We start from the raw sequence: 144,179 nt of genomic DNA, 5'->3' as shown, positions 1-144,179 counted from the left end.
AAATCACATTCATCACATCATTCTTGTAAATGTTTTAAACTATCAGAGCCATATTTTGAAAGCATGAGATCAACAATGGGCCCCTGTGGCCTTTCAACTGCTTTACACCCTTCGGTTAAAGCCAGTTTTTCTCCAATACACATTTATCAGAGAAACTTCCTATTTTTCCGGTGGTAAAACATCTATTTGATCTCAGGTTTTTCAAAAATACACACTCTGAAAGTTATCGAAGTTACCTTTACACATTCAATGTTAAACTGTGTAACTGCTGACTGTTGCTAAATCAGCCAAAACTACAATACATGTCCCGTTGTTTTTAAAACATGCACCTGTCCCCTGCATCTCACTCACGCAATGATTCAGAAGCAATAAAACCCACCACTCCCACCCCCCCCCCTTACTGACTATATCACATCCAACTCGTATCTACTCGTGGTTATGTGCTATTACATTTTAGCATGTCAAAGAAAAACATGTTAATGGTACAGTAAATAAATTATACCTATTTAGGAGTGTGTGACCCATTTCTACTTAATGGGGATTTAACAGAAACTGACCAAAGGTAGTAGCTTAAAGTAAGATGTAGCGAGATCACTATCCTGTGGTTTTAACGTATGGCCACAGTGGCCGCTTTGTTTGTTGTTCGTTTGTTTGTCGAATTAGAAATTAGTTTCACACATTGCTCAGCATGCTTCCTATATTGTTCAATTACAATTTCATAAATAAAATATTTTGCCAACATCATTATCAAAATTATTATAAAAAAATATGTTTCTTTGTTATTTTGATCTGGTTCTTGAAAAATGAAAAACACCACATTTCCCCATACTAATGTAGCATTTTAAAGATATGATCATTGAGTTATGTGCAAAGGTCTTTCCATAATTTATTGGTGTAAGAAAAATAACAAAATAGGTGTAAAACTGTTTCTAAACTGCATGTAGTGATTGGCAAGGTATTATTTTTGAATAACTTTGATCTCATTAACCTTATTTACGATTATGTATTTATGAGGAAGCAACTAAAAAAGGACAACAAAACAAACACAAACAGTCTGCTTGGTCATATCACTCATCTCACAGAAAACTTAAAATAAATAAATAAATAAAGGCCTCACCCTTCAGGTCACAATTAAAATGAATGAATAAATAGAAATAAGGGAGAGAAAGGGGTCTTATTTAGGGATATCTGGGAAGGTGATTCCCTTTGCATAGGCAAAGAAAGGCCCCCACATCTTTTTGAACTTCTCAGAAGAGCCTCTCAATGTATATCGTATTTTTTCAAGCTGTAAATTATTAAACATTTCTTTTATCCACAGCGGTGAGGTATGCACACGTGCAAGAATATCCCCCACTGATCCTCAGAGATATCCTGCCCCAAATCCTCCAACCATAGAGCCTTCACAGAGTTCAGAGAGGTTGAATATAAAGTCTGGATTTGACTGTAAATATATGAGATCATGAAAATAGGTATACACTGAAACAGATAAGAAAACTTTGGGAGAGTATTCATCTTCACTGAGTTCAGCGTTCAAAGTCTTGTTGCATACTTGCTAAACAAGGTGTAAAATTGGCCTTAAAGAGTTTTTTAATTTGCTTGTAACTTGAATTCCAAAATATGTAAAACTATATGGTGATATTTTAAATGGGAAATTATGTAAAGGGTATTTAGATGCGGTTGCGTTTACAGGAAATACTGACAAGTTTGAAATGTACAGAAGAAGGTCATCCGCATAAAGAGAGACCCTCTGTTCTGTGCCATTGGCGAGGGGTTCAATAGCGATGGCGAACAGCAGAGGGCTCAATGGGCAACCCTGTCTGGTGGACCTATGGAGAGGAAAATATTCTGACTGAGTATTATTTGTTCTAACTGAGGCTTGAGGAGAAGAATAGAGCAGCTTAGCCCAGGTAACAAATTTATTGTGAAAGCCAAATTTCTCTAGAGTGAAAAAGAGACACGAGACACGATCAAAAGCTTTCTCTGCGTCCAAAGATATTAGTACTTCTGGGGCAGTTAAGGTAGATGGGTTATAAATTGTATTAAATAAAAAATAAGTTAAAAAAAGGAATGTCTATTTTGAATTAAACCAGTTTGATCAGGGGAGATGATAGATGGAAGTGTAGACTCAAGGCGCAAAGCTAAGAGTTTGGATAGTAATTTAAAGTCTACATTCAGCAGGTTGATGAGACTAAAGGAGGCACAGGACAGGGGGTCTTTATTCTTTTTTAGAATGAGGGAGATTGAGGCCTGAGTGAAAGTCTGGGGCAATTTAAGAGAGTCAAATGATTAATTAAACATGTCAATTAAGATGGGGGCTAATTTGTGTAAAAACTTCTTATAAAATTCAGCAGTATAGCCATCTGGTCTTGGACATTTTCCACATTGCATGGATTTAGCTGCTGTAGTGAGTTCTTCAATAGAAGTATTCCTTTCCAAATCATCGACAAAGTCAGAGTGAACGGTGGGGATATTGAGAGAGTTAAACTATCCAAGAACTTATAATTTCTAAGAGAAATGTTGTTGTTTTTCTTTGAAAAGTTACATATAGTCCCAGTGTGTCTAATGTGTCTGAACTGAGACACATCTAAAGTGACAGATTACCAGATGAAGGCACACATACACACACATCTGCAAGTATGCAATTAGTTACAGTAATTGCATACTTTTACTGACAAATTAAGAGAATGAATGATTATTCATGTATTCTGTTTTATTATCCCATTTACATGTGAAATGTAAAAAATGGCACCGATTGAAAGTAATTATGTCCTGATACAAGATGAGCCATGACCTTGTTTTTGTAATTACCTATAATAATAAAAAGAAAATATATAATCTTCTCTAATGTGATTAGGGACCATCCACACAAACCCACACTGTTGCACACTATGCTCTGACACCTAGCATCACCCAGCAGCTGCTCTGTTATTTTACTCCCTTGGGTAGACATTAAGTGTAGGCAGTCTGAAATCTTTAGACACTGATGCAGTGTTTTAATTTGTTTGCGCACAACCTCTCAGTGATAGCATCTGCCATATATTTTCTGCTTGACAAAAAAATAACACATCATTAAAACCTTGGCGAACTTGCTTAGCAGCACAGCATTCCAATTTAAAGCTGAAGAAATACTGTATGTCTCAGCATACATTAAACCCATAAGCCGAGAAATAAATATTGCCCATCCTTTCAGCAAGGTCAGAAAAACCTTATCACACTCCATATTAAGTCTCCACTGAGATGTCACGATGATAAATGGCATTGATTTAAAGGAAAATCCAAGAACCTTTTATATAAGATCAAATGAGTTGGTCCTTGGTTGATTTTTTTTCAAATAACAGTATATTGGTAAAAGTGTCAATATCTAAGAGCTGCTATTATTCAGACCAAAATAATTGTATCATCAAAAAAGTTCTTATATGATGTGTCAATAATGTTATTTGAAAAAATAAAGTTATCAACCAAGGATGTTACTTATCTAATTTGATTAAAAATATATAATTATTTTAATTTTAAAGTTATTTGGTTTCCTTTAAATTAATGCCATTACGCATTTTCATGACATTTTAGTGTGTACATAATTTTGGAGTATGATGAGGTTTGACTGACCGAGATTTATGTCTCGGCTTTTTGGTTAATGAGTTTCTGAAAGATATGTTGCCTGCTTTAAATTGTATTGGTGTAATGTGTACTGAGTTTGTTAAGAGGTTTTAAATACTGTATGTTACTTGGATTTATTTTTTGTCAACAGCTAAATATATATGTAACGACTCTAATGTAATATTTGATATCTGTATATACAATTGCAAAGCATACCTTAATACTAATACATTAATATTGAAATGACAAGACACAATGTTTTTGTTTTTTTAAATTCATTATGACATTTATTGAGCAAATGCTGAAATCGTTCATGATGAGTAAAGTCATGGGATTGCAAACAGTAGCACCTCATTTATTTCTGTATTTAAATTCAAGTCCATTCTTTGCATACAAGAATGCATGAAAATGCGCATTTACAGTTACATTTTTTTTTCAGTTGCACTCAGTTAAACATAACAGACACTGATAAAAAGCATGTTTAAGGCTAGGAGTTTATTCAGGTTTGTTAAGCTTTAACTGCTTCAGTTACTGGATGTATATGGTCATATGTTTATCATATCTCTGCCCGTCTCTTTCTTCTCTGTACGTTGTGTTGTTAGTTTATATTTGGCTCAGTTTGTATCTTCACATGTCAAGTAAGGCTTCTTCAGTATGTGGGGACCCTCCCAAAAAATCTTTAACAATATTTCTATCACTCTCCCACCCACATTATATTTATTCCTTTTACATATTTACTCTTTTTACAGTGTATTTATACCATACATACAGATAAGGGAGTAAAGTACTCCCCTCTCCTGAGCTAGCATGCAGAGACCCCCCTCCCTCCCTCCCGTGAGCTCGCCCGTGAACTGCAGAAAGAAAGAAAAAGAGGATAAAATGTCCCAGTCGCTTGCTCCTGACCGCGTCGGCAGCAAAGCCCATTTAAAGCTGTCACTCAACATGCATTTTTGAAATTTGTAGCATTTAAGGTGTGGCTTCTCTCTATGATTTGTTTTGTATGTTTGAGAGTTGTTATCATTATTACATCGCTCTAGCTGTATGATTTTCTTTGTTATGTTAGTTCGGGGTTGATTGCTTGTCTTCGTGTCATCTCCTCTGGACCGCCTCCGTCGGATCACCCGTCTGGAGTCTGCTTATTCGCTCTCTGTCACCTGCTTAATGGACTGGGTGGAGTGCTTCTCTATCTTCTTGGTGGAGACCAGCACCTCCTGCTTCACCTCTTCCACTTCTTCCTTCATCGTCTCGGTCACAGTGACTGATTTGGTGACGTGTTTGGATCCGTCCTCTCCGGTGGTGATCGTCTCCACGGTTTTGGTGATCACCACTTTCTGGCTGCCGTCTTCCTTGACCGGGCTGTCGTCCACGCCGTTAGAGATCACGTCGACTTCTTTCTCCTCGTCCTTCTTCTCTTTCTCTTCGGGGCTGCTCTTGTCTACATCGCCGTTCATGGAAACATCCTTTTTTTCGTCGTTCTTGTTGTCTGTTGAGTCGCTCTTTTTCTCTGATTTCTCTTCAGTAGGTTTAGGGGCCTCAGGCTTGGCGGTCTCTGTCTTTGGGGATTCAGCTCTTGGAGATTCGGGTTTCGGAGATTCTGACTTGGGAGACTCGGCTCTTGGGGAGCTAGGTTTTGGGGATCCAGCCTTCGGTGAGCCTTCTTTGGGGGACTCAGGCTTCAGAGATGCAGGCTTGGGAGATTCCAATTTAGGAGACTCAGGTTTAGGTGATTCAGACTTGGGGGATCCAAGTTTAGGTGACTCAGATTTGGGGGATCCAAGTTTAGGAGACTCAGACTTGGGGGATCCAAGTTTAGGTGATTCAGGCTTGAGGGATCCAAGTTTAAGTGACTCAGATTTGGGGGATCCAAGTTTAGGAGACTCAGACTTGGGGGATCCAAGTTTAGGTGACTCAGACTTGGGGGATCCAAGTTTAGGAGACTCAGACTTGGGGGATCCAAGTTTAGGAGACTCAGACTTGGGGGATCCAAGTTTAGGTGATTCAGACTTGGGGGATCCAAGTTTAGGTGATTCAGACTTGGGGGATCCAAGTTTAGGTGACTCAGACTTGGGGGATCCAAGTTTAGGTGATTCAGACTTGGGGGATCCAAGTTTAGGTAATTCAGACTTGGGGGATCCAAGTTTAGGTGATTCAGACTTGGGGGATCCAAGTTTAGGAGACTCAGACTTGGGGGATCCAAGTTTAGGTGATTCAGACTTGGGGGATCCAAGTTTAGGTGATTCAGATTTGGGGGACCCAAGTATAGGTGACTCAGATTTGGGGGATCCAAGTTTAGGTGATTCAGATTTGGGAGATCCAAGTTTAGGTGACTCAGATTTGGGGGATCCAAGTTTAGGTGACTCAGACTTGGGGGATCCAAGTTTAGGTGACTCAGACTTGGGGGATCCAAGTTTAGGTGATTCAGATTTGGCAGCCTCTTCCTTCTTGGCCTCGGGCTTTGCAGCTTCTGTTTTCGGAGCTTCTGTCTTGGCTACGACTTCTTCTGATTTGTCGTCTGCTTTCTCATCTTTCACCTTCTCGTCTTTTTCACTGTCGTCCTTTTTGTCTGTGTCCGCATCCTCTTTTTCCTCTTTCTCATCGCTGCTTTTGGATGCTTTGTCACTGGCTGCGTCTTCATCCTTATTGGCATCTTCCTCATCGGCAGCAGCTTCCTCTTCTCCTCCGCTGCCTTCTTTGTCTTCGGCCTTCTCTTTGTCAGGAGAGGCTTTAGACTGTGGCGCTTTGGAGCACAATACTGTCTCCTCAACTTCCTCCTCTTCCTCTCCAACATCTTCTCCTTCTCCTTCATCGCCACCCTCTGCATCATCCCCCTTTTCTCCCTCATCCTCTCCCTCACCATCTTCTTCCTTCTCTCCTTCTTCTCCACCTTCTCCCTCTCCCTCTTCTTCGTCATCGCCACCTTTTCCCTCCTCTTCCTCCTTAGCAGGTGCGCTAGAGCTAACTTTGGCTTCAGTGGCGGCTACAACTTCTTCCTCCTCGCCTTCCCCTTCTCCCTCTTGCCCCTCACTTTCTGCGTCCTCTCCTCCCTCTTCCCCTTCCTCTTCCTCTTCCTCATCTGCTCCCCTTCCAAGTGTGGCGGACAGCTCTTGTGCGATCTCCGCCAGATCCTCGTCGATGTCATCCTCCACCCTTGTCTCCTCGATGATTTCCTCCACAAACTTATGCTGCACCTTAAGCTTGGGAGTGTCTGATTTAGACTTGAAGATTTTGGTGGGGGTCACCGCCTGGCGATAAGGGAAAGTGCTAAAGTGGGTTTCCTCGCCCTCTAGGAGTTTCCTGGGAATGAGCAAATGTATACATTATGCATTTAAGAATAACTTTTTGTACAGAGAAGGGTACACATTCTGTGAAATTACTGTAAATGTTATTTCTACTACTTTTGAAATGCATGTCAGTATATACCTGTATGCAGCAATCTCAATGTCCAAGGCCATCTTGACATTGAGCAGGTCCTGGTACTCGCGCAAGTGACGAGCCATCTCCCATTTGGTGCTCTTGAGCTCATTATCCAGCTGGTGAATTGTCTCCTGAGGAAAAACAGAGCAGACACAACACAAGGTTGATTAAGTACAAACAAATGACATACAAAGCATAGTTATATTCTCATTTAGGCAGCTTTGTATATCACTATTCATGATTCATGGCAACAAATCAGCAAAAACTTCCAAAACCACTTTTTCTAATTGACCTTTAAATCAAACTCAACCTGTGTTATTTTAGCCCTTATTTATTATCTGTGCACATTTGTACAAACTCCATAGACTATGTGCACCAAAGGCTGTTGCTTTAATATATTCTGACGCAATACAGAATTCTAGAGCTGTTGAATGCCTCTCTTCCTCCATACCTTTTGTCAGTTAAAAAACAACAACTCAGTGCTGTGATGTAAGGACAGAGCCAATGAAAGCATCGACCCATGCCTCTGACTCAGCAAAGAGAGAGAAGGAGGGGGAGGGGGGGGGGGATGAGTGAGTGTCTGCTGCAGTCTCCCTGTAACCCTTTCCTGACACTTGGAGAGTGATTTGGAAAGAAAGTCAGGTAACTTGTAAGCACAATGATGAGCTCATAACAATCATTACGCAGCAAAAACACACAACACAAACCCTTAACCATGTTATTGAGGAGGTTTGCTATTTTTAAGTCCCTCGAATAAAAATTGCGTCACTAAGATATAAAAAATACATCTTGTGTGCACCCAATTCAGTTTTAACACATCAATCCTTAGATAGCAAAACATTAAATAAGTAGCATATGTAATATTTAAAAGTCTATCAAAACGGTGTTTTTCCGGCCTTTACGCACGACTCTGACGCCGCCCCGCTGTTTCCTACCTGCAGGCTGGACAGATCGCTGTTGTGGCGGTCCTCGATGTCATTCAGCTGCCTCTCCAGCGACTCTCTTGTCCCGCGGATGGATTCCAACTCCACCGTCTTGGACTGCAGCTGGCGGCGGTAGTCGGATATCTCATCGCGGGCTGACTTTATGGCGTCCTTGTTCTGCTCCGCAGCATCGGTGAGCTTGGAGAAGCGGCACATGAACCAGTTCTCCACCTGCAGCAAGTTTTGGTTGGAGTGACCCTCCAGCTCGCAGCGGATCTCCCGCAGTGCCTCGGTGATGTCCGTCTTCTGCAGGTCTTTCCTCTCCACGGTCAGCTGAGACGCCTCGATCTGGGCGATCAGATCGCTCACCTCTTCCTCGTGGTTGTTGCGGATGAAGGCGATCTCATCCTGCAGCGACTGAACTTTCTTATCCAACTCAGACTTCACCAACTCCGAGTCGCTCATGTCCTTCCTCAGGATGCGGATTATGGCCTCAGTCTCCTTCCGGATGCGAGCCTCTTCGTCCAAGCGGTCCTTGATCCGGTGGATGTCCTCTTCGATGTGGTCGGAGTCGAGCTGGATTTGCGTCTTGTCATGGTGGATCTGCTCCAGCATGGAGCGCAGCTCCTGCAGCTCCTGGTCGTAGTGTTCGCCCAGCTGGGAGCGTGACACCTGCTTCTGCCGCAGTGCCTGGATCTCATCCTCGATCTGCTTGTTCTGCTGCTCCAGGTAGTGCACCTTGTCGATGTAAACAACAAAGCGGTCGTTGAGCCCTTGAAGTTGCTCTTTCTCGTTAGATCGCTTGTAGTCTCCGGTCAGCATGGAGGTTTGATTATAATCAACGCTGTCGGCGGAGCTGTGCACCGTGGAGCTGTAAACTCGGGACTCCGGCATATTCACGCTCCTCTTGTAAGACGTGGTCATGGTGGAGCCGGGGCTTGCCCGGGACCAAGACTGGGAGCGAAAGCCGCTGGAGGGGGTGCTGCCGGAGCGGCTGTAGCCGTAGCCGGTCGTTCTAGTATCCATATTTCTCCGAAATGGGCTCCCTACAGTGTCCACCGGGTAGCTCATCCAGTCAGAATAACTGGTGATGTGCAGCAGGATTGAAGAGAGGACGGTGCAGAAGGTGAAGGCGTGGGGCGAGTGTGTATGTGAGTGTATGTGTGTTGTGTGTGTGTGTGTGCAGGTGAGGGGTGTATGGCTCTCACAGAGACTGATACCTCTTCTGCCTGCTCCTTATATATCTGAGGCTCTGTCACTACCAAGGCAAGTCCAAGCTCTTTTATTTCGTCCATTGATGGAAGGGAGGGGAGGGCGCATCCCCCTCAGGCAGTCTGCTAATGGTCCGGGGTCCCTTTCAGTCTGAGTCACGTGGGCTGCAGGCACTTTGTGGGTGTCTGATTTAAACACACACACATAGATAGATAGTATTCTTAAGTTTATATTGAAAAATATATATATTTTAAAGTAAAAAAATATATATATTCTGAAATCTCCCTAAAATGTACTATTATGAATCAAGATGTGGATTTTAACTGATTAATTGATGTTATGAAACAATCCTCCCTGAATTGGTCCTGTCATTTCAGCACCACGGACAGCAACCAACAAAACAGCAGTCAGTTGTTTCCTCTGCTGTATTGAATGACGGCAGTTTTCTTTACAGGGTTTTGAAGTGAACTATGAATGTATTAACTTGAATGACCAAACAATGAGTTTTTTTTGTACATGCTGAATATTGCTGACACATAGTCTAAGGACTGTGAAGCCATAGTCGCCTTGTCACTTGTACTGGAGGTTAAACCAAGTGATCCTCAACTCGTTCATGTGTGTGTCCAGACTTCTCCACTACATCATTTAAAACCTAAAGGTTTAATATAACTCAGATCCATTCATCTCTATAAACTAATTTAAATGTAGTCTTTTATTCATTCCGGTCAAACATAAAAGGTCAAATGTTTGTCCTACAGCCTGTCAAAGCAGTGCAAAACTATAAAGAGAATAAATTGTACGTGTGGATGTTTTTAGCTGCAGAGCGTTGTAATACTGGGACATTGTCTAACATATTCTCTTGTATGGGGGGAGCACGTGAACCTATTGTACATTCCTGCATAGCCGCACTGTAGTGTTAACATTCGTACGTGCACATGCTTTCCTTGTAAAATCCTCACTATCATCAGTGCGGGCCGCCTGTCTGGTGGCCAGGCTATTGATCTCCCATCAATCTCGAGGCTTCACTCTAATGTCCGGTCACTCCGGTCAATGCGAAAAAACGATTTCTAACTGTTGGAGGTAATGCAGCAAAAGCCGCTTTATTGGTGCTTTTTGAGGATCCATCACTTTATGTGTTTAATCCTTTCAACATCATCCCCACACTTCCCTCCACAGGTGCGGCCGCACTGTAATTATTGATTATTCATACTGAGCTAAACTGCTTAAGAAAGTAATAGAATATATATAGTAAAGATCAACGTATCACCTTTTAAAAGTCTGCTTGTCATGGGCAGTGGTGGAAGAAGTATTTTGATCTTTTACTTCAGAAACAGGCGTAGTACCACAGTGTAGAAATACTCAGTTACAAGTAAAAGTCCATTTATAATCTTATTCGAGTAAAGGTACAAAAGTATTGACTTCAAAATGTACTTTAAGTACTAAAAGTAGAAGCACTTATCAGACAGAATAATATAAATTATATTATTGGATTTATTAGTCGATTATATTTTGTAATATTAATCGGAATTTGCAAAGCAACTAAAGTCTTCAGATGAAAGTAGTGGAGTAAAAAGTACAATATTTCCCTCTGAGATGTAGTGCAGTAGAAGTACAAGGTAGCATAAAAGGGAAATAATGAAATTACAAGTACCTCAAAAAGTACAGTACTTTCCACCACTTGTTATGGGTCTAGTATGTAGGTAGAGAACTTATTCTGCTTTTGAACAATTCTTTAGACATTTGCCATTAATCTCCTGTCTACATTTTCTTGTCCCCCTCATTGGCTTTCCACTGCAAAGCTTTAGTCGGGCAGAGCTAATGCATCAAGCATGGCCAATTTTAGATTGCTCCAGAGACAGAAAGGAAGAGAGAGAGGGAGAGAGAGAGAGCGATAAAGAGAAAGAGAGAGGGAGAAAGAGAGAGAGAGCTAGTTGCTAGACAGAGAGGGAGAGAGAGACGGTCACAATGACTTTCTCCTCCTGTGTGTGTGCGTCTGCCTATTTTAAGCACTCATATGTATTGTAAACGCTTATACTCCGGCAGCCGCACCCATAATCTCATCGCATGCTGACGTTACAGTGTCCTTGACCACTGCTCCGTGAGTTCATCTGTTCAGGCCTCTCTTGCTGGGTGCAGGATTTTTTTTTTAGACGCATATATTTCATTGTTGGGCCGTTCACTCGAGGTGCTTTTGGATGCCCTACGAGGGCGGCGGCGGCGGTGTGATGTACACGTCGGAGTGATGTGTGGGTTGGGCAAAAACAGGGGAGTCATTCAACATCAGTTCTGGGCCCCAGCGCACTGCAGAAGGGTTGGATTGTTTTCAAATGGCACTGCAGCAGAAAACAGGCTCGAGTAAAAGCAGACAAGCCCATTCCAGTCAGCCCCGATGTGACCCAGCTTCTAACCCGCAGAGACCAGTCTGCAGAGAGTGCATTCCCCTTCCAATGAAGTCAAGATTGGTCTCTTTAGGTGATGTTGTTTTATACTATATACTGATACAAAAAATGTAAGGACAGTATGACATTTTGTTAAGCTGATATACTGTTGAGTGGCACTTATAACTAGCAGAGTTGCAATGTTAGCCAGATCATAAAGCGTTAATATGACAGATGGACATATTTCAGAAATACTAAGGTCGTGGGTCAAGTCCCCAGAATAACCTCAGTGTCCTCAATGATAGCAATGAATCTAAATAGCATTTTTCCTTTTTAAAGTGAGACTTTTTCACTTTTGATAACCCGCAGCCTATGTAACCTCAAGTCACACCTACTGTAAGGGATAATCGTAAATGCGCCAATGTAACTGTAGCACACGTAGAAACGACTCATAGTCATCAAACTGACTCAGTAATGTTTCTTACACAGTGATGTTACTTAGTGTGAGCACATTGTGTCGTATGTGTTTGCTCAAATAAAGTTCTGAATGCAGACCTTTTACTTGTAATAGACTATTGCAGTATTACAACAAGGATCTGAAAACTCAACCTCAACAGTTGCTGTTGTGTGTCACACGACTAACACGGCTGCCAGTTGCACTGTCCCTAATATATTCATCAGGGGGGACAGAGAATGTCATGTGCCAGTGAAGAGGAAGAATGGCATTGAGATAGAGTGAGAAGCAAATGCGGGGACCTTAATTAAGATTTACGTTGATGGTGCTCAGCCCACCGCAGTGTGAGGCCAGAAGATTAATCATGGGTGGTGTCAAAATTGTGATTGTTACACACAAGTGATTTTAGTTCAGATGTAAACAATGTTGTTTTTTTGTACAGTGGCAGTGACTAATGTTACCACACTGACTCGGAGAAAAAGTCGCAATTACAAATCGCTCTGCTGCTTCAGCACCGCGGACAGCGCCATGGATTTATTAATACACAGCACAATTAGGCTTCTGATTTCAGAGCCATGGTCATAGATCCTAACTTGCACAAACTTCAGTAAGAAGGAGTCAGGAAGACTAGACTAACATATTTAACTTAACAACCCCTGTGCTCACTCTGCTAATAGGGGATGGAGGGGGGTGGGGGGTGGCAGGTTGACGAGGGGCTTGCATTTTGGTCATTTAGCTAAGAAAGGGGGTGGCATCCCCCCTCAAACCGCCTACTGGGTCTAACAGGCCAGACAACATTTTCCAGAATGGGCCCCTCATCCACGGCTCCAGAAAAATAATTAAATCCGTCCTAAAGTTAGTTTTTCTTTCCTTTAGGAAAGGATTAGGAAATAAATTATTATATTTTTATTTAAATATTTGCTTGTAAAAGTGTGTGTGTGTGTGTGTGTGTGTGTGTGTGTGTGTGTGTGTGTGTGTGTGTGTGTGTGTGTGTGTGTGTGTGTGTGCGTGTGTGCGTGAGTGTGTGCGTGTGTGTGTGTGTGTGTGTGTGTGTGTGTGTGTGTGTGGAAGATGTAGAGGACATTTGGATGCAGGTGGCCAGACAGAATGACTTGACACATACACAGCCATAAAGACTGAGCTGCTCGGGACACCAGTTGGAACAGTTTCCCCTCTTCCTCTCTGCCGCTGTTGTGATCTGTCGGGTTGTCTTCCTGCCTCCTCCCACTGCTGCTCTTCTCATCTTTTTCTGCATCACGTCTTTTATTTCTTGATTGCTTTTCACTCAGGTTTACTTATTTCATCTCTTTATTTACTTTTTATTTAATTTCTTTCTTATCTACTTTGTCCTTATCTTTTTTGCTATCCCGTCCTATTCTTTTAATCTCTACCCAGCTCCCCTCTGACTTCCTGCCTCTCTCCCTACCTCTCCCTCCTCTCTGTCTCTCCATACGTCACCCTGTCTGGCTCCCAGTCACCATAACGTTTGTCTTCTTTGTGTTTACCACGATAACATAATCCCTTTTCCGCTCCTCTGCAACACTGGCATCCATCTGCTACACCTGGCATCTCATACCTTCAGTTAACCACAAGCAGTTGTCATGGAGACGTCCTTCACAGGATACCGTGCATGAACATGTTGGGCACCAAGATCATAACGTGCACTGATGCATCATTACACCAGAGGCATTCTGTGCTTTCTGTTTGCGTGTGTAATGATGTATTGCAGAATGCAGAATAGCATCAAGTTGAAATTAATTTGACATGACTTGGCTGTGATATTGAGATGCGTTTGGAACGTTTTACTGCATCACATACTTTTACACAATTGCACCGTAGGGCACAGGCGTTTGTGCATATGTGTGCACTTCAGGGGCTTTACCGGAAAGGATTTATTGCATGTTCAGCTCCCACTTGAGTTCCGATGTATTCTGATTAACATTGTATTCCCTGAGGCTTTCACAGCTCTGCTGATGTACATGTTGGCCAAGCAAATCAATAAGTTGTCTTTTGGGTTGAGAGAAAAATATATAGTAAAACACATGACACCGAACCTGCAGAAACTAAATATTATCATGTTTTTGTATAAATATTGTATTTAAATCTAAGAGTATTGGAAGTCTAGCAATGTAGTATGGAAATCTAGGAATCAAAGCATACATGCTGTTGAGATTGACTCACAGTTTGTTTTTTGGTGATTCAGTACAAACTTATAATGTGCAGCCAAACATTGTTATCCACTGAATTTCCAAAGACACCAATGTCTGGTTGAATTTTGTGTTGAAACATACAAAGTTATGCGCAAAGACTTGTGTGGTCTGGAAGGGATGGTGTAGCTCTAACGAGTCGTGGGTTTCACCCAGTGAAAACAGGATATAGTTGAGTTTGATGTTATTGTTTATATGTAAATCCCATAAAAAGACCAAAAACAACAATCTGTAAGTAGTTTCCTGAAGCAGCAGGGCACTAGTTTTAGAAAATGTTATTCAAAAAGGAATAAATAGTGCATTTCTTGGTGTCTATTTTCTGCTGCTGATTAGAATGCGTTGTTGAGTACCTGTATTTATGGCTGCAAGTTAATGAGTTGAAGTGTCAGAAATGCATAAATGTAATCTTTCTCAGTAATGGAAAGTAAACTAAGTATATTCACATGTACTCAAATACTGTAATTATGTACAATTTTGAGGTAGTTTACTTGAGTTTTTCCATATACAAATGTATACTTCTACTCATATTTCCGAGATTTCTTTTCAACTTTTCACTCAATGAAATTGATCTGACAGCTATAGATACTAGTTACTTCGGAGATAAAGTAATTCTTTATACAAAACATCTGATCAGCATCTAAAATGTGAAGGATTTGAAAGACTAAAGCATTTAGAAAATAGTTTAATTTAGCTCCACTTTGCCCGAACACAACAGTAAAATGCGGCTTACACATTTTACAGTCTGCCACAATAATCCACTAATGTAATAAAAGTCTGAATGGGGCAATTTTGCATTAATAGTACTTTTACTTTTGATACTTGGTTTACTAATTACATGTTGCTAATACTCTAAGTATACTAAGTAAAAATCTGATAACAGGGTAATGACTTGCAACCGAGTAATTTGCTTAATATGATATCGATGAAGGTAATTGATCTGATATGTCTAGTACTAGGCTTGTGGTCAAAGACAACCTGTATGAGAAGCATACAAAAACATTACTTATGATGAAGCTTCATATCAATGAATGATTTAATTGCATTTTTTTAGAATGTTTTTCATATGGATTTCTTATCTATATACCAAAACAGATAGATTGCAAAATAATGTTTGCAGCCGGTTGTTCAAACTGTTCGTGCCAAACTGATTTGTGAAACGATCCCATACTTGTAATGGAGCTTACTCTAAGACTTCACACTGCAGTGTATTCTGCAAAGGTCAAAGCTCTGCTGGCTGTTGAGATGGATGGGTGAGAGCTATATGGTGAAGAGGATCAGATGGTGAGGTAAGCTGGGTGTGACGGGCTGTATGGGGTGATATTAGTGGGAGGTGTGGAGGCAGTGATGATGTCATTAGTAGTGGCAGGGCAAAAAAGAGCAACAAGAGTGGGAGGAAGGGGAGGGGGGTGCATAGAAGAAGAGAAAGGGAGGGGTTACACAAGGACCTGCAGTTTATCTGCAATGCATCAGTAGCTCTCTCCCTCACTTTCTCTCGGTGTGTGTAGATCGGGCAGATGCAGCGTCTTGTCTCGTAGGTGATTCTCTGTGGACGGCTTAGTAGCCACAGATATAATACTGTTCCACATACTCCTCGCACAGGGAGAATGGCTGGCAATAGCCCAAGAAATGGTTATCACACACACACACACACACACACACACACACACACACACACACACACACACACACACACACACACACACACACACACAAAGAAGCTGCCATATTGGACTTGTATGGAGCCTGGCAGGTTTGAGAGAACATTTTTTCATAATTGTTTGGTGGCCCTGAAGTGCAAAAACACAATACCTGGGAAAACAAGACGTACACCACAGATCATTTGCTCCGCCATAAAGTTTTGAAAGGCAACCTAAAAAAAAGAGCAAGTTACAACTTTCAGTAGGTACATCCACAGGAGGGGAGACATCACACTTTCAATAAAATGTGAACGTTAGTTTTAATCCGTCACTTTAGCAAAAAACAAGTAGGGGGTGTGGTATAAATCTATTGGCTCCCTGAGTGAATACTAAACCAGTGCACATGCTTTATATTCCACTAAACTATAAATATTCCAGTTATTTATATTATGTTGCACTTTATAGAGCATTTTCTGCTATAGATAAGTGATTCAGCCTGATGATTTATTATTTGCTCTCCCTTTTAAAGTCACTATCAATTACCCTTAGAGCTTTGTACGATGTGTTCCTGTTCTCACGTAGCAGCTAGCAGTGCTATTAGCATGACCTTGAACTTTATAGAGAGATGAAGTCCCGCCCCTTCAGGTGGACCACTATGGAACCTTATTACGGGAATATATTTTACGCTAGTCAACGATGAGAGATGAGTAATAATTTGATCCCGTTTTTATCGTAACATAATCTTTGTCAATTTAAAAGGTAATTTTGTAAATCAAGAAAGTTGTAGTGAAAATATGTAATTAGAAAGATTACACACCCAAAAGTTGCATAAGTGACGTCAACTTGTGTGTTTCGTACCGGAATGTACTTACACTAGCAACGGGTCTTGCTTGTCCTTTCGCTTCCTGTCTATCTGGATAAAACCGATGAAGTAAGACAACATTACATTTGTGCGTGGAGTATATCAAAGTTACCTAGCAAACTAGCAAGCCAAGGTAACGTCCGTGTTGGTGGCGTATATTGTGCTAGACGAGAGATGTACTTCACTTAATGAACTTTGCTTAATTATCTTTTAAATTGACAAACATCATATGTGTAATTCATGGCAAAATTCAAACCGGATCAAAATGTATTTCTCTCACCGTTGACTACTATACATATCTTTTCAGAAATAAGGTCCTATGGGAGAGTACCATAACACCATAATTAACACTATATACTTTAAGTACAGTATATAGCATCCTATACTAGCTTTAATCTTCATATTGTAAATGTCTCTTAAAGAATGTTGCTGGTGTTTTTGCATTAAGGTTTCACTCTCAACTTACTGTATTAAACTTTTTTCTTTTTTGATTTATTTTATTTATTTCAAACATGTAACAAATAACAAAACAATTACTAATTCTAGTTTGGACATTGTATACAGAATTATTTGAAATTGGTCGTCACCGAAACTTCAGATCGTAGATCAGGGAAACTTTTCAAAACAGGCTGTGCTGCACCTGCGTTATTATGCAACGATAAAGTAACAAACAATGAAATTGTTCACCAAGCAAGAACGCATGGCATGCTTTGAAAATTGGTTAATATTCTGTATTTGCTTGAGTTAATAATGTTTTTAGAAAGTAAACCCGTGTCTACCTTTTTATTTACTAGTAGTGCTCTAACAGTACAGCAACAGTGCTTTGAACTGTTAACTGTATATACGTAAAGCCCTTTCTGCCACCTCCAGCAGGTTTGTGGCGTCCCCTTGCTCGCTGTGTGAGCCCCTGTTGTCCCTGAACCATGCTTGTCAGCAAGTATTATGTGGCTGTGTAAGTCGTCAATATGTCCCTGCGCCAATGTCATTGAGACAAATCCATTTACACATGTTATGCTGTGCAAATAAAACGACCTGATGTCTGAGGGGGGAAGATCCTGCGTTGCGTCGATGCTGTTCTTCAGGGTCACTCAGAGCAAAAAGGAAGGATCACTTGATGTGAAAGGACACGCTAACGCTGTCATAATCACACATGGTACATTTAAATTAGTCTTTTACTCTCAAATGTGCTGACAAGGTCTTGCCTCACGACAAGTCTTAAAGGAATACTTCACCCACAAAATTAGCATTTGTATATCAAAAACTCACCCCGTGTTACCTTTGCATGACTCAACGGCAAACATGAACATGAATTGAAGTAAATGGGAGCCGCGTTTAACAACTCATGCAGTATAATCGAAGTCTTATTTATTCAAGTGTATGTGCACTTCTTACCAAACACGTGCATTTTTGTTAAAACACTTAAGCATAAACAGTCTCACGCTTGCACAGTGAGAAATTTAAAGTAACATGGGGTGAGTCATTGATATACAAATGATCATTGTGAGGGTCAAGTCTTCCTTTAACATGTTTAAAGCTGAAGTCAGCAGCTTTTCTCATCTTGTGGAGGAAGTGAACGATGAGATGAATCCGAGCAGATCAAACTGAATTACCCCACTGAGGGTGAGCACTGTGAGACCCCTATTTGAATATTCCCATCAGTGTCTGTTTTTTCCTATTTTTTTAAAACACTAACTCCATGACAGTTATTTTTTTTAAGTCGCAAGTCGGGTCGGCCTTAAAACCCTTCAGGTCCTAGTTCCCTAGGGTGCCAACTACCTGAGTCATGCATACGATATGATCCTGTCATCAGGGAGAGTCTTTATCATTTCTGACTCTGAGATAATATTCTGGGTGTGAGGCACTGACTCCCTGGTCACCAGTGTAACAGGGGAAAGCCTCATTTCTAGAGTTCTATCTACTGTATCTCCAAAATCCTGGACCATTTTCAGTCGTCTGACATCATGTTTTTAATCTGCAGTCTCTCAGCACCCTCCTTCTCTGCAACCCTCCTCCCTCCTCTGCTGTCTCCACCTACACAGTAGCAAATCCTCTGTCTCTCTTTTTATGTCTCTATCTTCCTCCATCATTTTTTAGACATTTTAATGGCCTGCCCTCTGTGAATCGTCTGTTCAGTGCCCGTTCTTCAAGAAATTGCCTCAATGCGCATTTTCCGATGTGCCAAACAAAGGCCAGTGGGGTCATGGCTGAGATGCATAACATAAAACAGCATTCAACGCTTGTCAAATGCTGAATCATGTTTCTGTAAGCACTCGTTTCATCCCATTTGTACACTTACTGTAGTAAACAAATGTTATTGTTTTGGAGAATACTGTCAGCACAAAGTGCAGATGGATTATTGTGGAGTTGATATTGTGAGGGGGAGAGAAGCTGTTCAAGTTGTCTTTGTTCAATTTGTATGACTCACCTGAATCCGGCTAATATGAGTCAGCAGTTCTTGTAGAGTATGAAGAATGTCTTTCTATATATGTGAAACACTTTTGAGATTTAAAAAAATGCTGAAACCATTTAAGTGTAGTGTCAATAATGAACTTAAAGAGTTTTAGATGATGCTATGATTAACAGCTTTAAGGTTAAAGATTCATCAGCATCTCATGTGTGACACGAGGTAGTGCTGTGGATGCAAACCAGGGGCACAGCTGGTAATGTCAGCAGGTCCAGACTCCGGACCATAGACTGTATATAAGAAGTGCACGTAGTCACCGTGACATCACCCATTGGTTTGTAGACCGTTTTAAAGCCTCGAGTTTGGCATCTTGGTTTTTGACCATCCCCATATTGTTTTTTTTGGAACCATCAGTGACACTATATGGTAGTTACAATTAACTTTCATGAACTAAAAAACACACTGTGAAAGGGTTTAAATTCTAAGACGAAAACATGGAGAGCACCCAAACCAAACAAGTAGGTAGCGACCTTTTCAAGAACAAGGTAGCCACGCCCTGAAGCATGTCCTGCTTTATCAAACCACCAATTGAGACCATAAACTCATGTTTACTGTGGTAATAAATCAATTGAAAATTGCCTTCTCCAGACCAAGTACCAACCTTCTGAAAAATGGTCTGAAAGGGTCTGAAAAATGTGAACTCGCCTTAACTAGCATTCAAAAGTCATGGAATGAGTTTAAGGTCTCAATCGCTAGATTCAAGTCTTCTTCAATACAGCATGATATTCATTTTGTAAATGATGGTCCCATTTAAAGTGAAATACACAATAAAGCAGCGTATGTTTGGTGGTCAGATTGTATTACTCATCAGTCATGGATTGGCACAAACTTTGGTACAACCATTCATCATTACCAGAACATTAAACCTAATGACTTTGTGACCCCTGACATGTTTTTCCAGCTCTGAGTTGACATATGTGCTTTATAGGGGAATGTCTAGGGGAATAACAACTATTGAACGGATTACAATGACATTTGGTTCAACATTCATGTTCCCCTCAGCAAGACTTTGGTTGTCCACAAACCTTTCATCTAGTGCCAACAATTCAGTTTGTCCAAATACCTAAAGAATGAATGGCATTCCCATTGTTAGTGCTAGTTAGCAAGTGTTAGCATGCTAACACGCTAAACTAAGATGGTTAACATGATTTTCCCTAATAGAGCCGACACATACTATATAATGCTGATATTACAGTAAGTCGTAGCTTTTCTAAAACCACTGATGAAATGTTTGGAGCTATTTGGTAAATGTTAAAAATAAAGGGATTCAGACTGTCACAAAATAGAACTTCTACAAAAGACCCCAAGATGAGAGAACTGCATGTGATATCAAAGTGGCTTCAAGAAATCTGGCTTTTATTGGTTACTTGTAATGCATGAGAGGGGAATGCTGTATCAAATCAAATCAAATCAAATCAAATCATGTACCGGGACAGTGTTCAAAACTACTTTCCATTCAAGATGTTAAACAACAACCTTGGGATTGTGGTAGTTGGTAGTCAGTCAAATATCCCTCCCTGGCAGCCATTACTACAGAATTAGTCTCTTCATTTAAAAAAGCATATTTATTTCTTGCCCTTCGTTTGGGTTTTTATGAACTCTTTTGTGCCTGCATGCTCATGATCATTGGAACGCAGTTTTTACTTTTACTTCTTTGAGTCGTGACAGCGGCTGCTTCAATATAAAGCATAAAAACAGAGGCGTAAAAACATTGTTTATGTGTTGCTGTAGCACATTACTTACCTCCAGTGGAACAGCTGTATGTTGTTTAGTATACACTATTTCTGTCCGATTTATGTGCAACGACATCTTTAGAAAGCGCTAATGACTGCATCAAGGAAGAATTAAACTGTCTGTGCTACTAAAAGTACCACTTAATGTGAAATGATGGTGTGTTGTTTGTGCATGTGGTACAATGCATCATGGTGAGTGCATGTGTGTATGAGAAAGAGAGCAAGTGAGTGTGTGTGTGTGTGTGTGTGTGTGTGTGTGTGTGTGTGTGTGTGTGTGTGTGTGTGTGTGTGTGTGTGTGTGTGTGTGTGTGCTATAAGTGTGCCTCCTGTTATTTTAAGCCTTTCCAGTATTTCTCTTAGACTTGTCAATGAGCTGCTGGAGAGGCAGACTGAGGCGCAGAGAGGAAAGTGGAGTCATGCTGCAGAGGTTGAACTGCATCATGATACAGCTGAATGAGGGAGGAGGGGAGGGAGGGGAGGGGAGAGCAATGAAAAGAGAGACAGAGATGGGAGGGACAGGGGGAGAACGGGTGTGAGAAAAGAGCCATTGAGGTTTAGATGGGTGGGTGTAAGTGTGTGTGTGCGTTATGGATATGCTAACTATCCGTTCGAAACTCCTTAGGTATCTGTTGCTATCAGCATGAATACAACATTGTTGCAGTGAAGGGGATGGTCTCTGTATATACGGTTGAGTCCTCATATTAAAGCAACAACATTTGTCCCAACCTCCTAAATGACTCATTAGACCATTTTTTTTTTTTGAGGAGTATGATATGCAAGAAAGGTCCCACGGCAGGAATCGAACCCGAGATGTTGCAGTTATATGGCATGCACTTTAACCATTCGGCTACCAAGGCACTCGACAAGAGTGTTGTCTGGTTAAATTTAGGCAACTAAAACTACTTGGTTAGGGCTAAGGATAGGTCGGGGTCATGGTTAAAAGAGATTAGCGCTGGCTATAGGTAGGACCTTACCTTGCACGGCAGCTGGATTCTTGTGAGATCGAGATCACGCAAGACTAACGGGATCTTTAGATCACACAAAAATCCATCTTGTCAGACCAAACATTGTCCTGTGAGGAGCTACTGTCAGCAGTGGCATCGTTCAGGTGTGTGTGACTACACAGAGAGGCGACTGTTCCTTTAAAGCAACAATGACGGCTCCTAAAAAGCTTAGCGTAGATGCCGCTACAGCAGTAGTTGTATCAGAACAGGATTGGAGTATTTCTTCATCAAAAGAAGTTCAAAGAATGGCACTGAGGGCTTTTCTCGATGGTGAAGATGGATCTTTAGATCACACAAAATTGACGCCATAGCTGACAGTAGCACCTCACAGGATTGGTCTCGCTGGTAAAGATGTTTCCGCTCTTCTCCCGACTGACTGTTCATCCAAGTGCCTGCCCTTTTAGAAACAGTTTGCAATGACGGCTTCTGAGATGGTTCTGTGTAACAAACCATTTGGCGTGTCACGTTAGGTAGGACCTGAACGGCAGCACTTCATATTTAACATAACATTTGCATGCATTGTGTGCAACCTGAGGTGGACATTGTGGTAAAGTCACATACTTTGTGCACACAAACGGACGAGAGTATAAGTGGTCTTGGATTTAGAGTTGAGGAAATGGGTGGAACTGTTGTTCTAACCCCATTTAAATGACTACATTTCAGCAGGTTCATTAAACCTGCTTCAGCGTCGTGATTGTTTTTGCTGACATCATGAAGTTGATATGGCGAACGTCAGCGTTGGAACGTTAAATAGTGGCTTACCTACACACCGAGGAAACACAGAGCAACATTACTATTCAATTGAAATCATGTTTGTGCCAGTCCTATTCTCTCCTCTTAGCTCTGTTTTAGTCTCCACCAACCAAAACATATCTGGGTCTATCGCTGCTAAATGCTCCAAAACAGTAAGGTTGCAGGCTGTAAAACCAAAAGCAGCACAAAGACACTAAAATGTCCCAAGATCTTGTTAAATAAACCATTTCTGTTTGTACAAATAAGAGCTAAAGAATTTGATCCATATGTGTGTACGTGTCTACATGTAGATCTAAAAATAGTTCTAGTCTATTCGTTCAGTTCTCGAGTCTTACACTCAGTGTGTGCTTTGTGTACGATGTCCTTGTAAATGTTAGAGCCTCCGTCTTGTCAGTGCTTCGCTGCACCACGACCATCAAGGGAATTTTAATGACAATTTTTTGTACTGTGGTAAGGTTGTGATTAAATTGTGATTCTGAGAATGGCTGGAGGTGAATGAGGGTACATGTATTTACCATAACAGTAATAGGTTCAGTATCACAGAACCAATGTGGGTTGCCTGCAGTCAATCCTGCTAAGTGCCACTTAGTATTCTGAGACAGAGTGTAATCCTTCAAGTCAGTTTGAATCCCTCCAGATGTTTTTAATGTAAACTATCACAAACACAATCAGGAGGTAGTCAGGTGGTTGGGTGGCTCACACAAGCACAGGGCTCTCACCAGGAGCCGCTGTTTGTGTCCCGTGTGAAATAAAAAGTCAATGTTTACTTATTTAAATTTTCACCCGTAACTTAAATAACGTAACAAACGTAGGCCCTACTGTACTTATATTAAGCCAAACCATAATGTTTTACTAAACCTAACCAAGTAATTTTTTTGCGTTTTTGTTTGTTTCAATTTACAATGTTAACCACGTGTTTAAAAAGACGACCGTAGTCCGTACTTGGGAATGCAGTTTAGTTTTATGGGATTTAGTAGGAGACAGATAATAGTAGGATAATACCACCAGTGCAACAAAAAAAATTCACTTTTCAATATTTTTTATGTTTAGGGAACATATCTATCTTACGACATACGCCATCTTTGAGTAACAGTTTGTCAGTGGTATTTTGGACTCTTTTTGACCACTTCAAAATGCTGTTTGAGGGCTAAACGATGCTAATACTAATACTTGCTTTATTGGCTTTAGGGTTGAGGTAACGTTTATTGTAAAGGTTGGGGGAAGGGAAAGCATTATGACATTCAGCGTCCTCACAAATACATATGCACAAAGAGGTATGTGGGTGTGTTTCATGTTTCATGTTGAGTTTTTGTTTTGTTTTATGTCATTGGCAGACAGCTTTCCCCATGGTGACTGTGCTAAATGCAAGAGATGAAGGTTAAAGTAGAAAAGTTCCTCTCAGTTTCTCTAACTTTGCCTCCGTTATTTTATTCTTTCTTTTGTCTCTCTTTTACTCTTTTACCCTTTTTTCATTTTTATCTGTTTATCTTTCTTTATTTGCAAATAAATGAATCGTCTCAACCCATTTGTTAATTTGTATGCATTTGTTATTTTATATGCATACTCAACGGCGTCTCAGAAAAATTGGCTATTAAATACTTTGTATGAAACATACTGAGTTTGGCAAAGAAAATAAACTCAATGCGTCAAAAGGATGCTTAAACACAGAGTTCAGAGACACGACATTACACGTTAATATACTGTGGCTTGTTAATGCAGAAGTTACTGTAGCTACTCAGCGTGCTCACTCCCAAGAAAACGACCATGAGATGGAGAGTGGAGACGCAGAAAGGGAAAGGATAGATGAAAGAAGGAGGTGGGGGAGGGTTTGCGTGCTTCCCTAATGGAGATGACTCAGGGTTGTTGGAACCTTACATCAGCTTTGTGCCACAGCTCTGCTCTTACACTAAAATCCTTGAAGTTAGTGCTTCCCATCTTTTATTCCAATTTTTTTAAACTCCTGCAGTCGCCCCCACCCTGGCCCAATCACACAACCACTCCCCTTTCCGTCGTGCAATTCCATTGTGTGATTTGTACATCTAAACTGCAGTTCTTATGATAATTTATACTGCTCTGGGCTTTATTGTTAGCAAGATATCCTCTTCGGGGACAACAAAGTCTAAATATGATTCTTAACACTGCTTCTTACTGCAACAGCACCCCAGCTTAAAATAACTGCACGTTAGAAACAGGGCTGATCTGTGTTTTTAGATTCTGTGCTTTAATGTCTTGTTAATGACTTGTTAGTTACAGAAACATTCAACATACAGAGTGTGGCCATTAAATCTTTGGCATATCAAGAGGCAGGATGTATATTAGTTACATCTCTTAGTATGATACATAATTAAACCCTATAATAAAACCTTAGCCACATGTAAATCTTAATGTACAGGTTAATGGGCATCGTTTGGCACATAACATCAGGGACTCATGCAAAAGCACCATTTTGATGTCATTTGAAGACTTTCAAAGCAAAGCATGCCTGTTTTTGTCTTTTCTCTATAATCCACTAACCTCCCTTTTCATACTACAAACTGCTGTAAGGCTTCACGCTGAGTAAGTGTAGTATCACGGTTGAGTGATCCGTCATTTTGGTTTGGGTCATGAAGCTCAAAGTCACGCAACCCCCGACTGGTGAATTGCAATGACTGGGCTAAACGCTGCATATTTCATGAAGCTCACACAGGCTGCAGAAATACATCTGCAGCACCCTGGCAAAATGTGAGTGAGCAGAGCAAGTTTATTCAGGATAAATAAAAAAGTCCTCCAGTAGAAATAAAAAATATAAAATTTTCAATCAACCTTGCATGCAAAAACTAAGCTAGGAAGTGCATTACAGGCTAAATGAAACAGATATTTGATACAGAAGTTGAATTCAGTCCAGGAGCATTTATATTTTGCAGCATGCTTTCAAATTGTTCGATCCACTTCTGATCTATTTATTGACTTTTTATTTTTAGCTCACAGCAGTGCAGCGAGTGGCTTAAGATGAACCAGATAGCAGTCATGTCTGCTGTTTAGAGATACTTTTAAAAAAGTGAAAAGTGAAAGCACGTAGAGAGCAGCTTGTTGGTAATGAGTTGACAGGGTTTGCTAATTACACTTCTACTATTTCAATTAAAAACAATTCAGAAACAGCATTCTAAGAAGTTCTCCCAAACACAAAAATAACTCAACATTGGCCCTCTAAACTCTCAGAGAAAACAGTAGGATGCCGTATCAGAGACACAAAAGAGTTGGACAACCCTAACAGAGCCACATCACACACTGTGTGAGAACATACACTATGAGGAAGAGAGAAGCAGGCGCAGTTAAAGCACCAAAGACTGACAGAGATGAAATATCACAGTCTTCCTCGGGTTGCCTGACTCACTCTGATGTCTCCAAAATGCCAAAATGATTCTTCTTCAGCCATGAGAGACCCGGCAGTTTCATCAGCATATCTCAATTCCTCTGAAGAGGCAGAGGGGGACGAGGGACGAGGGGGTGTTTTGCATTTTGGGTGTGGCAAATGTTCCCCTGCAGGACGGGCGTGGAGTTTCTTCTATTCCCAAAAGTTTCTTCTTTGTTATTTCTGTCCCTCTTCAAAGTCAAAGAGAAGTTAGAATTGAGAATATATTAATAAAAAGATACAAATTTAGAAATGGGAACATTTCCGTGAGTCATGACTGAATATATTTGAGGAAAGTCAGCATAATGTATGTGTTCATACATGTTCATACCTGCTTGTGTACCATCTACATTCACATGTATGCTCCACATAAGTATGTTGCTTATATAAACCTTTGCGGGTCTTATATTTTCATTACAATTCTAACCAGAGGTCTCATCTATATTTAAGAGGCACATTCAGTGGTGAAGCAGGGCTGATGCAGTCGAGCACCAGTGCTGGAAACCCTGAATTGTAATCGATTGCATCAACAACAGTTCACCCAGAGAAAAATAAAAAAGGAATCTTGTGCTGAATTTAAAAAACATATTTTTCTTCGGAGCAAGTTTGGCAGACAAATACAGCTTTACTTTTATCCATGGCGTGTTATTTTCGAATTAACATACGAGATATACAATTTGCTTTGCTTTGTTTCACTGTGGTATCAGATGCCATATATCAGATTTTCAGTGTTTGGTGTCACTGCTGTGTGATGTCGACATTGTTTCATTCCTGCATTACAAAGAAGGTACGGAAAAAACATTACAGATATGACTACAATAATTTTGAAAATTGTTAATGTAGTCATTCTTCTTGTTTTAATTATGATCTGATAATGTTAATGTTACAAATGTTTTTTTTTCTGCTCTGATTTAGTGCTGCTTTGCATTACAAGGACAACACATCACAAGTTTAATCATCATAATGCACACAGGGAGAACTTAAGGTATTTTATATACTGGAAGTATATTCTTAGAGTACATTTGTGAAAGTAGTATTATTATGATACATTTCATTAAACTGCTGAAATGTATTAATCAAACATTTATTAATGCATGAGCTGGTTTCAAGTCTGAACTTAGTGGAAAAAAATATTTTATTTAATTAATTATTTTACATTTATTTCTATTTAAGTATTTAAAGTTAACAGAATAATATAGAACACAAACACTCATGATCAATCATAAGAAATGGACAAAAGAGGCGAGGTGACTGCATTCATCACAGATGGTGGAGTTGAGTATTTAAGTGAATAAGAAATGTCTGATTTTACGACATTAGTTGCGACTGAAGAGGAGTCTGGTCAGAACAGTAAATATGACAAAAAAGCAACTCTTACACACACAAAATGGCAAAAAAAAAAACATGTCTTCCTTTGACATAGTATTTCTCTGTGTGTTGCCTTTTTATCGCTCTCTGTCTCATTTCCTTTGAAAAGCAAACACAGCTCTCCTGTTAGCAAAAAGCAGCACCTATAGCAATTACTCCCCATCTCCTGCACCAAACAACCTCCCTGCAGACACAGCACATTTTCCTTGCTTAGAGAGAGGGAGGAAGAAAGAAAGAAAAGAGGAAAGATTGAGAGACTGGAAAAGAGAGAGAGAATCAGAAATAGAGACGGAAAGAGCGGCAGCAGAGGAAAGGAGAGAATGACAGAAGCAGGCAATATGAGGGAGTAAAAAATAAAAATTGCTTACGACAATCAACATTATATTGCCGGTGTTAAGGTGGGTCGGATGATTAAAGAGCTGGCTTCACATTAGGCAATGGCTTTATAAATTGCAACACGGCAGGTGGACTGTAATGACCTGCTGCTGCGTGTGCTCGGATGTGTCCTCTCTTCATCTAGCAAATACACTCAAGCACGCACGGTATATAATAAGAAGGATACACTAGCGATGATCATTGGAATTCATATCCATTATCTGAAGTCCACTGATTGCTTATGTGTTGAACACACAAATACTGCAGATATGTGTGAGCTGTTGCAAAAGGTGAAAATGGAAAACAATGACACAGCAGAACATGAATTCAAGTCCAACTGTTTCAATGTTTGTACCAAAGTATAAAAGGATGTTTTAGAAGTTTCATAGTAAAACAGAGTAAAGTGATGATGTGGACGTGGACACCAAACTAAATATCCAACGAATGGAAGTGACAGGCAGACACAACACAAGAACTGAATGATTCCACACGAGAAAGAAGAACGAAAGCAGCACGCGGCAGTTTAAACAAAGTGAAGAAAAAACAGCAAATAGGGGTCAGTGGTTATTTTAATTCACATTTATATGTTTGAATATTCACTTTACAGTCAGATCTGTTTTACTAACTGGGATTTTTCTCCCTTTTTCCCCCCTCTACACTTTATAAGTATATAACATGTATGTAATTACAATGATGTTTGAACTGAAGGGTTTTTTGTTACATAAAATAAATACATTCAATGTATTTTCTGTATCATTGTTATACATGTTTCTCCACAGCCTGTCATATTTGGTTTCTTTAGAAACTCCAAGATCTTGAGTTTAAGATAAAGTTGCGCCCGTCTCAGCAAATGTCAGCCTTAACTAATGACAAAACCCTCAGTACACTAACCCACAGCAGCAGACCTCAATGGTGGAGGAAATACTCCTTTACTTAAATCAAAGTACAAATGTAAAACATACTCTGTTACAAGTAAAAGTTGATATTTTTACTCAAGTGAAACTACATATGTACCTAAAGATCAAAAGTACTAATGCTAAACAGCCCAGCGTTCACAGTGTTATATTATTATGTACATTATTATTACTGATAATCACCAACTGTTTCACAGTTTTATCTGTAATGAATGTAATATGAATACATGTATTATGTATTATGTAACTTTATGTGTCGAATGTCTACTTAAATCCTGTGCTTAAATGTACCTAGTTACTTTCCACCATTGAACTTGTAACCTTGACTCCGAGCCGTAGAGCCAGCCCTAACTCAGAATTCAGTCAAGTCATTCTGGCAACACGTTGGAGGATATTTTGTCAATAAAAAGATAGCTATATATTTCTTGTTTCCTCTTATAGTGACATTTTGTGTTTATTTGTACCTTATCCTCCTCACAACACATTTAATAGACTTCCCCTGCACATCTTATTCGGTTTCCCTCGCTCCTCTGCCCTTCTTTTTCTTTCCGTGTGTTGAGCCAACGCCCAGTTGCTGCAGTGCAGCTCACTTCCCCGTTTCCAAAAAGCTCTACCCCCTCCCTCTCCCGTTCTGAGCACCCTTGCCTCTTTCTGTCTCTCTGCCTCTGTCTCTCTGCAGTGAGGCAGAGAGGGGGCAACGGGACAGTGAAGTTAGTTTAATTTTTTGCTCCACACGCCAGCTCGAAAACGGCACTGCCCTAAAAAGAGGAAAAAGAGTGCAATACAGTTTGTAGCAAGTGTTCAGTCATTAAATATGTTGTAGGACTCCTCCTGGCACAGTTCATTTATCTTTAAAAGAAACACTGCAGCAGACACAAATCTAACTTTTTATTACCTCTGCCTCCCTCCCCTCCACTGTTAGCAAACCTAATGAAGCCCAAACAGACAATGCAGATCATCTAAATGTGTTTCATTTGCTGAGGGTTTGAAATGGTTTAGGATGTTTTCTTTCTCTACAACTTTAATGACTTTATTAACTTCAACGACGCACTATTTAAGTGCTTTGTATTTGTCCTCCCAGAAGAAGTGTTAATGTGGTAAAACAGTGTTGTGTATGTCAGTGATGGGCCTTTGGGAGTAATTGAACAGTGAGGAGACACAAGGCTTCGATTGCATCTTCTAAGAAGGATGAGCCGATCACAAAGAGGGAAGAGTGGTTTGGGAGATGTTACTGGACTTAATGATAGAAAAGGAAGAGACATTCCTTCAAAAGACAGAAGTCTCATCAAGAAGATACCTCCAGATTGCATTACTTTTTGCCTTGCACATGTAGAAGAGAAAGAAGAGAACAGAGAGTTGCGGTCTATCTGTGTCACCTATATCTCCACAAGTAGAGTACTACTTTAATCCTGATCTCAGGTAGAATGAGTTTTCAATCTCATCTCAGTCTTCATCTACTGATTGAAGACCAGGGGATATAACTGGAAGTAGAAAATACTGTTTCCTTTGTTTTCTTCATCTTTAAGTCAAGTTTTGAATAACTACACATTTTCAAGGTACTCTTTGGAGGTTTTGATGTGTTGATCATCCTTCCCTGTTTAGTGCGTCCTCGAGGATTCACATGTACGTGCATGTACAAAGCACATGGGTGATGCAATAAACATGCCGGCCAAGGGGCCAAGCTTCTTCAACTGATCAACAGGTAGAGTAAAGTATAACTATTCCATGGCGTGGGTTGTGCTTTTCTAACTAAGCATATCACATAACACTTTCTCACTCCCAACTCGTCACATACGGACACTTGGTCAGGACACCTTGGCGTCACTTTTTAATGTTACATTGTGTTCAAGACACATGTTACGTACGGGACGTAAGGTAAGTACGTTATGTTACTACTTGTTTAGGTTTAGGAAAAGATCATGGTTTAGGTTAAAATAAGTAAATTAGAAACGTGAAAAAGTGACCCCTTGGACCCCTTTAGCATCATGCTGGTTCGTATGATAGAGTTCAACACTTGGTTAATGTCACGTACATGACATATTACGTACTTGAAGTAAGTTAGGTTGATTATATTACTACATTGGTTAGATTAAGAAATAGATCATGATTTGGCTTTAAAATGAGTAAGTCTGTAACGTATGTAGGCCTACCTCACGTAGCCTAAGTTAAGTATGTTACGTAAGTTTACTTGCATACATAAGTTTAAATAAGTCAGTTTCACACACAAGTTTGTTTCATCCATCGACCCCGACCTCCACCCTAGGCGGACTTTGGCGCTCTTTATTCTACGTTACCGGACTGCCTCCTCAAGGCCGGGGATATGCTTTTTAACCACGTGTGTTGTGTCACATTCATTTCGGGGATGTGCAAAACCAATGCTCCAAACGGAAGCAGGAAATATGAGACGGTCATCAAGCACACGTGAACACATAGTTGAAAGCAGGTATATCTCCGGCTTTACTTCTTCAAAATGACTACAGCTAGTAGAGGCAGCGCTGTACGTCTCAAGCCTGTCGGGGTACGTGGGGCGTCATAATTTGACACATAGCCGCACTGACCAAGCTGCTGTAATTGACGAGTTGGGAGTGAGAACGCCCTGCACATAAACCGCACTGAATATACATTTCTACACTAGCTCTGCTGGAGTTAGGGGTCCCATCGCTTTTGTAGCTTAGTGGGATGATGGGGTTGTGTCATGTGACCTCTCAGATCATGACATACCCTGTGCTATCCGATCATATCCATCATGTCCCATTACATCCCATCACATTCCATCACGCCCTGGCCCTTCCCATCACATTAGGTCATGTCACATCATGCTGCAACATGACGTGTTGAAACCGAAGTTTACAGCTGCAATAAAGAAAGGCACATGCTTTGTCATTTGAGGAGGATCAGACATCTGCATCCCAGTTGCACCTCCTAATCTATGGAACAAGGTATTTGCAGTGGCAGTTTGCAGAACCACTGCAAAGCAAACACATTTACTGTAATGTAACTCCTGTAAAAAAAAAAAAAGAGGGCCTAGTCGATGAGCATTGATCTGGAGCAGCACAAGTCTTGTCCTCAAGTGCTCTTGAGCTGCTCTCTCAGGTCCTGCCAGAGTAATCAGGGTAATCCAAGCCTCAGAGGTCGCAGCATTTCCTGGCAGGGTGAGGGAGGCGAGGCTAGAAAGAGACAAAGTAATCTGCTGCTGCATTCAATGGGGATTTATTTAAAAAGTTAATCAAACCCTTTCAATGTGCCTTATATTTCCCCCACTAACTAGCAGGAACTTGCTGCTGGGAGGTGTTAAGAGAAATCCAATGAATGTGTTAAAAGCCGATAAATATACAAGATGCACCATCATCAGCTGCTTGCTGAAACGGCTTTGACAATGAAAAAGGAGACTGTATTATAAGCGATTGCCGTGTCCACTAGTCTCCTCATCAGCATTTCGGATGGAAAGAGAGAAAGTTTGCATTATTCTTCTCCTTGACAGGAAGCTGGTCTGCAGTATTGTGGCGTCTTGGCTTCCACAGGGGTGACTCTGAGATCATTTTTGAACATCCGCCAAGGGTTTTTCACCCCCAAGCACTTTGATTCTCACAGAGTGGTTTGTAGCATGCCCAGCTCCAATGATGGATGCTTCATAATGCAGAAGCAGTCATGCATAGCATGAGATTTCAAAAAAGACACACAGATTCTGAGCCTTTTTCTTTGTGGCAGCAAAAATCAATTGCTCTAATCTAATTGTTAGAATCTATTCAAATGAGCAGGAGTGATACCAAGAATATGTTGCAATGTGTTTTTAATCTTACGAACTACTTTAGTGTTTAAAGGCATAGTTTGATATTTTGGAAATGTATCTATTTGCTTTCTTAGATTAGAGTTAGATGAGAAGATCAATGTCACTATGAAGCTATAGTCAGTTAGCTTAGCATAAAGCAACCAGAAGTGCTTTTAAGCTCACTTAAATCTCAACTTCAAAAGTACTTTTCATTTATGAAAAAACAAATATGTTAGTGCGACTGTATAAATAGTTGAAAATACAGTAGTAAAAGACTGCTGACATTTAACACAATGTGTTGACATCACCCCTCAATTTCAACATAATATTCTAAATGCCACACAATCTATTATGAGCTTTATATGTTGGTGCAGTAGCTGAAGTGCTGAGCACTCTCAAATGCCTTCTTTGTTTCACTGTTTATCTGCATTGGTGCCCTTACATAGCGATATAATATTTCTGCCCTGCCGAGCATTGTTTAAGGAGGCCAGCAGTAGCGTACAGTTCTTTAAGGGTTTTATGGCTTATTGTTATGCTGAGGTTGCTTAATTAGATGTCATGTTACACAAGTCTCACAATGTTTCTGAATAGCTACAGTGCATTTGTAAGTGAGTGTGCAAGAAAACCCCGCAGTCCCACAGCACAGAAAACTAAATAAGGACAAAAACAGATGCATTAATTTTTCTTACATTTTGTAGCAGATATTTCAGAGCGTGTGCTCCTGTGCTCTGCTTTCTCCACCATGTCCTGTGTGGTAGATTCCTATGCTGAAACTTTGCTGACACCTACAGTTTAAAGTGTGTAAGTGTGTTGAGTTGTGTGCCAGTAGTTGAGGCATTAGTTGCTTTTGGTAATTGTAGAAGTAGTAAAGGATTTCCCTCTTCAGAAATATTACCGTGGAAAATGACATCGTATAAAGGTTAATATATTGACTATGCAGTATATTAATCCTAGAGTAGCAATTGCAAGTCTTATATTTATATGTATTTAGTTTGTTCTTACATTTATTAATACAAGTTATTTTACAATAACTCTCACACAGCTTTGCATACATAAACAATATTGGTATAAGAAAAAAATAAGTAACAATATATAGGCATAAGACCGGGTACATACTTTCACATTCACCCAAAATAATCCAATTAATTGTTTACAGTAAGTTCACTTTGTTAAGTACAATATGACAGAAAACAATCTTTATGAAGAAATGTCGTTCCGGAGTTGCAGTTATGTTTTCCATCGTCCACTGCTTTAAGTCTTTGGGGGGGGGGGAGATCAGTTTATTGTAATCATTTTATGGGCTATTAACATGAAAGCTCTGAATAAATAATTACTTTTTCCCAAACCATCTTAGAGATACATTGCTTAGATCCAGCTGTGGTTCAAATGGTCTGTCTAACTTCAGAATTTCTTCTCCCAATAAACTAGTACTTTAGGACAATACCAAAAAATGTAGCAAAAGTCTCCTATTAAGCCACATCTTCTCCAACAGAGAGGATTAGATGTACTATTGCTAAACAAAATTCTTTCTAAATTGGGCTACTTAAACATTTAAGCCAACACTTCCAAGACTTCTCCCACTCCCCGTCTTCAATGACGACGTCTTTACATCCAATGTCTCTTGAATCTTATGTGGATCCTACTGTATTTAATAAATGATCTGATGTACTGGAACATGTAGCTGATGGCGCCTATTCCGAGAACAACATGTAGGGAAACATCACATCAAGGTGAAGAGAAAGACGTGTCCTTTGTTATAGCACTCACAATCTCTCTTCTTTGTTTCATAAATGGCTATAGGCTCTAGATTTGACACAGCAGCACTGGCTGAGTCCCAGAATGTTTTGTGTTCTTTGCTGAGGGAAGTGCAAATTATAGTGAAGGGCAAAGACCGGTGGATAGCGAGTCTCCTTTGGAGTTAGTCCAGATGGCATGTGACACAACTTGGAAGACACTGCAAAACATAGGACGTTTCAGGGACATTTAAAGAGCATATCCATTACGTATATTAATATTTGTGCAACAACAACAATGAAGTGCATATACAAAGAGAAACATCTCACCACACAAAAGATAAATATAAAAAGGCAAAAAATGACAATGATGATAATGTAAATAAGTAATTAAGAAAAAACAGCATGTTGGATTCACAGAGTACTAAAGATAATCGCCACTTTAGCTAGACACATATTTCATATTCTTGTTTAGATACAATCACACCAACGTTTGTTGATGCAGAGAATTATAATTGAGAAGTTATTGTAAAGAATCATCATCATAATAATAATTAGAGTATCCCTGAAACAAGAAATCTGCCATGAACACTTGTACATACAGTATGAATGCTCATCAGCAGGGTTTTTATCATTACAAGCATGTGAATCAGTATATTGTGACGTCAAATGTCATTTCTTTTTTTCCATCTTGTTGAGGGAAAATGACCATGACTCAAGAGTGGCTCTGAAGTACCCACACAGCAGTGTCATCTTCTGACACATTTGTAAAGACTCAAAGAGGGAAACTCCTCCAACAATTCCACAATTATGAAAACAAAGTATTCAAAAAGCGATACTGTCTGTAGTGAGGGAGATGCAGAAAAATGTCCATTAGTAGCAATAACAACCAGCTACCAGCTGATGGTGCTATAACACAGTGGACATGAGATGCTCAATGTTGCAGCGCAGTTTCAGGCTTTAAATAGCAGCGATGTCCCTTGTAAATCTCAAGCCTGTAGAATCATGAATCACATCCTCGTGAAACAGTTTAATGTATTCAGGAATGTAGAGCATGGCACCGTGGCAATAAATATTACACTTTCATGCTATACCACATGTCGATTGTTGTACCAGCAACTTAACTGTTGCAAATCAAAGTGAAGAGCGAAATTACACATAATTCCCTCCTGCAGCCACGCCACTACTGCCCAGTAATATTTACTAAGTGTTAAATTGTTTAGTTATAGTAATGCAACGACCGTGTGAATCATCTACAGCAAGTTAACTATTCCCAAAAGCACTCAGGAGAAAATTGGTGGTGCCTTTATCTATTTTGCTTATAAAATATTTAACACCCTGCCCAATGATATTAGAGTGGCTGACACAGAAGACATATTTAAAAACTAGAAAATGATCCTTTTGACAAATCTCCCACTTCCCAGCAGTCGAGTAGGAGAGAGGTAAAGTACTGGTGTGGTTATATTGTTAAGATAAAACTAATCACATCTAGGTCAATTTCAATATCTTGTTTTAGTGTATAGTCTTATGAGTCTACTCGTACTGAATTCCTTTTCAATATAGCTGATGATAAACTATGAAGGCCAACAGATATTTCCAGATAGAAAAATCATGATAGAATTTCATATTTCACAACACAACCCCTTCAAATAGTTTTGTCTTCTTCGGGGAGCCGACATTTTGCTGCTTCATCATTTTCCATATTTAGCAGACCACGGTTTGGCCGAGGAGCACGTGGAATCAGATCTGACCCAGAACCAGCTATCACCATTGTTTTTTATCAATGATAGATCCCAGCACCATCTGCTCCAACTCATCATTTAAAAACTAATCTAATGTACAAACATTTCATAAAGGTAATCAACAACTCAACATAATGAATTTAAATAAATAAATAGAAATAATGATTAAAACAAATCTATCAAGAAAACAAAGTATACATTATTCTTCTTTAAAGATTTCATTATACAATTTGACAGTTGTATCACTTCTTTTAGCATTTAAAAGTTTAATAGTCTAAATATATTCTTTAAACTCATATAAAAATCCAATACAATTGAGGGTGACTTTTGTTATTTTTGCATTTATGTATGTAAAATATACCATATATAATCGACACTTTTACCATGAATTCAATGTTAAATGTATCATGTTCAAAATGTGTAATTAAACTTTTACAATCAATTTTGACACTATGATTAGTTTTACACTAAATATTAATATATATATTTCAATCGCGTCCAAAAGGTAAGTGAATGTATACAGATTTACACACTGGTAAAATAAAAATGTTATCGATTCTGGTTCATCATTGAAAAAAAAATTGTTTTTGTCAATATCTAATAATCTGGAGAAATATAGATTGGTTGGATATATATATTGCTCCCAGACTGCAGGGTTACTTGTGGTTCCTAGAGTCTCTAAGAGTCTCTAAGAGTACAATGGGAGCCAGAGCCTTCAGCTATCAAGCTCCTCTCCAGTGGAACCAGCTTCCAGTTTGTGTTCGGGAGGCAGACACACTCTCCACATTTAAGAGTAGGCTAAAGACTTTCCTTTTTGATAAAGCTTATAGTTAGGGCTGGCTCAGGTTTGCCCTGGATCAGCCCCTAGTTATGCTGCTATAGGCTTAGACTGCCGGGGGACACCTCCCTGCTCTCTTCCTTCCCTCCCTCTCTTCTTCTCCCTCTCCTATCTGTATGCATTTATGTAAATGTATGTTACTAACTCACCATCCGGGGTATCATCCCCGGAGTGTCTGTCTCTCATGTGGCAGGTTGCCACTGATAAAGTTTACGTCAGGATCATGAATCGTGACAGCGCCTGCTGACCTGGTCCTGCTGGACACCGGGAAGCCTTATTGACATTTTCCTGGATTCATCCAAACTTTCTATTTCTTTTTTTTTTCCAACACAACATAATTTCTGTCAAATGTTGTATTTGTACTATGTTGTTTATCCTGTACACACGACATCTATTGCACGTCTGTCCGTCCTGGGAGAGGGATCCCTCCTCAGTTGCTCTCCATGAGGTTTCTTCCATTTTTTCCCCTTTAATTTTGGGGTTTCTTTTAGGAAGTTTTTCCTTGTGCGATGCGAGGGTCTAAGGACAGAGGATGTCGTAACCTGTACAGTCTGTAAAGCACACTGAGACAAATGTATAATTTGTGATATTGGGCTATACAAATAAATTTGATTTGATTTGATTTGATATATTGTGTAATCTAGTTAATCTAATTGTTAATATAGAATGTATTAGCCAATTAGTACCAATGTATAATAGTACCCATTATTAATACCCATTATAATAGTTCTGGCTGGCTACCATAGGCCTACTGTTATACAGTGCAGTGGCAGCATGACTCTACAGCAGGGGTGGGCAATTCATTTTTACAAGGGGCCACATGAGAAACCCGAGCTGTGTTGGAGGGCCGAATCAACAATACATTTGACTTAATTCTGCTCAATATTAATTTTCTCCCATTATAAAAAGCAGTACATTATATATTTTGATTAGCTGCTACTGGTAATCAAAAGAATTAGGATATTCTCTTCCAATAAATATATGAAATTGTGGAGTGGGTCAAAAAGGAAAATACTCCTAGAGAAGTAATAAACAGTAAAAACAATCATTACATCAGTATTCTTCACAAGCTAATACTGAAAAGGTGTTTTACAATAGTAAAGATACGCAAGTAATCAACTTTATACAAAAAGCAGTAAGTGCTTTTGATGTTTTTCAGTTCACTTGTTCAGTGAGAAAAGTCCAGTCTGTCTTGGGCTTGAACAAGTGCACTGAAATCTGGTTGAATGTCTGAGGTGGATATGCGCAGGACATCTGACAGGTGATCATCAGTGATAGAGGATCTGTATTTGTTGAACTTCATCACTGAGAATGTCTGTTGACATATGTAGGTAGATCCAAAGAGGACCAGAATCTTCTGAGCATGTCTCCTCATGTGTGGAAAGTTCTCCTCTTTCAGGGAAGAGTAAAACTCAGGCAGTGAGACTGACCCAAAGTGCTCTGACAGAAGTGTGTCAGACTGCAGGTCAATGAGCTGAACATCACTGGGCATGTAAATGGGGAAAGATCGTGTGCATTTCATTCTCAACCGTTTTAAAGTCTTGAAATTGCCTCCAAAACTCACCATGCAGTGCTTCTAACATGGATGAGTACCTGTGGAGGTAATCAGCTGATGGTGTGGCTTCCTTCAGTGTTGGCAAGTGGGTGAGAATGTTGTCCTCCATTTGGCTTGAGAAGCTGCAACTTTCTAACGAAAGCCTTCACTGCGCTGTACATTTCATGCACAAAAGGCCCATTGCAGTTTGACATTTAGTTAATTCATTAGTGCAGTCACATCTCCAGCAAAACCCAGGTCTGCCATCCAGTCTGCATCTGAAAGCTGTGGGACGTCTTTTCCTTTCTTCACACAGAAGTCTTGACTCTCTTCTCTCAGGTCCCACACTCTTTGCCCAGGCTGAGCCACCTGACAGCGGCTTGGTAGCCTATGTCACGATGTTCAGTCTGTGATTCAATGCTCTTGCCCTGATGAAGTTAACTATTTTAGTTACAACATCAACAACATGGTTCATTTTTAGAACTGACTTACACAACACTTCCTGATGTATAACACAATGCAAAAATACCCATTTCTCTTCAGGGTTAATTTCTGTCACTTTATACTGCATTCTCTTCAAAAGTCCAACATTGTTCCCCGTCAGATTTGGACAACCATCCGTTGTCACGCCTGCCAGCTTGTCCCATTTCAGTCCCAACTTGTCCACACATGCATTTACCTCCGTGAACACATCACTCCCTGTTGTTGTCCCTTTCATTGACTGCATGGCTGCCAGCTCCTCCGTCATTTTGAAGTCCTTAGTTATCCCACGTAAGCAGATGAGTAGCTGGGCAGTGTCACTCGCGTACATCGCAGCTCTCATCCAAAACCAAGGGGGAAAATAAGTCAAAGTTGACCTCTCTGTTCTGCAGCTGAAGCTCCAGATGTCTCGATCCTCCGCGTTACAGTGCGTCAGGGGCACATTCTCAAATGCCTCCTTTTTCTCCGGACATATGAGTGCTGCAGAATCCACCAAACACTCCTTGATAAACTCTCCGTCAGAAAACGGTTTACTTTTACTAGTGATTTTGTGGGATAAGACTTAACTTGTCTTGACAGCTGCATCTCTGGATGTGCAATGTTTTGTAAAAAGTCCTTGTTGGTTTTGCAGCTAGCAAAGCACCCGACTCCTTTTCCCGCTCTTCATCAGACAAGTTCTTGAACGGCGACTCAAATTGTAATCCTTGAACACAGCGACCTGCGCACCACAAACTAAGCACACGGCTTTACCTTTCACTTCTGTAAATAAATACTTAGCAGTCCATGTCTTCTTGAAAACGCGGCATTCTGTATCAAGCTTTCTTATTTTGGCGCGAGCGGCCATTTTGAGGGCTAGCCGGTCAGCATCACTTGTAGCTGTTTACGCGCGCGGCGCGCGTACGTAAATACAGAAAAACAGCACCCGTTTCAAAATAATAGCAACACAGTTAGAAAGTTATTTGTGTTGCTATTATTTTGAAAAGGGCCGTAAAATGCCCAGGTCTGTGTGGTGGCAAACCTGTGAAGGTGTGGTTAGGCTGTGCCTGGTTTGTCACCATACAGTCCATCGTTTCTGTTTGAAGAACAGACTGTTCGGGCTGGAAATGAACCTTAAATGATTTATATTACATTATAACACGTCCATAAGTATGCACGGATATTATGGTAAGAAGGTTATGAATTATTCATTTGCATTGCCCACCAATTATTTGATCGTAAGGTTAGCTAGCTATAAAACGTTAGCAAGCTTAAATACGTATCTTCATTTTTAGTTAACAAGATAGCTACCTAGAAAATAGCAAAAGAAAATACCACTGACCTTTATTACTACCTAGCAAGACATTGAGGAACTGTTGTTACCCATTGTTAGATAAGCCTAAAAACATTTAAATGTTATACTCGTTCAGCTAGCAAGTTAGTTAGGCTAGCTAGGTACTTAGAAGCGCGCGGTAACTGATACCAAGCGTTTTGAGCTGTATTATTGTATGCCTAATAACATGTAACCCCAGTCAAGTTCCAAGTAATGTCCCTGTCGTGTATGAGGAGGGCATTATCAAGTTAGCGTTAATGATAAAACATGAGAGGCACAGAGTGGCTAAATGCGACCGCCATAAAATAATTCAGCCCTGGGGTTTTAGTTGGTAACTTTAGCTAGCTACTAGTAAACCTAAAGTTAGTTTTTGGGTCCAAATGTAGACTTCAAAATGAGGTAAAAATAAGTTGGGTAATTGTGATGCATTACTATTGGACAGCATTAAGCAAACAACAGCGATATATGATCTTTCTTCTTACAAAATGTGAGTAAATGATAATGGAGGCACAAATATATCCAAACTGTACACTGGACTGATCCTTTCATTGTGGTTTATTCATTCAAGTGTCTAAGTGACAGGTCATATAATGTGCCTGCCAAAGACCATTTGACACATTACAGAATAAACCCGCTCATGGGAGCATCAATCTTGTGGCCTGAAACCCTTTTGCCAATTTAGTCTTTATGATGTGAACATAACCTTGAATGTACACATGCATCATCTTGAAGGTAATTTTTATGTGGAATTTTGAATCATCCGTCTGCTTACATTGACAGCTTTTTCACCAGACTTTTCAAGTTAATCTAGAGTGCAGGGGAGACTATGGTATTGTTTTATTATATTTACCTCATGCTTAATATATCCATTACCATCAGGCAAAATAAAATACAAAGCTGTCCAATTATGGAATGGATCCGGTGTTAGTATGTTGGCAGATGCCATCTATGAATATAAAATGTATGCATTCTTAGTCTTGTCACATGGTATCTTTGTTGAGTGCTATGCTGCACAGTACATCCAACATAATTCTGCAGAAAGATGATGTTGCAGGGGTGAGAGGGGGCAATCATTCAGATAGTGATGTTAGTGTGGTCAACAGAAAGCAAAAACATCATATAACTGTTAAGATCAACAAAAAGATGCATCAAGAAGTATTTTCATACATTTGCCTGATGGGTGTAATTCATTTGTCACTTAAATTGCTCACATTGAAACACGTTACCATTTTAAGTCACTACATAGAAACTGAAACTCAGGACAACATGTTGAAGTAGTTTAGACGAGCAAATCATTTCAGAGATTAATTGGAATTATTGAAAGTTATAGTTTTTACAGAAATAGTTTTTTTATAGAAATCAAAACTTAGACCAATCAGTCTTTATGTCTATATCACTTTTAAATCATAGTGTCTGTTCATGCTGTTGTTTACTCATCTGATACTGAATTGCGACATCAAACAGCCATGCGTGACCTCCCGATGTGATGGAAAGAGGGAGAGAGTGGTGGAATGAAAGGGGAGGGAGAGGACATGCAGTTTTTATGAAGCATTCATGCTGATGTTTTTCCCTCTGTCTGCTTCTGACATTAAACATTAGGAAACTAGGCTAGTGTAGATGTTAATGTATGGTACCATGTTTCCTTGACATCAACCTTTTAATAGTCAAAAAGGGACCAAACTGTGCAAAGACTCATTCCGCAGAAAACCAAGCACTCAGATACTGTTTTTTAGATAAAAGAACAATTTCTATTTTACAAGCTTCCATCTTTCTCACTGCTCTTCTTTCTCTCCATCTGTTTCCAGGTGGGAGGTGCTGTGGATAAGCCATGGTCAGAGAGAGCGAAGACGTGCAGAAAAATATAATTTGAAGACATTCCTCAGCTTTGGCTCCCTCATCTTTTGTACCTCACTTGTACAAGACGCAACAGCAGCTATTGTGAAAGAGAATTGTTGAGCACAGGGAAGAAGACTGGAGAAAGAGGCAGAGCAGCAGGAAGAAGAGGACATTTGACAGATAAACAGAGGGAGCTCTGCAGCAGGATCCCCACCGTGCTGAACACAGGACTGCGTGACTGGTCTGTGCAAGCAGAGGGAGAGAGAGGGAGGAGAGAGTAGAGAAGGTAGGAAATAAAGAAGGGGGAGGGGAGGCAATTCAGCGCAGTGCAAGCTGACTGGATGAGTAGCAGCCGCGGCACAGGCAGCAGCATCAGCACCACTAGCTGTAGCATCTTTCTTTGTGGCTGCTGGAGGCTGTCTTGTGGCTGCTGTAGCGTCAACATCATCCATACACACACACACACACACACAGAGATAACTGGACACAGACGTCCCCACCGCTTGCCTTATATGCACACATGTCGTGGTGGCCACCAGAGAAGAGATAGTAAGTGACTGGGCTCAGGGGACAGAGGGACACAGGAAGAGGAAAGCGGGACAACTGGTGGTAGTGCAAACGAGAGGAGGGCTGGAGCGACGGCGACTAGAGCACCAGTAGCAGCAACAGTAGCAGCGGCACCATGGCGCAAGCCGCCAAGCAGCTCCGTAAGACCAAGGACCTCGCAGAGGCCGCCGCCCAGGAGCAGAGGGAGAAGGAGGAGGAGAAGATAAAAAAGAGGAATCGCTCCAGGGACCGCAGGCGCAAGGTATGGCTGGCTGTCTGAAGAGACTGGGGAGGTGACGGTGTTTCTTACATCCATCTCCCCCCCTTTACCTGCCTTTCTCTGTTTCTCTAGGGTTCTCTCTCTCTCACTGCATCTTTTGTACAAGATTAGTGAGAATGCAATTACACATGTATAATTACACAGTTGGTCCTGCGGCCTCAGCTGGTGCGTGTGTGTGTGTGTGTGTGTGTGTGTGTGTGTAGGCTAACCAGTCAAGCACATATGCTCTGGTACAGGTTGTGTTTGCTCGGTCTGATACAGGGGAAGGAAAAGGAAGCTGATGATTATTATTTGCTACTAGAGGTGGGATCAATATAGGCTGTTGGTAGATAACAGGTAATGTCAATGTCAGTTTTCTTTCACAAGCATTTTGGGGGGGATTTCAGCCTTACATGGGTGCAGCTCATTCATATTAATGCAATGCAAGTTCAGTGTACTGCACTTACATGCATTTGTATGCATATAATCCCATCACCATGGACATGTTCTGCATGCTCTATTCGTTCCCACGAAGCTGTGTTGGTCTTAGATTTGGTGTCTTCCCTCATAAAAACTGATTTATTTTATTGGGGAAAATGTAAAATGGAGGGGGAAGATGGAGGTACACTCTAATTATAGATGCAACACATTTGTATATCTTTTGGGGGGGCTCGCTTGAGTTGTTTAATCAAGAAGTCTAAGCTAATGATCTATTATATTGCTAGTAATATTAGTTGTGTCGTGAATTAATATTTAAATGTATTGTGACAAACTAGGCACGCAGAATATATCCCGTAGGCAGGAGATCCCTCTCTCAGCCTTCCGTCTCACTTCTCCCCTGCACTCTCACACTCTGGTCGTGCCTTTAGGTGTAGTTTTTATTGGGGTTGCGCCGCCTTGCACTCATGCTTGGAAGCACTGAAATGATGCATTCTATCATGTAAGGCACTTGTTGAATGGATAAAAAAAAAAAAAAACACTTTTATGAATTTTATCCATTAGTGGAATTTACAGCATTATGCCATGTGCAGAGGCTCAGTGTTGCAATGCAATGCAATACCAGCTCTCAATTACTTCCTGCAATATTTCTGTGTGCACATAATGATGTGGAGTTTGTGGCAACAGAGAATAGACATGTCTTCTTATATTCACTCTGTGTGTGTGTGTGTGTGTGTGTGTGTGTGTGTGTGTGTGTGTGTGGCAATTGTCTGAAAGACAGAAACACAAAGAAAAAGAATGCAGCATATTTTTTTTAGAGAGCACATGGAGGGTAATCTCTTTTCTGTATTTAATATTCTTTCAACCTAAAAACGGATTGTTTGTCCTGACTGTGGTTTGCTCAGGGTGTCCGAGGCCATGCAGCAGGAATCTTAAAGGTACGTTTTACTGTAGTGATGAAAATGTGGTGATGTCGTGAGGTGTTAATATTCCTACAGTCACACCAAATCACTTTTATGTTGTCAGCAAATTATACATATAATAATATTGTCATCTAAAAAAATCTAATATTCTTGGTAAAGGTATTCAATTTCAAGCAATTTTAAATATAGAACAATATGCAGAATATAATGTAATTAGCAAACATTTGTTCTATTATAGTAACAATTCACGTAAAACAATAAATATATGGTTTGGTCAATCGAATGCCGTTTACAACAACTACACCAAATGCCACCAAAAGTTAAGATCATATGGTGTGGACACCAGTTATGTGAGGACTACATTACTCCCATCATAGATTGGATTACATTGGACATAGCACCATGATACAGGTGACTATGCAAGATCTGCATTAAGGCAGTTAGACAATAGTCATGTGAATATTGTTCATGTTGAAGAAAAGATGGCTTGTGTACACATGTTACTCTCAATTTATGAGCTATGGACTTCACAAATGACCAAATTGTTTGGCAGAATGAAGATGTGCTGTTTATTGTCTGACGACAGAGATGTGTCGAGCAATACAAATGTTGCTGTACTGTTTCCTTTTGTTAAATTGTGGTTGTATTAGGCCATTGTGGGCAGTGAGTAGGACTACTTGATGGTAATATTGGATTGTTGCATTAATATTTGTCAAATATTTAAATTTACAAAAGTAGCCAGAATTAGACATTTAATTTCGGATTAGTTTTATCTAGGTACTCTTACACTTTAAAACCATTTGAGACCTGCTAATATTAAAATGATTGAATACAGTATAATAAATAACTAAACTTAAACGGATTACATATTACAGCAGTGTGGACGTTTTAGTCATTGTTACTGGTCAAAATGAAAAATTAAGTTACTGAGCTGACAGTGAATGACATGAATGCTATTTATCCCGTCAGTAGGTATAGTTTGATTTGTGAGAGCCAGTTTTAGTTCTTACTTAACGTTACTGCACTTAGCTAGCCATCCACTTAACGTTCGCTACCTAAGTTAATTTTACTCTTCAAAAATCCATCAGGCAGACATTTAATAGACAGACGTTTAATATTTCATTAATGGTCATTTGATTCAAAACAACTCTCCATCTCAACTGGCTTCTTTGTAAAGAGTTGTTGTTATTGTATCGTTGTCTACAGGATTTCACCGCTTAAGACACATTTGATGCAGCAATAAGAAAGCATTTGTAGCAAAAAATAAACCCATTTCTGCTTCACTGCTTCTGTTTCAGTGGCCTTTCTCCCTCACTTTCACCTCAATCATCAACCTTGCAACGTATCTCTGTTCTTTGTGTATCTCTCTGAATCTGTCTTTTTTTCCCTACACTTGATTGTTGCTATGTATCCAGAGGGAGTGAGGAAGCAAGTCAAAGAGACAGAGAGACACAGGCAAGTCTTAATGTTCTGGGGATGTTAATTAGCTCCATTCGATGTAAATCAAACTTGGCAGCATGGTATCACTCGTCCCTACTCCTTTCCTTTGCACAAAGGTCATCCACTGCAGTGCCAACAGAGATCCTATCATAATTCTGGATGGACTGGACAGTAATGTAGTTAGGGAATCTGCAAAGAAAGTGAAGGGGCATTCTGCTTGCTCTGCTGGTTAAGGTGTATGCCATGGAGCTGCAGAGTCATGGGTTTGGAATAGATCAACGACCTTTGTCATCTACTTCTTATATTTCCTGTCTTTCCTCACTCATCTGATAAATGAAAAAAATCTTTGAGAGAAGAATAAGAGCAGAAATGGCACTGAGGCAGACTGAGTTATATAACGGCTGTGGGTCAGGGGGTAGGCAAGATACTGACCCAAATTGCTCCCGGTGGCATGGCCAACAGTGGGTGAGTGTTTATCACTCCTGATGAGCAGGTGGCACCATCTATGGTAGCCTCTGTATGAATGTGTGTGTGAATAGTTGAATACTGACGTGTTGTAAAAGTGCTTTGAGTGGTTGGAAAAAAACTACAAAAAGCGCTGCATAAAAATTGTGTTTTTTGCATAGGGGTGCCATACTAGTGTAAGGGCACCACTGTGATCAGACCTGATTGGAAATAACAAGATGGGGATGTCCCGATCAAGTTGTATTGGCCCTGATCTCAATCAAAGTCCTTTAGCATTGGGTATCAACTGATAGAGTCCGAGTTATATTTACCTAAATGATGATTCAAATATGTATGACACATTGAAATAACAGCAGTAGACTACTAACATCCAGAAACTTCTTCATCCAAATACTGGAGGTCCTGTTAAGAAAAAAAGCTAATAATTTGATCACCTTAAATTATTATTAAATATATGCATTTAAGTTTAACTGCAGAATGCAGCTCCTGAAATTGACGTGATGCAATCTGCTGGAGAGAAGAAGTAAAGCTCTCTTGGAGTTGTTGGCGGTTGCACCATGGTGGAGCAGAGTGGAGCTTATTTCCTCACAAACAGACCAGCTGGCAGAGAACATTTCAACCAGACCGCAGACAAATGTAATATTGGCCTGTTATCAAGTTATTCACAATAACAATAATTACTGACAGCTGATATGACCTGCCTTTGGTACTATTAGTCATTTTAAACGGGGAAAGTGATGGTCAGCATCGGCTAAAAAGGAGAAGTTGCTCCCTGAATGTTAGACATTTCTACTATGAATACAACCTCAATTAATGTATCAAATTTTCAAGTGCCTGTGGAGATTTGGTTTTATGAATTGCAGCAACAAGCATGCTAATTTGAATTCCAGCTTAGTATACCATTAAATAAGTTGAAAACAAACATTGGACCACAGTCAGCTGCGGTGCTGAAAATGAAGGAAGTAAATGAAAATGCTAGATCATCTTCAAATTGCCACAGTGATTGTTTAGGTTCTCTGTCACCAATGGGATGGACTAATCTGGGACATGAAACCTTTTATTGTAGTACCTCAGCATCCTTTGGCCTGTACATTTCCCTGTTTCCTCCAGGCAAGCACTTATTACAATGGATCCAAAGATCGGCTAATGGATAGTGTGTGCTTTCTCATGTTTGCATGCGTGCACATACTGTGACTGTGAGTGAAATAGCAGAGCTTCAGGGTATCTCATTCCACTTTTATGTAACCTTATGGATACCCAACCCTAATTAGCCAAAACCCTCTTCGGTTTCTCTTCCTCCTTTCTCTGCCTCTCTGCCCACTTTTGTCCTCGAACTAAACAACACATCGGACAATAACATCAGAAATACTTTTCAGTAATGCCTAACTTTGGTAATTAGAAGTTGTTCATCTGCATGAATATACGGTAACATTCTAAATATGTTTAACAAAAGGGGATCATTTATCTTCTTGGCTTATTTTAGAGCTTTGGTTGCAAATTCATAGATCATTTAGGTAATTTATGTTATTGCAGTCGAACCCAATCATTCAGAAACGGTCAAATCATACACTAAATCACACAATTTTGACTGAAACACACATCCGCTGACCTCTGTGAACGTTTTGATTTGAGATGATTTACTCAAGATCATTTTAAACTACAAGAAGCCAAGAGGAATGTATTGTCTGACAGCTTTTTAGGGTACACAGCAGCAATGATTAAGGACTTATTTAACTTTCCACTCAGCTGCTGTCTTTGACAGTTTCAGACCTTTTCTCTTTAAACTAAGTATCTTAGCACTGCAGATGGTTGCAATTCTACCGTGTTTAAATACAGTATTGTATGCTGTCCCAGATTTGACAAATGTATGAAAAGAATACTTTGATTCACTGTATTTGAGTGGGGAGGGGGAGGAAATGAACTATGTTTATTTGTTCCCATGAGAGTGGGGCTCTTAAGTACGTGTCCTAGAATTCAAGGAACTAATGTATCTGATTTTTTCCTTTGTGCGTTGGGTTACCTGTGTATGTGTGCATATAGATGAGTATGAGCCTGTAACATGTATAGGTATTTATTTTTCAGTTTTCTTTTTATTACTTTTATTTTTCAAAGCTTGATTCCTACCTTGTTTACCACTAGGAGGGAGAAAGACATCAAAACAAGGTCACACATGCACACTGGTTAGTTGTTATGGCTAACATGTTAGCCTATGTGTTAAGGGTGTAACAATAAATCTATCTGGATCGATATATTGATTCAATGACTGAACTCTCCAATATCATCGACGCAAAGCGAAAACATCAATGCATGTCGCCATGATCGGGCGGTGCTAGCGCCGTTAGTGCTAGCGGTGTAATGTTGCTAACAACAGCCCAGGCTTTCCTAAGGTGGGCTGACCTTTTAAGGTGGATCAGCTATTGTCGTACAACAGGAAGTTTATTTTTATTCTTTTTATTGTGTGTACAGTTGATTATTCGGTGAATGTATTCAACAATTCCTCAAAAACCCTAAGCTCCCATCTCCCGAAGTTAACAACAGCCCAGATTCACTTAAGGTGGGCTGACCTTTTTTTTAAATTATTTCTTATTAAAAATAGATTGTGTCTGGAAGAGCCCAGTAATAAAATTAGCATTCATTTAGAGTTGTATTTATTGCAATATTAGAAATAACATTTCAATTTTCACTGCTCTTTTTGCTCTGTTTTGGTTGCCTCCAACTCCTGAGAAATGTGTCTTAATCTTTAGCTTGCTAGATGTTATTGTAATATGCTTCACCATATAGCTGCTACGTTTGTCTGTCTGTAGTTTTTGTGCTGGACAGGTAGTGTATAGGGCTTCCCCCTCTTTGTCGACTAATCGCCCATTTTAGTAATTTTTTTTCATTCTTTTTTCATGCTGAATGACTTATTTCCAATAAACGTATGAGCTGCAGTAAACACAAGATTTAAAGCGGTGCTTTTGCATTAGTCTTTGTTTTATAAATCAACGAATTGACAGTTAGTCGACAAAATCGCATGAGTGTTTATTTTTGTCGAGGACGGCTTTAGTAGTGTACAATCGGTTTATCAGAGCTTGTTTCTCAAAATGTCAGCATATAGTGTTGATGAGAGCAGTAAGACTAAAGTACAGGTAACTAAATGATGCCGTATTGCTGCTACAAAATAGGACACTGATATGATGTTAACATGTTGAGGTATACTGAATATAACTCTGGGTGGTGCAGGGTATGGTGAAAGCTTTTAAATTGGATCAAGCCTTTAACTTTTTTTTCTTAGAGACATGATATGCATGTTTTTTGGTGGGCTACAGCACTAGTTAGTGTAATAGTGTGCAGGTGCTTTTTCATCCCCACCGAGGAAAGGGGGGGCAGGATGAGTCAAGGTCGAACCGAGCAAAGCTGCACTCACACTGCACACACACTTAAGCAGCCACAGGCTATACTTACTTGGCAGCCTAGGATTACACTGCATCTGAGACTATAGCTACCCATCTATCTCCACATCACTACTGTGTGCTCAGCACCTGCTCAGATACTGTATCTGATGTTGCCCCGGATCCATACCTGCTCAAACAACATGGGAAGATTCCAGAATTTAAGCATGATGGCCGATATTTATCAGACCTGTCTGAGGGCTTATCTAGGACTCGACTCCATCAAATATGTTGATCTGGAGATCAAGGTGATTTTAGATAAGCATGCCTTGTCACCCACCATCAATATCAGGAAAGTCATTTTGTTATAAAAACTTTGAAATTATGACAATGCCATTCCCAGTGTGCGCTTGCGTACCGGGGTAACGTTACACAGACACCTGTAACGTCCGCATTGACATCGTTGAACAATTTTAAATATTTAAACTGAAAACATAAAATGAACACAGACAAGTCATATCTCAAGTCAAGTCACAAGTCTTTAACTTTCTGTCATGTCATCATAACAGTGACTCGAGTTAACTGCAGTCCAAGTCACAATGACTCGAGTCCACATCTCTGTCCTACACTGTATCTTTGTATTATGTTTGGATTCTCCAAGTGTGGGAGTTATGTTGCCACTTTTTGATCTCAGACCATAAATCAGAAATGCTAAAATCATAATTTTGTGTTAAGTTTGTGCTATAACATATTTTCCACTTATGCATGAATCTTTCTACATTTTTTTGCCATTGTTTTTCAACACTAGCATGGTCAGAGAGTCAGTGCGCCGATGGCCCATAAGATCTATGTGCGGTCGTTGAGTTCCTCAAGTCTCACAGCTCTTCTGCCAGCCGGTACCTGTTAGTCAGAGCATCCATCACTATTGTTAGCAAGGCCAACCAATGTGCAGCCCTGGCACGCAGAGGTAGGGGTAAATGCCGTAAATCTTTTTACTAAATTTATTGTGACCCTAGGGTCAGTCAGCAGGCGCTCTGAAGTGACTGATGTTACCATGGTGATTACAGTGTGACACTGCGAGTGGAGTGAATGATGAAGGGATGAGGAGATGAACGAGGGCATGCCTTGGTTGGCGATGAGGCATCTAACTGGCTGCACAGATCACCCACTAAACAGGAAATGCTGGAGTGAAAAAAGCCTGTTGCTGTCGCTTACTCTCAAACTGCTCAGCAGTTGGTCCCAGAATAATGTGGATGCTGAGTTTCATTTCAACTCAGTGCTTGATGAGACTACATCAACAAGAAAACATGAGTCAGACAGCAATTGTAGTCCAGATTCTAGAGATTTGTCTTCAAGATTCAAGACTTTATTATTGTCATTATATAATAAGGGATTGCACTGAGACATTAAGTTGTATTCTTGCATCCCACGCAGCTCCATGTCACATGGGGACATCTAAAATACAGTTATAAAACACATTTAATTTACATAATTGACTAGGGATGTAACGGTACATAGAATTCACGGTTTTGGTGAGAGTTCAGTACAACTGTGGGGAAAAACCCCAAATCCATAAGGATACGTGCTACATGTTGCAAACGGCGTACGGCATAAAGTTTCCAGGCAGAACTCGCGCTTTGGTTCCGCATTACGTGCATAGACCTACATATCGTGTATTCTGCGTGTGGCTGCATGCTCCTGACACTGACCCCAGTTCCATGACGGTTTGGCATGAATACACAAACATTAACAGTCCTATAATTGACCTACATAGAGTATATGCCTAGTACTAATGATATAGTTCACTCATCACAGGTCATTAGCAAAATAAGTAACTGAGCGCCGTTAATTCCTAAGAATCATTAGAGGAAGAGTGAAAGTGATACGGACTGGCACAACGGCACACACACACACACACACACTGATATGCCCACAAAGAGCACATACACTTAGAGCTGGAGCTGGGCATTATGTAATGGAATTAGTGCTCCTCAAGGTCTGCATGGATCATGTGGCTTGCAGGAGCCACTAATGCACTGAAGCAGCCGCTCTCAGGCACATCATGACTCCATCACATTGCTCTGCTGGCCTAAACACATTTGCTGTATATGTGCTGGCTAATGGATATAATGCATGATCAAAAGTCAAGGATTTCCATATTTGTTTCACGTTCATCGTGCAACAAATGTTTTTTATCAGACATTTTGAAGTGCTTGAAAATGCAATGCAACTCTATGTATTTGTCACATGCTCCAAACTGACACCACATTGATATTATTAGGCCGTGAACTAATCTTGGTTTGATAAATACTAAATCTAATGTGATGGACACACCCATACAAAACAGTGCAATTTAATATAATTGCCCTGCAAGAAATAATACCTATTTACACAAGGCTTCATCCCAATCCTACACCCTGGCTATGGCTTTAATAGACCTGATGTCCGTTACAAACATTTTGTGCTTAGGAGCTGCTTCGTAAAACACAATATTTTGTTGGAGGCTACATATTAGATTATTAGCATTCCTGCAAAGGCAGGGAGTATATAGCAAGTTACAAATCTGTGAGGGTACACTCAAAATACAAGTAAGTCATACCATGTCATTTGGGATATGACATGTTCCGTTCAGAGATTAGTGGCGTCAACCATGTTGCAGTTAATATGACGTTTGAAAAACTAGACACGTTTGAAAAATGTTAATTACTTGATGCACTGGAAGTAAGTGCTCTTTGACAAGTAGTGTCACCTTTATTTCACCCATTGAGGTGTGTGTGTGTGTGTGTGTGTGTGTGTGTGTGTGTGTGTGTGTGTGTGTGTGTGTGTGTGTGTGTGTGTGTGTGTGTGTGTGTTTCTCTGTACAATGAGGAGGGTGTCATGTGTCACTGGGATTACTGCTTGATGGCAGATGTAATGGCTTCTCTCTCTTTAGACTCATCACTCAGTAGCCAATCTATGCTCGTGGACAGGGCGCACACACATCCTTGTAAAATGAAAGGGATTTGGTTAAAGAGGAATACGTACTGTTAACAGTATTGGTTTTCAAGTTGTAAAACTCCTGAAAATGACAAAATCTAACATCAGCGGTTTCCCTGCCAAAACCAGCTGCCATTCACTCACGGATATAATTTCACACCTCCTGATCCAAGAGAGCTTGCATCAGCACTCATTGATGGCAGCCGGGCTGGGAACACGACGTAAGGGGAGACTGCTAGAAGCAAACTCAAACTGAGTGCTTCCCCTCAGTCGACTTTACTTCCTCGTCATCCCTCTGCTACTCCTCTCTCATTATTATTCTCTCTTTTTCCTCCCCCTTGTGGGTATGATCTGCTGTTGGGTGTTTCTGGTTGTGAATTTGTCATCATGCCCATGACCTGCATAAAGAAAAAAAGAAAATTAACCAATCATCAGTGCTGTTTGTCTCCTTGCACTTATCCTCCTCCGCTGTCTACTGTACAAAGGCATCGAGTTGGAAAATGCACACTGCACTTGTATAAATACTTCATTGCTAATTCAATTTTAAACTCTAGATGGAAAGAGGAAAAGTGAAGCAACTGTTTGTTCTTTCACCATGCCCTCAGCACTTTTCTCCGTCGGCTATCTTTCTGTCTCTCTGCATCCCGCCATCCTTCTTTCCTGTTTTGTACTTTCTCCCCAACCTCTCTTCTACCTCTTTGTCTCCCCCCTTCATCCCATCTCCTTTTGTTCATGCCTCTAGTGTTTACCACACTTCTGATTTTTAATGTCTACTAGACAAGGTGTTTAATTTGCAACGGCAAATCATTTTATGATTATGTTTGGCAATCAAAGTTACTTAAGTTACTTAAGTTAAGGTGATTTTGTTGTCTAAATGTAACCACATGCTGGACCCAGGATGTGAAACCCAAGTCGTATTATTTGTATGCAGTGGTTGATGGCAAGCCAGCACGACCATCTCTAAACGACTAGCATGCGATACATAAATATAGCACTTATTCAGCAATAATGTTTGGGGAAAACAAATTAGTATTATATAAATGTGAATAATTTCACTGTATGGTCCTACTGCCCCCAAATTCTGCCATGCCGTGAGTGCAAGTTATCACAATATAGCCCAGTGCCCACTGTGTGAGTATTGTGATATGTGTCCATTTGTTCATCCTGAAATCCTATTTTGTCTGTCCTGTCAGCCACTAGTTTGCACAGCTTGCAGCAGTCAGTACTGAGCATTCTTAATCTGCTGATGAAGGCAAGGTAAAGTAGCTGAAAAATCCAGAAAATGTCCAAGGAGCAAACCTTGTGCAAAATTATTTTAACGCTTGATATATATCCAAATAAGTCCTTAAGTGTTATTGGGCTTGGTATATGATAGAGGTTGCATATCTATTGTGGAATGTGCCATATATATATTTTTAATATTGATGTATTCGTAATAAATCACGATCATAACAGCATAAAAATGACTTCCGCTAACAACAATCGATCGCTGCGGCGAGAGCATCCACTTCGGCAATGTTCAGCCGATGACATCACAAATATAATACAGCCGCCGCAAGTAGAATACAGCCGCCGTCAGTGTTCGTCTGCGTTACAGCCACCGCCAGTGTTCGTCTGCGTTGAAGCGTCCAGCAAAGACTGCTGTCAATTATTTCGAGAAAGAACGGACAACAATCGATCGTCAAGGATAATTGTGAAGCGATGTGTTGTATGGGGATGTGGGGCCGTCTCCAAATCTAGCTTTCTGTGGCCAAAAGAGGATAAAATGTCGCATTTATGGACAAGACAAGTGCGTCGATGAAACCGACGATTTGTGGGCAGTACTTTGAGAGATCGTGTTTCGAACAAACTATGCTCGCCAAGGAAATGAGATTCAAAAAGAATTTAAAACTGAACGCAGATGCTGTGCCTACAATACTGTCGAGACCCCAGCCAGCACAAGCCAGCACGCCGATTCAAACACGTCCGCCGGTGCAGAGTCCTCCACCAAAGAGACGACGAAATGCATTCGCCAAAAGGGAAAGAGCAAAGGTAAGCCGTGCTACTTGTTTACTGTATTTATTGTTTCAGGCATAAAGCCATAATCGGTCTAGGCCTACTGTATGTAACGAGTTGACATACAAATGTAAACTAATGTAAATGTTTCCTAAATTTCCCTCGGGATGAATAAAGTATCTATCTATCTATCTATCTATCTATCTATCTACACACCAGGCCCTAGGGTTTAATATCTGTGTGTTATTGTTTGTAGTATTAATAACTTTAGCTAATTACACTTCATTAGCTTAATTAAGTATAGATTCAATGTTTATAACAGGCTTCCCCATTTTATTCTGTAGTTTGAGTAAAAGCGTGAGTCTATTAAGCTTTTAACTATCACCCCTATATTAATAGTATTGAAACATTGGTGAATGAAGCCACTGACAGAACTGAGGATACCTGTATGATCAGCGACCATCTATTGGACATCCACACTGGGGAGGAAGCTGTGTACATCAGTAAGTATACAGACTGTACGTCATCTGTACATTACAGTTGTAGTACCAGTAGACCTGCACATGACGTGTTAAAAATACAATCACCACATGCATGTACATAATTCATATATTTGTTTTTATATTTGATATCATTGCTCTCTCAATCAATTCAACCACATCTTTTATTATGAATGTTATTAGATATTTTCCTTACACAGACATGTATAAACATGCAATACAATTTCAAGCTGGTTTGAAAGATTTATTAGTAAAGTTGTGTTTTGTACATTTCAGAAAGAAATTGCTGTGCAGACGGATCTCCCTCCACGGACACACCACAAGTCCATGCAGGCGCGACCACAGTGTCAGGTCAGCTGGACTGCAAGTTCCAATCCAAGTTGGTTGTTCCAAAGGTCAGCATCATATATATTGGAAGAACTAAACAAAAGGGATGCTGCTTGTGCTGTATAGAAGCAGATTCAATCACTGAACTGACATTGTGTTTTGTTATTGACTCTAATAAAGTGCCGATACTTGAACGACGTGTAGTTGTCAGATGGAAACGTAGCACAGATCTTAATGGCACATGATGGCATTCTGTGGTTCTTACCAAGTATTCCCCAACAAAATCTCACCAGCTGGCGGTATGCCACATAGCGATACATTCTGTAACATACAAGATAATACATGTCAATGGTAATCACTTCAACCTTATTTGCTTATTTATCTATGTATTCTGTAACTTTGCCAGAGTGACCATTCGACTTCCCAAAAATACATTAAAGTTTCTGAGCTCTACACATTACACAAGTAACTTACTCAATACGTGGCTGATCACCTGCTTGTTGTCTGTCCCTCTTCGATTAACTTTGGTAGGCTGTCTGCAACACCCAAACATCCAGACACTTTGATTTGAATCCTGGGTGATCTGTTATGCAGGTTATGTTTGCACCATGTCCCTCATATTCATTGAAGTTCCTCCATGACATCCTTTTCTTGGCAGCAGCTCTTCAATTGCTTCCATAATTGTACAGTTTTCACATGTACACCTAAATGTACAAAAGAAGAGAGGTAAGGACATGTACACAATATGCAATATCCAGAAAAAAGGCCAATATTAACGTCATCTTAATTTCATACTATTTATATGCCTGTGTTTCAGAACAGGCTAGTAAGCACTATAGGTGAGACGGTCAGTATACAGACTATACTTTATAAAACAGCGCTGTCCTCCGGTCTGTTTGTTAGCTAATGCTTTATATACAGCCTCGTAATAAATGACGTTTGACATCAGACACAACAATAGAACCTCAACCGCAGAAACTTTGAGAAAGAATCAAGTTATCAAGCTTTACAGACATCGATGTGTCCAAGTAGAGAAGTAATTGAATATTTAGGGATCGAGCAATTTGCGGACAACTAGTCGGGTTCATAACAATTCAAGGAAACCAAGCTATCGACTCAGCTAGCAAGCTATCGATAGCTTGAACTATAGTCAAATGTCTGTGTCTGTGTTCTGTTGCACAGGATCTCCGCCAAATCCAGATTCATCGTCACGTTCATCCGCCTGTCCGCTCCCGTCTGTGTCTCCATCTTGAATACTGTGTCTCGAGCTGCTCTGCTTCCACCACGTTAAACTCGCCCGCATGATCTAAATCCACTGACACCGGCATCCTCTTCAATAAACTCCTCTTCTTGAAGTGTGACAACTCACTGTCACTCGATTCTGTCGAAATATCCGAGCCAGAGTCCGACATCGCCGCTTCTGCCTGTGTATGTCTGTGTATTCAACTGGTGGACTATTTTATACTTGTGACGTCAGAACACGGGGTCGGGTGTTTCCGGTAGCGGCAATGTAAACATCGGTGGTCGACATACTAAATCATGATTTATTAAATACTGCGATCATTGTGTCATAAATAACACATCATTTTACACCACAAATAGCATTTACTATCATCAGTAGAAATTCATGTTTATCATTTCGTAGGCCCTTTGAACCCTTTGTAAAGAGAGTCCATACACATTCTGTAGTCCTCGTCCCAAAAGTCTGTCAAAATGTCTGTAACCCAGGATTAAAAAATGATTAAAAGACATGTCAGTGCCACTGCCGACATCATTCAGGCTCTGTAGTGTCGGAGTGGGACGCTAACTAATATGTCAACCCGACCGCTGCAATATCAAAAGCCAGGAAATGAATATACATGTGCTTTTGCTCTCATTCTAGCTTCTAAAAGTCTAAAAATAATGTCACACATCATAAAGAAGTCAAGCAATTTACCATAATTTAAAAATGTGAAAATGTCTAAAATGTTCAGATTTATTTTCAAACTTGGGCAGCATTAGAGCGTGACCAGCCTAAAACAATGTGGCAGAGTGCTTTTATTGACTGGTAATAATGTGTTGCTCGTGCCCCACACCATACCAAATGTTAATTTACTGCTTGCTGTGCAGATTCAGCCTCATTAACTTTGAGATTTTTCTCACCGCAAAGTCTTCTCATTCCACCTTCTTGCCCCCATCTATCCTTCTATCCCTCCTCGAAGCCCTTCCCTAATACCATGATGATCCAACATTGATTAACACACTAAGAATGTTGGATAGTAGTCAGGGTGTGAGTGAAACACATTCAAACTTTTTTTTTTAAAGATCTTAGTGAGTCTCTCTTCTGCTCAATTTCCTTTCTTCCCCTGTTTTTTTCAGCGACATGATATCGGCAGTTAGTCATGCGTGAGCATTACAATGTGTTTTGTGTATTATGGCATATCCAGCAAACAATCTGGTAGCACAAATCATCCATAGGACAACCATCCATTAGCAGTTTAAACACAGAGTTGGCTGAGTATTATAAATAAATGTTAACAATGTGTTTTGCCAGAAGAGCCTGTGAGTCATAAAATGTTTTCTCGCATTTAGATTATATCCAGTTAGCAGGAACACAGGAACAGACGGAAATGTAATACTGCTCCGGAGGCACGGAGAATGTTGATTTCATCATGATTACAACCCTTCAGGCGCCCTGTTTTCAAAAAAATTGCCGAGCCAGAGAAGGACTTAATGACAAAACAGTGAAAGGAATAATACATAGTTTTGTGTCCTCCCTGGAGAATCAACTTTAGCTTGGCATCTTGTCATCAGTTTATTTCCTGTTAGCTTCTGTTACTAAGCTCACAAGACTATGGAGCAGAGTACTAAACTACAGACTGATAAATCCCATCACCATACACTGCTGTTGCTTTATGGATCCACTTCACCAGTATGGTTCATTCACAGCAGCAACACTGGTTAGCAAAAAGACTAATTCAAACCAGCTATGGAACGGTGGCTTTACTACATCACTGAATAGCCCACGTTGTGTTTCTGTGTGCCAGGAGGTCACACATGGATCACTGCAACGCCTGACTCTCACTCTCTCACTCACTCACTCACTCACTCACTCACTCACTCACACACACACCTTTACACCGTCTCACATCTATGACTCATACAAACACACAAAACACACACAGAAGCTAAAATCTTTGTGGATCGTGGCCTGATTGTAATGACGCAGAGAGTCTGACTCAGCTGTTTTAAGGCGGGATGATGGACAGGGTGACAGGGTGTGTTGCTGGCTCTGCATTACAGTTACATTACAGTTAATTTAGCTGACGCTTTTGCGAAGTACAAAAAGTGCAAACAATCATGGCAGATACAACTCCGAACAGCAAGAATCTTGTAAGTACGATAGCTTCAAATAGGTATAATTGTATAAGTGAACACTGTCTTCAAATAGCCAGTTCAACAGTGCAACAACATAAGTGCAACATACAGAAACAATAGAATACAAATTCAACTATTAGCTATAAATAAGCCAAACCAATACAAGTGCAACATACAAAGTAGTTATTTTGTTTTCATTATTCGCTGAGGTGCAGTCGAAACAGGGGAGTTTTCAGTCTGCGCTGGAAGGTGTGAAGACTGTCTGCTATCCTCACATCATTGGGGAGGTCGTTCCACCATTTTGGAGCTAGGATAGCAAACAGGTGGGTTTTGTTTGAGGGAAATCTGGATCCCACTCGTAGTGAGGGAGTGGCGAGCCGATTGGTCGACGCAGAGCGAAGTGAACACGCTGGGGTGTATGGTTCGACCATGGCATGGATGTAGGAAGGGGCTGATCCATTCAAAGCACGGTAGGCAAGCACCAGAGTCTTGAAGCAGATTTGGGCTGCCACTGGTAGCCAGTGAAGGGAGCAGAGAAGCGGTGTAGTGTGGGAGAACTTGGGTAGATTGAAGACCAGTCGGGCTGCTGCATTCTGGATGAGCTGTAGAGGTCGAATGGCACATGCAGGCAGTCCTGCGAGGAGGGAGTTGCAGTAGTCAAGGCCGAAGATGACCAGAGCCTGAACAAGAACCTGCGTCGCCTTCTGAGTCAGTAGGGGAAGTATCCTCCTGATGTTGCCACAGAGTGTGTCTGCAGGAGCGGGTTGTTGCAGCGATGTTGGGACCGAAGGACAGTTGGTTGTCCGGCGTCACACCCAGATTCCTTGCAGTCAGAGTCGGGGAAACAAAAGATGTGCCGATTTTAATAATAATGTCTTGAATGGGAGAGCCCTTACTTGGAAGGAAAAGGAGCTCGGTATTGTCAAGGTTGAGTTTCAAGTGATGTGCGGCCATCCACCGAGAGATATCAACCAGACAAGCCGAGATCCGTGCCTCCACCTGGGTTTCAGATCTGGGAAAAGACAGAATCAGTTGCAAGAGCTGGTCCCATGGGGAAGGCCAAGGTGAGAGGACAAAACACCCCCTCTCAAATATGCACATAACATACATGATAAAACACCCCTTAATCCTATAGTTTAGCAAATTAAGCCGTCTCCTCCTTCATCACAAATTCAAGTCACCAAGCTCATTGAACTATGCAAAAAGTCCAAAGTGATTGATTACTATATAATTTGCATCTCTCACTGGAAAGAGAGAAAACAGCTCTGGCATTGTAAATACTGCATGTAATCTTTATCTCAGTTTACAAATCTGTCACTGGTTGTTGTATATTTATATATATATATTTATTTATATGCACATCTTTTTTTTTTTTAATAAGAGTCAAGAACAGGCATTGTAATGACTCAGTAGGGAAGCAGTTTACTACGTTTCTTTCTGCAGCTAACACTGCTACAAGATCTGGAACAGTAGATAGATATTGCTACCTACCAGATTTCAAGAAATATCTGACACATTCTATATATAATGATGCTGCAGTATTTCCCTTTATGTCTCAAATAACATGGTTTTAGGGACCTTTTCACCGTGAGATCACTGTGTGATTTTTTTCTTTTTTCTTTTTTTTTTAATCACATTTTATAATTGTTATTATATTTCAGTTAACCAACAGATTTTAGCCTAAAGCAAAGTACGCGGTTTATAACTTGTTAACACCATCTGCTAGTTTTTGCTAGCTTGCTGTTACCATGTGGGATGTAGCTTGATTGAACATGCTAATTGACAAGTTTTAATTATTCTATTTCCATTCAATCTTTACTGTAAAACCTTTATTTTATATATTATTTGTTAGCAAGTTATTGTATTATGTCTGCTTATATGGTAAAAGGTTTAATTCCCACATGACATGGTAAATACAGCCTGAGCAGATAACCCCTTTATTTCTATTCTATTGTTAATTCTCATAAATTCCCATTTAAAGTTTACACCTTGAATATTCCTGTAATTTGGTAACCGTATTATAGACATGCCAGTGTACAGTTGTAAGTGAATATCACGTGTTTGATACACAGCACAGACAACAAGCATCAGCAACTAGTGAATGATAAGAAGGAGTGATGGTGCTCTGTACAACGTGCAGCTTTTTGCAAATGCAGCGTGTCAGCTTGTCTAGCCCATATTTTTAGCTCTCCCTGGTGTATACAGTTTATTATAGCATGAGCTTTGGAAGGAGCTCAGTGACTTCTCTTTCTGACAGTATGTGTCATAGACATGCTGCTACCCACTTTGCGTCGTTGTTCACCAGCTTTTGTTTTGGACAAAACCTGATAAAGAATTTTTTGTGAATTGAGTGTGCCTTAAACTGAGGGCACAGAATGTTCTCTTTTGGGTGTATTAGAGTTCTTTCATCTGTCAAAATAAAAAGCTTTGTGTGTTAGAGAAACACTTTTCTTTACAGTATCTGTGCTTTTTCACTGTACTGTTGACTTGTTGTGAGCAATGTATTAATCCAGTCTCACATTTTGTGTGTGTCTGTGTCACTTTGATCGTCTTAGTGTCTGCTTTGGTCCACTTCCCCTTTTTTAATATGTTAATGAATTTAGATCAGGATTAATTTAGTGTTCCAGTTTCTCTCTCTCTCTCTCTCTCTCTCTCTCTCTCTCTCTCTCTCTCTCTCTCTCTCTCTCTCTCTCTCTCTCTCTCTCTCTCTCTCTCTCTCTCTCTCTCTCTCTGTGTGTGTATCCTTCTCTGTTAATCACTTGTCTTATCTATTGAAAATTGTAGTTGGCTGGCCTCCGGGGACAAGCCACTCGCTGCGACTTTAAACTGTCAGGCCTGACCCTGAGTTGACCATGAGTTTGTCCCATTGATGAATAGCTCCTCGTACTGGATTTGCTAAGTTTATTTTATACAGTAAAACATCATTATGAAAAAGGGGCACGTTTAAAGCTTATTTTCAGTGCGTTAAGGATGCTATTGTTAATACTATTGCTGTATCAATGTTATTTTTAGAAGCAGCAGTCTTAGTGATAGTTGTGAGCTCACAATAATAGCTGGAGGTAGCCATGTCCTCCTGCGATCTTGTCTTCGAGTTTAACTTGCGTTCGTCCTCTATGACTTTTTCTCCTTCATCCTCCGTCAGCACCACTGTGCCCCCACCCCTCTCTCAGCATGAGGCTTACTGGTATGACTCGACACACACTGGGTGATTAGTGACGACCCACTGTCACTAACAGACATGCACAGTGGGGCCTGCACAACATGCAGCTGCCACATATATCAACAGACATACACATATACCAACACGTAGATATAAACACAGAAAACAACACAAAGGGTACAAATTACACCCGTTTTCTCAGCTTCTCTAGATCGATATTAGAAACGTATCATCAAAGCGTATCATCATAACAATTAGGTACATTTGCATATAGTGAAAGCTTGCATCAGTTTATATTTCTGTTCGTATTTCTGGATGTGTTACAGTGCATGTGATGAGCGTGATAAGCAAATGATGAAACAGATGACAACATGTGTCGTTCAAAAGGTTTATGGTTTATGACATACACCAATATATTTTCACATATAACAGCATATTTGATATATACTCTCTCTGTCACAAAGAGAGAGAAACCTGCTTTGGTATCGGTCCATCAGTCTTCCCTCATTGTGTATCTGTCCCCCTTAATGTTGCTGAGAGTGAATGATATTGAAGGGATTCCCACCCCCAACGTTGCTGCAAAGCCCGCTAGCTTTTAGGGCTGGGTGAGATTTACTCGTGCGTCGTGAGAAATGGTTGCTTTCAATTTGAGTTGGAAGAAAAACATTGATTCACGAGTACAGAACATTTTGAATAAACTGGGTTGCAGGGAGGTCATGGCTTATGAACTGGACACCTTTGACCACTGTTCATGAGGAGGCCCTGGGACTTGCGTCTGATGTATGCACAGCACACTGGGAGCAGTGAGCTGCCACGTGCATCCTTGTGTTTGTTGGAGTCTTTACATCCTGCAGTGAGGACCATATGTCGGCTTCTGCCACCGCCTGTTGGCAGCGTGGCTGAAGATGACGCAGCATGTTACGGTGCATGTCCATGCTGAATTGATTGCACAGGTCTATGTGTTTGTGTATCTGGACTTTGGGTACATTCACATACAGGTTAATACTGTGTGTCTTGTTAATACTTTGTCTTGAGCCTGTCAGTGTGCTTGTGTGAGTTAGTATGTGTCAGCTCCAGAGCCCTCTACAGTCCTGATTCATGACACGAGTGATTTGGCAGTCAGTCAGTCAACGTCTGGATAGGGCAGCAGCAGCTCCTGCTCCCCGCTCCGTCCCCCCTACGCATCTCAGTCCATCTATCTCCTTCTTCCAGGCCATGATCACTGATACTCTGACATCTAACTTCAACTACTGAGTCATCCTTCAGCGCCCTTATTGTGGTTAACTTACTCGCTGGTATCTAATCTAGCTGTGGTTTTGTTTGTCATGTTGATGCTTTGTTTGTTCTTGTGCTTTATTTCAATTGCGATAATCTTTATTTAATTGCCCCTGCACAATTGGGCTTTTTCTTTTCTCTATGTTATTTGTATTCTATATCAACTCTTCTATTATTGCATGAAAGCAAATAACCTTTCATTATGACTTTGTATGGCTTAGCATATAGGAGGGATGTTAACAATTAACCGTTTAACCATTAACCCACAATGAGGATTTTGACAAATCAGATTTTGACCTATCAGTCAAATATATATCTATAGATATATAGATATATATATATATATATATATATATCTATAGATATATATATATATATATATATATACATATATATATATCTATAGATATATATATATATCTATATATATATATATAGATATCTATATATATATATATAGATATCTATATATATATATAGATATATATAGATATATATATATATATATATATATATATATATATCTATATATATCTATAGATATATATATATATCTATATAGATATATATAGATATCTATATAGATATATATAGATATCTATATATATATATATATATAGATATCTATATATATCTATAGATATCTATATATATATATATATATAGATATCTATATATATCTATAGATATATATAGATAGATATATATATAGATATATATATATATATATATATATATATCTATAGATATATATATATATATATATATATAGATATCTATATATATATATATAGATATCTATATATATCTATAGATATATATAGATATATATATAGATATATATAGATATATATATAGATATATATAGATATCTATATAGATATATATAGATATCTATATATATATATATATATATATATATATATATATCTCTATAGATATATATAGATAGATATCTATATCTATAAATAGATATATATAATATATAGATATCTATATCTATATCTATAGATATAGCTGCCATGCATTAAGGAAACTTTGGTCACTACGTGTTTCCAAACACTAACCATCTCCACCGCTGTGTTCCCGACTGCGCATGAACTGCTCAGCAACCCGTTTGCAGTTGACGTGGAAACAGCACATGTGAACATCCAAATAGAGCTGATTGACCTCCAGTGTAACGACACACTCAAGGCAGAGTGTGACTCTGTGGGCGCTGCAGTTTCCAAGCTTCACCCCCGAAACGATGCCTTAATGTTGGCCCTCTCTGTGATTGAGTTTGACACCTCTGGTCAACTGCTTGCTTTGCGCAGTTTCTCCTCTGCTGTTTCACGAAGGGCAGGGCTCCGCCCCCCCCCCCCCCCACACACACACACACACGTGCGCACACATTTACAGTCAGAGACGGAGCAGAGGAAAGGAGAGGGGAGAACTAAAACAAAAGCCGCTGCTAAATGTCACAGTATAATTATTTATTACTTGTTAATCATGTTAAAAAATGTCAGCTCAAAATTGTCTGCGAGCCATATTGCGTCATCGAAAGAGCCATAGGTTCCCGACCCCTGTAATAGAGGGATAAATGGATGGAGGAAACATGGACTGTATATAAAGATTTAGATATGTTCAATAGGGTGGACTTATAGATCGATACACAAGCTATAATCATTGCATTGACAAATATTATCACGTGGGAATGTCTTGGCTTGTGGAGTTTAAACTGGAGTAGCAGAGAGGTGTAGCAAACCTCCCTTCATCCCCACAGGCCGCGGTGTATCTGACCATGACCTCTGACCTCGTCCGGTGGAGGGAGTACAAGTAAAAAGAAAGTCTTCCAGTGGGGACTCATTGCTCTAAGATATCTCTATCATCACACACACATATAGGTTGCTTTAATATGTTGCTTCTCTCTCAGCTGGCTTGCACCCCTCCTCCCTCCATCTCTCCATTTTTCTCACTTACACCTGAACTCTACATCTCTCTGTATCACTGTAAGAGTCATGTCCACACTAATGCATTTGTTTAGCTTTTCAACTGCACTAAAGGTTTGACCCGCAAACAACAAAACACTTAAAAGCATCCATGTGGAAAAGTGTTGACAAAGGTTTCTTTTCATGATTATTTTCTTTGCTTGAGAACTCGCAAAAACAACCTGAAAATGCCAGCGTGGGCAGAAACCCGTCGGCATGGATATGTAGACTATTTTCTCCAAACCTCCTTTTTGCCTGGCCTTCCTATTTCCTTCTTCTCCTCCTTTTCTCCTCTCAGCTCCTCCACAATCCTCCCCCTCTCTTTCTCTGTTTTCCACTCATTCATTCTCTCATGACCCTTTTATGTCCTTAACACCTTCCTTTTTTTTCTGTTTTACATTATCAGACCCCCACCCCACCCTCTCGTCTCTATGCCCTTCCTGTCTTCCTTCTCCTTCCTATCCATCACTCTTGCTCCTCCCTCCGCTGACTGCTTCCTCCTGTCATAGTGATTGTATATCAGCGTTATGGAAGGTAGTGCAGTCATTGACCAAGTGCCGGTGAGTGCTTTGCATTAGTTATGCACACATGACTTTCAGACATAGTGGCTCCCTAGCTTCTATGTCTATCCCCATCTTCCTTATCTTCTTCATTTTTTACTTCTTCCCTTCCCTGTCTTTGAGTATTTCTGTGTCTTTATGCACCATTTATGAGTTTCCGGGTGTGCCCCCGCTCTTCTACTTTCATAAGGACTATAATCCATTAAAAAGGCTCCTTAACTCATTTTGAACTGAACATTTGAGTTATACATTATTTCAAGTATACTGTTCTCAAAATCTTTGGTTTGTTTCGAAATCTATTAGCAATCACAATAGTTTACCATTATGGGAAATTTGCTTATTCTCCTTGTGGCGGTGAATTAGAAGAAGATTAATACCACTCTCATATTTGCCCGTTATTTATAAGGTCACCGGTTATAGGTTTTTGTGTTTTTTTTGTTCAAAAACATTAGCCAATTACAAACAAGAAGAGAAAAAAAAGATAATTCATAGTTTTACGGATTCTCTGCTGGTTCTCTGGAAACTTGTCAACGGCAATAAATAGTCCAGCACATAATTCTGTTTTCCAAATGAGGATTTGAAAAGCTATTAAAAGTAAGAGGTACACCACTTCCTTGTGCCAGCACACACTTAAGGTCAGTCGCATCAAGTCCTCTGTGATCAGATACACCTTAAATCAACTTTTGAATCATGTGGTGCTTGTTTTATAGCGCTTACCTCTTAAACGTGATTTAGCAATCACTCACAGCTTTGTTCCGAGCACAGTTATTGTGGCTTTGGCCAATCAGCTCCAAACCTCTTATCACATTGCTTCAGAAAATGTTTTTATGAGGACGGCACAAGGACCTGGTAAAAATAAACCTCATCTAAAAATGTTCTAGATTACATGCTGTGGTTCACAAAAAGTGCTTCTTTTTTTAAATATCAAAAATGGATGCAGCGGAGCTGTGATTGCCATAGTACAGAGCTTATTGTGTGCAGTGTTTTTAAGAAATAAAGCCATCGAGGTATCTCCAAGCATAAAGGCATTTGTTTAATGTTATATAAAGTTCCTGTATTTGGCCTATAGACCTTTTTCATAGCAGATATTTTTCAATGTTATAGCAGATAAATCACAGCTGTAGCTAATAACATTCTTAACGACTATATTCCATTGAGGTGTTGCCGTTCCAGGATCTGTTATTGTGCACGCTGGGTCAGTGGGAACTGAGCCATCGTTAGAGTCACGAGTAACACCTGAGCGTGTCCTGCAATGACACGTCTATTGTCTTTGCCTGCTTTTTGATAAAAATTATTGTTAATCAAAATCTGTCTAAATTATGTAAACAATTATTTAACACTGGACCTTGACAATTAGTGACTAAAGCTATTTCCCTTTATGTATTTTCTCTGTTGCCATTATGCCACAGATCTTGGAATTAGCGGTTTTATCGCAGATCGCATGGAAAAAAACGTACAATAAATTTGTTGTGGTACATTTCTATTATCCGGATAATCAAGAATATCTTCACCTGTGACTTGATAAAGCTGTCAGCGTAGGGAAGTGAAAAGTAGAGCCTGATTTAATATATATATATATCCTTTATTTATGCAGGGGGGACTTTATGATTACCTTATTTAAGATTTTTGTTTGTTTTTCACTAAAGATGTTCACAAAAAAAAGTATCGTATATGTGATGCAATAAAAATATTTGTTTCTTAACTAAACATAATGTAAAGCTATTCTAGTAGCCATATGTTTCAGTGCTATTTTAAAGAGTTTCTTTGATGATTATCGGTATAATATTTTGAATCGCAATTATTTGGATCTTGAGATACAATGACCAACACCTGACAGTCGTCTACCATAAGTTTTAGGTCAGACATTTCTTTCACTCCAAACCCTGTAGTTAATGACTGAATTCCCAAATGACATTTACGGCGTGTCACTAAATGCATTTTCAGATATCAGTTGTGCTGTCAGGGCACATAACTTTATCAAAACAGATTGATGACGTCAGGAACAGACTCTGAGGAACATCTCTACCCAGCATGCTTTGCTAGTAGTATTTCTGCAGTGCTCATAAATATGCTTCAATTTCCATTCGTTCTGACAGTCATCTTTGTAACACGCCGTCTTTCAGTATTTTAAAGCTTTCTGACACATGACATTGTTCAATATTATTTTTCAATCATCATTTCTTTTAAATCGTGTATCACATGTTATGCTTGCCATCAAGACAGAAAGAAAGTCATGTCATTTCGTGTACATGACGTGCATTGAATTGCAATATCTTTGTGTCTCAGACTTCATAGAATCTAAACATGCATATCATAGTAATTGCCCATATACAGTATATTACCATTTTAGACATCAGTATATACTGTATATATATCTTTATTTATATAAAAAGGGAAACAAAGGAAAAGCATGCTTTGATAGTAATGGGTTGCAGAAGCAGTAGCCTGACAGAGGCTATAAATATTTCAGATGCTCTGTTTCAGCACCGGGATAGAGAAGACAACAGGAAGATCCTCGTTTTGATGTGTCTTATAATTGTTTCACGATGGACAGAGGATTTTTGTGTGCTGCAAAAATATATTTGTCTCAACAAATCTTTTAATCAGTCTTAAACTCTTGTTTTTATTTTTTAAATAAAGAGCAGCTAAGCTTCAGATGAACAGCCCTTTGTAGTAATGGAGTTGGTTGCACAAAGATATTTAGACTCGTCTACTGAATTAGTTAGTTTTACTCTCTACTCTCCAACATTTGTTTGTTTCTCATCACAATAATCTAACTTGAACATTAGCCAATAGCAGTACCTTGTATACAGATACATTACTGCCATTCAAACCATATTAGTTGGCGTTTAGCACACCTTTATTAAAGAGGCTGTGTAGCAGCAATCTAACAGCACTATAAATTACATTTCTACAACCAAATAACAAAAGCTTCATTCGAATACCTCAATAAAAGCTTTGAAAGTAAACCAAAAATAAATAACATTCGGTAGAGTTTATTCACTGCAGTCTGGATTACGTCTGTGGTTGGTTTTGTATTAACATGAGTCATGATTGTGCAGTCGATGCTGTACATACACAATCTGGAGAGCTTCAAAAGGCCACACGGCAAAAAGTGTCTTTCTTAACAAGCTATTTACTTTTAATGAAGTCTTACATTTTGATTTGACAATTAGAAAAATACAACCAACTAAAACAAATGCCCATGACTATGAAATGCAGCCTTTCAGTAACATTTCCTGCAATTGTTGATGGACATGTGCTTCTACCTGTATTTAGATGCAGCATGCATCATTTGAATTGTGTGTATTGTATGAGTACAGCCCTATTATACCTTTTGTGTTTCTGGAGCTCCATCTAACACTCACACACTCTTGCCATCCATCCATCCATCAATACTGGATCAACTCCCACAGCCTGCTGGACTCTATTGATTTTTCATTCTCAAGGCTACGACTTCATCTTGCCGGGCATAGACGTGCTCTTGAAATGATCTCCACTTTCCGGGGCGGAAATGTAAAAGGATGACACTTCATTTATGAATTGTGGCTACTATCCATTTATCATGTTACCTCTCTTTAACACAACCAAGTGTGTTATGCACGAATCGTTTAGATACTTGACATTTTCTAATATCCCTCAGATTGACAGACTATAAGTAATACCATCACAATGTCAAGTTGGCCAGGCTCATAAAAACTAAGAATTCATAAATTATTGACATCTTTGTTACAAGATAAAACACTTTATCTTGTGCACTATACAAGATAGTTCATTCATTAAAAATTAAAAATTAATTCAAATGCTAGTTTGATCTTTAATGTGTTCCTTCATCCGTCTGTCACATGTATTATCTTAAATACCAGTGATCACATTTGAATGAAAGAGTTTCAAAATGGCAATATTAACAGTAACTCAGGGAGTTAAACTACTGCATATTGTTTATGTATCATTTGTCAGACACCACTGATCAGCATCTGGTGAAAGTTATGAAGTTCACAGGTCATAATGGGGTAGTTTATTTCTTACCGACTGATTAATTTGCAGAGGCGGACATGCTTCCAGTTTCTTTCTTAATTGATAGTCCCAGGATAGAAGGTATCGTGTGTGAAAATCGCTCCAGAGTGTCACTGATGGTCTAGATCAGATGTTTCATTGTGATTATACTGTTTTCCATTAACTCTGGGTCTTCCTGCCAAGGTAATATGTTACAGTTAGAGGCTTAAGTTTAGGGAAAGAGATGTGGAACAAAGTGGGTGTGATGCTGCCGGGTTAGGAAGTTCATATCTCTGTGCATCTGTGGTGGAGGATGGCATTAACACTTCCATGGGTTTGGGGTCCCACTGTAACAGCCTATGATTAAAACATGAGCACACCGAGTACTGAAAAATCCCCAAGATGGCATTCAAGATGTGGCTTTTTTTAATACAGCGTTACGTGTGTATGCTTATTAACACACCTAAATAAACACATGGGTGCATTTGAATCTGTTTCTGCTTTTCTTCCGTGCTCACACTCATGACGAGACAGAGTTGACAGCGGGGGCCTGCGAGGCTTCTACTACGCTGTTTCCTGCTGTCAGAGCCTGCAAATCATTGTGTACGGTAGCTTTGTACTGTGGGACTTGTGCATCGTTAGATTTTGTGTCTGCTCCTATTTTATGAGTGTGTGAGTTCGCTTGAGAATCTATCTGTCTTTTGTGGTCTTTGTTTAAACCCATGAGGGTTCATTACTGTGATCCATCTTCCTCCCTGTTAGCGTTAACCCTAACATACTGTGGCGTCTTTGCAGCTATTTTTAGTCTTGGTTCGTGTGTGTTTGTAGGTAATTTGTCTTCATACGCATTTTTTCTTTTGGCATTATATGAATGAGTTTCGTGCTCACAATGACAAACAGCCACCATTTTTTCATCTTGTTCACCAGTATTCATTGTAATACACCCAAAAGATGCTGTGTCAGTCCAGGCAACATGCTTGCTACTTTACTAGCTAGATGTCTCTGAAGAGATGGATTGGAAGATGCTTGTCAGGATAATAAAGACATTTTTACTTCTCACTGTAATTTCCTTTTTTCTTTGTTTCTCTCCCCTCCTGTCTGCATCTCGCTCCTCTTGTCTGCCTTCCCCCATCTTCTCTCTCCAATTAACAATGTTAGACAGTGAGATAAACAGCTTTGAACTTCCTACAAATGCTCAAATTCACAAACCAATGTGTTTTTGTTTTCAGCAGTACAAATGCCAGACAGAAACGATTAGAAATAGGTTTTAGTAGTTGATGTGGAAAACTTCAGGTCAAACTTCACTTATATGAATAAAATAATTACTCAATGAGCCTTAATTGTCCTTATATACGTTTATTACAACACAAATCAGACGTCAGTGAAGGTGTTTGGTACAGCTCGTATGCTTAACGCGTCTTTGTGTATCTAGAAAAGCGCTATATAAATTAAATGTATTATTATTATTACTAATACTAAATTGTTTGGCTTATTTGAAGCTAATGGTTGAATTTGTGTTCTCTTGTTTCTGTATGTTGCACATACTGTACATTGTGCTTATTTGAAGCTATTGTATTTGCAAGATTCTTGCTGTTCGGAGTTGCATCCTCGTGCTTGTTTGCACTTATTGTAAGTCGCTTTGGACAAAAGTGTCCAGCCAAATGAACTGTAATGTAATTGTTATTAGCTTTATACAGTATGTCACATGGCAAACAGAATTGCGTATAATCATAAAACCAGGGAGGAGACAAAACAATGTGTAACCCTTGTTTCAGACGTTACTATGGGACTCATCCTCAAGGTCCTCCTCTTATCTTAACCTTCGAGACACCCAGAGCCTCCTCGCATAACGCCTGCCAAGTGTGAAGGACAATGAACAAATTATACATTTCGACTTTGTTTGGCGTGCAAATCATTTGTCATAATTTTTGTTATCATCTGTAGGCATTGCAGTAGAGCTTTAGTAACTTACATTATTTAAATGTATGCATTTTACAAATATTATCACAATGCACATGAGAGAATCATGCTCTGATGCCGATGTGTCGTTTCCACATCTTAAAAATCATTAAAAACTCTGAAGTATAACTATGTTCTTCATATGGACGATGATAAATTATAAAGAAATTATCGAAAGTAAGTGCTGGTAAAATGGTCAAATCGACCAAGAGTCATTTCTACGAGCACCTACCTAGTAACAGTGCGAAGGAGATGAGATGCATGTTGAACTGTGAGAAGCCGTCTCACTTTAAAGTGACACAAGGAGTCAGATGTGACAGGAGCTGTCACTACAATAAGTACACATATCCGATGTTCTGCCAATGACTTCAGTCAGTGAGACCCACAATACAGAAAACCACAAGGACAGAGAGTTTATACTCGTCAGAGATTGAATTTCTCCCCTCTGCAGAAGCCCTGACTGCTAATCACAGAAAACGATACTGTACGTGGGGGGAGGCCGAAAGCAAGTGGCCTGCAGCGAGGACAGTAAAATAACCCTGTCCTGAAATATTCTAATATTAATGTTTATGAACACATTCTCAGATTATTAAATCAGTCACAAATTGCTCATACCACAGCTCATATTTTGATATAATCACCCACTTTTCTGTGTGACTCAAAGCCATATGTTTTTTAAAGGGCGTGAGGTGTTAGTCATCTTGTAACATTGCTTTCCATCAACCTTTCTGTCACTTGTACCAGACCATTTGTGTGGGTTTGCACATATGTGTGTACATATGGGTCTGATTCATACTGTGTGTGTGTGAGAGAGAGAGAGAGAGAGAGAGAGAGAGAGAGAGAGAGAGAGAGAGAGAGAGAGAGAGAGAGAGAGAGAGAGAGAGAGAGAGAGAGAGAGAGAGAGAGAGAGAGAGAGAGAGAGAGAGAGAGAGAGAGGAGAACATTGATTAAATAGCAAACCTGTAATCATTGGCTTTAACCTTTTTGCTTTTCATTTCCACATGTGTATTGCAGTTTTGCTTTTATTTTCCCTGCCTTGGTATTAATAATTGAAGTCTCTATCTCTTCTGGCCTTTGTCTTGTCAACATGATTATTTTTGGCTCAGTACAAAGCTTATGAGTTCGTGTTTCACTGTGAGGATATTCAATCAAATTTGTGTCAGTTAGCCACTAACAATAGAGATGAAATGCGCCATGGACCACAACACATGTTAGCAACAGGACACATTTTAGTTTTTGGGGACAAACTTGAATAAATCCATCTGTTTGAAGGAGACTTTCTCACAGCAATAAAAAATAGATATTAGAAAGGGAATTATGACCCGTTTAACTTCCTAACAAAGACCAGAAGGCAAACGGTAATAAATAAATGTATGTTGAAGTACAAGATTATTGTTTTGTTTTTTTACTGTGGTATTGAAAATCATGGACGTCACTGGTATTGGTATCGACTTCTTAATTTCTGGTAACGTGACATCCCTGGTATAAGAATGAATAAATGTGTGATGTATGTGTTCTGCATTAACCACTTAATAAGCATTTGTTGTTTAGGCTATATGTTTATAAGATATCATACTGGGTGATGCTGAATAACATCTGTCAGTTACACCTTTTGCCTCATTTCAACTAGTTTACATGTTGCCTCTTCTCTTTATATGTCTGCCATTAACTGTCCGGTCTTGTCTTGGTGTTGTCTTGGCTGGTGTGTGTTGTCTTCTAGGCTCAGCGCTGACTTGCCCGTCAGGTCAGTATTGTGGGCTTTCAGAGGTTTGCGGGAACATATGGAATGTGGCTCTTTAATAACAGAGTAAATATGATGTTTGTTTACATCCTTGTGTACACTTTGCTTATTTCCTCAACACTTTGTTTGTGTTTCCTCATCAGCTGCAGTGGGGTTTCTTAAGACATGGGAAACAATGTCACCTTTCTGCTGATACTGGAAGATGTGGACATTTCCTTCTAGACAATAGTAGTGAATCAGTAGAATTCTTCAATATTTACGGTACAATTAGTTTAGATCAAGGATTGACCCCACTGGCAGATTTTAAAACTTAGTACACAATCAAATAACTTCTTAGGTTGACGTTTTTCGCACTGTGGTGGTGATATTTGTGTTGTTGCTTCCTGTTCTTGTGGTCGTTGTGTTCAGGAAATCTGCTGTTGTCGTGGCCTCGCCGGCAAGTTTCTAGTCACGCTCTTCTTTGCTTTCCCAGTGCCGTTGTGTCTCCTCTCTTCTGTGTATTGCAGTTTGTAGATTGTGCTGTGAGCTGATTTACAATTCAGAAAATTAACATTTAATATTTATGATTTTCTACATTAGCGTTGTGTTCACTGTAATGTGTGTCTGTTCCATCTTACTCATGTGAGTAGGTCAATGTCTGTAGGATCTAGCGCCTTGAGATTGCTTTTAGCTTGGAAAGGCGCTTTACAAATAAAATGTATTATTATCTTTTCTTATTCTTGGTATAGGGTGGACATTCTGCTTGACTTCAGTCACAAACTGTAGACTGACCTTGGTTATGTTTTGTCCATAACCATTTTCCATATTGGAGAATGACTAAACAAGCTTCCTATGAAAGGGCAGTCACCCACACATTGCTGTTAAACTTTTATCTTCACCTTTTTTAACTCAAAATGTTTTAAATCCTATTATTAAACATTTTACACGAGCGTAAGATTTGTCCTCTATAATAACTGTGAAGCTGAGATTAAAATGTACCTCAAGACAGAGGTTATTCTGAGGTAAACATTGTCTATTAGGAGAGTGTGAAAACGCCTGCAGAGCGGCAGATCTTATCGGATAAACGATAAATGAAACTCCTGTCCTACACACATTGTGAAATTCTTAATTTAATATTTATTATTAACATTTAGCTCCTGTTGGCTCAAGGATTGCACCCCAAATACACAGTAAACCACTTAGTGTTAAGTATCGTTGGAAAGAATAAATCAAGATTCAACTGTATCCACGCCCTGAATTAGACATAAGATATAACACTCCTAGCTTTTCTACTGTATTATTTGATCCAATTGATATGAGGCTCCTATGAAATACATCAAACAAGTGGTGATGGTATTAATAAATACGGGAAAATAAAGCAGAATGTGTGAGTCAGAGAAAGAAGGGAAATGGCCAGAAAGGGAGAGGCAGCCTGGAGAAGTAAAATCAGATTTATGTTCAGGCAGGGATCATATTAAGAGGTTTTCAGTAATCTGAACACGATGATTACAAAGTGAACTGCTAGGATTGGACGTACAGCTCTAATTTCTGTGACAGAGGGAAGGATGAAAGGAAGGATGAAAGGAACAGTATAAAAAAAAAAGAAGAAGAGTTGGAACTGCAGAGACGGTAGTGCAGCACGGAGGAAAATGGATTCCAGCCTGACAGCAACATGAACACGAACTGGTAAAGAATGAGTTTGTGGAAGGTGCTGCAAGATTTTTCCTTTTCTTCTAAATGTGGTCAGCTCATGGCTCATGCTGTTGTTGCTTCGATACGCACGCGCACACACACACACACACACACACCGGCACTCTTTAACAAAAATGCTGATGATAAATGAACACAGAGAACTGGTTCACGAAGCAGCGGTGGTGGAGTCATGGGGGAGAGGGAGAAAAGCAGGTGGCGTCTGTGATCAGTAGTACAGAAGATATCATGAACACATCATAGCGCAGAAGAAGAGAAACATAAAAGGTGAAATGTATGCAGCTGAACACCCAGTGGATGTCACATTGCCTTCAAAAGCTGCAATGTGACGGGATTGAGTTACCATTAAATTGTCGATTAAAAAAAAAAGTGACCACACCATTTAAAGGTATATATGGAAGCAAACAAGTCTTTGTACAGAATAACTTGTCTTTTCATATGCCAGTTTTCCAATTATAGAATATTCATAAGGAACTCTGCGTAGTCACACCTCAAACATGCAGCAGCAACACCTCGGGTTGTTGCAGAGGCTCCTGTATCCGTGAAAGATGACCTCCGCCAAAGAGGTTATGTTTTTGGTTTGGGTGTAGCCACGGATGGACCCGTTCAATTTTGGAGCGGATATGAATTAAAGGGCCGATACACAAATAACTTTTCACTTCACTTCCACGGTAAGAGGTTAACGTTACGTGATCGGGCATTTGGCCTGAGGCTAGTCTAGTTTAAAGTAAGATCATTCCCAATATTCGACATGGGTTTATGGTGTAAGTGTTTACTTAAAAAATGATTGACTTCTATCCCGTGCTTTATCCGCCATGTTTTGTTACTTTGTTATCAAGCTAACAGAAAAAGTAAGTAAAGGAAAAACCGGGTGTTGATTTACTGTGGTGAAAATGCAAAGAAGACGAAAGGTAGGACAGTTAAATGGATGGAGAAGAGGCTGACCAAAGAACTTCTGTATTTGTTAGATCAAATCTAACACTGCATGGTTCACAAATCAAAGAACATTGGCTCCTGATACATTGGCACAGACGAGAGATGTGAGGAGAGAAGAAAATAATAAAGTCTCAGTCTTTTGAAAGGGGCAGGCATGTCTTTTCAGCAATTCAGCGTAATTAAACCACTTGACAACAACAGCTCAAATAGATACATAATTCTGCCGGTGACATCGGTGGAGTGAGGGTCAAGAGCACAGCACATCACGCAGTATTTCCTCTTCTGGGCATTGGAAACGTCTCATTGTGCGGGTCATCCGTATTACACTATTGGCTGATGAATGAATTCAGAAGGTGGGCGTACAAACAGTGAGAAACACCGAAACAAACCACAGGAGCCTTTCCTCTGAGATCAGACAGGCAGACAGCGGAGCTTGTGGCGGAGTGTGCTCGGCTATGAACGCCTGCCAAACCCACAGTGTGGGCGAAGCTCGACTGTAAGGAGTCTGACATTTCTAGCCTCTTACAGAGGGCAGGAGAGCCCCTGAATGTAGTATCGTATTTCCTGCATATAGCCTTGTGTCTTACCTTCAAGTGTGTTACTGAGGCTTTTAGTGCAACTGCATCCTGATATCGAGGAATTGTGGTTTATCTTGGAGGAACAGTTGAGGTTTGTGTATATTTCCGACCTGTTGATGTTGATATAGATGTGCAATGTGTGTGCTGTTGTCTTCAGCTTGTAACGTTTGTTTGTTGTTTTTACTCGGGACAGTATCTCTGTAGTACATGTTGAGTTTTTATGTCTTCCTCTTCCTCGCAGGCGGATGCATCCACCAGCTTCCTGCGTGCGGCTCGTTCGGGAAACCGTGACAAGGCTCTGGATCACTTGAAGAATGGAATCGACATCAACTCAGCTAATCAAGTGAGATTATTTCCTTTTTAACTCGCGAGCACAGCTATCCAAAAAGTTGTTTGTGTGAGCATGTGTTCGTGCGTCTGTGGGAGTAGAAGAAGATGCCACCCACAGATTTCAATTAAGAAAACGGCAAATTAAATTGTGGCTCGTTTCAAAAAATCAATTGCAAAATGTGCTTAGTACTCACAGTGCTTAACAAATCTAGCAGCCAATCCAAAAATACTGTTGTTTTCTTGAATATAAAATGTTTTTTATTCACTTAAAAAGCGTCAATCAATACTTGTTTCCTTTTTATTGTGGGTACGTAAAAAAAGTAATAACATGGAAAGGCAGGAGCTGGATGCAGCAAGTCCATGCATGTGGTCGGGGAGTCGAAATCCATTCTATAAACACTTCTCGGATGAAGTTAGCCATTGAGGCAATCAAATAATCAGTACGTAATAAAAATGAAAGAGCACATATTAGCAGCAGAGAATTTTATTGCTTGAGTTGTTAATGTTCCTCAGGAGAAATGTCCAATGGTGCAGGTCTGGATGATGCTTTTTTATGTACTTCATTCCACCTTATAAGCTCTTTTCCTTGAAACCTCCCTCCGATTCATTCATGCATGCCCAGGGGCAGCATATTGGCAATTGTAAAGAGTTTTCATAGTTTGCTCAGTGCCTTCTGGCTACCCTTTTGTTCTGAGCATAAAATATAGACTCCACTGTGTTTGTGATATATAATATAATATTTGAGGAGACCATCTGTTGTTAGACAGATGGTCTCGTCATATACTATATTATATATAAGCAAGAAGTCTGATATTTAATGGCAAAGACACTAGATATAATCCTGAACATTTTTCAAAAACTAGAAGGATCCTGCAACAGCGCAGACCTCTGCCAAGGCCGTTCCCAATCTCCAATGAAAAAATGATGTGTGTATTTCATGAAAACTGGGCCGGTAGTTGTTCCATAATCCTGCCGACAAATAAATCAACCAAAAACATAAACTCCTCGTCGGAGGTAATATAGAATCTTCAAATTGCTCTCCACAATATAGTTTGCTAGAGGTAGAATATAAACTGTGCCTCTATGACATCAGTTCAAATTCTACTTTGGTAAAAATAGCTGTACTCCAAATTGTCTTGAAAATGCATTTGAATGCACCTCATAATGTCTCAATGGAATGAGACTGCACTATCAGCAAAGGATGTAAAATAAGAAAAAAGACCCAAAATTAAAAATTCACGACTCCTAGACCTCCTGATTCTCTGTCTTTTGTGTAAAGTGGTGTGCATGAATAATTAAGTATATTAGATTATATTCTCCTCAATCTTCAGCCTGCTGTCTGCTCTCTTACACCTTATTGCATCAGGACCATAAAACAACTCATTCAGGCGATTGGATATCATGAGACATGAATGTTAATGTTTGAAAGTAAATGTGTGTGGTTTGGACACATACACTGGCTTGCCAGTAATTTGTTTTGTTGAGGATGGTTGCGGAGTAGGAGTGATGAATAGACAACTGCTTTTATACACAGACACAACACTCAGCGAGATGGAAGTCTAGGCATTAAGAATGAACGGCCAACAACCTCAAATGTGTCGTACTAATTGATGCAACAGATACAGAGAGAGAGAGAGAGAGAGAGAGAGAGAGAGAGAGAGAGAGAGAGAGAGAGAGAGAGAGAGAGAGAGAGAGAGAGAGAGAGAGAGAGAGAGAGAGAGATACAGAGATACAGAGAGAGATACAGAGAGAGAGAGAGAGAGAGAGAGAGAGGGAGAGAGATACAGAGAGAGAGAGAGAAGATGAGATGCGAAAGATAAATGACAACTGAAATGTACATATGGTACCATTTTCAAGGGTCCTTAATATATGTGTATTAAGATCGTAATCAACTAGATAATTACTTTTAATATGATCTACAATAATTAAATGTTATACCCACAACCATGTGATCAATTATAATTCTAAAGACCCCAGATGTGATTCTGAAAAGGAATGATTTCCCTCCATTTTTAATAACCCTCTTTATTTATTTCTGAGGGATGGGGGGGGGTGGGGTTTCTTTACTATTTTATTGATGGCTTTTTACTGAAGACTGAGGCAAGGGCAGAGATGGGATTTTTTTATATGTGATTTATTATGTGATTCTGCAGCAATAGCCTGTCCTCGCTATGCCTACAACCCTGCAGGCTCTCTCTCTGTCTCTCTCTCTGTGAATGTGTTATTTCTGTGTAAAAACAAAAACTAAACTTAATGTCATGGTGTATTTGCCTTAGTCCAATGTGCGCTCAGCAGACGTTCACGCACTACATGTATCAGTGTGTGTAATTGCCACTGATACACAGTGTGTTTCCCATCGCTCTGCTGCGCATACTCGCAGACAGACTGTGTTACCCATTTCAATTGAGTGACACCGCAGTATGATGGGAAGCCTGAGAACAGTGTGGATAACTGAGACTCCTGGTGGCCACATTGGGTACAGCAGACAGGTCGCAGCCCTGACTTTACTAATACAATATGTAGCCAGCCAGAGAGACACTCAGACAATGTTGAGATAAAACAGTTGCCCCCTCCCCCCCACACACACGCGCGCACACACACACACACCCCACTCATCAGGTTTTTCAATTTGTCAGAACTGAGTCTTCCTGCTGTCGCTGTGTGTTTATCACTTATTTTTAGAGATACAGTAACTAGACGAGTGATTTTCTGCACAGCTGGAGAAAATAGGCATATGTTGCAATGCTCCCACGGGCATAAGGCTGAAGGAATACAGTGCGTTTCTTTTCTCATCCTTCCCAAATTTCCATCCTCGGAGGGGATTAATTTAACACAGATTGAAAATGAATTTGGGAGTTTAACAATGTTCATTAGCAGAAGTCAAACACATTTTTTTGTGGTTTTGTCAGACCACCGCGCAATTAGCACATTTGGCAACCCTGAAAGTTTGTGAGATACTTTGTGTCTGTGGTTGACCACAATGATGAAGGCCAAGGAGAGGACGAGGGCCTTGGCATGGATGTATAGAGATTTCTGAGAGATCTTTGCACAGATTGAATTCAAGAGCGTAGAATGTGTTGCTTGGCATGCGTGTGTGTTGTGTAAGACTTAACTAATTAATAAGTTGCCCTGAGAGATGTGGTATCACTTTTCAGTTAATGTGGACCATGATTATAATAATCCTGATAATTACCAGGATTATCATACTATTACTAAAGCTTTAAGATACAGACACGTCTATGTTTAATGAAAAGTTCAATAGTTTGTGACAATGAATTATTAAAACTTAAATATGAGTTGGTGATATCTTGTATCCTGTATGTTTGCTCTAACTCCAACGTGACTAAATGTCTCTGTCTTCTCATCTAAGAATGGTCTCAACGGGTTGCACCTGGCCTCTAAAGAAGGCCACGTCAAAATGGTCCTGGAGCTCCTGCACTCTGGCATTAAGCTGGAAGCCACCACCAAGGTACTTTGTTCTCTCTGCATGCCTGCTAATCTGAAGTGGCATTTCATTCTGAACCGAAATGAATAAAGCACTTTAACTGTCTCACCTTCCCAACACCTTTCCTAACTTTAACTCAGCTGAGAGCTCATTTCGCTGGACTGCAACTGTAGAAACGACTGTAGCAAGCGTCCGTACCTGGATGAAGATGAGCCTCACGTCAGCAATAAGAAATGATTTAACAAAGTCCATGCATTATTGGAAAAAGAAACATCAGTGCTTTAGATTACTTCAGGTCATTTGTACTGAGCAGGTAATAAAATCATGTCATGCCGTTTGGCTTCACAGAAGGCTGGGGTCACGGGTTTTTTTTAATATACTGGATAAAAACAATGCACTAGATGTATTTCAGTGTCGAGTTCTCCTTGTAGAGATCTAGGCCATTAGGTTGCAATCACTCTACTCTGGTTCTCTCGAATTTTCCTCTCTCTCTCTTTCAATGTGCTTTCGTGTGTGTGTGTGTGTGTGTGTGTGTGTCTGTGTCTGTGTGTGTGTGTGTGACTTCCAGAAAGGGAACACAGCTCTCCATATCGCAGCGCTGGCAGGGCAGGAGAAAGTGGTGGCTGAGCTTGTCAACTACGGTGCCAACGTTAATGCCCAGTCACATGTGAGTCACTGAGAGCTTTGAGCGAGAGAAGAGTGTGCAAGCGACTGCGCCTGCCAAGTCAATGTGTGTGCATGCATTTGTGTATTTCTGCGCTTGTATATGTGACACCTGCTAAAGAGTTGTCCATACACTTATATACTAAGGACACCTGTCCTTGTAAAGATAAACACTTTATTTATTTCCCTTAATAGAAATCCCTTTATGTATGCAGATGTGTGTTTTTTGACATCACATCTTGTAATATGGGTTTGAGGCCCATATTATTGTGTGTATGTAACTAAACATAATGTATTTGTGGCCTAACAGAAAGGGTTCAGTCCTCTCTACATGGCAGCACAAGAGAATCACTTAGAGGTGGTCAAGTTCCTGCTCGAAAACGGAGCCAATCAGAGTCTCCCAACCGAGGTACGTGTCTCTTCAAAATGGCTGTTTTGATTGTGAGCTTGAAGTCAACAAAACGCAGTTAGTTTAAATATAAAAAGCCTTTTTGAATTAAATTGAGCTTTTTTTTTCATGCCAAGAACAATGATGAGGCGACATCTTTCGCTGTATCTGCTCATATAATATTACATGGTGTCAAATTCGCTTTGTCTCTTCTCCATTCCCGTATCATTTTTGCCCCTTCTTGACTTTTTCTGCCATCTCTCCTCTTTTCCCCTCGCGACCCCTCTCTCTCAGGACGGCTTCACTCCCCTGGCAGTAGCCCTCCAGCAGGGCCACGAAAATGTTGTGGCACTGCTTATCAACTATGGCACAAAGGGCAAAGTCCGACTACCTGCACTACACATAGCAGCGCGAAACGACGACACGCGCACCGCCGCAGTGCTCCTGCAGAACGACCCCAACGCTGATGTTCTCAGCAAGGTTTGTGTGACGTTTCACTGAGATTGTGTGGACTGATGTTTATTTACAATGACAATGAAACCATACAAAAAGAAAAATACATTGCATGAGCACAAACAACACAATTACAATGTAAAGACAACTCTCCAAGCAGGGAAACAGTTAGGTGCCACAGCTTTCTTAATGCAAATCACTATCAAAAGAAGAAATGCTTTCATTATGAAAATAACCTTCAAAACACACGGTTATGGAAATCTTTTGGGCTACTGTCTGACTTCAGTCCCAAACTGTTATATCTGTGTCGTTGTACGTTGTTGTAACCTTGTTTTTGAATCGTGATATAAATAGATTGTAATTATCCTTATTTATACTTTTTATTCTGGCACTTTCCTCCATTATGTCTCCTTCTCTGTAGACTGGTTTCACACCTCTCCATATTGCAGCCCACTATGAGAATATGAGCGTAGCCCAGCTGCTGCTGAACAGAGGAGCCAATGTAAACTTCACCCCCAAGGTCAGTTTTTGTTTTTGTCAGGGAATGTTAACAGATACATTTTCTATTTTGTCGATACATCAGCTTCCATTGTACTTGACATTAGCAATCTGGAGACTTGATGCAGTGATGATTAATAAAAAAAACGATTATTTCTTGCCCCTGCTTCTCTAGAATGGCATCACACCCCTTCACATAGCCTCCAGGAGGGGAAATGTGATGATGCTCAGACTACTGCTGGACAGAGGAGCACAGATTGATGCCGTAACCAAGGTAGCGTGCTGTAGTCTGCTCCACTCCGCTTTGGCATTTTGTCACTTATGCAACGCTTCCCAATATCTATTTCCTCCATCTGTCTTCCTCCCTGCTGATTGGCTCATCCCGGTCTCTTATGTCGTTTAACACCTTTCCAATTACTCTTCTTGCTCTCTTTTTTTTAGGATGAGCTGACTCCTCTCCACTGTGCAGCCAGGAATGGTCATGTTCGCATCATTGAGTTCCTGCTGGAACACGGTGCTCCCATCCAGGCTAAAACCAAGGTAGATGACTTTAATGAAATTCTGCAATAGTGGTGGTTGTCTTTTAGCCATTACTATCCTTTGGAGCTCTTTAATCAGCCGTGATCACCAGGGTTTACTGGTCAGTACTGATTTTGACTTTGTGAATCTCAATCTAACTCGTGTGGGATTCCATGTTTTAGGACTAACGATGTTCCCGAGGCCAACAGAAAATCAGCCCATAAACCAGCTTGCTCGAAACTTGCTTTCATCCAACTTTGTCTAATTAGCTCAAATAAATATTCTGTTTACTGAGCACCCTAGACCTGAGCCTTATAAACCATAAATGTGATACCTAGCAGATATTATTGCCACAAGATTCCTTGCCTGTTGCATTATTTGCGAGTCATTTTAGCACAGTGCGTTGATTATATCGCCTCGAAGGACTCATGCACATTTGTTGTGTTTTAACGAACCCAAGAAATGGTATCTTACTGCCTGATACGTGCACATCCCCTTCCCTCTCCCTAACTTTGTCCCATTCTTTCTCTCCTACAGAACGGTCTGTCCCCCATCCACATGTCAGCTCAGGGGGATCACATGGACTGTGTCAGGCAGCTACTGCAATACAACGCTGAGATTGATGATATCACACTGGACCATTTAACCCCTCTTCATGTAGCAGCCCACTGTGGTCACCATCGGATGGCCAAAGTCCTACTGGACAAGGGGGCCAAAGCCAATGCAAGAGCTCTGGTAGGATTTATGTTTGTTTTGCTGTTTACTATCAAATTTAGAAAGTGAACAATCAATCAACATGGCCATCATGACTGTTTTATGCCTATTGTGGTCTTCATTCATGTTAAGAAAATTAATTGATTTATTTCTTAACTTACTTTTATAGGTAGAATTTAGTCATGGATCATGATTCTGTGTTGATGTTGGTTAGAACAAGTCCATAAAGGGTACAGATTTATTTTTATTTAACTGAAGACATGCAAAAGTTCCAGAGCCCGGGTAGGGACATGGGGGCGGGGGGTGTTAATAGATGGGTGGGTTAATTTTCTTCTCTGTCAGTTCGGCACCATGGGAACAACAACGACAATGGAGCCTGCAAACCTGTAGGAGAGGATCATTTTATGGAGGAATTAGATTTTGAGATGGACCTCAAACGACATTAAGACGTCAGTGCTTGGCAGTTGGCAGGGTTTTCACATAAGTGAGAGACATCTGAAGCCCCACTGCTACTTAGGCAGCGCTGAAGACGGACCTCATCTTCAGTAGTGGCCATGTAGCAACTCAAATTCAGCCAATTGCCATTGCGCACTCAGTTTAATATTTTGCACACGCAGTTGAAATTTGAATCATAATGTCAAGCACAAGGTGGCAGGACTGTGTATCTCATAGCTCTGAAACAGCTGTTCCAATCACAGTTAAACGTGATAACGACAGCTCAGCAAACGGAAGGCTTCACCTCAGGAAACATCGCCACAAATCTGCACACAAAGACACATTGAGTATGAGTAGGTGCTTACTATCATAAAGATAGAGAGAAAAAAAGATTAAGAAATACCGGTATGATTCGGGTAGACGCTATTTTAGCAATAATTCTCAACTTGTACATAGTTTAGTAATTAATGTTACACAACAGCGTTTGCACTGCAATGTGTTTCGAGGATAAAACACGAGACGCTACTTTTGCCGAAATAAAGACAGTTAGAAAAGATGCTGATTAAGATGCTGCAGGGATTTCTTGAGCTGAAAGGAGCTTTTCATACTTTAAAGCAGCTGTGCAGAGCAGATACTGTAAGAACCGCTCACATTCATTCATAGACGTGCACACTGATTTATGCCTGCTGACTTTCCTGCTTTAACCACACTGTTAAATTGAAATAAATGATTTATCTCTTAAGCATTGACCTGTGGTTGCAGCACTGATTTAAAAGTCTGCGGCTCTAATCCAATACTCTTGTTTTCAAATTCGGTAAACATCTCCTCACGGTCCGCTAGCTGTTCTGTTTGTGCGCTGAAAAGACAACCTGGTGCTGATGCACAGCCCTGGCTCTGTAAAAAGAAACAAACAAAGTGACCAAAAAGTCACCCTTCTTTTCTGACCGGAAACCTTTTTTCGAGGCAATGCAAACATTTTATTTATTTATTTATTTCCCCCCCCCCCCCCCCCCCTTATGTCCCTTCCCGGTCTCCGTAAAAAGCTTAAAAGGTAAATGAATATTTTACACCCACTTTAGAGTTTCAGGCTATACTCATTCAGCGGAGTACTACATCAGACACTCTGTAATGTTGGAAAAACAAAAAAACATAATTGTTTTAACTCTTTGGATCAAAGGGAATAAAGTGATTTTTGGCTTCAGGACTTGAACTGTTTTCTCTGTGTTTCCAGAATGGCTTCACCCCTCTCCATATTGCCTGCAAGAAGAACCACATGCGGTCCATGGACCTGCTGCTGAAGCACTCTGCTTCCATAGAAGCCGTCACAGAGGTGAGACAATGTATCCACCAAGAACAAGGTCTTCTGACGCAAAGAACATTTTCCCCCCTGTGTGGCATTCATAAAGCATTCTTTGTCTTTTGTATCTCTTACATGCACATTAGGGTCAAGCAATGATGGAACATGTGTATTATGGCTTTGAAATTACAAGAAATGTGCTATATTTTCACAATGATATAAGCACACAGGGTCATCTGTGTTAAAGTTTGAGCTGACTATTATCTGATTTTGACACCAATCCATTTATGCAAGTCAGTCCGATGTGGCTAGTGACCTGGAATGTCACTTGACTTCTCTGTAACGCTTTTGATATTGAGCTTTGGTGACCTCCCCTGTGCGTGTGTGTGCAGTCTGGTCTCACTCCTCTTCATGTAGCAGCATTCATGGGCCATCTGAACATAGTGAAGAACTTGCTCCACAGAGGGGCTTCACCTAATGCTTCCAATGTGGTGAGAACCCCTTTTCTAGTCCTTGTTCATTTCTTATTTCTTTTAAATGACCGTCCAACACTGCCAGTTTAAAAAACGAACTTTGTCAAGAATCTGTAAAACTGATAATAGATTAAATATGAAAATCACATCATCTTTTTCTGTATGTGCTGGAATATGCGCACATTGTTTACAAATTGATTCGGTTCAGCAACGTGTTGTAATTGATGAAGGAATTGAAAATCTCAGTTACACGCATACAAGTGGTACTATTATGTAATTTGAGTGACGGGTTGTGTCTGTATTTCTCTACACCAGAAAGTGGAGACTCCCCTCCACATGGCCTCCAGAGCAGGACACTGTGAGGTTGCTCAGTTCCTGCTGCAGAAGGCAGCACAGGCGGATGCCAGGGCTAAGGTACGCGCCGTGTCGTTTCTGGATTGTCGCGTTACTTCCTTACCCAGTACCCAATGATATCCGTTTCCCTGTTTGAAACGTAACTGGACCTCGTTCTCCTTGTGTCCAGGATGATCAGACACCTTTACACTGTGCAGCCCGCATGGGCCACAAGGAGCTCGTCAAGATGCTTCTCGAGCACAAGGCCAGTCCCGATTCCGCTACAACTGCGGGCCACACACCCTTACACATCTCTGCACGTGAAGGACATATCCATACCATTCGAATCTTGTTAGATGCTGGGGCACAGCAGACCAAGATGACAAAGGTAGAGAAGAAAACGCATTAATCAGCTGAACTGGTCTACTACACTAGTAAAGGCAAAACACATTTATATTGTGCTTAGAGATCTTACTTGCAGTAATTTTCCTGGGTTATTTTATGCTTAATTATATCTAATTCTGTCCTCATTCTATCACACAGACTGAGTTTTATTGATGTATTGAGTATTAGTGTAAATGCATATTTTCTTCTGCAGAGACTTAAGAATTAATGAGAAAACTAGCTAGTCTCTGTGATCTTTCCAACAACAGAGAGTATGATATACAATAATGACAAGCATATTTTCTTTTTGAGCAGAAAGGCTTCACTCCCCTCCACGTGGCCTCAAAATATGGAAAGGTGGACGTGGCCGAGCTCCTTCTGGAGAGAGGAGCCAACCCCAATGCAGCCGGGAAGGTGAGACAACCCGTGCTCCCTGAAGTACACAAAAACAATCAAGTGCTCTTTACACGCCTGTGAAGAGCAAAGTTTGACCCCCCATAGAGATATTTTTGGCAGCTGATTTATAGATTATCATGGTATGTGTTTCATATATACATGTTTTTGTGTGTGTGTGTGTGTATGTCTATGGGTTTATATATGTGTACATGTGTATGTGTTTAACAGAACGGTCTGACACCCCTTCATGTGGCCGTCCATCACAACAACCTGGATGTTGTTAGACTCCTGGTCAGCAAGGGAGGATCTGCACACAGCACTGCCCGAGTAAGATGCTCACATATGTGTGCGCACATACTCACACAGGCAGGCCAACACATCACTGACACATACCAAAACAGGTCAAATGAGTGCGTGATACTTGAACATACAGTAACTTGTATAAGTACTCCAAAGCACTCTCTTATGACAGCATTCGAGCTTTAATCTAAAATTAGACATGAACAGTGCTAAGAAAACAATGCCCACTCGTGGTGTCTGTGTGTCCTTGTTTCCCGCTACAGAATGGCTACACCGCCCTGCACATAGCGGCCAAGCAGAACCAGATGGAGGTGGCCAGTTGTCTGCTGCAGAATGGGGCCATTTCCAATGCCGAGTCCCTCCAAGGCATCACGTCCCTGCACCTGGCTGCACAGGAGGGGCGGCCTGACATGGTGGCCCTGCTCATCGCCAAACAGGCCAACGTGAATCTGGGAAACAAGGTAAAGTATTAGAATGGATCAAAAGGTGACGATCCCAGGGAGTGAAAGTTGACTTACGTAGCTTTTCACCGTTAAAAACGATCCTTTCCTTGGCCATCCTTTCTGTCTTTTAGAACGGGTTGACCCCCCTGCATCTCGTGGCTCAGGAAGGTCATGTGGGAATCGCTGACACGTTGGTCAAACAAGGAGCTTCCGTTTACGCTGCTTCACGGGTAGGTTACACTGCCTCCTCTGCTACATGAATGATGGAGGTGGTATCACTATGTGAGAAGAGTTAAAAGATGACAGGCTGAATGTGCCAGACCTACTGCATGTTGTCATAGTCATTGGGCTTTTCTGTCATTGACAGTTACCATACATTATTCATCCCAGAGTTTAAGGTTTCGCCATGCTGCTAAATTCTCTGTCCATCTGGGAATGAAGAAGTGGATAGCAATTTGATATAAGTGAATTTCTTTATCAAACTAATTAATGATAATCTATGAATAATTAATATAGTCTTGTCACACTAGACTTAAAGAATTGTACAAGGTCTATTAAATATCTTTAAGACAAAGTCTTTTAAATGACTGCATAATCATTTCTCGTCCTGGTTTTAATGCTTAGCATCATGTTTGTTTACAAGTGTTTACACACGTCCTCTTTATAGAGGCGTAAACGATCTACTGAACAACAGCCAACTGTTCCTCTCTTTCTCTCCGCGCCTCAGATGGGATACACACCCCTTCATGTGGCCTGTCACTATGGCAACATCAAGATGGTGAAGTTCCTTCTGCAGCAGCAGGGACATGTGAACAGCAAAACAAGGGTAAACAAATATATACGACTTGTACTGCATCTGTGCCGAATGACTGCCTGCGTGTTTTTGTTTACTTCGTGTGAAGCTTTATTCAAACACACGTTCATTAGTTAACCAGTACGAGGAGCTGGAGCACCGTTGATATTAGCATTAGGTGCCAAATTCATAGATGGAAATGATTTCTGTTTGTTTCTCCAGTTGGGCTACACCCCGCTACACCAGGCAGCTCAGCAGGGCCACACTGATATTGTCACCCTGCTGTTGAAACACGGAGCCCTGCCCAATGAGATTACTTCGGTGAGACACTTTTAAGAATACCTTGTCCTGTTATAATCTTCCATTGTACCTGCACACTGAGCCAACATAAACATGCATCTATAGATAATGTGAAAACAAATAAGGAAGATTCAATTCAACAAACTGGTGAACCATCACGTTTTTGTTTTTTTGCACACACAAGACTTTATAAAATCCAGTTTAAGAAAAAATAAGTAAATGTGCCAGAGAAGCGCCAGGCTTACACAACGGACATAACATCATTTAGGAAAATACAACAAACACATTTCTACCAGAAATCTGCCACGGTCATGGAAAGAGCACATTTATATGAACACCACGATCACACCTTTTACAATATTAACCACATCCTACATATTCTAAATGGAGAGTATACTGTACTGTAACATCACTCTACTGTAATACTGCCACCGAGTGCGTGATCACCTATGGTAGGACGTGTGGGATTTTAACTTGTTTTTTTGTTTAAATGCTGATGATGCTGTTTTGCATCTTTGCGATTTGTATGATTTCCCTCTGTTGATATTAGATACATTTTCTGACTGAAGCAACATATTGCTCCTTCCACATTGAAAGAAGTCCCCTTACCATAGCTGTAAAAACACTAAATAACATGTATTTTTATAATATGTCACATGTCCCACAATCATTAAATAAGAAACTAGATATGTTTTCTTTACTTTTGCAAGTTGTAGGTTTGCAATCACTTTGTTTGTGAACATAAGTTCAGTATTTCCTCTGTAAAAAAATATTTATGTACACCATACCTACATTTACTTGCATTTTGATGTAATGTTAAACAATTAAAATGACATTATCTGGCAAAATAACAGATGTTGTGAAAATGTAATTTATTATGGAATACATCTGAATTAATTATTAAACTTCTAATAAATAAATATTTAGCCTGATGTTTCTCATTTGTCTCCGTACAGAATGGGACATCTCCGCTGGGTATTGCTAAGCGTCTGGGTTACATCTCTGTCATTGATGTGCTCAAACTGGTTACCGAGGAGTCTGTCTCCGCGGTGAGCAACACATCCTGCATGGTTCACATGGTTACACCAGTACGCAAAGAAGCAGCCTTGACACACCATGACTCAGATGTTCAATCAAATAATTGTCTTGATCAGGTCCAGCTCCCCTCACCTGCTTGCAAAATAATGCAGCATTTTCCACCTATTCTCCTCTCTCTCCTTTCCATTCCACTGCCTCCTCTGTCCCTGCCGTGTCTCTTTCTGCTCCGCACAGATCACCACAGAGAAGCACCGGATGAGTTTCCCCGAGACAGTAGATGAGATTTTGGATGTTTCGGAGGATGAAGGTAGGCTCTCCGATTTTGTTATCTTGTGTTATCAACTATGATAATTAATTTTCCACTTTGATTCGCTATTTTGGTAGAAGAAGACAGTTTGGGAGGTGCACTCACATCAAAGTACCAGCATGAATTTAAACATGTTTATAACCGTTTATAACACTTCTTTTCCATTTGTGTTGTAGGGGTTGCCCAGCTAACTTTAGGTAGGATTGTGTCTGTGTCTCTGGCTTGTCCAGTCCGGTGGCTCGTGAACTTGTGCCTTCATTGCAATTCTCATTTTCTCTGTGTGTCACTAATTGTCTTTTTAATCAGTTCCTTTAACTCTGCTCTCAACTCCAGCCCTGTTTTGCTCATTATCTTCTCTATCTTTATTCTCTCCCGCTCTCCCTCTTGCGCAGAGATTTATGTGAAAACTGTGTCTGCTTTTCATCAGCATGTAGTCACGACATCTTTTTCCTTTTTACCAGCGATCAATGCACATCCGTTCGTGGGCTCGTTATTGACAGACCTCCAGCATTTCTGCATTTAAAAGAAAAAAGAGCCTTTTTGAAAATGAGCGCTGCTACTTTTTACAGCCTAATTGATCAATGAGCTAAATTACACACACGCTGTGCCCCCAGCCGTGACACTCAACACGCACAGTTGCCACTTGTGCAATTATCAATCTGTTTTTAAAGAAATTCAGAATTATATCAAATAGTGTCATTTTTACAACACGTTTTGAAAGCATTTCCACACGCGATCTTCATTTTTGAAATGTACTGTGTTCTTGATGTACTTGTCTAATTGTATTGCTTTTTCTTCTAACATTTGTTTACCTGTACAGCTTGTACTAATGAATGTTTAATTGTCTGTGAACAACTCTGTTTTGTGAAGTGGTTTATTCGTTTACTGTCGTCGTTGTTGTTGTTGTTGATCATTAGTTCGATGCCATTCCTCCTTAATAATTGAGATATTTTCTCCAAGCACAGAAACAACCATCACCACGTGTGATTTCATCTTTAATGGGCATGCTCACTAAAAAAGCCGTCACTAGGTGCAGTTTGCCGTCCATGCAGTGTCCTAAACTAAACATGTTAATATTCACTGTGTTACCGATCCTCTTCTTTTACCCCTTTGGTTTCCATCGGCTCTGAATGTTGTTGGTTTGACTCCATCGCTTGGATTACAATATTTGAGAGATTTGTTTGTGGCCATTTCTTCTGTGGTTCTCATTAAGTTGAAGGGATGGGGAGGATGCTGGTGTAACTATTAACGTTTGTCTATTGGGAATTGAATCCAGTGACATTATTTGGATTTAAGTGGAGAGGTCAACCACAGTGGAAGATACTGTCACTCGTATAAAAAAAAAAAAAATGTAAAACCCTGAAATAAAACTAGTAAAAATGCATTGGGGGGGGGGGGAATAAGGTGAATTTTATTGGCAGATTATTCACAAAAGAAAATTACATTTTACAACTGAGTGGAAGAACTTGAGAGCATCATGTTGCCCTGTATTCCCCATGGTCTTGTCCTTTTCTCTTTGAATTCTTTATGTGCAACTTGTTCTTCTCCACCTTTCTCACCTCTTTATTTTGCCCACAGGAGACGAGATGCTCGGGATGGATGGAGGCCGCTATTTGAAGCTTGACGATTTCAAGGACCAGGACGACGACTTCCTCTCCCCGAAGAAATCGCTCAGAGACTTTGAGGGTGGCATTGGTACCACGTAAGTCATCGTGTGCTCGCAGTTCTGCATTTGTGTTGTCTGCTAAATGGTTTTCTGCTAGTTTTGATTTCATTTTCAAGAAAAAACCATAACATAACAGATGTTGTAAGAAGGGGATTGAGTGAGTCATTGAATGACTGGCGTGGATCGTTTACAGTATGTCTGTCCTAAATGATGAGACCGAAGGGATTGAGATGAGATATTTTTAATTGCAGAATAAATTGTCAGCTGTTTCGTGTCTCACAGTATTCTCACTTCCTCCCCTACAGGCCGTATTCTCCTGCTATTCCCAGGATCCCTTGTGTGTCCCCAGAGACTGTACTGCTGGATCAGGTAGGCTTAGTTTGTGATGTTCAGAGGGTGCATTACATTCTGTAAGCATTTGTTTCTTTAGCCAGTTAAAGACAGATATTAATTTGTGACAGTCAAAAAGTATTTATTTTTATCTCTTCTTTTGGTCTCGTCTGATTTTCTCCGTCTCTTCTATTAGTCTCCTCTTCTTCTGGTTTCCTCTCGGCCTGTTTCTGTCCATCATTGTCTCTTTTCTCTCACTCAGCTCATTGCGCTGTTTCATCTTCTCCTCTCTCTCCTTCTCTCGCTCCATCATTTCTCCGTCTTTAATCTTTTCAGTCATGGTTATTTAACCGCCTCTGAATCTTTCTCCCCCTCTGACCTCAGCACACCCCCGTCCCGCTGCCAAAGGAGTATGATGACGACTCTCTTATCCCGAGCAGCCCGGCTACGGAGACTTCAGACAACGTCAGCCCTGTGGCCAGCCCAATTCACACTGGGTCAGCTAATAAAACATTTTGCTGCATGTTAATCTTCATTTTATTCATGTGAAGTTATGTCATTGATTGATTTTGCTTGTAAGGCTCCTCTTAAAGAAGGGGTTTGGTCAGACTCAATTGTTGAGTTTGTGAAAAGTACAGAATGCATGCAAGGGCAGCGAAGATGGAATAAAGGGGAAAATATGGGAAAGAATACTAAAACTACTGAAACTGTAGACTCACATGTAAAGTGTGTGAGAGACAGGGGTCTCTAAATAATAATTGCTATGTTAGTAGTGACAAACCACGTTCTAAAGGTGCGAGGCAAATTCACAACTCACAAACGCGTCCTTCATCTTTTCGTTTCATCTTCATCTGGTCGTCGTTGATGTCGTGACATCAAAATGTGTTGATGCCAAGACTGAACCACAGATACTCCACTTCCCACAGTGCGGGCAAATGGCAAAACATAATTACAGATATAGCGCTGTTTTCTATTAAATTGAACCCAGGATTCATACTGTACATGAGGAATGATGCATAAGCAATTTGAACTGTCCCTGTGTTTACACTGTTTCTATATTGTTAATGCATAAAATGTATGTAATTGAGGTATTTCTTAACAAATTCAAGATGTTAATTCAGCATAATGTTAATTTATTAAGTCCGCCTAGTCATAATTTATGCACTGCACAATGAGTCGGCATTTAAAATGCAGAATATAAAGTGAGGGTGTTTGAAAAGATGAACCCATGAGAGGAGAAGAGTCACACTGCCACACACACACACACACACACACACACACCTCTCTGTATGAAGCTGCCTGTCTAATGCAAGATCAAACAGCATGGAGCTCTTTTTTAAGTCTCTTATGTCATGCTTGCTGCACTTAGTGGCCACTCCAGATGGCCTGTCCTCCCCTGCCACATTGAGACAATGAAATAAAAAGGGCACCCACATAGTGAATAAGTGTCTCCTTTATCATTCACTCAGATCAATTCCAAACACTGTGGAATAAACCACAAATGAATAATCCTTCTCTGTCTCCTACAGTGGAAGAATTTCCCTGAGGAAAGCGCCAGTATTGATTGTTAGATTGTATTTCCTACCCTGTTTTATGTATTGGTCAATGCATCTTGATCACAATAACAAAGTTTAAAGATGAATAATGATCATCCAAACATTTCCATTGAATCCCCGTATCACTGTTTGACTCAGCTTCCTGGTGAGTTTCATGGTGGATGCTCGAGGAGGCTCCATGCGAGGCAGCAGACACCACGGCCTGAGAGTCATCATCCCCCCTCGAACCTGCACAGCACCGACACGCATTACCTGCCGTCTGGTGAAACCTCAGAAACTGACCACACCTCCTCCACTGGTGGAGGGGGAGGGGCTTGCTAGCCGTATCATCTCCCTAGGACCATCCAGTATGCAGTTCCTTGGGTGGGTCAACTTTGTACTTGGTTTATTTGCTGTATTTGTCAAGCTGTTTCTTTGAGGCTCAGCCCGTATGTGCATTTGTGTTAGAGCATGTGGCAATCTCTACTTATCATATTTATATGTTGGTGGGTATATATAATATAGGGATGAGAATTGTTATGCTCATATGAAATGAAATGTTTTCTGTTTTATTTCTACTTGTTCAGTGTCTAACTGTCAACTCAAACAGACACTATAAGTAAGAATGACTTGACCTGGAGTTTTGTAAAATAATGACAATAATGTGCTATATTTTGTTTAATTTAAGAATAAATTACAAGCAGAGGCATTATAATGCCATCTAGTGGACAATACAAGGTCTGTATATCTCAGGGCAATGCTGTAACATATGGTGTGATCCCAGCAACAACATTGGAACAGAACAATATTAAATATTGTAGTTTTTTCTATCAAGGTTACAAATAAAAATAATTGTATCACAAACCCGATTTTGTAATTAATACATTTTTAATTCATCATGCTCTGTGTGTTGAATAGAAAAAGCCTGAAACCTGATTCAAACCCAGATTCTTACGCAGGTTCTTTTTGTTTCTTTCTTTCACAGGCCAGTTATAGTGGAAATCCCCCACTTTGCCTCACTGGGCCGAGGGGACCGAGAGCTTGTGGTCCTCCGCAGCGAGAATGGCTCGGTCTGGAAGGAACATCGCAACCGCTATGGTGACGAAGTGCTGGAAACTATACTGAATGGCATGGATGAAGGTCAGTGTGATGTAACAAATGACTGTAGCAGAGGACTCAGTCTTAATCTTGGTGTATGACCCTGGAGTTGCAGAGGGGAGGGGATACTCTTTTATAGGAAGGTTGTCAAAGCAACGACGCAGAAGTGCACATTTTCTCACATGTAACCTGCTTACCCTCCTCTCATCACCGTTCCCTCTGTGTCTCTTCTTCCTGTTTCCTCCTCTTCGCTCCTTCCTGTGTGTAGACTTGGAGGGTCACGACGAGCTGGACAAGAAGAGAATCCGTCGTATCATTTCCACAGACTTCCCCCTCTACTTCGCCGTGGTCTCCCGCATTCAGCAGGAGAGCGATCTGATCGGCCCGGAGGGCGGCAGGTTGACCTGTAAGCTGGTGCCCCGTGTCGAGGCCATCTTCCCTGAGACGGCCGTCACCAAGAGAGTGAGACTGGGGCTGCAGGTAAGACGAGGAGATGGAGAGCGTTATGCGTGAGCAGGAATGATGAAGAGGAAAGGGCATTGCAGATTTAAAAACATGACATGATAGATCCTGTACACTTTTTATAATTGCTTTGGTGTTTGTCACTTTGCTCGTACAACAGATACAATCTGGTGCTTTTGAGAAATTACCGAGGACAGATGTTTGAATTACAAACCAGCTGACTCTCAGTCTGTGACTAAATGGTCTATGCCAATGTGTTTACCTTCAGTTTGTGCTGCATTCAGAGTCTTGGAGTGGAGGTTTGACAGATTCCATATCCTGAAGTTGATGTTCTGTCTCTTTGACAAACAACAGGCCTTAATATGTCAGAGTTGTGCTATCAGTCATCAGTGATGCTGTACACTGTACTGCGGACTGCAGACAGATGCTTTATCCTCCCATTACTGTGAATCGAAGGAAGTTTAATAAATATTGTATGAGTTGTTGCATCTATGACAAGCAGCATGTTTTTTTCTACAAATGTTTTCTACAAATAATGTACATGTTAAATTTCTTAAGATGTAATTTTCCTGTCCTACATTTCTTATAGTCATTGGTTTCCATTTATTTAAGTTCAGTATACATTTGCTTTAGTTAATTAATCACAGTCAACACCACTTTTGCTGAAATTGAACCGAAACCAACAGTTGCCTCAAAGATATGATGAAAATATAAAACATATAAAGCACTATGATATCCCTTAGAAACTGACCAATGGTTGAAGTAAATTGCTAAAATATATACGTATTTAAACTAGTATGGTCCTCTTCAATTTGAAACATTACATCTACATATTACCTCTTTGACATTAAATATTCTTGACTACAGCAATCAAAGTTTAAGTCTTGAAAGAAAAACAGGAAGTTGTTTTTTATTTAAAGTTGCCTTTTACTGACGAAACATAAACAAACAACCACACACATATTGCTAAACTCTGATTGGTGCATGTAAGTAACTAAGCCCCGCCCACTTCAAGCCAGCGTGATAAAATCAAGGAAAAGAAAAGAAATGGAGAAATCTCTCTTGTGAAATAAACAAAACTATTCTAGATGACACTGATTGAGAAAATAAGTTTAGACTAAGTCACGTACATTTTACAATATAATACATCACGCTGCCAAGAACTAGACATGAGGAATATCACAGCCTGTCATACCATACTGCACCATTTCTAAATTAGCATTTGCCACACGTGATGTCTGTCCTGCCAAATAGGAGCTTTTGGCAAATGTGTGGCTGACTGTCACTCATCCAGACCTCCACAGACACACATATGGGAACTTGGCAAACACTCATGCTGACTGTCTCTTTTCACCCAACACCTCCAGTTTGTTTTGTTTTCCATGGCAGAGATTATGACGGATTATGGGTTCTACATTTTTTGGTCACTTTCAGCGTACATCGTTTACATTGTCTGTCAAAGCACTGATTTGTCACAGCACTGATGTTAACTGAGGAAATTGCATGGGTCTGAGTTTTTGCTTTGCCTTATGCTGCTCTGTTTATGTTTTCCTTTTATCCAGCCATTCATCACTCCTCAGTTGCCTGATTTAAGTTGTGAGCCACACTGACCAAGCTGAAGCACTGATCTGAGCTGGGTCAGGTGTGAAATATGAATTGGTTGCATGTGTGAGTATGGCTGTGAGTTTGATGTTTCAGTCAATTGCACATGTGTTGCTCTGTTTTCTTTTTGTATCCTCCCCTTATTTCTATATCTGCCTATTTACTCTCCTTTTAGACCACCTATACTTCCTGCAGTTTGTATATTGTGTTTGTGCTTGAGCTTGTATCCCACATATTTTATGCACCCACCCTTCTACTACTCCATATCCTTTAAACTTCCTTTTTGGCATCCTCCTTTTTAATAAGCTTTTCCCCCACCCACTCTCAGGCGCAGCCAATCCCTGATGAACTGCTGACTCGGCAGCTTGGTAACCAGGCGACCTTCAGCCCAGTGGTTACCATCGAACCACGCCGACGCAAATTTCACCGTCCAATCGGGTTGCGCATCCCTCTGCCACCGTCCTGGCGGGAGAGTCCTCGGGATGCTGGGGAGGGTGACACCACCAGCTTGCGACTCCTCTGCAGTGTCATTGGTAGGAGCCACTTTTAAGTTAATCCAGTGTTGTCTGTAAAGTAATGACTTTTTGTATAACATCAAATGTGCTGCAAAAGGGTTTAATTAGGTATCTGTTCCCTTGGTTATCAGCGCATGAATGACGCAGTGTGATTGTTGTGTTTCAGGTGGCACAGCACCAGCTCAGTGGGAGGACATCACTGGAACCACCAAGCTTATGTACGCCCACAGCTGTGCCAACTTTACCACCAACGTTTCCGCAAGGTGAGCTCCCCAGAAGTAATCAGGACAAATGCATTACCAGTCAGCTTTCCTTTCCCTGCTCCCTTGCACACTTCTTATTTATCTTCTCCAACCTTATCTAGATTCTGGCTGGCAGACTGTCCACGCACAGCAGAGGCAGTGACCTTTGCCAATTTGCTGTACCGCGAGTTGATGGCTGTCCCATATATGGCCAAGTTTGTTGTTTTTGCTAAGATGAATGAAGCACGTGAGGGGCGCTTGCGTTGTTACTGCATGACAGATGACAAGATGGACAAAACACTGGAGCTGCATGAAAACTTCACCGAAGTGGCCCGCAGTCGAGACATAGAGGTCAGCACAGTGGCAAAGGAAAATGTTTCCAAGGTCACAAAAAGGGAAAGGTGTTGAGGAAAGCAGTAGGGGTTATGGCAACCTCAAACGTAGTTCGCAGACAGCTCAAATCATTTTCATAATGTGGCAATTATTCTTTATTTATTTTTTTATCTGCACACTTTTAAACAATTGGCTGTTGTTTCTAAAGAATGATTCATATGATATGCATTTAATCGTGGCTACTCAAAAGTCAGACTTAGAAGATGCAATGCAAGAAAAGAAGCATGACGAAGAGAAAGACGGCGAACACTACTGCTGGCATTGCTTCCAAAACCTCCCCATCTTTGGAGGCATGATCCTGCGATTAGAGAGTGTTCTGCAGTGCAGAGCAGTAGGAGTTTGTGTCTTATGATATCGATCCTCACTGGCTGTTTTACTGACTCCATTGCTGATATGATTTATCTTGTCTAGGGCTGCAACTACCGATTATTTTCATTATCGATTAATCTGCCAGTCGTCTTTATCAATGAATGGATAATCCTTTAGTCTGTGACGTGTCAAAAGATGGCCGTCACGACTTCACAGAACCAAATGTGACGTCTTTAAATGTCTTGTTTTGTTCAACCAAAAGTCCAAATAACCAAAAATCATTAGTTCACAATTATATATGACAAAGACGACAGGTTGGAATCAGAATATTGGAATTGTTTCACTATTTCTGCCTGAAAAATGATTAATCGATAATCAAAAATAGTTTTGCCATTTTGTCGATTGACCAATCAACTAATGGATTCAGCTCTAATCTTGTCACCCTTAACACTTTGTGAAACTTCCCACAGCTGATGGAGGGCATGCCGCTGCACCTTGAGTGTTCTGGGAACATGGTGCCCATCAGGAAGGCCACCCAGCAGCCTCGCAGCTTCAGCTTCCAGGCCTTCAGAGATAACAGGCTGCCCGTCTCTGTCAAGGTCTGTCTCTATCTGCCGGCTCATATGCCTGCTTTTCTATCACTCGCTACGTATTCATACAGTACTGTGGTTTTGTGTGTTAAGTTGTCGGATTCAGTGTTTCAAGCGTCCTCTGGTCCGTCAGTTACCCACCTGCTGATCTCCCAAACAACCTGTTCATACGGCGGTATTTGTGCTTTTCACTGTTATTTCTATCAGGCAGTCTCTCTGTTTGTCTCACCATTAGAATGTAGAGTTTAGATAACAGTGCAGCGCTTTGTAGACTCGACACTCATTCAGCAACACCAAGACAGTCATAATAACATAATTGTACTCCAACTTTAAGTCTAATTTTAAGGTTAAGAAGACATAATAATTGTACTATATGTTCATATAGTATGAAGGTATTTCAGTAAATGATTAAGATTATTGTGTATATATATATATTATATTGATGATTCTCAACATATCGACACATTTCTTGATCTGTGTATGTCTATCAGTCAGTCGATTCTTCTTCGTGGGTGTCAAATCGTGTTTATCAAATCATCATTTCTAAACAAATGACAAGTTAAACAAATGTGTCCCTGATGTGTGTGCTTCTTTTTCTATTTGAATGTGTAATAATAAACTCCTCCCCATTATGTAACGGTACACTGTTTCTTTAAGTGTGTCCCTTTGGTCACAGATGCGTCACTGTCAAAGTAGTCCTTCTTTCTGATCATCTTTCTCTCTTTTTGTACCTTAATCTGCATTTCATTCATGTAGTTTAAACTCCTTCTCTTACACAAATATCGCGTCTGTTTTCATACTGTGCGTGCTTCTTCGTGTTTCATATTCGTGTCATTTTTTATTGTTTTTTTCATTTGTTTTGATAATCCATTAATTTGTCTATCCCTGTTTTTCCGTCTATGCGTGTCTGTCAGTGTGACACACATTATCAGCTAGATGACTACTTTGATAAATATATTTGTATTAATGGTGTAGCCGAGCAACAAACAAGCTACCTACCTGTCGACTCTCTTGGGTAATTGTTTGCATGCCGTGTGACTCCCTCACTTTCTTTGCCTGCCTTCCTTTCTTGCGGCCTTGCCTGTCTGTACGTGTCTGTCTCACTGTCTCTCTTTCTCTCTCTCACGGTCACTCTGTAACTGTCTGGTCTGACAGACGTCCAGGTAAAATGTGCAGGTAAATCTCTCCCTCTCGCCTGCCTGTGGACTGCTTCCATCCCTGTTTCCCCTGCTTCTCGTCCCATGTTACTGCGCCACATTGTGGAGGACTCTAATACCCGTTTTGATCTGTTTTTCTTCCTCCTCCTCTTGCTCTGTTTCACTCTCTTCTTTTCACGTGTACTCTTTCTCTTTCTTTCACTTCCTTCCTCGCTCCATCGCTCTTTTCTTACTCCTTTTGTTCGCCCTTTTCTCTTCCATTCCCCCTATCTGGTTTCATCTTTCCTCTCCATGTTCCCCCTCTCTATTGTCCTTTTTTGCTTCTCTTTCTTTCTCTCCCTTCTGTCTTTCATTTCTCTATGTTAGGTCAGAGATAGTAACAAAGATGCCGCTGGATTTTTGTCCTTTCTGCGGAAGTGCACCAAGTACGAGGACACACAGCATGTGCTGTGTAACCTCAACATAACCATGCCACCCTGTGTCAAGGTAAGGACCTGCTTGCAAGCGGCTCACCGCAAGCACACATACACAAACTTTTGTTCTTGAATTTCCCTAGACGTCCATCTGCTTGATGAGACAGAGGTCGCTGTGTGACATTCTCCGATTAAGATGTCAGTTTTTCTAGAAGGTATAACACAATAGCTACATTAGCTATTATGTCTTACTTACCAAGTGTGATGTCTGATGCGGGATTTCGTCAGCCATTACTTGCCACACCTGATTGGCTCAAGGACAGTAAGACTATACTGTATATTATACTTGTCTCTATTGGAAAAACCCATTTGGTAATGTGGCTTGTCCAATATTTGAAATGCTGAAGATTTGTCATAGGTTAGAGATGTGTACCATATCTATGTGTACAATATCTATGTGTACAATATCTATCCATCTTTGAGTTCAAATAACCTCAAAGGGTTTTGTTTTGTTTCTAAAATGAATGCCAGTACTGGTAATTTACAGTACATGTCCACTTTAACAAGGTGACTGTTAAAGTCAATTTCAGTCTTTCGAAATTCTTTGAAAAATAAATATTAAAACAGTATGCAGCATTGCTTTACCTATTTAACGCCTCCCCCTTATTTGGGTGGTTCACCTATATGAAAACAGATGGACTACTTTTTATCATTAGACCTTTACGATGAATTTAGAAATTTAGTTTCCAATGATTTATTACATTGTTGGCCTGACAGAATTCTTTAAAGGTAGGGAAATGCCATATTTCTAACGTTTCTCTTGTTTTACTCTGCTGTGCATTAAACCTGACAGGACTGTCTTTTTAGAAAATTACCACAATGACCAAAAATATGAAAGTAATCTATTGATATTCATATTACATGCTCATATTCCTGTAACTTTCCAATGTACCAGCAGTCAGCCGAAGCTTTCTGTGGTGCTAATGTCCTGCGGGCCAAACATTGGGCGTTAAAAGGTTAAGAAGTGCTTCATTAATTATGCTTCAGACAATAATTATAATTTAATTACAATGTGATTTTGTTATTTTTATTTATTTATTAGGTTGTTGGAAGTGAAGAGCGCAGGCGGACCTTAACCCCCCTCGCCCTGAGGGAACGCTACAGTGCACTGAACGAGCCTGGTGTGGGTGAGTCCTTCACTGCCTGACCTTCAGCCCTCTCCTGATTCATACACAGTGGAGACGGGCACTGAATGTTGCACCGCCCTTTACCCACAACCCTTTGCTTCCCACTCTGCCCTCTCTATTTTCTGTCTCGCGTGCACGCATGGCACAAAGACCGAACCTTGGATGCAATGCACTGCTCTACGGTATGCCCCAGAGTTCTTTGCAGTGCAGTTAGAGGAAAATCATATTGAATATGTGACCAAAAGATGAGCAGCCATCCCAAAATGGCACCATGGCACATGGCAAATTAGCCTTTTTGTTGGGTGTCGAGTGTCCTAGCTATAACAACAGATGAATGACTTCTGTGATTGGTTTGCATGGCGCTAGTGTCTCCACTGCGATTTCCAACGGCATGGCGGCAGATACTGTAAGCATTAGCACCGTAGCTTAGCACCGGGAATGGGCAGGACCTCGCAGTGGAGCTAGACAGAGGAGCCCTAATATTGATTGGCCTGTGGTAAATGAACAGAGTCAAGATGGCCGTTCTAGTTGGTCTAAACGTTGCTGATGGCGGGTGGTGGGTTGAAGAGAAAAGGCCTTTTCTGTCTATCACACAGCGCTGCTACATTGCACCTCAGTCCCTCTGTAATGATTACTGAATGCTACTTTGATTGGTGGGACTAGCACCTGAATGAACCCCAAATGATAACCTCCCCTGCCCATATGGTGTGTTAACCCTGAAGATTATTTGGACAAAAAAAACAATGTTGTGGGTATTGCTTATTTCCTTCAACAGAGCAATGCTTTTGTCGAGGTAAGTATTGCTATTAACAATTCTAATAGCAACTCAAGTCTTTTAGGACACAGAAGATTTATTTACCAAAATAATGAATAGCAACTGCAGTATTTGGACGGTCCAAAATTGATATTATCTGTCCACGAAGTCCCAAATTATAGTCACTTGAATATCAGCTGGACTGTTCAAATAAATTGTGACTTAGGTGTACTCTATTGATTTATTTATTTGAACTAGAGTCCGGGGTACAATCTCCTCAGTTCAGTAAATGTCCACTTATTTGTCTTGTTGACAGCATGGCAGCTGGTTTCTAAGGTGGCTGTTCTTTGTTCCGTTTTTTCATTTAAGCCACAGTGAACGCCATGGAGAGGACTGAGATCAAGATCAACATCATATCTGAACAGTTGGGTTTGAGCTGGGCAGGTTAGTCACTTAAAAGATCAAACGAGCTATGTATCTGCTGCATCTCTCTGTGTTTGTATGCATCTTCTCATCTACTTGACTGTCCATCTGTCAGAGTTGGCACGTGAGCTCCAGTTTGGTGTGGACGACATCAATAGGATCCGTGTGGAGAATCCTAACTCCCTGCTGGACCAAAGCTCTGCACTGCTCAACCTGTGGGCCAGCAGAGAAGGCAAGAGGGCCAAGAGTAAGTCCGACACTACTGTGTATCTTTTAGAAATTAGCTACTTCAATAATGTAGTATTCACATATCAGTACATGCCAACTCCCATAGAAAGGTTTGGTCTCATTCTGAACCGGAGCATCGGCAGATTAATTCCAGTGTTTCCCCTACCATTGTTTCACGGGGGGGGGGGGGCCCCCCCCAACAAAGCCCCGCACCCCCCTGAAATTCAAGGAGTTTTTTGTTTTTTTACATTCACAACTCACTTTTCACATTGAACAGGTGCTTTTTTATTAAATAAACTAAACGCTTATGTTATTTATTTAATTTATTCGTTTCAGTGTTTGTTGCTTTGCTTTGTGCATTCACATTCTCTCCGCTCTGTTTTGCGAAGGGCGGGGCTTCGCTCCCGACACACACACACACGCGCACACACCTACAGTCAGAGACAGAGCTCTGACTCTGGCTGTCTACAAGAGTAATGCTCTGTAACTTCCGATCATTCTTGACTTCCTTGTCCTCATGCACATACTTCCCCCATTTATCTCCCTCTCTTTGTCATCTGTCTCCCAACCCGCTCTATTTGATTTCCCTCAGTGGAGAGCCTCTACACTGCCCTGAAAAACATTGATCGTGCAGACATAGTAACATCTCTGGAGGGTCAGGCTCCACTGCTAGTGCCCGGTTCTTTAGAGGAAGGAGCCTGTCGACTCAGCGACCGCTGACTCCACCCTGCTGTCCCCCAGTGTCCTCAATGGTAAGACACACAAACACGTCAAATATCACACAAGACATGCAATATTTATGATCGTGATGGATCCTCACCAATGAACGGTGGATTACCCCACTACATTTAGACTTTAGCTAAATGTACTATGCTCTTTAACAAGTGTTTTCATCTTTCATTTATACTTATTACTTTGTTACTTTAAAGCTAATACATCACCAAGATTAGATCATTTCTTTCTTTTTCTATAGCAAGTTATGAATCCATTTGTTTTAAAGAATCGAAAGTTTTCCCCATTCAAGATATGTACGAACAAAGGCCAGAAGTTTATAAGATTAAATAACTATGGAATGAATACTCAGTATATTTATAGCGAGACTGATGTTAGGCTTGTTTGATTGTCCCATGAGGATCTGGAAACGATCAGAAATAGAAAGTTTAAAGGAATTTCCTGCTAAAACATCATTTGGAAGGAAAGTTAATCAGAGGATTAGTTACTTCAATTGCCAAGTACAGTATTTGGTGTGCTTGGTAATATTTGCAGAACAGTTATTCTACCCTTATTTCACAAAACTAATGTATTGTTCACAAGAGCCGGTACAGTCATCACTACTAAATCTTAGACAATTATTTTAGGCTCAATAAGGTGAGCTGTTGTTCTCATTAACTTTGAAAACCTCCCTGCTTCCCTTGAGTGTGGGTAACAGCCATTTTGCCTTGTTTCTGTTGCTCCACAAGAGGTCACGGACAAAAGGTCAGCACGCCTAGTGCGCAAGCCACGAGTTATTAGACCCCCGTTTTTCAGAAGGGGTAAGTTGAAGGGAAGTCGGGCTGCATGGTGGTTTGCTGCTCATGACATGACATGATGATGATGATGATGATGATTGATAAAGATCCTCAGATGATGTTTTTGAGGTCTGAGGAATGGTGTCATTCTCCCACCATGAACCCGGCCTTTTGCAGCATGCACTAACACCGCCTCTGTGCATTCCTCACTGGGCCACGAGTCATTTATTTTCAGTTAGTTTTTCACACCTCATACTTTAGCCCTGAACATGACGCTTTTTATTCTCCTTTCTTAATATGAGAAACGAAGATATCTCGCTATTGCTGTTACTGACAGGTGTAACATTAATGAACAAGCCAACGCTTATTATGGGTCATTTCTGATTTTCAAAAAAGGATGTTTGAGATTGCTTAGATTATATGTGTGTACGCGTGTCTGTGAGTGTGTGCACACATACATGTGTGTGTGTGTGCATACATGTGTGACTGGGATGGATACACTAGTCAAAAGTGGCGCTAGTACAAAGAGGATAGTGTGCTCTGGGCCGTCATACCTTGTTTCTATCTCTACCTCTTTCTTGTCTTTCCCTTTCTGTCCCCGAGAACAAGACAGAATTTCACTTCAGACTAAGCTTGATTGACAGCTGACATTGTAACTTAACTGCAATGTTTTAGCGGTCTCCAAATTGTGTCTTTCGCTCAGGGCACTCTCTCTCCGTCCTTCTTTCAGTCTGTCTCTGAACCTGTGACATGTCATATCTGCTGCCCAGCCGCCCTACTCCTTCTCCTCCCCTCTCCTGCTCTTCTTCCTCACAGCTCTTCCTTGTTCCGACCTCTGACCTCATATGACCTCATGTTGACCTCTGGGCCTCCTCCTTCTCTTGTCATCTTATTTTCCTGCGCTCCTCCCTCGTTCAGTCTAGCGGGGATCCTCTCCTCCTCCTCCTCTCTCAGTCCAGCTCTGTGTGTGTACTACAGTTTGTGCATGTGCATGCTGCATGCTTTCCTGTTACAGTGTGTGTGTGTGTGTGTGTGTGGGGAAAAAAAAGATCTTAAAATATGTTTTTACCCAGGTCTACTGTAGATGTGCTTGTGTCTGTACAGTGACTGCGACTTGTGAGTGAAGAGTTTCCTCAACAAAATAAAGTTTGCTGTTTGCTGTTTTTGATTCCAACATCTTGATGTGCATGGCATGCTTTCAATGTACAAAGTTTTCTTCACAGCGTAAAATGTTTTCTCTGTTAAATGGGTGTATTTCAGTCTTGTTTTTAATGCTTTATTAACCAACAAATGTGTTTTTTCTTTACCTCTAAAATAAATGGTGTGTTGTTTAATGCTACGCTGTAACATGATCAACTGCGTAGTACATAATGTTCAAGGTACAATGTTGCTGTGACAGGATGTCTTTCATTCATGGGCAAAATGACTAGCTGTAAACTATTCTCAGTGTTTGATTAATGGGACTCAAGTTATAGTTAGTGTGTACACCTTTATTATATTTATATATATATATATCCTTTTACTGAATATTTAACATAAGAATTGAATCTACATCCTGACATTTAAAGGGATAGTTTAGGATTTTTGAAGTGGGTTTGTATGAGGTACGTATCCATAGTCCGTGTATTATGTTTGGAGAAACAGACAGGAGTACGGGTACGGAAACTAAGCAATGTACTGCTGCGGACGGGGGCAGGAGCAACACGTATTTCAGCCACATAAATAAGGCCTACTTAAAACAAATCTGTCAATTATTATTATTATTATTTATTTATTTTAAAGATTATTTTCACCGCTTTACTATTTGCACACTTCAACTGATTGAATTTTATAGTTGGGCCTTTTCTTTAATACATTTTGCTGCTGCTCCTGTCCACAGCAGTACATTACTTTACTTCAGTGTTATTACTACTGTCTTTCCAACACTGGGAACCTCTTCTATTACACTGACTATGTACCTTATACAACTTCAAACAATCTGAACTATCCCTTTAATTAGATTTTCATAAACTACGTTTTGCCCAAGTGTGATGACGGACTCACTGTTAACATTGTCTGAATGTTATCTGCCAGCAGGGATATTGCATTGAGGTGTGTTTGTGTATTGGTTTGGGTGTGTGTGATGATTTCTGTACATTTGAGAAGTGTGTGTGTGTCCTCATCTACATGTTAATATGAGTGCAGTTTTGTGTGTGTGTGTTTGTGTGTGTGTGTGTCTACAGTGGTAAAATAAGTAGCGTGCTGTGCAGTTTGTTTGTTTGTTTTCTTATGCCATGACGATCTCTGTGGAGTTAATTTGTGCTTCACTACATCCTGTGCCTTTGACACCTGCGTGTGTGTGTGTTTAAATAGCAGGAGTGAAGGGAAAGGCTAACCCAGATTCATCTAACTCATTCTAACTCTCATTCTAACTCTCACTCATTCCTCCCTGTTCACCTCATTCTGACGCCACATCTCATCATCCTGGCCCTGTACCATCCCAGAAACACACACTTACTCACATTTTAGTCCATTAACACAAAAACTCTGAGAGACAATTACTTGTGCAGTAAAGAGGTATTTCACCCATTAATGCATATTTGTTTTACATATAATAGTTGTTATAGATTCTGTTCTATTTGCAACCATTTGAATTGCTGTTTTGATTTATCTGCAACATATCGGCATTGAATAATTTGACCTTCAAGCATTTCAAATCTGAGAATAGAAAATGTTTGTAATGGTCAGGTCAGGTAAGGGAGATTTTGCCATTTTGCTTCACTCAATAGTTTTCTTCCCATAGCTGGACCTTAATACTTACTGGAGATATATATATATATATATATATATATATATATATATATATATATATATACATGCATACCACTGGTTGTTTCTCTGAGGATATAGTTAATATGCTTAACTATCAGCTAGCGAAGCCTCTTACTTCCTGTTTCAGCAGCTACATCACGGCAGTTTCTATTCAGTAAATGATAAACATCCTTTTATATAAGTCATCATTTCTTGGTGAGCATTCTTTATGATTGTATTCTTAAGCCTTATCATTTTCCTTCACAACTATAATCAAAGTACATAAAGAGCTGTTTTTGAAATGAGCTGATAGTGAAAATAGCTACAGTCAATGTACTGTCTCAAAGGGACATATTGGTCATCAGACACCTGAGCTGTAATGAATTGATTCCTACAAACAAATCCCCTTCGCCTGCCGTCTGTCTGGACCTGGTTAAGAATCAGAATCCACTTATTGCCAAGTAGGTTTTCACATATAAGGAATTTGCTTTGGTGTTCTGGTCCATAAACAAGAAACATCAATATAGAATAAGAATAAATACAATAAAAAAAAAATCTTTTTTTAAATACAATTAGAAAATCTGAAATTATTGTATATTTTTTCAATTATATTATTTATAATTTCTTGTTTAATGTTTAAAAAGTAAGTGCTCACCAGATAGGGTAAGTTAGGTTAGATTAAGGTCAAGAAATACTAATTATGTTAGCTTTAATTACAATAAGCAATACTTTTAACAAGGTACATTAGTAGAAAAAACAAACTTGCTGTAAAACTGAGAGGATGTCATAAAACCATAAGGTTGTGCTCACGTTGTACCTCGGGTTGTTCTTTGAAAGCCACACTCGGCTTGATACACAAGGGGACATCACTACTTGGTGATTACTGAAATGTTCTACTCCAAAGTGGAGTAGGGCTCTGAGGCAAAAAGTGTGAACGCATCTAACTTTGATTTTGGGTGAAGTACTCCTTTACTGTTCAATTTCACGCAATCCCCAATCCAAACCGGTCACATGTACAAAGCTGAGGGAATTATTGTCTTCAAATATCACCAAAGAAAACACAGATTATTAAATGATAAGATTTATTCACAAAGCATTTCCAAAGTATATTTGTTTAAATACTGAATAGGTTTCAATATTTATATAGTTTAGTTTTAAATAGACATTTAACCATGTAATATGCTAAACTTAGATAATAAATGATTAATGAAAATTGCACTTAAATTATTCAAAGTGAACAAAAGAAAAAACACCAGCTGTGGAGAAAAAAACATCTTAAACATTGTTGAGATGATATCAAAACATCAAAAGACTGAACCTAAATGACATGATTAAACTCAGATACTAAACATGTTATATTATATGTACTATAATTAAAATGATATAACATGATATGGATCACATTATTAATATACCACACATTTGTTTTGCCCAGAATTGATATTATAAAGAAAAATAGAAAAATAATCACTGAATATAAAGTTTGTGTAGTTTGTGTGTGTGTGTGTACTTTAATAGTGTTGTTGCAATGAATGACTTCTTGGTATTGAACTCAAAGTAGAACAAAAATGTATTATAAATTGCTTATTATATTATTATATAAAAAGTGGTTAAATAATGTTTTTTTATCCCAACTGTAATTTATTAATTTACAATCAGTTCATCAATTAAGTCCTCTTAAATCTGAGGCTCAACACAATAACGCAGAAGAATACATGCTGCAACCAGGTGATTGATAATACGTTCTTTAAATGACCCTGTCTTTTTAGATTTAAATATAGACCAAGTTTTAATACTGTAATTTGCCTTCATTAACACAATCCATTACATTAAACTCTTATTAAAAACAATAGGTTTATCTAATGTGCGTGTACGTATGTAGTAGATTGTGTGTATGTCTGTACAATGGCCTTAATTTGGATGCTTGGGATGCAGACACATACAAATGCATGCCTCTGATAATGCAAGAGCAACTGTAACTTGCATTTCCCTCTGCAGAATCTGCAAGATGCTGCTGACTCCCAATCAGGAACATGTGACAAGGGTTGGAACGATAATATCTTTCGGTAGATGTTTTATTACAGCTTTGGTATTTGTATCACAGCTGCTGGGATATCGTAGAAAAATCTCTTCATCTAATCTGCTGTCTGGAATATTTTGTCAGACCTGGGAAAAGTATAGCAACCAGCCAGTCAAAACCAACAGTTACTAAAGAAGAACAAATTAAAAAAACATCTGTGATGGACAGATTTCAATTGTTCAGTACTTCCGTTAAATATTGTAATTGTATTATCGGCTGTATGTAAATGCAACCGCTTGTATGGACATGTTTTCTTATCAGCATCTTAATGAACTCAAGTTTTAATCAAGATACTAAAATCCAATTAGAAGACTTTTATCAGATTTTAGTAATGATCGTGCCAACCCCACAACTGATATGCTGTTTAACTTGAGACTCACCTTTTCTCGCTTATTAAGGAAGGAGTATGTTCTGCAGATTCACTTTCTTACGAGGTAGCAAACCAGAGCCCTGCACCATTCACCTCACAGACAATGGGTGATGCACCAAACCCCTTTGACCCTCACCTCACTCTTATTGCTGTGTCCCAATGACAATGACCTAAAGGTTTTTGGATCAAACCCACAAACATCAATTAGACAAATCAACATGAAACTGATTTCAGAGTGAAAGACAAGTATTGTTCTTGTAATCTACCTTTCAAACTGAAAGTATTGCAAAACATTCTGGCTGGGATTTCTAATGGAGGCTACGGAAGCCCTGAGAGGGAAAGACATTCTGGTCTAAATAGTTTTCTCTCCTGTGTCTATGATATAATATCAGGTGAAAAAAGGATCATTTTTCTAATTTCCATAATTGTTTTTTCATCTAAAACGAGTCGGGAAAAAGTTTATTCTTTTGCCAGGATCTTTTTTCTACGTTTGTTCGTTGTAATAGTAATTTCGGCCTCAAGACGCTTCAATGCACCACAACCTAAATAGAACTAAAAGCATTCATGTTTTCAGATTAGTGCCGATTAAAAATAAATTTCTTGCCAAAAATGAAGACATCACCAAAGAGTTACATAACCTGCTAACACACAATATGTGACTTGTGTTTAGAGTGCAACTACTATTATTTATACCATGGGGTATTGGTGCACTTCAGCCTCGTGTGGCAGAAATGAGTATTACAACCACTTAACACTTATTCTGTTTTTGCCAATGAAAGAAATTAGTAACTTTTTTTCCCCACCTGTCTCTTAGATGACAACCTTTTAAAGACAATTATCTTGTCAAAACTTTTTTTCACCTCAAGTCATTAACACAGGAGGGAAAACAATTGAGATCAGACTTAGAAAAAAGATTACTAGAATGTTTTCTTCTCAGGGCTTCCGTAGAGTCCGACTGCTGGTTCAATATATCTTGCTTTTCACACTTAATAAAACAGATTGAAGGATCTCAATCCTAAATTAGCGGCTTCATAAAGACTAGACTCTATTCTCTTTCTTGGTATATTGGGACAGGGCTGAGCCCCACTGTTTGCTCATAGGTTGGAAAAACAGTCGATCCACACACCCACCCCCACCCCCACCCCCAGCTATGCCTGCGTGGTGTTAGTCTTTCTCTTGTCTCGCCCCTGTCTTCCCTTAGGTTATGGGCTGGTGCAAGATGAGATGCTGTCCCCGGCCTCCATGCAGTACAGCTTGCCTTCCCCGCTAGGTGCAGAGCCCTACTGGCAAGAAGTCTCCAGCCTTGAGTGTGCCCCCATCGCCACCACCGAGGAAGACACCTTAATGGAGATGTCGGACGTTCAGGTGTGGCCAGCAGGGGTCAGCCCCTCATTGGTCACAGTGGAGGACTCGTCACTCGATGGCAGCAGTCGGGCTGACGACTCAGAGGGCGCCACACTCTCCCTTCCCTACAGCTTGGGTCGCCCGAGCAGTGGAGCCAGCGGAGCCAGTGGCTCCATCATGGAGCTGGAGGAAGAGGAGGAGGAGGATGAGGAGGAAGGGGAGGTTGAGGAGGAGGAGGCGCCACAGGAGCCAGCAACTGCACTGGCAGAATGGGACAGGGTGAGGGCCAGTGGCGCCGTGCCCAAGGTCAACCTAAACGGCCAGCTGGGAGGTCAGAGGTCGGATGGAAGGAGAGGGGAGGTCCTCGAAGCAGGAGGAGGAGCAAAAGGAGGAGGTGGAGATGTAGGGTTGGGTTCAGTGGAAGGGATTTCTGTTGTTGCAGGCCAGCAGGTGTATGCCCAGCGGTGTGAGATGTCGGGACTGAGTCGCGCTTCCGAGCACAATGGAGATAATCGGTACAGTAACTGTCGTCAAACTCACTACATTTGTGTGTTTTCCACTGTCTTTACTCAAAATAGCAACATATTTTTCTCTTTCTCTCTCGCTTTTTGATTTATTTGCACTTTGATCTCCAGGGTGGTTGGAGGGGGAGCATTTCAACCCTACTTACCAGACAAGGACTCCCTGCAGGGCTGGGTGGGCTCGGTGTCATCAGGACGTGACGCCAGCGTGCCAGGCTTGCGCGTGGCCCAGGAGGCTCTGCTGACTCCGGTTTGTGACACGGGTTACTCTCATGTGCTGCGTGGGCGCCTCCTGCAGGGCACGCAGCCCTTTGACAAGGGGCTAAGCTTCTCTCACCAGGAGGCGGGCCAACGTGCTTGGGAACAGGAGCAGAAGCAGGGCCAGGTCAGGTTACCGACCACACACCGCTTCCTGCACCTGAAGAGGGAACATCTTTGTCCATCCCTTTTATCTTTTTTAAATGATCAGATGGGAAGACAGTCATTCACATTGTTTGCTCACGACCATCAACTAATTTAGTCTCACTTAAGAAGTCAACAATCATCAAATGTTAATTGTTAAAGTCACAGAACCCGACCAGAATGATGTGTTGTGTGGTGCAACACATGGGAAATATCTGGCCATGTCCAATACTTTTTGGTTTTGTTTTACATTTCTGATTGCAAACAATTTATCGTCGTACAAATGTGAGTACTGTGAATTGCTGTTTATATGTCAATTGCATTTCTTTTTGTACAGAAAGAGGAGAAAGAGGACTATGCCCCTGAGGCGCAGTTAGTAGACGAACACGGACGCACGCTCGCCAGAAAGGTGAGTCAGTCGTGTTTTCATCGTTTACACTCAGTCACACATAGATACTGTTAACCCGAGCAGACAACTGTGAATCTGACACATAGGTTGGCACAACAAGTGGGAAATGACCAGTAGCCACGAAGCAAATGTTGGTTAGAAGCATTTTATCCCCATTAGCAGATTAGACAACAAACCCCACTATGATGCTGAGTTAATGATCATTCAAACTCTAAAAAGGGAAGAAATTAGACAAAACTACAACGACGTAGTTGCACAAAATGATTGTTAGTAGGAAAGTGAGACATTACCATCATCATGTCATCATTAGCAAAATGCTTGCACGTTTGTTGTTTGTATTTTGGGACTGCAGCGAGCCACATGGGGCTGGCCAGCTTCTTCTTCTCTGGTTACATGTATGTAGAGGCTTCAGCAGTTAACTGGTCCGAGTCTTGTTTCCTTCCCTCCTCCCTCCCCCCTTGCTCCAGGTGGGGGTGGATGTGAGAAAGGGCGCTCAGTCAGCTGCAGCGCACCAGTCTGCGGAGAGTTAAACACTGAAATACACATACTACCCAGTCCTCCAGGTACGGGACACACAACAAGCACTTGTGCATCCCAGTGCTTGGATAGAAGCCTGTACGGCAACTTATTGGACTTTGTTGGACTTTGTTGGAGCACAAAGCTCACATGCTGTTCTTTTCCATTTATGTTCAGAAATAGAATTTTGAGCATAAATGATTTCATTACATTTTTTTGGAAGGCCAAATTAATCTCGCCTGCGTTTAGTGTGTAAATGGTGTCTGTCTCTGTTTTCTAGGACCGGAAAGCCACTGCCAAATCATCCTCCACAAAAACACAACCAGACCGCAGAGGAAAATGAGAGGAAGGGAGGAGAGGAAGAGTAAGACAAAGACTAAGAAGTGCAAACTACAAAATGACAAACACAGAATCATCCTCAACGTGTGACCATGGAGCACCACAAAAGAAAAGAGACAGAGGGGAGAAAAAAAAAGTGGAGGTTTTATAACATTTGTAAAGAAAAATATCAACTAGACTAAGGCATGATTCTTCTTCTTTTTCTTTCTTTTTTTTTTTTTTTACAAAAAAACATAAATGTCAGTAAAACAACCAAGGAAAAAAAAAAGCAACAAAAAGTGCTTCCTGTGAAACTGTAATCGCATGATGACTGCTGGTGCATGCCCTTTGACCTTTTGAACTGTCATTATCTACAAACTGAAGGGGTACAAGGTACGGGGCTGGCCCGCGCTTGAGCCTTTTTAAGGACCTTATTCCCCCCCCAACTGGAGTGGTTTGTGTCAGCGAGTTGAGTCCAATAACACTGCAGCCAAAAAAAATAATAATTCCCTCGATGGACGGTTCTGTATACAGCTTCTGCTGAGCCAATGCTTCTTTCACTGGACCCTTTCCCTTGTTATTCTCAATGTGATATATGCACTCTATGCTACGTGGACATGTGTCAGTGTGTGTATGTGTGCGTGTGTGTGTGCGTATTCTTCTCTACCGCATGTGTTTCTTGCCTCTGGCTCAGGCGCTGAGCCCTGCCTCATGATTGGCTCTTTGGAGCTCTGTGATGTCATGGCGTGCTCAGTGCTGGAATAAGAAAGCCGCCGTGCTCCCCCGCTTGTGAGTGTACCTGTCTGCGTGTGCTGATGAAGCTCGTGTTTTTTGTGTCCACCTTGGTTTTAAGTATTGTCTGACCATGGTAGGGAAATGAATCTCTCTCACCCCTCGTGTTTTCTTTGGAAAGGGGTTGGTTGCTTGATTGTATTGTGCAGCAGCTCGACAACACAAAGATCACCGTTTTTCCTCCCTTGTGACCTTTTCTACCTTCTTCCGTCATTACTCCAAGTAGCGCGCATCATGTTGATTCACAATCCTTATCAGTAGCCTCTGTCAATATAGCAGTAAAATCCCAGGCCTCTTCATCAGCATTTACTAGCTCCTCCATTTAATGCTAAAAACTGTGTGTGTGTGTGTGTGCTCCCTCTTTATCTGTTTGCAACGGCTGTAGCGCCTCACTGTCGGAAATTTAGGTTCATTCATTTGCAGCAAAGTGAATGAAGTGGAAACAACATGGACGATCTGATTCATGTGCGGACACAGGAAGTTGTAGTTCAATGCTAGCGAGCGTTAAATAGCATGATGCTACGACAGTACAAGATGTGATTGCGATAGGAAGTGTGCAGCGAGGACAGACAGGTAGCACTGTGATTGTCTTATTAACACTGACCCCAGACTCGTGAACTGTGAAGACACAAACAAAAGCACACACACATAATCAGAAACACATTGCATTATTAAATAGTTATTGCCTGGTCGGAGAGTGTTAGATTTTTGAGTTTGCCACAGCAATAATAGCTAACAAGAACACCTGAAGATGTAAGCCAGGGGTCTGTATATGTACGGTGTAAATGACAGAAACTCCGAACAGCATTCGAGTTTGGCAACGGGCAGCTGCGCTGTATCTGGCTGGTTCCATCGACCTTGATGTGCATGAGTCAGAGAGGATGCACTGATGCGAGATCAGAAGATTCAGCTGTAGCAGTGCGGGGCTGTGTAGGCCTGAGAGGGATCAGTTTGTTTTTCAGTACCTAAAGTAGCAAAAATAAAACCAGGATATGTTAACGTAAAACACTGATCCCGAATAAAGGAGTCTGCTGCTGCCGTAACCTAGCTCCATTTCTTTTTTTGATTGATTTAGGTTGTACTTGTTTCACTATTTTCATACACTGACGTCACTGCAAACCACCCATCCATCATCCTCTTCATCTCTGAAGCACTTCCTTTATGCAGTAACCTGAAGGGGTCGTACCATAGTAGCACACATTTAATGGAAATCAAAACACAATATTTAAGTACTGTAAATGCTACTGTAGCCTGAATGAGTGAGATGCCGAATGAATGAATGAGTACATTAGTTATACATCACGCAAATGCACATATTTTCCATGCCCAGTCCGTGCACACGAGAGCCTCATCCGATAATAGCACATGTTTATTACATATCACACGTTTTCCACTGTTCACTCAGGTTTTCTGTTCTGCGCTGTCGGAATCAAAAATGTTTTCCTTTTTTAAGTTCCGAGTCCTCCTTTCAAAGACGAGTGCAGGACACAAACCGAGCGCTTCTGAAGTGGTGGTGGGGACGTTTAGGGCGGGACGGGGATGCAAGGGAGTTTTGGCGGGGTAGTATGGAGCAGGATGGTTTGTGTGCAAGCGTGTTTGTGAGTGTGTGTGTGGTGGGGAGCTCTTTGATTCAAATAAGACCAAAGAGGAGACAAAGTTTTGAGAATGCGGTCAGTAACCTCCGCTCTTTGCCCTGCACATGCACATTTGCGCGGAGAGCCCTCCTCTCTGCTGCTCAGCTTCTGGGAAAGCAAAGTGACAATGAACAAAAACAGTTTTGGTAAAAGCATTACTCCCTCTTCAAATACGTAAATACCAAGTTCAACAAGACAGTTTCATTTAATTAATGTAAAACAACGTAGTCTTGAATCCACCCACTAGAGGACAAACCCTCTATTATATTTACACTGTTCAGATTCATAACTTGCATGATTGATGCCGTTTACATCTTTTGGATGGTGGAGGCCAGTGACTCCCTAAAGTAAATCTCTATGGTAACTAGTCATCTTCGATATGATATGGTGTACTGCATCAGCGCAAGATAGCGGTTGGATTTAGGCATTTGAAGGAAAATAAACTTCATTTAAAGTCATAATCCTTACGACTTCAAGATTTCAAACCCCATATTTATACGCTTTGGGGCATTTTTTAGCAAGAGCCATTCAATGTATATGCGTTGAGAACGACCTCTTTACCGTAAATACCGTAGTAGTTATCATTATTAGGGCGGAGTCACTGTTGTGCAAGACAACATTCGATGGGTATAACAGTCAGATGACACTGTCGCCTGTTTAAATCTTCATGATGAATCGTAACCGCGTACAATTGTTTGGTTGTGCTTCAGATAAGTACATACGTTGCTCCTCTTTGTCATTTCTGACAACGTAGCCGCCACCACGACTACCATTAATAAATGTGTTTGGAGAAAGCTCTGAAACTTATTTAGACTATCATGTTGGAGATACAATTAGCAGAAAATGTGTTTGGACATTACACTAATAATTACATGCAAGTGCAAGTTTGTGGATCAATGTATTAGTGGAGGGGTGCCTGCTCCACCTCTCTAGGTGCGCTACCTGTACCAAGGCTGACTCCTTACCGCAGAGGCCCGGGTTCCATTCCTCCCCTCTCTCTCTCCCCCTCTCCTGTCTATCTTCAGCTGTATCTAATAAAGGTTATAAAAACAAAAAAAGAATCTTCAATAAAATGTATATATTACATTGTTTTGTTTGGGAGGACATGAGTCATGAACTCATTATTTCTAAAATCCTGACTACGGCCCTGGCAGCCTCTCGAAGTGTGCACATCGATGACCAATCAAACGCAACTCTGGGAGCTGTATTATTAAAACACTTGTTACCAACAGTAAGCACAGGTGTCGACAAATCAACCAGGACTTAAATCTTTAGGGTTATAACTTAAACTTTGAGTCATTATCTTCTTGTTTAGCTTCCAATTAAAAGACCAGTTATTAATTGATTTTAAATCCAGAGGAAATTCACACTTGGCCACTGAGGGATATGATGCATTAGGCTACAGTGAGTACTTTTATTATAATGTAAATCTTTTGCTTCCACTCTGAGGGGGATTTTGACAAACATAATTTAGATTTGCAATCTGAATGAAACTAGTCAGTGAGCCTTCGCTGCTTAGACAAATACAGCTCCACCGTGTGTGTGTGTGTGTGTGTGTGTGTGTGTGTGTGTGTGTGTGTGTGTGTGAGAGAGAGAGACAGAGAGAGTGTGTGATGGTGCTTGGTTTCAAACCTTGTTGGAACAGGGGGAAGAAAAGAGAAAGTTTTTACCAGACTTGTGACTTGAGAGGACGTGTAACCTTCGACGATGTATTTAAAAAAAAGAGTATTGTAAAATTTTAACTGTCGCGAAAGAATAGAGATCACCTATACTCCTTTAGAATGGATACATGACAATGTAAACGCAATATCATATTAATCTATCCTAAGGAATGCAACTGCACACATGCACAAAAAAATATGTTTTTATGAAAATATGTGTATAAATATATGACAAAATATATTTAATTAGAATGCTATGCACCCTCATAGAGTTGTTATGGATGTTCTTTAAGCATTATCTAGAGTAGGCCAACGCCCACATCATGGGGAATGTAGAGGCTTTGTAGCTATGACCACTTGTTTTCTTTTCTTTTGTATTGTCCTGGAGAGAGGATAAACAAACGTGAATATGTATACAAGCCTTTCAATCAGAGTCATTCTGACGTGAAGATATGTATAGATCATCTTACCCTGTACACCAGCTCAAACCATTTACAAGAATTAATAAACAAAGATGTGACATAAATGTTGTGTCCTGTTTTTGTAAAAATGGAAATGATTAACTTTTTCATATTTTTTTATATTCTATAATATACCATTTTTATGTTCTGTATTCTATAATATTCCTACATCAGTTCAGTGTAAGTTTAAAGTGATATATGTACTCTTTATTTAGTAATGCATGATGTTACGGGTCCAACATCAATATATCCTAATATTTTCCTAAGATGTGTTCTGGAAAGAATGTGAACATGAAAACTGCTCCATTTAAACCCAAGTAAATATATATATTATTTATTATTGGAGACTTTATTTTCCATATATATTGATGCTTAGCATGTATATTTTACCTTTTTGCATGAGACAGATATCAGCCTAATGGTATATATGAATATATGATATATATATATGAATTGACATTTACATATCGAGTCATTTGGGGCCATCATTTTAGAGTGTCCTCGGATTTTGATGACTTGTTTATAATTATATATATTATTTTAATTATACTGCATACATCCCAATTTTTTTTTGGGGGGGGGGTTATGCTGTATGTTTGCTGTGATTACAAATATATTTTTTAATCACATGAAAAAAGTTTTCGTATCAGTAATATCAATATTTAGTTGTTCTTAATATTGCATTTTCCTGTTGCAAACTGAATATTAGGATGTAATTATCTGCTTGATAGAGCAGCCTTCAGTTCAGTTGTGACGCCCCCTGTATTCAGCCAATCATAGCCCTCCGCGTCACGTGTTGTTTTGAAGGAGGTTTCTGGGATGTTTTGGATGTGATCTCACCACGTGGAGGCACAAGGTAGGTTTGCAACTTCGTAACGTCTTTCACACCTGAAGCAACTTTCCCGTCTGTGGTGTTTAAGTCGCACAAATCGACCCAGTGTTGTGAGAGATGTCAGCGGGAGGTCAAGCCACCAGGAGCCAGGATATACCGGCCGTAAGACGGGTCACCATCCACGATGCTGCCCACATGCCCCAGGACTACTCCACGACCCCTGGCGGGACTCTGTTCAGCACTACGCCAGGAGGTAACGATGTACTGGGCCATGTCAATAGATTCTACACCGTTTAAATCTTATCCGAAATCATTTTTAAAAGGGTTGAGAAAAAGGTCAGTAATACAAGGAGTGCGTTAAAGGGACACTTAAAGGTGAAATAGAAGGTCTGCAGGGGATTTTTGAAGAATGCCACGTTGACCTGGAGACAAACCTTTCAACCTTTATTTATTTATGTGGAGGTTCAGTGAGTGATTCTCTCTTTTTCAGGAACTCCTTGATCACATCAACAGCGGCTGTGTTCCAAATCACATGCTTTTTCTCTTTGTTATAGTATGTACTGCTACCCTTACTGTGTACTGCAGAATGCACTATGCATACTATGCATACGATTGTGACATACCATTGCGTCATTGAAACTTGAACTTTGATCTTTTTGCTCATAAATCCCAGCGCAAATACTACAATACAAATACAAATACTGTTCTGTTGTACTGTTACTGTGATAGCATCGGTGCTTCCTGAAACAGAGACTCTGTACTTGTTTTAGAAAGCTTTATGTAAATAAACATTCCTTTTTGGCATGAGTTAATTATGAATAGCAGACTAATGCATTCAGTGTGATTAGCCTGTAGCTGTACTTACACAATCAACTACTGTATGTTCAAATATAGGCCAGTCCTCTGTCAAATCCTATTTATAGTGTTCTTACAGCAGGCGGCTGTTGAGCTGCAGCAACTTGTTTACTAGATGTTGGCTCCACTAGAACACATGAAAATGAGCTAATCATAACCTCAGTGTTTGCCCTGTTTTTTTGTTTGTTTTTATTTTTATATGTGTGTATATATATTCACAACTCACATTTCACATTGAACAGGTGCTCTTTTATTAAATAAACTAAACTCTTATGTTATTCATTTACTTTATGTACACGTTTCAGTGTTTACTGTCTACTTTGCGCATTCACATTCTCTCCCCCACTCTGTTTTGCGAAGGGCACCCGACACACACACGTGCGCACACCTCTACAGTCAGAGACAGAGCGGAGGAAAAGAGAGGAGTGAACTAAATAGCTTGGCACCACTTGACCACACTTTCACAAACTTTCTACAAAAGTGTATAGAGATAAAAATTAATGTAGTTTTTGTCTCAGCACCTGGAACAACCGATTACGACTAAAAGCCAGTCTCGCTCTCATCAACACGATGACTTGTTTGGCCCATTTATTCAGTATTTTATTCATACATCTAATCTTGAAACCTTGGGAAATCTCCAGTATGTTGACAAAAGTAAAGCAGAAAGTGTTGTGAGAAAGTTGACGCAGCGTACACATGGTCATTATAACTGATACTGTGTTCTGTAACAGATGGGGACAGATTTACACAGATAAGATGGAAGTGGGTCAGTGAAGGTGTGTCAACTGATGTGGATGACAAATAAAATCAGTCAGTCATTGGTCACGGGCATGTAGGGACATGTAAACAGTAAAGACACAAACGTCCTCTGACCGAGAAGAAGTAGGTCTACACAATACTGACAATACTGTGGAGGTGGTTCATACAATATATATTATCTTTTTTTTTTTATCCTTTTATTTATATCGTGTTTTATGATTAGGTTAGCTGTTAAATTTTTACTAGATTTGAATATTATTATTATTTTGTACCAAGTTACAATTGTTCAATGTTAGCTGCTGAATTAATCTTTTATATTTTTCATAATTTTCGCACTGGTTACAAGTGTTTTAAATTGAGATTAGTGGCTGAATTTTATTTGTATGAATTTTTGTTTTGTTTTATTTTATCCGTTTGAACTACATATTAAGCTACAATTATTTAATATAAGCTGCTGAATTTTATTTTTATTTTAACTAATTTTATGTTATTTTATTTTTTTGTTTAAAAAAGCATTTAATAGGATGCTGTGGTTGAGTACCCAAAATAATAAGTCCAGTATAGTCTAAACCTTTCCAGGAACTAAATGTACAATATGAACACAGCTGCTGTGAATATTGATCCCTTGAAATGGTATAATACTATACGGGCAAAATATTGATAATATGTAACTTTAGTTTCCTTGGCTGCTGCTTCCTGCAGGTACCCGAATCATCTACGACAGGAAGTTCCTTCTGCAGTGTCGGACGTCTCCTCTCGCCCGCACGCCTCCGACTCTGCCAGACATCCCAGGAGTCACCAGGCCGCTTAAACCCAACTCCAACGACAAATGCCAGCCCGAACAGACACCCAGCAACAACAGCGACCACAGCCTGCACACAGAAGAGAGCGCAGGTAAACGCATCTGCATATTTAAAATGTGAACAAGAGAGATGAGCTGCAATCCTTCATGCGTGTCTCTAATGTTCTACTTCCCTCTACTCAACTACAATGTATTTTCTTTTTCTTGAAGATTCCCAGTTTGAAATGGACATCTGAAGAGAGTCAGCTGCGAGGATGAAAGTGATGCCCAACATATTCATTTCTTTTTTGTTTACTGAGATAATAAAAGATATTCTCTGTATATTATGAGAAGCATAGTCTTACTGAGCTGTGTAATCCACCTTCAGATTTGTTCTGACAACAAGATGGTATTTTTTTTGTAATGCTTAATATGTGTTTTAAATGTTGTACTCTTATCAAACAACACTGATACAATGGTGTCTTTACTTTGAATACACTTGACATTGTATGACCTGTGACATATTTGACAAGCAAGTCAAAGTCTCTTTGAAATTAAACACATTTTGTGATTCAATTCATTTGATGGCTAGAAACTTTCTTTCAGGCTGCCAGCAGAATGGATAGAGGTGGTCCGTCACCTTTGACACGTCCTCCGTGTCTGCAAGCGACACAAATAAGTTACTGAAATTATTATTTAGCCAGGAGTTCTCAAACTTGTTGGGGCCAGGGACCCTTTACAGGGGAGAACATTTTTAAGGACCCTTTTTATAATCGTAGCCCCAATTAAACATATTCTTACAACCATTTCTACTCTTAGATGCTATGTAATCATGTTTCTACACACTGACCTGTGTGTGTGTGTACTTTTATAGAGGGTCATATTGTCTACTAAGCTAAGCAGCAGCAGGAACAGTTTGTTGCACCCTGAGTGAAGTGACTGATTCATGACAGACTGAGACAACGCTATGGGAGGAATGGACACACTATGCTTGTTTTATTGGTGCAAATGGTCTCCATCTGCAGATGGACTTTTTAATGATACAGCACACTTTTATAATTCATAGAAAATTATTTTGCTGACCCTTGGCAAAGTGCCTCAGACCTTTCAAGTCGATATTGCAAATTTGATAGCGAACATGCACATAGCACACATCCAGCATCCAATATTCACTCTTCTTTTAGCTCCGTTTGGGTCGTCGCAAAGATATCTGACTATTTCACCATGAACTCTGTCGCCTGTCAGTCTGCTGTGTGGTGGTGGACAGTCGGTGTGGACTGGGTTTTTAAAGGTTCTTTTTTTTTGTCAGTCTTCATTCTTCAACTTTTTCTTTTTTTAAAGCCATTAAAATATTAAAGGACAGGTTCACAATGTTTGTACTCTGTCTAAAAACAATAGTCAGGTGTCCATATTTCAGCAGTTTCACTAATGACTGGCTCTGTTCCATTAAGGTATTGCAGTAAGCCTTGTCAGTGAGCATGCATTCACACCACCGGTGAACTTGCACACCGAAGTGAAATGCAGTCATTGATGTTATTAATTACATCTGTGCTCTTCAAGCTTATTCAACATGTCAGCTGTGAAAAATGTCTATTGTGCCTTATAGCAATATCTTTGCCTAGTTTTATCATCACAAAGGTTTGCTTTTCTAACTCTTATAAAGTCAAGAATTTACATTTACAAGCCACCGTCGAAATGAGCCTCTTTTTATGCTCTGGTAAAAACCCTGTAATAAAAACCACCAAACACGTTATTCGGAATTGCAATGATTTATTGTATTATTGTACATGTTCAACATACAAACCGGTCAATGTGACCCAAACATCTCAATAAAGTTAAAAGCGCTTCAATCATTCTGGCATTTGTCATGGCATTAAACAATTCAGTCTTAAATCATAAAAAGAAGAGTTTGTACATAAGACCTGTTGTGTTTTTGTAACTCTTCTATAGTGCTTCAGTCAGTGACCATGTTATGCATATAATGTTTCATCTTTACTGGATCAAACATTACCATAATCAACCTTTATAAACTTGTATTGTAATTAATGTAATTGTAATATTAAATTGCAATCCAAGACACAACTTAAGTCACCTAATCTTTTACAAAAAGTACCATCAATTTCAAAATCCATAATTTAGAAAGCTGTGTTCAGGATACAGCCGACAGTAGTTCCCTTCTCTCATGCCCTGCCTCGCAGCGGCAGCCTCTGTCCCAGTGTCAAGCTGGACGTCTCTGTAAAGTGCCTGTGGACATCCCTCCACTTTGTGCCTCTGAGTAGCTCAGTTCTGTGGCTGTAGACTCCTCTATCGTACCTTTAAACAAAAGGTTTTCAGGTATTTTCCTCAGTGGCAGCCGCACTCCTCCACCACCATGTTCTTGTGATGCCTCATGACCATCTTCTCAGCCTCGAAGTACAACATGGAAAGCGGTGCTAGGCGTGTTGGCACACAGGACAGACATGCAACCTTGTCTGGGCGGTGAAGTTTCAGAAGGCTCTGGAGAGAGAAAGAGAAAATAATAATAGATTAGAACACATGTAGGGTATCATTGGTACCTATAATTTCCCATTGCAGGAAATACTGTACAACAAAAGTAAAGGAGTTTGACTTGAATTCAGTCTTACCTGCATGTATGCATGATTGGTTGGGGAGTAGGTCTCATCTACTGGTGTAGGACAGTTCCCTTCACAGCGAAAGGCGTTGTACTGTTTGGGATAGACAATCCACTCGCTCCAGCCGAGCTTCGCAAAGTCCACAAACATGTCCACCTTCCTGCAGAGAGGACCCTTCTTCTCCTCCACTGTGGGCTTGCTGGCAGGAGCAGCCTCAGGCACTCCCTGTATGTGCTGCTGGGTGTGGTGATGCCTCTTAGACCTAGACCTGGAACCAGAGCCAGCCGTCACTTGTTCCCGGTCCAGGCTGACGTACTTGGAGTGTTCTGCTGTGCGGATGAGTGTTGGCTTTCGCTGGTTGTTCAAGTTCTGCCTTGAGAAGACTACCATCATAACCCGGTTGTGAGTTGTAAGGTGTTGGACTCCCTCCTGCTCTTCCTCCTTCACCCCAGCCTCATCCATCCTCTGTGTGGAGTGCTCCTGCTGCAGCCAGCGACAGAGCATCTCCGTCATGTTGAACACCTTCCAGGAAGAGGGGGAGACCATTGAACTGGGATGAGCTCTCAGGCGGCCCAGGAACATCCTGTTCTCTGGGCAGTGCATGCCGGAGCATCGGTCCCTGTTGGAGTGGTAGATGTCCACTGAGGCTCGGGAAGACTCTGTGAAGGCGGGCAGTAGGATGCGAAGTTCAGCCAGTTGGACATTGTCGCTTGCAGACATGGAGGACATGTCAAAGGTCACAGACCACCTCTTGCCAATCTGCTGGCAGCCTGAAATTATAGAATATAGAAAATTGGTTATTTTTGGCCCTTAATTAACTAATTGACTTTAGGCTTGCAAAATATTTCCCAGCAAGACCAACTTCTCATATGTAAACATATGATGACGTCACAGCTTGTATTCCCAAAAGGGAGTTGGAAAATGTATGTTCCAAAATACATTCATACATCGGGTTTGATTAGACAAATTATTAAATTAAGGTGAGTAAAATCAATCACCACACATCCACATTTTAGGTATTTGTCAAAGGAAAGCGCAGGCACAGAGTGTACCTTAAATAGATGTTTTTTTAAAGAATAACATATAACTCATGTACACTGCCATAGGGAAAACTGCACAGCCACTCTATAATGCCAGACACAATTCATTTATTGTTTTAAATACTCACTTTTAGCGACAAGGACTGATCACAGAGTCGGACTCTTGCCGACTGGGGTCCTCCGTCATAGTGTGGCTCACGCTGGCAGCCGGAGCCCTAACCCGGTCCTCGGTCAGCATGGTCCGGTAGAGCTGCATCATGTAGAGGGGCAGCCTGCTGGTCTGCTGCCTCTGCACGATGAGTCTGGAGCCGGCACTCGTCAGCAGTGCGTCATGGTGCATCCCTGGAAAGGGCTGTGCGGCGACACACACAACCAAATCCACCAGAAGAAGAAGCGCAAAATAAAAATCCACTAGTCCCTTCATAATTCCCAGGTGTGGTGTTGTCTCTTCCACAGGTAGATTCCAAATGCTCCAGGTGAGATGCTGACACCCGGATTTATAATCCCACCCCTCTCTCCTGTCCTCCTTTGAAGAGATCTGTCAAGTCGTGTGATCGACGGGAGCGCTCAAAGACTTAAATGTGACATGGTCGAAACCAATTTTCTTTGTAATGGCTGAAGTGTGATAACTCTAAAATCGCACCACTCTGATTGTTGTTGTTTTAGATATGAAAGATCCCTTTGATAAGAAGACATGACAATAATGTTAGTTAAGGAGATTACGAGCTGCACAACTCCGCTGTGATTAATGAGGACGTAACACGGGAGTTAATCAGAAATCACTTTCTGTAGCATCGGTCGTTTCCTAAGAGCCTGGAACAGAGTGAGGAACATTTAAACTAAGGGGGAAGTTAAGGTCAATATTTGACCCAACTCTAATCCAGAAAAAAACAATTGTTCCATTTTACATTTCAATTATTGGTTATGTTTTATATATAGGCTATTTAGCCATTTCGTCTTTAAAAAAAGTAATACTTACTTGATTAATACCAATAAAATAATTAATTAGATACAATAACTATAAATATTCAACAAAGACATTATTTAGGCAATCCATGTGTGTTTACTTTAAACTAAAGGTTATACAGTTTTATCTAAAGACATATAACAACAGCAATAATAAAACCATGCTTAAAACAGGAGAATGTATGAACATCTTCAATAAATAAAGTTACAATTAAATAGAAATTAGTCAGAATGTCAGGATATTACTTTCTTATTTCTTTCTTACTGTTGACTATTTTAAAATAGAAAACGTTATGTGTTTATGGAGCTAATGGCAACAATTTCATTCCAATACATGGGTATTTAAAGTACACACAAATCTTGAGGTGAGTTATAATTATCACCGATTTTGGACAGGTTCAATAAAAGGATTTCATACAAAAGGTTCCGAGTCTATAATCTGCCATGATACTTGACAGCAGCATCATAAAAGGGACATGATGGCTGATCGTTGCCCATTCACAAGTCAAACTGCACACTTGACCTCAAAGGAACGAAGAAAAAGTGCTGATGGCGAACTACAAAGCTCTGATTCGTTGTGATGAGCATATGATGTGTGAAAAGAATCGAAAAATGCCATTAGTAGTAAATTAGTCTTATTCTTTGAAAGTTCTTTCTTCACAACATGAAACAAACCTTTGTTTGAGGCTACCATTTGCTGCACTTTTAGGGTTTTGCGTGATTGGATTGGAACGAAAGTACAAAACGTTAAACGTTACAAAACAGAAATTGTTATGAATGAATTTACGAAAAATGTGTGTTTCAATAATATTCCCTAATGGTGTACGGTGGTGAAAAGTAACTAAGTACATTTACTAAAGAACTATGTATTTCCATTTTAAGTTACAACTAAAAACTACATTCATTTGACAACTTTATTTGTTCACAGTAATTTGTCATTCGCTTACTGTATTTCCTTTGTTTGTATACTTATGTTTCTTACACACATTTCAGATTTTATAATAGTTTGTACAATAGTTTTATAATAATTCCATATTTACTCTTATTTTACATTTAAATGTATCTTACTGTGTTTTATGTATACACTATTATACACCGAAGCAACTTCCTACAAGATCTGTGTAGCTGGTGGAGGCAGAGCCAGGGGAGCCACTTTGGTAGATTGATTTATGAGCACTGTTTTAAAAGAAAAGGCAACAATACAAGAATAATTTACGGTAATTCGTTCCGTGCGTTAAAGCACACAAGCTATCCAAAATGCCCATAGCCTTATCACCTCACTGAGAGCACCGAAAGAGGGTAACACATCAGTAGCTATTTACTGATCTGGACATTTAGGTGAGATGAAAGAGTCGACCATTACGGACATATTTTGGAATATTTAATCAAACACCAACAATCTGCTTTGATCATTTACAGGAGCATTAGAGCGACATTAATGACGTCAGAAACGCCACCTGATTGTTGCCCATTCATAAATCAAACTGCACACTTGACATCTAAAGCTGACTGAACTGATGGCAAACTACAAATATTTTATTCTTTTTTATTCATACCCATCCAAAAATCACTTTACTGAAAATCACTTAAAGTGAGCCTAAAGTCAGTAGCTGAAGAAACCAGTAAAAGATTTGCGAGCAGCCATTGGACAACACGCACCAAGTGTAAAGCTTCTCTCTGTCACAGTGGCGGTTCTAGACCAATATCACTAGGGGGGCCTGGCTTGGGCCAAGTGTTTTGTCAGAGCGGCACATTCAACCCGAGGTACATTCAACCGGACCAAAGAGACAAAGCAGTGTTCAAGCCTTCAATATTTTTAGTTAAGTATAAATAATCACGCACAGCAAAAACAATACCATGATTGGTATGTTCCTGACTCATTACAGCATCTCTCCAGTGATCAATCATGGCATGTATGTTTTTATTTAGGTTCCCATGGTAACGAGTCAGACCGTTCATACTAGTGATGGGAGGTCCGGCTCTTTTCAAAGATTCGGCTCTTTTGGCTCTTACGGCTCCCAAATGGCTTTTCATTTAGTATCAATAGGAGCCTTCTATTTTAGCCTAATTTAGCCATTATAAATGGTTTGTGTTGGTAAGCAATTTTTCAGTCAGTGTTTTCATAAAAGTCTTATTTTTATGCATTTTATTTCGTTACAAAAAAAAATACACAGTTACTGTTGTTTAATCAAACCTTTAAATGAACTTAACACAGAACCACAGCAAACAAATCAAATAAATAAAGGCCAAAGTCTGAACATCATGACACTTTAGATAAAAGCGTCTTTGAGTTACATGAAAAGCGCTATACAAGTCTAATGTATTGTTATTATTATTATTAAAAGTCTTTAGTGCAGTGCTTCTTTTTTGATTTTCGCTAATTTCTTCACTTTCTCCCGACCTGTTGCATTTAAATCCCCAGTGTCTCTGTCACTCTGTGTGTATCTGGCCTGTACCACTAAACTCGCTGTCTTTGGAGCGTCTGCCCGCTTCTTTCACATAAGATTTAAGATTTGGAAACCCTCTTTTTAATGGTCACACATGCAGAGTACACACAGTGAAATTTGTTCTCTGCTTTTAACCCATCCTAGTACCAGGAATCTAGTACTAGGAGCAGTGAGCAGCTCCCAGGAACCAATGGGAGAAGGGGGATGTCCAACACCTTGCTCCTGCCCTTGTACCACACAGGGCAGGAGGTGAATTGGGACCTCTCCAAGTAGCAGTCACACTCCATTTTTTTTAGGTCTGGTCGGTGACTTGAACCAGCAACCCTCGGCTCACAGTCCAAGCCCCTTCTGACTGAGCCACTGCCTGATAGTGGTATGATTCCTAGTCTGTCCTCCATGTGATTGACCTTATGGTGTGCCCATCAAAATAAAGTCCCGCCCCTGCCTGGACCATCGCAAAAAATCAGTACTTTTTGTATATTGTACAATCTTCGTTTGGAGGGGGGGGGCACAGGTGGGTCCAGGCTCAGTGTTACAGGGGCACTGGCCCCTGTTGGCCCCCCCTCAGAACCGCCACTGCTCTGTCGAATGAAAACACACTAGTTTGCTTTGCACCCACTAAATCATCAAGTGTCAAAAACATTAATAATTACATCTGAGATGTGTGTGAGCATCCGTCCAACGTGACCGCAGGCCATTACATAAATCTAAATTAATTGATTTGGTTTTATTAGCCACACTTTTGAACATGCGGTGTTTAGGAAAGCTAGATAAACGACCTCCGTTAATGAATAAATAAACAAACAAACAATTAATATATATTAGAAAAAACATGAAATAATGCTATATAAAGAAATAATCAATTTAATTATGTGGTAAGTGTTGTATACAACAGATTCTATTTTAATTGTGATTACGGAAGTGAATGGTCCTTCTAGGATCGCACGCGCACCTGCAGCAGCTGATAAAAACATTTCCTCTCAGGAGACGTTGTTTGACACTAAAGCCTCGCGGGCCGACATGGACTTACGCCAGTTTATCTTCTCGATTTTTCTGGCAAGTCTGAGAATTTCCCAAGGTAAACAAATATTTTACACGTTTTCAAGTAATTTTTTATGACTTATTTCAAACAAGTGTATTTATGTGAATTAACATACAGGGACGTTTTTACATTTTCTTTTCACCTAGCCTGAACATGAACGAGACAATATGGCGTTCATTCCTGGACCCCATGGGTTCGGGCTCAAACGCTTTGTGGAATTTGAATTTAAGACTGGTTTCATTGACAGCTTCCTTCTGTTTCTATGCATGTTTTGCGTGTAACTTTTGAGCAAAACATATTTAAAAGGTGGGGAAAGGAGGCAGTTACATTTTGGACCTTAGCCAGGCTCAAAATCGACCCATGCTCTTTTAGCTAACATTAACCATGCGGCTCTTTAACCCCTATGAAGTGGCTCCCTGTAGCTTTTGACAAAATAAAACATGGAACATGTATTTTTTGTTGCACAGTGGACAATATTTCAAAGGGAACACCTCTTATCTTGGAGTTTGAGGTGATATTGTGACACTGAAATAAAATATCTTTTAAAATATTTCGTCAACTAAAAAATGCGTCCCTGCAGGTGGTTTATCTTAAATTGCAGATCCCCGCCTAACTCTGTATGCTAACCATGGATAAAACCAAAATAATATAAATTTCGGAGGAAAATTGTTTAATTCTGCGTGGACAGATAGTTGCTTTCCCTGTCAACAATGCTGGCTTACCTGTGTGCTTGATATGTGGCCAGAAATGAGCAAACAGAAAATGTAATGTTGAAAGACATTTTGTGGGACATTTGTGAGGCTATTGTCTGTTTAAAAGCCAAATAAATGATCACCACCTCCATGTGGATGAAAACACATTCATTTTATTTAAATACAAACTGGCCTATTTTCTTATGGTTTTTTTTAATTTATTTTTATATTGTATTTCAACCTGTATTGTATCCTGTACAGTCTGTAAAGCACACTGAGACAAATGTATAATTTGTGATATTGGGCTACATTTGATTTGATTTGTTGTTTTATTTTATTCAACAAATATGGGGAGGTCTCAAATACGCTGCATAGTTCTGTGTTTAATTTATTTCAAAGTAGGCCTAAACATGCCAGTGTATTTTTCCTTCTCTTCAAAAGAGTTTGGTGTTTTCCTTTGTTAAAACTGGTAATAATAGCAACGGTTTCTTTCATTGTCATTCTGTAATTTCATAAATGCAACAAATATAGTATAACTATATATTAAATCTATAAGCTGTGTTATCAAATATGTTTTGCGGCTCCAGACAAATCTTATTTGGTGGAAGAGGTCTCTTTAGATAGTAAAGGTTGCAGACTCCTGTACCAGCCCCACTGCCTGCCCTTTTAGAGGCATCGGGTGACCTTTTGTGACCTTTAAGTCCTCCTTGGTCTTTCTTATCTATGTTTTTTCGTAACTTTATACTAATTTGGTTGGATACAGGAGTTTGTCAGTGAACTTTCTTGTCTAGAATTAAGTCCTGGTAAAACATAATTTAGATTATTATAAACAAAATCTACAATTCTGTTTTGCTTAATTTGTAGTTGTTTTTTGAGAGTGACTTGGACCACATCCTGAAGTACTTCCTAAGCCCTCATCTTTTTATATTTTTAGGTCAACATTCTGGATGCAATCGAGACCAGTGGCAGTGTGATGATGGAATCTGTATCCGTGATATCTGGCGATGTGATGGAGGTGGAGACTGTATGGATGGATCTGATGAAATGGATTGCACTGGTAGGTGTACTTCCGTCTTCCTGTGCAAAAGAACTGCTCTTTGCACCAAAAGTGTCCAAATGGTTGATTTGCTTTATTTTAATTCACCATAGTTGTGTGATTTCCTGTGAGTTTGAAATGCTTAACACTATATTTAGCAGGACAAACATTTAAAAAGAATTAGCAGAAAATTACAGCAGGTTTATTTGTATTTCACATTTTAGTAAACGAACTGCTTTAAAAAAAAAAAAAGGCCAAAATGGAAAATGCAGAACCTGTTTCCTAGAGTTAACTGCTGACACACTTACAATTTCATGTTAACGTATAAGGTTTTATTGTGTAGCCATTAAAGGTCAAGGGTTGTCATGTTACCTGTGGTGTGTTTGGTTGTGTTGATTCAAAGGCCAGTCAGTATAAGAGAAAGCTACATCGAACCAATAAAATTGTCAAAGAAAAATATTGTTTCCCTCCAGCACTCCCAGGATCTCCTGAATGTCCGCCGGGTCAGTTTCCTTGTGTTGACTCTGTCGGCTGCGTTGACGCGTCGGCCCGCTGTGACGGTCAAACCCAGTGTCCCACGGGCTCTGATGAGGAGAAGTGTGCAGCTACAGAGGGCTGTTTGGACTCTGACTGGACCTGTCAAAACCACATCTGTATCCCCAAAGAGCTGCGCTGCAATGGACTGAATGACTGCCTGGACAACTCTGATGAAGAAGGACTGTGGTGCGAAATAATGAGGGTTGAATCTTATAATGCGTCAATGGGTACAGAGTGTCAGCCTGTGGGACTGCAGGGCACTAGAGTCAGAGTGAAGTATATCTAAAGGGCCAGTTAACCCAAATTACAAACACTTATGTTTTCTTATTCATCTACTGTAGCAGGTATTTGAGATGACCAGTCTTTGAAACAAAAAACAATTGAAGATATTTTTTTTTTTACTAAAACCAAAATAATTTGCACATACTACCTGACCTAAGATATAATTTATTTAATTATTCAATTGGTAATGGCCATTTTTAAATGTAGAGCTTGGGCAGTATGGTTTTTATACACTTTTATTTGAACAAACTCAATGTTTTGTTGGTTTTTACATCCTGGTCCTGAAGTGAACATTTAATTCAGTTGGATCTTTCACAGTTGGATTGACAAATAACATTTGTACTTCATATTACTTTGTATCTGCAAAATCACATAATCAAATAATCACACCAATGTTTAACATAATGTAGAAACTGAAATGTTGACCTAATTTTCCCATTTTTAATGTTATTTATAAAGTTGATGCATCAATGTGATACAATTATTACTCAATTAATTATCCGAACATGATCATAGAGGCAGATTGAACATGGCGGCAGATTGAACACAGTATGGATGGTTGTCAGAAGCATGTGAAAAAAGGTAACAAGATCAGTCAAAAGATGTCAAACACAACCAGGTGGAACCTAATTTAGGGTAGTGATGAGAGTTAAATGTACTGATTGTCTGTCCCCTTAAAGGTCTATGTGATGTGGACGGCATGCGGTGTCCTGAGGGGAAGTGTCTGAGTGCTGAAGAGAGGTGTGATGGGATCATTCACTGCTCAGATGGCAGTGATGAGCCCATAACCTGTGGTTAGTTTGGGACAGATTTACCTGAATTACAATGATGGCAATTGCAGCGACAAATTACCCAAAACTGTTGATTATCAATGTCAACATAATGTTTCTGATATGCTCCCGGTGTATGGATTTCTGTAATGCTGACCCACCTCCCGCAGGTCGTATTTGCTCTATAAACAACGGTGGCTGCAGCCATGTGTGTGTCGATGAACCCTGGGGAGCTCTGTGTACGTGTCCCGCTGGATATAAGCTTTCTTCCATTGGAACAGTCTGCGAAGGTGTGTGTGGCCTAACACACTCACTTTCAGTATACAAAAAGCCAACTAAAAACAAAATGGACGTAGCAGCCTGCCCTTTGCCGTACCACCTTGGACCCTTTACCCCCTCTTCTAGTTGCAAATTGAAAAGATAAAAAAAGCATACTGAGTTTTAACAAGAAGCATCTTTTTGCAGCAGTATAATCATGTTTCCACATCTGTTTTTGATGTACGGCTCATGCATATTAACCTTAAACCCACGCTCTCCTCAGATTTGGATGAATGTGCCCCACCCTCTGCCCCCTGTATGCATCACTGCTTGAACACTGTTGGATCTTACTATTGCCACTGCAGAGAAGACTTCAATATGAATGGAGACTCCTCGTGTCTAGCTATAGGTAAGGAGGCAAAGTTTTTCCTCTTTGTCCAAATCTAAATACGCACTTAATCAACATGCACATGTTGTGGCCCTTCCACCTTGCTTGGTACCAGCTTAGCCTCATCTTGAGCCAGGGATACCACGGAGTAAAAAAAAAAAAGTTCAAAAGGATCAAACAGAACTTGAAATACAAGCAGTTGAGCGAGTTGTCAAGATTCACTTGTTGTTAATGAAAGCATGATAAAATTGGCCAATATGACTTAGTCATTATGGTTCTTTTTTTCTGTCCATGTTCGTAATGTTAGTAATTGATGGATGTTGAATTACCAGGAAGTGAAACTCCAATCCAAATATTCGCACTAACTGCTCCCTTCTTTCTGAATCTATACACGTGTCCAGGTGACGCTACCAGACTTCTAATTGTGCAGCGGAGCTCCATCGGGCTGTTGGATGTGAAGTCTCAACAGTTTAAAGTTCTCCACACTCCGGTGCCTGACCTAGTGGCCTTGACTTTTGACGTTGCCCGAGGCTGGTACTTCTGGGCTGACAACCATGGCAGCATTTACAAAAGTGATGGACAGGAAAGCAGGACAGTCTTTAATGGTTAGTTGATCCAAGTTGATGTTGCTTTTTTGTGCGTATGTTTGTTTGTCGAGGTGTAATGGATATTACAGCTGGTCGTGTATTAAAATGAAGACAAGTTTTTATATATGTTGTATAAAGTGACTAAATTAAGAGGGTGTGAGAGATGGTTAACGGAGTAAACCTTCAGGACACTGATTAGCTTGACTTGAGCTATGTAGAAATGTTATTGCTCCTTTTTTTGTTGATGGTCTATTAGTGTATTTCCCAACCTTTTTGGCTTTTATTAAATTAAATCACAAAGTGGAGCTTTAAGAGATGCTGTAAATCAGGGGTGTCAAACTCATTTTAGTTCAGGAGCCACATGCAACACAATTTGATCTCAAGTGGGCGGGACCAGTAAAATCAGAGAATAATAACCTGTAAATAACGACCACTCCAAATGTTTCCCTTCGTGTTAATGCAAGAAAAAAAAAGTTGCAATTTCAACAATAGTATTAGTTTATCATTTACACATGTGTGTTACAACGTACAGATCACAGTGCATCTACAAAGGCACAACACATTTCGTCACAGGTATCTGGAACAGTATTTTACTTTATGATCAAAACAACTAACTTTTACACTTTGTAAAGTCATCCCGCGGGCTGGACTGGACCCTCTGGTGGGCTGGTTTTGGCCCGCAGGCCGCATGTTTGACACCCCTGCTGTAAATGATCACTTCTGCCCCAGAAAATAAGTTAGAACTTAACATTATTTAATTTTACGATGTTACTTGATTGAAGTACCTAGTGCACTTTTTGTTTCATCTGTCTCACACTTAACATTTTTTAAAACGTGATATCTTTTGCACAAATATCCAAAAATACCCAATCTTCAGAAGGAAAAGCGACATTTCTAAACGCAAATGTGATATTTGATTTATTAACAGGTGAGCCTGGAATCAAGGGCCTAGCTTGTGATTGGCTGAATGGAAACCTGTTCTGGACCAATCAGAAGACCGAGTCGATCTACATGCAGGCAGCTGATGGGAGAAGTTACACTACACTGCTGAGTAAACGCAATAGTCCATCAGAGTTGGTGCTTTTACCTGTGGAGAGGTATGCTACTTTTATTTTGTCTGCTACATAGGATTACAAGTAATCTCATTTGAAATATTTTAATGTTATTAAATGATAGGTCTGATGACGAGGTCTCAGTGAAATACTAAATCCTCTTTTATACACCGTATGGAACCTGGAAAATTGAGAACATTTTGCATAAGTATTGAAATGAGCTGTAAATCTTGCGTACATGAGAATCCAGCCATCATGAATGACCCTCAAGAGATGATGATACACTGACCATTCAAATTCTCTCCTCTGCCTCCCAGCTTGATGTTCTGGTTCAGTGCCGGCCACGGTGACAGAGTGACAATAGAGAAGTCATGGATGGATGGGTCAGAAAGAAGCACTCTGACTGTGCTCACTGCTCAGTCTGCCCACAGCCTCACTGCTGACGTCGCTGCCAGGAGGCTGTACTGGATCAGCGACTTCAAGAAGGTGAGTAAAAGACAGATGCATAGTAGGCCTTTTTCAAAGGAGACATAGTGTAAAAGGCACAGGTCTTACTAATAACATGAACAACCTTTTTAACTGTCCCATTAAGCAGATACCAGGAACTAAAGCAGCTAAATGATATTCAGCTGTCATTAACTGTATACATTTAAAACTTGCCATAACCAATATTATATTTCTAGACTCGATATTCAATATTTACATTTTGCTACTTAAAAAAAAAAATCTAAAATTGGGTGCCATGACCTCCCTGCTATTTATTTATTTATATATATATATATATATATATATATATATATATATATATATATATATATATATATATATATATATATATATATATATATATATATATATATATATATATATATATATATATATATATATATATATATATATATATATATATTTATTCTCTCTCTCTCTCTCTCTCTCTCTCTCTCTCTCTCTCAACACTGTTAAAGTTTGGTTGTTGGTATAGGTGAATTTTGTAAAATCCTTATTGTTTTATCCTTCATATACAGTGAACATGAACTTATTTTATTCAGTCTATAGAGATGGTGAAGGTGGACGGGACTGGCCGCTACTCCTTCACAGGACTGTTCAACAGGAGACTGGCTCTCGGTCTCGCTGTGTTTGAAAGTTTGTTCTACTGGGTGGATGACAAAGGATTGTGGCAGGTTCCACAGAACAAACCAAACCAGAAGCAATTTATCTGGAAAGCCGCACTGCCGATTTTTGCTGTTTACCATGCGCTACAACAGCCTCAAGGTACTTATTGGAACAATGGTTATGCAATAAGCTTTTTAATTAATTGATATTGAGTATTTCTTCCTCTGAATTTCCTTTTGACTTAATACAATAAAAAAAAAATTAAACACTAAATTGTGCGTATTTTGTCCTTTTGTATTGTGTTGATTATATATACATTTGATCAGTTTTAAAATGATGTCTATAATATAAACTGCAGACAACTTATTTTAATACTAACCAGTGTAAGTACATCTTTCTCACCTAATAGTACTCATTTCAAAATGTCTTGTGGTGTTTTCATCAATCAGGTTCTTCTGCATGTGTAAAGACTCCATGTCAGCTCTGCCTGCTAACTAAAGGCAACCCTGTAGGATTCACCTGCGCTTGTCCAAACTCCAAAGCACTGTTGCCTGATGGGACATGTGAATGTAGGTTTACCAAAACTTTACTTTGCATTGGTTACAAATGCCTTTTTTCCCAAAGGAAAAGACGCATTTTTGGAAGAAGACGCGTAACATACGTTTTATCCAATCTATTTTCTCAAGATCTTTTTATAACTAAGCATAAAGGAATCATTTAAAATGTGGTCATCTTTTTGTTTTCTCCCCTCAGATCCAAGGTTTGTATATGCTACCATCGCCAACATCAACCTGCTGGAGTTTAGAGGCAAAGATTACACTGAAGTCCAGTTGTTCACCACTGACGACAGCATCCTGTCATTTGATCTGGACTGGTACAGAGACTTGCTTTACTGGGCTAACCAAACTGGCCATATCCAATGCACCAGTCTAACCCAGGTCAAGACTGAGTTGGTCCCAACACCTTTGCCAGGTTAATGCTCTGAGTTTTCCTTGTTTAGTACAGACATGAGTTACCAATGTTGTTATCGTAGTGGAACTGAGAAAGCACCATTTCAAGTTAATTGACAGAAAATGAAACGGCAAATTAATTGAGCTAAAATATCACACATTACCTTGTTCTAACTCATCTTTAGACTAAATTATTATTAAAGTCATTAGTAGATTAACTGTTAATAAACAGTTTTATATAAGTCATGAACAACTGGTAAGCTGGTCTCATTACAGCTTTCTGTACTCAACTCTCACACGCACTACTTTTTGTTTTTTCTCTCTTTAGTTTGTCTGATAAAAGTAGACCAGAGGAGAGGGGATCTTTATTGGGTGTCATGTGACCAAAACAGCATCGGCACAACAGACAGTCGATACCCACAGCAGCTGTACCACACGGCAAAGGAGATTCAAGACCTGTATCTGGACTGGCTGAGGGGTGTTATCATCTGGCAGGAGGAAGACAGAGTCCTCACCATGAGCATGATGGGAGGCAAAGCCAAAGAGCTGCTGCACTTAGCAGAAGGAGTCACGGGGAACATCGCCTTCGACATTGCAGCTAATAGTCTGCTCTGGAACTCAAAAAGTTCAGGTCTGTCTGCGACTTCCACAGATCAGAGCGATAAAACGTCGTTGCTCAAATGTCTCACCAGAGACGGCTTGTAAGAGCTTGTAGCAATAAGAGTTGAAGCGTTTGCAGAGAACAACATTTAAGTAATAAGTGTTCTAGAAGATGGAAGTGCCAAACAAAATTTTGATCATCTTTCTATAGAGTCGTTTTAACTTCTCCAAGAACTAGACAACATTGTTTTCAATGTCAGTTTTTGCATGGTTGTAGTACATGCACCTGCTACATCTAATTAACTGGTGTTGAATTACTTTCAAACGGAATGTCAGTAAATATTTCCAAAGTTCAGGCCTAATCAATTTAGTTTTGGTTCTCGCACTTTTCACAGGTTTGACTGCGATGAGTTTGCTGCAGGACAAAAGCCACCGAGCTGGCAGAAGATGGAACATTTCAGGCTCAATCATAGCTGCCTTTGAGCCCTTCCTGTTGTCCCACTCGGATGATGTCATGACTCTGTGGGACCGGCGTGATGGGAGCCCCATCCAGGACATGACTGTCAGAGGTCGTGTGTTCAGTGTAATTGTTGCACTCAAGGACGTCGGTACAGGTCAGACCAAGTTGATCTATTGCAAAAGACATATACAGCTGTATACTTTTATTTAATCAGCATTATGTTGCTTTTATCAAAATCAGGTTGGTTGGAGTAGTAATAGTAGTTTCTTTTCTTGGACTTTCTGTTTTGGTTCTGCTTGTGGTGCTTAGTCTTTCTGTCAATACTTACTCATGTCAGCTGCACATGTGAACACACAAGCCAGTTTACAGCCAGCATGGAAAGGTTTGTCTGGTTTTGGATCATTATTGGCTTATCTCAATTTGTTGTAGAGGACAATTGTATGAAAGCCAGATATTTTTACTCTGACATACTTAATTTTCTCTATTCCAATTATCAGTCCCCGATACTCCAGTCTGCACTGAACCCTCTGTGCTGTGCAGACACACATCAGTCTGCCTCTCACAAGACCAGCTGTGTGATGGGAAAAAGGACTGCCCTGATGGAGACGACGAGGATTTTTGTGAAACTAAATGTCCATCTAAAGGTGAGTTTCAATATCACTTAGTTCAGGTTTGCTGAGGTGGGCAATGCACCTATAAAAAATGTGCCATCTTTTCTGCCATGATTTCCAATCTTAGAGGATTTCAAGTGCAAGGACCGTCTGAGTTGCATCTCCAGGAACCTTGTTTGTGATGGTCGTTCTCATTGTGGCGATGGCTCGGATGAGCTCAACTGTCGGAGTGAAACTCTTCCTGCAGCTCGAGCAAATGTCCTGAGGTGTCGCCTCGGCTCCAAACTGTGTCGGGATGAGACAGAATGTGTTCTCTTCAGTCACGTTTGTGATGGAGAGAGAGACTGCCCCGACGGATCTGATGAAGAAGGATGTGGTGAGTTTCATTAAAAGGTTCACAAAGTAATTAATGTAAAAGTGCTTTGTAGACAAGCACACTTTGCTGTTTCTGATAACATAACAATTAGACACTTTCCTGATGTTTTTTATATGAAACTTTACATTTCTCCAACTAACTCCTGCTGTAATATCTCTAGATGCTGCAGACTCTGCCACTACCATTCTTGCAGAAGATGTCAACTCAAATGATTCTCCTTTGCCCGTCGAGACATCTACTGAGCCTCCCACTAAGCCATCCTGCAACAGCCCTTCAGTTCTGTGTCCAGACTCTTCTTTATGCATCAACCCAACACAGTTTTGTGATGGAAGGAAAGACTGTCCTGATGGATCTGATGAGGACTGTGTGAAAAGATGCCCATACAAGAGTAAGTCAGATTATGGGATGATTGAGACTGTTTTTCTCTGTTGTATTTTCGTTATGTTGGTGCTTTTGGATATTGTTTGATTTATTGAAATGTCTTCCTCCTCAGCTGACTTTCGCTGCAAAGACCAACGAAGCTGCGTCTCCAAGAGTCTGGTTTGTGACGGCCGCTCTCACTGCTGGGATGGCTCGGATGAGCTCAACTGTCGGAGTGAAACTCTTCCTGCAGCTCGAGCAAACGTCCTGAGGTGTCGCCTCGGCTCCAAACTGTGTCGAGATGAGACAGAATGTGTTCTCTTCAGTCACGTTTGTGATGGAGAGAGAGACTGCCCCGACGGATCTGATGAAGAAGGATGTGGTGAGTTTTTAGATTATTTTGTGGACGAGCACATTCTGTGAATGAAGCAGGCCAGCTATATCAGATCTTCTACATTAATTCCAAACTTTTCATGGTAGCTTAATAAATCGTACTGTTTCATACTTAAAATTGCCTAGCAACTTTTCACAATGAAGTAGCTTAATCCTTTTGAAACATATTTATTAACTGTCATACTTGTATCTTTTTAAATGTATCTAACATGTTTGCAATGCTATTGAGTGGTTAGTATAAAGAAGCAAGACTATTGCTAAGAATCAAAGTTCAGAAATGGCCATTATACCAGTGGCTTATAATGGAGACTACTAGAGATCTTGGAACTTTATGATTACATTAGTATATGAGTCTATGGGATGATATGTTGTTTTTTTAAATGGAACTTTAAACATTAATTTACTTGTGTTACATTTTTAGATGCTGCAGAGATTGTCCCTACCACTGCTACAGAAAATGTCCGCTTAAATGAATCTCCTTTACCTATCACACCAATTACTGAGCCTCCCACTAAGCCATCCTGCAACAGCCCTTCAGTTCTGTGTCCAGACTCTTCTTTATGCATCAACCCAACACAGTTTTGTGATGGAAGGAAAGACTGTCCTGATGGATCTGATGAGGACTGTGTGAAAAGATGCCCATACAAGAGTAAGTAATTAAGTTATATTTGATATTGAGTATCTAACAAATAAGTCTATATATATATATATATATATATATATATATATATATATATATATATATATATATATATATATATATATATATATATATATATATATATATATATATATATATATATATATATATATATATATATATATATATAGCTCTAGAAAAAATTTAGAGACCACTCCAAATTCTTCTTAGATCAGCTTTTTTTTTTTACATGTCTGGCTGCCATTCCAGTTTCTGTTGAATTCCAACACAAGAACATCTTATTCTACTTAATGAAGTACTGATTAGGTGATCACCTAAACCAGATCTTATTTAATGAGAAAGTATAAAACACACTGCTGTGGTCATCACTATCCTCTTGCAATAGGACCAGATGGCTGGTTAAAAAAAAAAGTGCCTGTAGTACCTCAAAAGTAATTGGAATCAAACAATAACTATTGACCATACCAAAAGAGTTGAAAAGTTGAGTGAGGAAATGAAGGGTTAAATTCTGGCTTTACTTGCAGAGGGATACGGTGAGCGTCAGGTTGCTTCCATCCTTAAAATTTAAAAGATGGCGGTTCATAAGAACAAGGTCCATCAGTAGACATTGGGGACAGCAACGCTACAGACCGGCAGAGGGCGAAAACGACTCCACTGACCGGGATGACCGCCAACTCATTCGAATGTCACTCAACAAGCGTAGGATGACATCAAGTAACCGGCAGCTGGGGTGGAGTGCACGGCGAGGACTGTTCCAAACAAATCAAATTTATTTATATAGCCCAATATCACAAATTACACATTTGTCTCAGTGGGCTTTACAGACTGTACAGGATACGACACCCTCTGTCCTTAGACCCTCACATCACACAAGGAAAAACTTCCTAAAAGAAACTCGTAATTAAAGGGGGGAAAAATGGAAGAAACCTCAGGGAGAGCAACTGAGGAGGGATCCCTCTCCCAGGACGGACAGACGTGCAATAGATGTCGTGTGTACGGGATAAACAATATAGTACAAATACAACATTTAACAGAAATTATGTTGTGATCAAAAAAGAGAAAGTTTGGATGAATCCAGGAAAATGTCAAGGCTTCCCGGTGTCCATCAGGACCAGGGCAGCAGGCCCAGCCACGATTCCTGATCCAGAAGTAAACGTTAACAGTGGCAACCTGCCACATGAGAGACACAGAAACTCTGGGGATGATACCCCAGATGCTGTGTTAGTAACATACATTTACATAAATGCATGCAGATAGAGAGGGAGAAGAAGAGAGGGAGGGAAGGAAGAGAAGGAAGAGAGCAGGGAGGTGTCCCCTGGCAGCATAACTAGGGGCTGATCCAAGGCAAGCCTGAGCCAGCCCTAACTATAAGCTTTATCAAAAAGGGAAGTCTTTAGCCTGCTCTTAAATGTGGAGAGGGTGTCTGCCTCCTGAACACCAACTGGAAGCTGGTTCCACTGGAGAAACAAACGGGCTCCTCGGGGCCAGGCTGAAGTCGTGCAAAGCTAGAAAAAAGCTCTTCATCAATGAGAAGCAAAGAAGAGCAGGCTAAGGTTTGCAAAAGACCATAAGGATTGGACCATAGAGGACTGGAGTACGGTCATCTTCTCTGATCTGTCCAATGTTCAGCTTTGCCCAACACCTGGTCATCTAATGGTTAAACGTCGACCTGGAGAGGCCTACGAGCCACAGTGTCTTGCACCCACTGTGACGTCTGGTGGAGGACCGGTGATGATGTGGGTGCTTCAGCGAGGCTGGAATAGGGCAGATTTGTCTTTGTGAAGGACACATGAATCAAACCACATACAAGGTTGTCCTGGAAGAATTCTTGCTTCCTTCTGCTCTGACAATGTTCCCCAACTCTGAGGATTGTTTTTTCCAGCAGGATAATGCTTCACGCCACACAGCCAAGTCAACCAAGGTGTGGATGGAGGTTCACCAGATCAAGACCCTGTCATGGCCAGCCCAATCTCCAGACCTGAAAACCTCTGGAATGTGATCAAGAGGAAGAGGGGTGGTCACAAAGCCGAGCTGCTTGAATGTTTGCGCCAGGAGTGGCATAATGTCCCCCAACAGCAATGTGCAGACTGGTGGAGAGCATGCCAAGATGCATGAAAGCTGTGAAAATCAGGGTTATTCCACCAAATATTGATTTCTGAACTCTTCCTAATTAAAAAATTAGTATTGTGTTTAAAAATGAAAATGAACTTGTTTTCTTTTAATTATTCGATGTCTGAAAACACTGCATCTTTTTTGTTATTTTGACCAGTTATAATTTTCTGCAAATAAATGCTCTAAATGACAATATTTTTATTTGGAATTTGGGAGAAATGTTGTCAGTAGTTTATAGAATAAAACAAAAATGTTAATTTTACTCCAACACATACCTATAAATCGTAACACCAGAAAAACTGATCATTTTGCAGTAGTCTCTTAACTTTTTCCAGAGCTGTATGTGAAGTATACAGAGCAAATGTGATAAAATTCCTCTCTGTGATTACTCTTTTACTTTTCACAGCTGACTTTCGCTGCAAAGACCGACGAAGCTGCGTCTCCAAGAATCTGGTTTGTGACGGCCGCTCTCACTGCTGGGATGGCTCGGATGAGCTCAACTGTCGGAGTGAAACTCTTCCTGCAGCTCGAGCAAATGTCCTGAGGTGTCGCCTCGGCTCCAAACTGTGTCGAGATGAGACAGAATGTGTTCTCTTCAGTCACGTTTGTGATGGAGAGAGAGACTGCCCCGACGGATCTGATGAAGAAGGATGTGGTGAGTTTCATTAAAAGGTTTACAAAGGAATTAATGTAAAAGTGCTTTGTAGACGAGCACACTTTGCTGTTTCTGATAACAATTACACAATATAACAGACTCTGCCACTACTATTCTTGCAGAAGATGTCAACTCAAATGAATTCTCCTTTGCCCGTCGAGACATCTACTGAGCCTCCCACTAAGCCATCCTGCAACAGCCCTTCAATTCTGTGTCCAGACTCTTCTTTATGCATCAACCCAACACAGTTTTGTGATGGAAGGAAAGACTGTCCTGATGGATCTGATGAGGACTGTGTGAAAAGATGCCCATACACGAGTAAGTTATGTGTATATATGTACGTGTGTATATATGTATATAGACTGGAGCGTACTGCAAGAGCCACACAGTGAGGACATTGAGGGGGTGTCTCACTGCATCATTGACTACCTGAACTTCTGTATGGATGTTGTAGTTCCCATAAAAAAACTGTACGTGGCTTCCCTAACAATACGCCCTGGATTACCAGCAATGTCAAGGACATCCTTAACAGGAAAAAGAGGGCATTCAAGGAGTGAGACCAGGAAGAGCTGAAATGCGTGCAGGGGAGCTCAAGGTTCGACTGAGAGAGACAAAGGAGTATTGTAGAAAGAAAGTAGAGCAGAAGCTGCAGGACAACAACATGAGGGAGATCTGGAACGGCATGAAAGCCTCACAGGCTGCAAGAAGAACAGCAACACAATAGAGGGGTACGCTGTGGGTGCAAACCAGCTCAACCTGTTCTACAACAGGTTTGATTGACCAGCTGTTCTCCCAACACTGCCACCCAGGCTGCCTCCAGGGACTATGCAGCCCCCCTCACCCCCCATCATCTCCATGGACAATGTAACCCCCCTCCTCCCCACAATCACCAAAGATCAGGTGAGCTGAAGAGACTGCGTCCCAGTAAAGCAGCTGCCCCGGACGGACAAGGATCCTAAAGGCCTGTTCTGCTGAACTCGGGGAGCCCTTTCAGTGTATGTTAAACCTGAGATTGCGGCTGGGGAGGGTCCCAGTACTCTGGAAGACTTCATGTCTCATCCCTGTCTCCAAAAAAAACACCCTAGGGAGCCAGATGACTTCTGGCCGGTTGCACTGACATCACACATGATGAAGACCATGGAGGGGCTGCTGCCCCATCACCTCAGACCCCAGGTCCACCACGTACAACACCATCTGCAGTTTGCATACCAGGCGGAGGTAGGCGTGGATGACTCCATCCTCTATCTTTTACACAGGGTTTACTCTCATCTGGACAAGGGGAGTGGCGCGGTGAGAATGATGTTTTTTGATTTTTCCAGCGCCTTAATACCATCCAGCCCCTACTCCT

At 40.2% G+C, this 144,179-nt stretch overlaps 5 protein-coding genes across 5 annotated transcripts; 3 read left to right on the top strand and 2 right to left on the bottom strand.

The window, feature by feature from the left end:
* Positions 1-3,961: 3,961 nt before the first annotated feature.
* On the bottom strand, positions 3,962-9,167 carry nefma (neurofilament medium chain a). The gene is made up of 3 exons (XM_029444907.1): positions 7,947-9,167; positions 7,018-7,142; positions 3,962-6,891 (listed from the first exon to the last, which is right to left on the bottom strand). The coding sequence occupies exons 1-3, from the start codon at positions 9,003-9,005 to the stop codon at positions 4,734-4,736; spliced, it is 3,342 nt and encodes a 1,113-aa protein (XP_029300767.1). The 5' UTR covers positions 9,006-9,167; the 3' UTR covers positions 3,962-4,733.
* Positions 9,168-39,657: 30,490 nt separating this feature from the next.
* Positions 39,658-112,759, top strand: LOC115016938 (ankyrin-1-like). The gene is given in 45 exon segments (XM_029445064.1): positions 39,658-39,946; positions 41,897-42,735; positions 76,627-76,728; positions 80,086-80,184; positions 80,729-80,827; positions 81,134-81,232; positions 81,506-81,691; positions 82,086-82,184; positions 82,338-82,436; positions 82,604-82,702; positions 83,219-83,416; positions 85,062-85,160; positions 85,520-85,618; positions 85,916-86,014; positions 86,124-86,321; positions 86,633-86,731; positions 86,942-87,040; positions 87,277-87,474; positions 87,588-87,686; positions 88,184-88,282; positions 88,472-88,570; positions 89,506-89,598; positions 89,822-89,894; positions 90,071-90,091; positions 91,473-91,596; positions 91,866-91,929; positions 92,275-92,387; positions 93,585-93,809; positions 94,411-94,565; positions 94,792-95,003; positions 96,916-97,120; positions 97,269-97,365; positions 97,467-97,695; positions 98,517-98,645; positions 100,160-100,279; positions 101,309-101,393; positions 102,517-102,591; positions 102,686-102,817; positions 103,391-103,503; positions 103,505-103,550; positions 110,748-111,405; positions 111,526-111,661; positions 112,151-112,222; positions 112,690-112,722; positions 112,724-112,759. Coding segments are annotated over 44 exon segments (5,640 nt in total). The 5' UTR covers positions 39,658-39,946; positions 41,897-42,609.
* A 5,610-nt stretch (positions 112,760-118,369) lies between these two features.
* Positions 118,370-121,199, top strand: LOC115016939 (eukaryotic translation initiation factor 4E-binding protein 1-like). Its single transcript, XM_029445065.1, has 3 exons — positions 118,370-118,689; positions 120,753-120,944; positions 121,063-121,199. The coding sequence occupies exons 1-3, from the start codon at positions 118,554-118,556 to the stop codon at positions 121,086-121,088; spliced, it is 354 nt and encodes a 117-aa protein (XP_029300925.1). The 5' UTR covers positions 118,370-118,553; the 3' UTR covers positions 121,089-121,199.
* Positions 121,200-123,174: 1,975 nt separating this feature from the next.
* Positions 123,175-124,907, bottom strand: LOC115016949 (nodal homolog). Its single transcript, XM_029445088.1, is given in 4 exon segments — positions 123,175-123,327; positions 123,456-124,213; positions 124,612-124,624; positions 124,626-124,907. Coding segments are annotated over 4 exon segments (1,206 nt in total).
* A 3,923-nt stretch (positions 124,908-128,830) lies between these two features.
* Positions 128,831-143,003, top strand: LOC115017006 (low-density lipoprotein receptor-like). Its single transcript, XM_029445166.1, has 21 exons — positions 128,831-128,974; positions 130,565-130,687; positions 131,140-131,389; positions 132,166-132,279; positions 132,426-132,545; positions 132,797-132,922; positions 133,303-133,506; positions 134,417-134,585; positions 134,858-135,026; positions 135,590-135,812; positions 136,103-136,222; positions 136,407-136,625; positions 136,932-137,234; positions 137,599-137,817; positions 138,161-138,307; positions 138,402-138,650; positions 138,811-139,038; positions 139,144-139,392; positions 139,825-140,052; positions 142,583-142,831; positions 142,954-143,003. Exons 3-21 carry the CDS (start codon positions 131,353-131,355, stop codon positions 143,001-143,003), a joined length of 3,423 nt encoding a protein of 1,140 aa, XP_029301026.1. The 5' UTR covers positions 128,831-128,974; positions 130,565-130,687; positions 131,140-131,352.
* Positions 143,004-144,179: the final 1,176 nt, after the last annotated feature.

Source organism: Cottoperca gobio, chromosome 12 (genome assembly GCF_900634415.1).
Source record: "Cottoperca gobio chromosome 12, fCotGob3.1, whole genome shotgun sequence".
Lineage (NCBI taxonomy): Eukaryota > Metazoa > Chordata > Actinopteri > Perciformes > Bovichtidae > Cottoperca > Cottoperca gobio.
The sequence above is the reverse complement of the archived record's forward strand: the minus strand, read 5'-3'. Positions and strand labels throughout refer to the sequence as shown.

Excerpts from the sequence above, each read along its gene's own strand:
- LOC115016939 (XM_029445065.1), top strand. The coding sequence starts at position 118,554 with ATGTCAGCGGGAGGTCAAGCCACCAGGAGCCAGGATATACCGGCCGTA. Across the intron at positions 118,690-120,752 it reads GTTCAGCACTACGCCAGGAG|GTACCCGAATCATCTACGAC; the intron begins GTAACGATGTAC and ends TGCTTCCTGCAG. Across the intron at positions 120,945-121,062 it reads GCACACAGAAGAGAGCGCAG|ATTCCCAGTTTGAAATGGAC; the intron begins GTAAACGCATCT and ends TTTTTCTTGAAG.
- LOC115017006 (XM_029445166.1), top strand. The coding sequence starts at position 131,353 with ATGACTGCCTGGACAACTCTGATGAAGAAGGACTGTG. Across the intron at positions 132,546-132,796 it reads CATTGGAACAGTCTGCGAAG|ATTTGGATGAATGTGCCCCA; the intron begins GTGTGTGTGGCC and ends CGCTCTCCTCAG. Across the intron at positions 134,586-134,857 it reads GTGCTTTTACCTGTGGAGAG|CTTGATGTTCTGGTTCAGTG; the intron begins GTATGCTACTTT and ends TCTGCCTCCCAG.
- nefma (XM_029444907.1), bottom strand. The coding sequence starts at position 9,005 with ATGAGCTACCCGGTGGACACTGTAGGGAGCCCATTTCGGAGAAATATG. Across the intron at positions 7,143-7,946 it reads GCGATCTGTCCAGCCTGCAG|GAGACAATTCACCAGCTGGA; the intron begins GTAGGAAACAGC and ends GTTTTTCCTCAG. Across the intron at positions 6,892-7,017 it reads ATTGAGATTGCTGCATACAG|GAAACTCCTAGAGGGCGAGG; the intron begins GTATATACTGAC and ends GCTCATTCCCAG.